This window comes from Engystomops pustulosus, chromosome 10 (assembly GCF_040894005.1).
Source record: "Engystomops pustulosus chromosome 10, aEngPut4.maternal, whole genome shotgun sequence".
In the NCBI taxonomy this organism is placed as follows: domain Eukaryota; kingdom Metazoa; phylum Chordata; class Amphibia; order Anura; family Leptodactylidae; genus Engystomops; species Engystomops pustulosus.
The window spans coordinates 87,803,104-87,947,282 of NC_092420.1; the positions used below are offsets into that span (position 1 = coordinate 87,803,104).

The window sequence follows — 144,179 nt, forward strand, 5'->3', positions numbered from 1 at the left end:
GCATATGGCAGATTTCATGCTAGGCTGCCTATCCCGTGACCCTCGCGTTCAAAGAATTTATTCCAGCACCGATTACTGGGTGTTCACTCTCCTGGACCCACGGTACAAGCAAAATCTTTCCACTCTCATCCCTGCAGAGGAAAGGAGTGTGAGAATGCATGAATACCAGCAGGCCCTGGTGCACAAGCTGAAACAGTATTTCCCTTCTGACAGCGCTAGCGGCAGAGTGCGTAGTTCTGCGGGACAAGTAGCGAGGGAGAGTAGGCGAGCAGGCAGCTTGTCCAGCACTGGCAAGGGTACGCTTTACAAGGCTTTTGCCAGCTTTATGTCACCCCAGCAAGACACTGTCACCTGTCCCCAGTCTCGGCAGAGTAGGGCTGATCTTTACAGAAAGATGGTGAGGGAGTACGTAGCTGACCATACCATCGTCCTAAATGATCACACAGCTCCCTACAACTACTGGGTTTCAAAGCTGGACATGTGGCACGAACTGGCGCTGTACGCCTTGGAGGTTCTTGCCTGCCCTGCCGCTAGCGTCTTGTCCGAGCGGGTTTTCAGTGCAGCTGGTGGCATCATCACCGATAAGCGTACACGCCTGTCGACTGACAGCGCTGACAGGCTGACGCTTATTAAAATGAATAAAGGCTGGATTTCTCAGAATTTCCAATCTCCACCAGGTGAAGGAAGCTCAACCTGAATAATTGATCCACTCCTCCTCCTCCTCCTCATTTTCCTCCTTCTCCTCCTCTTTGTACAGTAAAGCAGAGGAAAATGGCTATTTTTTGACAGGGCCCACTGGCTCTTGCTATAGTACTTCATGCATTTAATTTTTCTGGAGGGCCACCTACCCGGTCCTCTGTTTGAAACAATTTTTGTGAGTGCCACATACAGGCACTCAATCTATTCCATTTTTCTGGAGGGCCACCTACCCGGTCCTCTGGTTTGAACAATTTTTGGGACTGCCACATACAGGCACTCAATCTATTCCATTTTACTGGAGGGCCACCTACCTGCTCCTCTGGTTTGAAGAATTTTTGGGACTGCCACATACAGGCACTCAATCTATTCCATTTTACTGGAGGGCCACCTACCTGCTCCTCTGGTTTGAAGAATTTTTGGGACTGCCACATACAGGCACTCAATCTATTCCATTTTACTGGAGGGCCACCTACCTGCTCCTCTGGTTTGAAGAATTTTTGGGACTGCCACATACAGGCACTCAATCTATTCCATTTTACTGGAGGGCCACCTACCTGCTCCTCTGGTTTGAACAATTTTTGGGACTGCCACATACAGGCACTCAATCTATTCCATTTTACTGGAGGGCCACCTACCTGCTCCTCTGGTTTGAAGAATTTTTGGGACTGCCACATACAGGCACTCAATCTATTCCATTTTACTGGAGGGCCACCTACCTGCTCCTCTGGTTTGAAAAATGTTTGGGACTGCCACATACAGGCACTATCCAAATTAAATTGTCTCCATAGCAGCCTCCACACGTTGTCTCCATTGCTACCTCCAAAAGTCGTCCATATAGCTGCCTCCATACATCGTCCCTTTATCAAACGAGGTGTGTCAGGCAGAAATTTGGGTTGTTTTCATGGATTCCACATCAAAGTTGTTAACTTTGTCGCCACCCTGCTGTGTTATCCACAAAATATACTGGCAAACTTTTACCATTTAGGGATATTATTTCAGCGCTTCTTGCGCATCTGTTTACATTCCCCTCACCCGGCATATCCTAAACTTATAAGAACGCTACTACACTTGATCTTATACAAAAGGTTCTTAGAAGTGCTGTTTGGGGAGTAGCCTAGAGACAGGGGCTTGGATTGGCGAAAGCTCGCCTGGCAGCGGAACGCCAGCTCCATGCGCATCATGCGCTTCTTGCGCATCTGTTTACATTCCCCTAACCCGCCATATCCCAAACTTATAAGAACGCTACTACACTTAACTTGGTGCAGGCTGGGACCGAGTCTGACCCTGGGGCTGGTCATATACTGCCGACGCAGAGAATTGCGGGGCCTACCTCGGTCCAGGTCTCAAAGGCCTACTATACCTCCTCCCACCCCTCCTCCACCTCCTCCTCCTCCGAATTACCATCCGTGGGCATGGCGCCATCAGTCGGTAGCTCTAGGCACAGCAGCAGTGCCGTCGCTAAGCGACAGCAGGCGGTGCTGAAACTGCTGAGCCTAGGCGATAAAAGGCACACCGCCCAAGAGCTATTACAGGGCATTCCACATCAAAGTTGTTAACTTTGTCGCCACCCTGCTGTGTAATCCACAAAATATACTTGCAAACTTTGACCATCTAGGGATATTATTTCAGCGCTTCTTGCGCATCTGTTTACATTCCCCTCACCCGCCATATCCTAAACTTATAAGAACGCTACTACACTTGATCTTATACAAAAGGTTCTTAGAAGTGCTGTTTGGGGAGTAGCCTAGAGACAGGGGCTTGGATTTGCGAAAGCTCGCCTGGCAGCGGAGCGCCAGCTCCATGCGCATCATGCGCTTCTTGCGCATCTGTTTACATTCCCCTCACCCGGCATATCCTAAACTTATAAGAACGCTACTACACTTGATCTTATACAAAAGTGCTGTTTGGGGAGTAGCCTAGAGACAGGGGCTTGGATTGGCGAAAGCTCGTCTGGCAGCGGAGCGCCAGCTCCATGCCAAGATCCAACTAACATAGTTTTAACTGCAGCACCTTTAATCTACTACTAGTTCACTGCCTCCATACATGGTCCCCTTATCAAACGAGCTGTGTCAGGCAGAATTTTGGGTTGTTTTCATGGCTTCCATGTTAACTTTGTCGCCACCCTGCTGTGTAATCCACAAAATATACTGGCAAACTTTTATCATGTACCGATATTATTTGAGCACTTCTTGCTCACCTCCTTTGGTTCCTCTCTGCCACCCATTGGTTTGAAGCCTGAGTCCATTTAGAGTATGTCGCCATGCCACTCTCTAGCCTGCCGCTGCTGCCGCTGCCTCTGCATGCCGTCCCCTATAGTGTCAGGGTCAATTATTGGATGTTTTAGATGCTATCTAGCTTCATTCTGTCACTCTGTCATGGCCATGCTGTTGCCCATAATTTTGGCATAATGGTGCGTTTAAGCAGCCTCAGAGGCATCCATGCATGCTGCCCCTGCTGTTTCCTGTCCATTTCCGTGGTGTTTCCATCCTTTTCTGAGGTTCCCAGGTGTTTGGCCAAGCTTCCCTGTGCAGAGCCTTGGTCCCCTTGAAAAATGCTCGAGTCTCCCATTGACTTCAATGGGGTTCGTTATTCGAGACGAGCACTCGAGCATCGGGAAAAGTTCGTCTCGAATAACGAGTACCCGAGCATTTTAGTGTTCGCTCATCTCTACCTTCAACCCATTTCAAGTCAAGTAAATTCTCCATTAGCCTTGAAGGACCATGACCGATGCATAAGATGGGTGGGTTGCCACTTTTTTTTTTTTTCGACAGTGCTAAAAGTCCATGACCCTGATGTCATGGGATCGGTCCTTTCCGTCTGCTTCATCCTCAGTACAATTTGCTAAGTGCTGCTATGACTTTAAGAGGCTGCGCTGAGTCTCTTTATAACAGTTGAGTTGCACTTAGCACTAGAGCAGGACAGATGGTGTAATGTCAACGGGGAATGGTTATTATTGATCAGATAAAGCATCCTGGGGGTTGACAGTGGAAGACAGTCACTTTTTGTGGCTTTTTTTGTTATGCATGTGCCTTTCATCATGCTGATGAATTAACCCCTTTCAACCCGGATGAAACAATGACACTGTCAAGATCAATCATCAGGCGGTAAACTTAAGATATTAGACGCAACATCAATACTGTGGCAGTGTTATAAGTAGCCTCTCATCTTCTCCTGTTTACTGCCATTAGATCTGTTGCATTGTTGGGAAATATCTTCTCTAACGTACAGTAACACATCAGACTGCATTTAGCAAAAATTGCCGGTTTGCCATCATTTTTGGTCATCTGAGAACATGGCGTCGCATTTATGAGACATATGCCATAAGAAGGGATTGCAAAAGGCAAACAGAGCCACTTTATAGAGCACTATGCTTTCATAATGGGGTAAGATGACACCAGAGGACAATAGCTTTAAAGTGAAAGTGAAGCCGCCAAGTCCAGATGTCTCTAGTAAGAAGGAATAGGAGGTTTAATTGGAGGTTGGATGGTACAAAAGAGTCACAGAAATGTGTTGTACTGAAGAAAATTTACCAAAATTGCATTTTAGTAAAAAGGGTTTTATAATGTAAGTTTTATCCTATTTGACATCCATGAGAACAACTGCAGCAAATGCCCCAAAGTCACTTTATGCCTACATAGTTCCATTTATCTGGCATTGACTGTATATATCTGCTCACCACTTTGTGCTCTATAACATGCTTCCTGTAGATAGGACACTATGTTCAATCTTTTCAGCTCCTCCTGCTAAATAACATACTGCCTGCAGACAGGACACTATGTATAATATGCTCAGCTCCTCCTGCTCTATATCATGCCGCCTGCAGATAGGACACTATGTACAATCTGCTCAGCTCCTCCTGCTCTATAACATGCTGTCTGCAGATAGGACACTATGTACAATTTGCTCAGCTCCTCCTGCTCTATAACATGCGTGCAAATAGTACACTTTGAACAATATGCTCAGCTCCTCCTGTTCTACAACATGCTAACTGTAGATAAGACACTATGTACACACTCCTCAGCTCCTCCTGCTCTATAACATGTTACCTGTAGATAGGACACTATGTACAAACTCCTCAGCTCCTCTTGCTCTATAACATTCTGCCTGCAGGTAGGCCACTATATACAGTCTGCTCAGCTCCTCCTGCTCTATACCATGCTGCTTGCAGATAGGACACTATGTACAATCTGCCCAGCTCATCCTGCTCTATAACATGCTGCCTGCAGATAGGACACTGTGTACAATCTGCTCAGCTCCTCCTGCTCTATACCATGCTGCCTGCAGACAGGACACTATGTACAATCTGCTCTGCTCCTCCTGCTCTATAACATGCTGCCTGCAGGTAGGGCACTATGTACAATCTGCGCAGCTCCTCCTGCTCTATAACATGCTGCCTGCAGATAGGACACTATGTACAATCTGCTCAGCTCCTCCTGCTCTATAACATGCTGCCTGCAGATAGGATATAGTGCAAATAAAGTTACTTGGATAGATAATGATAGTTTAGGGTTTATGGTTTAGTGATAATAAATCCCTGATACAAAGCACTAAGTCACCACTGATTGGATAACCCCATTGCTGGTGCACAACCTATGTACCACATATGATAAATCTACCCGGACTATAGAATGAACAGAAGTTTAGTGAGAACGCACAGAGGGCCTGAAGTGACTGTTATACCACTTTGTCAGCACTTTCCCAGGGTTAAACGTATGTAAAGCTTTATACTGGTAATTCAGCTGTTAAGTTGGTTAGTACATTATGAGATACAACACGTAGCCCTTGAGATACACTTAGCGGTGTGATAAGCCCTTTGTCAGGCATTGTCACATCTACCAGAAGATATACTCACTATACAGAGGAAAGAGATCTTCATATTGCGCTACAGAACCTACAAATCCACACTGTATACCTGATAGAGAAATGGGCAACTAATGGAGGATTTCATAGGTAACAATGGTAAAAACTTCTTACATTTCCCTCTGGAAACAAGTATCTGTTCTCGTGATGTAACACATCCCATACATCTACGCAGTTACAATGTTTCCTAGTTGCATACATTATATAGGGGCTCATTTACTAAGGGTCTCGCGGCAGCATTTTTATCGTGTTTCCCGTCTTTTTAGGGATTGTTCTGCGGATTGTGTCGCACGTAATCGTTCTGTGTTGCAGTCGCGCTGGCTTTCACGCAATACAAATTGGGGGTCGCGCCGTCGGGCGATCCGACGGATTCGCACAACGTGCAGGATTTAACATTTAAAATTGTGTCACTTACATGCACCGGGAAGAAGAAGAAGGTGATCTCCGGCGGACCTGAGCGGGGAAGAGACACATGCAGGATATCGGGCACACAATCTTAGTGAATCGCAGCAGACTTTATCCTCGTTGGACACTCCGGGGATCGCGCAGGGACCGGTTAAGTAAATGTGCCCCATAGTGCTTTATACAGGGGAGACGGGAGCCCAATATCAAGGCTCCAACCGCCCCCTTATTGTGGTGCCAGGACGAATGTGTCAGGTTTATCTGTTCTCCTCTACCCCATGGGGCCAAGCTACCTTCCTCCACGACCCCCATAGGGGCCATATATTACTCTATGGCAGGAAGTTTGACAAGTTGAAGTTTGGGCACCTTTTAGAGACTGGGTGCCCAAACTACAACCAATAATCACTTATTTATCACAGAGTGCCAAACTGCCAATTTAAGAGGTAACTTATTGGTCCCTCTCTGTCACAGCTTACAATCGTATCCGTGTCCTGAGGACACCAATACAGTAAAATAAAAAGCTGAGAAATTCGGACAGGACTCCTGGGAGAGAAAGTAAGAGTCCTGCGTAGCCCATACAGAATGATCGGCTGTAAGAGTCCTAGTTATCCTTCCCATGCATCTGTGTGGACAAGGTAAACTAGACTTCCGTTGTCTCGCTTGGGAGTCCTGCCAAACGTATTAATTCATCTGCTGTAAGTCATAGAAACCTATGTATCAGGGAGCTCGGCTTCTCTGTGTCTACCATATCCTGAGGTCAGAAATTGCTTCTATTAGATGCCATAGATATGACGCAAGCACACACTGGTGTACATTTGTGCCAAAACTTGCGCCTAAATGGAAATTGGCGGCAAATTGCAACCATAAATTCAGTGGTATTGTAAAAACTAGTCTATGCAAATAATGAATTTGGCACTAGCCGGGTCTATGTCAAAGTGACTCTCCACTGTCTTATGTTTATTTGGCGCAATGGAAAGTTGCAAAACAGCATTTGTAACAAAACAACGCCAATTATAGACAAAAGCCCCAATGATAAATACCCCCTCTGTGCCCCGTGTTTATGCCATGTCAATTGACTGTTATTCTGTCTCCCCGAACCCTGCACCTTCTGCACTTCTCCCTCCCATTGCTTGCTGGGAGGGGGGAAATGCTTCTGCACAGTATAACAGCCTGTGTAGCTACAGTACGGAGGGGCTTCAGACTCATTAGCATAATTTAAAAAGTTGATGTTAGAAGGAAGGCGGCCGTGGATAACACATATAAGAAGATTACCATAGTCACGGTGTCTGAATCTATGGATAATGTCCCTGGTATGGGATGAGAGGATAGCCCTTTCTAAAGCTAATCATCACATCCCCGCTATCTATTAGAAAACTTTATTACCCTATTTTGTACATTTTGTTAAGCGTCTACTGGGGTGTGGAGTAGCCGGACATGAGGCTACACGTCGCAGCAACTCCATGCCCCAGTAGCCTCTTTACTCCTCCTACCCTAAGATCTTGGGCATGCAGCTCCTCGAAGCTGTGCGCCCTCGTCCGAGAAGCAGGAGATCTGTGCATGCGCAGAACGCAGGCCCGCGGCTGTGCGGCCACAGCTCCGAAGACTATAGCGGGCCCCAATGCCTGCACCCAACAATACTCATTCATTGTGTATTCATTGTGTAGGAGCGAAGTGCGGTCTATCCTATACAAATCTCTATCCTATCCTTACTACCGGTTTCTACTCTTTAACATGAAAAAGAAACTATTTCCAGCTGGACATCAGACGTCAGTTTTAGGATAAAATGTAACAAAATTTATTTGGAATCCATTAAAAAAGACACAATGATACATGACACAGCATAAGGAGTAAAAAATAGCATCAAAGCTACTCTTTAGTCTCCTGTATTCATTCCTGTATTCGATATACTCATCGTGTAGGAGCAGAGCAGTTTATCCTTTACATATTTCTATCCTATCCTAGCTACTGGTTTCTACTCTTTACTCTAATGTTTTCCTCGTGTAGGGGTGGAGAGCGATCTATCCTATTCATATCTCTATCCTATCCTTGCTACTGGTTTCCACTGTTTACTCTCATGTATTCTTTGTATAGGAGCGGAGAGCGGTCTATCCTTTACATATCTCTATCCTATCCTTGCTACTGGTTTCTACTGTTTACTCTCATGTATTCTTTGTATAGGAGCGGAGAGCGGTCTATCCTACACATATCTCTATCCTATCATTACTACCGGTTTCTACTCTTTACTCTCATGTATTCATCGTGTAGGAGCGGAGAGATGTCTATCCTACACATATCTCTATCCTATCCTTACAACCGGTTTCTACTCTTTACTCTCATGTATTCATCGTGTAGGAGCGGAGAGCGGTCTATCCTACATACATCTCTATCCTATCCTTACAACCGGTTTCTACTCTTTACTCTCATGTACTCATCGTGTAGGAGCGGAGGGCGATCTATCATACACATATCTCTATCCTATCCTTACAACCGGTTTCTACTCTTTACTCTCATGTATTCATCGTGTAGGAGCGGAGAGCGGTCTACCGTACACATATCTCTTTCCTATCCTTACTACCGTGTTCTACTCTTAACTCTTATATATTCATCGTGTAGGAGCGGAGAGGAGTCTATCCTACACATATCTCTATCCTATCCTTACTACCGTGTTCTACTCTTTACTCTCATGTATTCATCGTGTAGGAGCGGAGAGCGGTCTATCCTACACATATCTCTATCCTATCCTTACAACCGGTTTCTACTCTTTACTCTCATGTACTCATCGTGTAGGAGCGGAGGGCGATCTATCATACACATATCTCTATCCTATCCTTACAACCGGTTTCTACTCTTTACTCTCATGTATTCATCGTGTAGGAGCGGAGAGCGGTCTACCGTACACATATCTCTTTCCTATCCTTACTACCGTGTTCTACTCTTAACTCTTATATATTCATCGTGTAGGAGCGGAGAGCAGTCTATCCTACACATATCTCTATCCTATCCTTACTACCGGTTTCTACTCTTATCTCTTATATATTCATCGTGTAGGAGCGGAGAGCAGTCTATCCTACACATATCTCTATTCTATCCTTACTACCGGTTTCTACTCTTAACTCTTATATATTCATCGTGTAGGAGCGGAGAGCGATCTATCATACACATATCTCTATCCTATCCTTACTACCGGTTTCTACTCTTTACTCTCATGTATTCATCGTGTAGGAGCGGAGAGCAGTCTATCCTACACATATCTCTATTCTATCCTTACTACCGGTTTCTACTCTTAACTCTTATATATTCATCGTGTAGGAGCGGAGAGCAGTCTATCATACACATATCTCTATCCTATCCTTACTACCGGTTTCTACTCTTTACTCTCATGTATTCATCGTGTAGGAGCGGAGAGCAGTCTATCCTACACATATCTCTATTCTATCCTTACTACCGGTTTCTACTCTTAACTCTTATATATTCATCGTGTAGGAGCGGAGAGCAGTCTATCATACACATATCTCTATCCTATCCTTACTACCGGTTTCTACTCTTTACTCTTATGTATTCATCGTGTAGGAGCGGAGAGGAGTCTATCATACACATATCTCTATCCTATCCTTACTACCGGTTTCTACTCTTTACTCTTATGTATTCATCGTGTAGGAGCGGAGAGTCGTCTATCCTATATATATATCTCTATGCTATCCTTACTATTGGTTTTTACTCTTTAGTCTCTGTATTCATCGTGTAGGAGCGGAGAGCAGTCTATCTTACACATATCTCTATCCTATCCATCCTATTCTATGCCATCGGTTAAATTGGGAAGCTCAGCGGACTGCAGTTGCAATGCAACAATTTCGAGGCATGCCTCCGTTCCCTCGGTGGAATTAACCTCCAGAATCTACTGAGACTGCGAGCCGTTTCTTCTCCAGTCAGAGACGGGGGATATGAGTGGGCAGTGACAAGTCATTTGGTATACAAGGAGTGATTGGAGGGACATCAGGCATGGGTGCACGCTGCTAATATACCTGTTTTAGCACATCCAACCAAGAAGCTCCAGGTTCCTTTCTCTACCCAAGGTTATTTGCATGTTTGCTCGCGAACCACCTAGTGGATCGGCTTTGAATTGTTACTTTGAAAGAATACTTTTAACACCAGCCATGTTTGTAGCAGTGTAACCTTGCAAGAGAGCAGTCCATGCTGCTTTATCCATCTGTACTCTGTGTGCTTGATCAGGGGGAAAATCCAGCAAGCCGAATAGAAGCTCTGATGTGCGAACTCTAGGGAATCTTCCTATTGACTCTCTTGGAGGAAAAAAAAAAAAAAAACAGAACAATTCGGACAGACCCTTTGCAGACGGAGCATAAGCAAAGGCTCCTTTTTCTTACTCTCTGGCAAGATGTTTGAAATCACCAGGACCCTTAATGCTGCTTTATTAAATAATGAGGTAACGATTTGACACTTTCTTAATGCCAGTCTGACATTTTTTGCTGTAATGAAGAATGATTCCCAAAAAATTTTTTTGCCTCCTAAAATGAAGACAAATTAACCAGATTTAAAAAAAGAGGGTTTGTTGTTTTGTGGTTTTTGCGAAAAATCAAGATTTTTTTTTTTCCTCTTCCCTCCCGTGATCTTGAAACCTCTTTGCAGCCAAAGGGGGCTTCCAGTGTATTGCGTTCCTAGTCCTTTTTGACAGCATAGAGGTTAATGAGTGCGTCAGTCGCCTGCTGTTGCCTATGGTAGTACGAAGTATGACTTGCAAGCTGCCCAGAGTAGGTGTTTATTAATGCTGAATTGGCTTGTGGTGTAGCCCATCTGGACTATAAGAGACGCTGCAGATTTTCTTGTGATGTTAAGATGTCCGTACCGTTTGGAAAGGATGTTTGCTGGAGACAGGCTGAGAGATACACTATGAATCCGTCCCTTTTACATGCATCTGCTGCCGCTAATGACTTACAAGGCTGCTCATTTAGGGTAAGGCAATCTAATCACCTTTTGATTTGATTTCCGAGGAATCGTCTGTGCACGAGTTCCTTGTCTATATTTTTTTTCCTTCCTTCCTTCTGTGTTGTGCCTTGCAGTGTTTTCCTCGGCATAGCTGATTGTAGCAAGTGTAGAACCCTAACATCTCCTTCTGTCTTTCCGTATATGTTACCAAGTTTATACGTAAGGCGCCAAAATTTTGTATATAGAGGCTTGCAAGTTCTTGCAAATAAAAAATGTCTTAGAATATATCCTCTACCTCTACCCAAGTGAGGTATATATATATCCAGGGAGTAGAGGGGTTCACTTACTTTTTTCGACAATAGACGTCACTTGTTATGATATTCCAGATCCGATAGATACCGTCATCATTTATTATGCATCATGGGGAAAGTTGTAAATTAAACTCATTCCCCCCGAGTCTTCATGACCAGCGTTTCATATTGTCTAATGTCACTTTATGAACTTAATGAGAATGAGAATTTGGACCGCGTTGTCCGTGGAATCAGAAAAATAGAGGTCAGATCAAGTGTATTGTATTGCGTCACTTTGTCCTTATACACACTTGCAAGCTGCATATATACAAAGTATTCCTATAATGCAATTTTTTTTTATACCGTATTCCCATACTATTGCTAGATTTGATGTGATTGTTACATTGTGTCTTTAGTTTTGTACACTTTGCATTCTTATGTGTGCAAACCTTGATATGTGTCCTCCAAGGGCACTTCTCCGGCTAGTTGTTGTACGTGTCTTATCACTTGCTTTAGGGTTAAGTGATAACTTTAAGACTGGACAGACAGCGCCCCCTTACATGGTGTAAAGGGACTTTTATTCTTGTATTTGTGGCATGTAACAGAATAGCCAGGCCCATGACTAAAGGTGTCTATGCTTGGTGTGTGTATATTTACATGGTTTTACATATATAATAACCCATTATATATAGTTACATTGTATATAATCAAATTTACCTTTACCTGTAGTAGAGTAAAACCTCTTCAGTAGACCACCTTATTGAGAAGACCCCACAAGAGTTTTTACAAATATCCACCATCACTGTATATTACATATTCTGGTCATGTTCTTTAAAGAGTGCTCCATTGGGTTGTCGATGCGAAGAATTTTCACCATATATACCCCCACGCAGTTACCAATAATGTGTTTGTATATGACTGTAAACACCTGTATATATCCTATACTCCGTCAGCCTGGCTTCGTCCAATAGTAGACGATTGCGTTAGTATCATAAAGCAATGGCTATGCTTCAATGGCTCTATTTCACTTTCATGTCATGTCTACATACAGTTGTTGAGTGCACCATCTTGGCTGTGGCGTCATTTGCTATTATTATGGCTAACGACAACATTCGCCTTTTTATCCAATCAGAATTTAACTTTCATCATTCTACTATCGAGTAAAGTATAAAATCAAGTAGTTGACTGGTTGTCGGAGTTTAAGTTGATTCCAATAGATAGATATTATTAAAAGCGTCACCAATTTTCTAAGTAAATATATTACTAAAGGTGCTATTGACATGCAATTCTCACCAGATGTTGGTAATAACCAATCCAATCCACACTGGCAAAGAAATCAAACCACTAAGTATGGTGATTATATGTAATAAAACAGGGAAAAAGTATTGAAAAGAGAAGGAAGAAAAGAGCAAAAAGTCATGACACCAGTTGAAATCTATTAGTAATTAGGGAGCAAATCCTGCCACTTTGTGAAATATTAATAGCAGCTGATGGCTAGTAAAAAGACGTCTCATTACAAAGGTAATGAGAAATCTCATGGTGGGTAGAACCAGTGAGCTGTCTCAGGACGTTCACACCCAAAACATACTCATGGCATCAGTTATACAGTTAGGGCCAGAAATATTTGGACAGTGACACAAGTTTTGTTATTTTAGCTGTTTACAAAAACATGTTCAGAAATACAATTCTATATATAATATGGGCTGAAAGTGCACACTCCCAGCTGCAATATGCGAGTCTCCACATCCAAATCGGAGAAAGGGTTTAGGAATCATAGCTCTGTAATGCATAGCCTCCTCTTTTTCTAGGGACCAAAAGTAATTGGACAATGGACTCTAAGGGCTGCAATTAACTCTGAAGGCGTCTCCCTCGTTAACCTGTAATCAATGAAGTAGTTAAAAGCTCTGGAGTTGATTCCAGGTGTGTGGTTTTGCATTTGGAAGCTGTTGCTGTGACCAGACAACATGCGGTCAAAGGAACTCTCAATTGAGGTGAAGCAGATCATCCTGAGGCTGAAAAAAAAGAAAAAATCCATCAGAGAGATAGCAGACATGCTTGGAGTAGCAAAATCAACCGTCGGGTACATTCTGAGAAAAAAGGAATTGACTGGTGAGCTCGGGAACTCAAAAAGGCCTGGGCGTCCACGGATGACAACAGTGGTGGATGATCGCCGCATACTTTCTTTGGTGAAGAAGAACCCGTTTACAACATCAACTGAAGTCCAGAACACTCTCAGTGAAGTAGGTGGATCTGTCTCTAAGACAACAGTAAAGAGAAGACTCCGAGAAAGTAAATCACATCTAGATGCAAACCATTCATCAATTCCAAAAATAGACAGGCCAGAGTTAAATTTGCCGAAAAACACCTCCAGAAGCCAGCTCAGTTCTGGAAAAGTATTCTATGGACAGATGTGACAAAGATCAACCTGTACCAGAATGATGGGAAGAAAAAAGTTTGGAGAAGAAAGGGACCGGCACATGATCCAAGGCACACCACATCCTCTGTAAAACATGGTGGAGGCAACGTGATGGCATGGGCATGCATGGCTTTCAATGGCACTGGGTCACTTGTGTTTATTGATGACATAACAGCAGACAAGAGTAGCCGGATGAATTCTGAAGTGTACCGGGATATACTTTCAGCCCAGATTCAGCCAAATGCTGCAAAGTTGATCGGACAGCGCTTCATAGTACAGATGGACAATGACCCCAAGCATACAGCCAAAGCTACCAAGGAGTTCATGAGTGCAAAAAAGTGGAACATTCTGCAATGGCCAAGTCAATCACCAGATCTAAACCCAATTTAGCATGCATTTCACTTGCTCAAATCCAGACTTAAGACGGAAAGATCCACAAACAAGCAAGACCCGAAGGCTGCGGCTGTAAAGGCCGGGCAAAGCATTAAGAAGGAGGAAACCCAGCGTTTGGGGATGTCCATGGGTTCCAGACTTAAGGCAGTGATTGCCTCCAAAGGATTCCCAACAAAATATTGAAAATAACAATATTTTGTTTGGGTTATGTTTATTTGTCCAATTACTTTTGAGCTCCTAAAATGTGGAGTGTTTGTAAAGAAATGTGTACAATTCCTACATTTTCTATTAGATATTTTTGCTCAACCCTTCAAATTAAACGTTACAATCTGCACTTGAATTCTGTTGTAGAGTTTTCATTTCAAATCCAATGTGGTGGCATGCAGAGCCCAACTCGCCAAAATTGTGTCACTGTCCAAATATTTCTGGCCCTAACTGTAACTTAATTTATGGACATCTACGGACTGGACTGGATAGGCTGTTACCGATATCTAGAGAGAATTTCATGTCGAAATTTGGAAATATACTTTGTGGTGATGTGTTCTATACTTATTATATATATATATGTATGTAGTCATATTACACCTGGCATTCTCCAATTTATCCACCACCTATAGTACAGTAAAAATCCATCAATAGACCATTGTTTTAAGCAGACCACCCCAGATCTAATGTTCTCCCACCATATTTTATGTATGCTGGCCATCTTCTTTTACAAGTGGATTTTTGGGTGGTCGATTCAAAGAGCTTTCACTGTATATACCCCATTCATTGCAATTCCTACTTGTTGAGTATTGATAGTGTATATGACTATAAACACCTGTATATACCCAATAGCCCTTCGTCAAACTAGATATGTCCATTAGCAGAAGCTATGCTTCAATGGTTCTATCTTTCCTGTTGTGTCTACATACAGTTTTGGGGTCTGCCTCTTTGACAGATAGAAAGATAGATAGATGATAGATATAAGATAGATAGATAGATAGATAGATAGATAGATAGATAGATAGATAGATAGGAGATAGATATGAGATAGATAGATAGATAGATAGATAGATAGATACAGAGAAATAGATAGATAGATAGATAGATAGATAGATAGATAGATAGATAGATAGATAGATATAGATAGATAGGAAAAAAAGAGAAGTCCGGAGCAGCACTACTGGTTAAGTGATAAAGTGGTGCAAAGCCGTAAGTTCCGTGGCAAGCGGTCTTTTGTAGATAAGTCCAAAAAATAGGCAGTACTCCAAGGTTGTAGTCAAAAATGTGAGGGTGAAGCTTTATTCCATGGCAACGTTTCGGTGGATTAATCCACCTTTATCAAGGGTCTATTCTATCGACAACCTGTGAATTTTGTTTTAGGGTATCACAAAAGTAAAGGCTGTGGTTGTTTGTAAAGGACAAGTCTCATATACCATCCCCCAAATTCAATGCCGGGTGTATCTTCTATTCCCTAAATTGGGCTAAACTTTGGCAAATCTAACCTTTTGCCCTAAAAGATTCCTAAGAGAGATGAGCAATATACATGTATCCCCAGTCCCATCATCCGATGCTGGAATCTAAGTGTATCCTCCAGTCTTTGCGATGTACTAAATGTATCCCTCCATCACATCCCACTAAATTAGTGGAAACATCTTGTGCACTCAGCATTTCTGCACAGTAATGACTTTCCTCTCTGTTTACATTAATCAATATGGACAAAAATCCCTTAAAAAGCTTCCTGCACATTATGGAACGTCTTCTATCTCGCCGCCTCCAGGGAAAAGAAAAAAAAAACTATGAAAATGTATCAGGAAACCAAAAAAGTAGAAACCATTGCATAATGTTATCATAACTCTCTCCCTTCCAAGCAATTTGTTATTGATTTTCACATCAGTAATAGGCAAGTATTGTCCCGAGACGCTTCCTGTAAATATGATTCAACTAATGGACTCAGAAGTGGAGGTTTTCGGATACAGCGCCATTCCCCGCTCTGGGTCACAGTTGATTTAACCACTTTGTATAACGAATGTCTTAATAATGCTGTTACACTAAACTGCTGTAGGGTCCTGTACAACTTATGGGAAGTTCTACCTATTGTATTGGTCTGATCCACCATGTTTTTGCAATAGGCCACACCTACTATTAAGGGACGTGGTTGTTAAAAGGCTCTGTGATTTGTTTACAATGTAGGCAAACTAGGCCCATTCATGGGGCGGCTTATTTTATTTATAGAATTGGTATGTTTAGGGGGCATTCACGAGAGTCATCCAATTCACCATCACCATAGTCATGATGTAGAGTGTCGTCATTACCACGGCCATGGTCCACGGTGCCATCACCATAGTCATGCTGTAGAGTGTCGTCATTACCACGGCCATGGTCCACAGTGCCATCACTATTCTCATGATGTACAATGCCATGGTCCACAGTGCCATCACCATAATCATTATGTACAGTGCCATCACCATAGTCATGATGTAGAGTGCCATTACCAGGGCCATGGTCCACAATGCCATCACCATTGTCATGATGTACAGTGCCATCACCATAGTCATGATGTAGAGTGCCATGATCCATAGTCATGATGTAGAGTGCCTTGATCCATAGTCATCATCTACAGTGCCATCACCATACTCATGATGTAGAGTGCCATGGTCCACACTGCCATCACCATAATCATTATGTACAGTGCCATCACCATAGTCATGATGCACAGTGCCATCACCATAGTCATGATATACAGTGCCATCACCATAGTCATGATGTACAGTGCCATCACCGTAGTCATGATGTAGAGTGCCATGATCCATAGTCATGATGTAGAGTGCCATGATCCATAGTCATCATCTACAGTGCCATCACCATACTCATGATGTAGAGTGCCATGGTCCACACTGCCATCACCATAATCATTATGTACAGTGCCATCACCATAGTCATGATGCACAGTGCATTCACCATAGCCATGATGTAGAGTGTCATGATCCATATCATCATCTACAGTGCCATCACCATAGTCAAGATGTACAGTGCCATCACCATAGTCAAGATGTACAGTGCCATCACCATAGTCATGATCTACAGTGCCATCACCATAGTCATGATGCACAGTGCCATCACCCTAGTCATGATGCACAGTGCCATCACCATAGTCATGATATACAATGCCATCACCTTAGTCATGATGCACATTGCCATTACCCTAGTCATGATGCACAGTGCCATCACCCTAGTCATGATGCACAGTGCCATCACCATAGTCATGATGCACAGTACCATCAACCTAGTCATGAGGGATAATACCATCACCTTAGTCATGATGCACATTGCCATTACCCTAGTCATGATGCACAGTGCCATCACCCTAGTCATGATGGACAGTACTATCAACCTAGTCATGATGCACAGTGCCATCACCCTAGTCATGAGGGACAATACCATCACCCTAGTCATGATGCACATTACTATCACCATAGTCATGATGGACAGTCCAATCACCCTAGTCATGATATACAATGCCATCACCTTAGTCATGATATATAGTGCCATCACCCTAGTCATGATGCACAGTATCATCACCCTAGTCATGATGCACAGTATCATCACTCTAGCCATGATGCACAGTATCATCACCCTAGCCATGATATATAGTCCCATTACACTAGTCATGATGCACAGTGCCATCACCCTAGTCATGATATATAGTGCCAACACCCTAGTCATTATATATAGTGCCATCACCCTAGTCATCATATATAGTGCCATCACCCAAGCCATGGCGCACAGTGCCATCACCATAGTCAAGATGCACAGTCATGATGCCCTAGTCATGATGTACCATGACGCAGTGATGCACATGATCTACTTTCTCCATGAACCCTTCATTGGTTCAAGTCAATTATCTCATTATACCTTCATTTATTATGGAGCATTACAATTTTTATAAACAAAATGACACAAAATAATTTGTCACAGACCATATTTGCATTGCTAGCATTGAGTTTACAGTATGCGCACTCAGGTGGCCATCTCCAGAGACCCAACGACCTACATAAGAAATCATTTTGGACGTAAAAAGAAGTGGCGTGCCCCACATTTTTTATATTGGTCCCCATGGTTGAATGACCTTCATCTGCAAACTTGCATCATGCATGGTCAGCTCAATTGAAGGAAAGTTCCACCATCTAACAGGGTCTTTTAATTACCTAAATCTGATGGATCAATGCCTCGTCCTGCTCGGCACAGATGTGGCTGCTGTCAAGGGCTGGTGGCTTTCTCTTCATACTTTACCAAAAACACAAACTCTAAGAGGCATCTATTTCAATCAACATTATTATTGACTGTGAAAATCCTACAAAATGGCAAATCCTCGAGAAGATTGTTCAGGTCCAGCTTAGCTCGACCTAAATTCCAGTGACCAATTCAATTCTACTGTAGATTCTGCATATTGCCCATCTTATTTGAAAAGACCACCTCAAGCAAACATATTTCCATGTAGTTTTATGTAGGGGTCTTAAAGGTCAATAAAAACATGGTGGACAACACACAAGCTCTTAGTCTTTAGGTAGTTACAATTTTATTGAATTGTGTATTAGGATCGTGGTTTAGTCAGCCCTTTAGCAGAGGCTGATACATGGTGGCATGCTAAGCTATCAATCATCCGTGAAATGTCAACTGGACACATGACGGCTCCTACTTGCTCGTCCTTAGGCTGGAAAAAAATAAAATGTAAAAAAATTTTTAAACAATTATTTACACTAATATTATTTATTATAAATAAAAGGATAAAGAAAATGCACTCGTAGATGCAAGTAAAAAAAATGAAATAAAAGATAAATAAATTAATAAAATCTTATCCAGACAACATTTTTTTATTTGTATTTTTTTTTTATGATTTTTATTTTTTTTCTGATTACATTTTCCTCCCCCTTTTCTTCAACTCCGGGTGTAATGTTAAAATCAATCACTTGGATTAGTGCAGTTTGCATGCTAGAAATGACCCGTGAACTGATACTTTTGAGCCAGAAGTTCCCAGCTGGTCCTTAATGAACAAATACAAAGCAGATTGCGGTGACCGCCACTGAGCCATTAACCCCCAGGCTCCTGCAGTAGCACATTGAAAGGAGCAGCACGCAGCATCGCTTCTTACAGCAGACAAAGAGTTAAGCTCCCTAGCTGTTAGAAGGCAATTTCAATAGCACCTTGCCTAGCTCCGCCTTCCCCTGCTCCCTCAGCCAATCAGCTGCAGCCTTTATCTGACAGATAGTCCCATAAATGCATGCAAGCAGCCAGCCAATTTTCTAGCAAGGCTCTATCCAATTTTCATATCTACACCCTACTTTCGAGAGGCATCCACACAGTCTCTCTCTCTCTCTCTCTCGGTTTTTTTTCTTTTTCTTTTTTTTTTTCTTTCCTTCTTTTTTTTTTTTGGGTTTCTATTTTCATTTAACATTTATTTTTCTTACCCTTTTATTCTCACAAAGGCAAACAATACTTTCGCAATTTATTTATTTATATATTTATTTTACACACAATTTTTTGAATATTTTTTTTTTTTTTAAAACCCGGATATTTTTTTTGTTTCTTTCCCGGTCGGCTCGTGGATATTAGGGGGAGAAGGAAAAAAAAAACTCTCAACAGAACAAAAAAAAAAATTGACCCAATTTTTTTTTTTTATTATAATTTTTTTCTCTCCCTACCTAAAAAAAAAACACAAAAATTTGACACGTACATATAATAAAAGCATTTTCGAAAATAACTGTTGCGAGGAGAGAAAAAAAAAGTCGGAGCACCGAACGAGAAAATATTAGCAGTTAAGAATGGTGATGGTAGGTATGGCATTTCTTTTGATGTTTTTGGAATTTTTTGTTTTTTTGCTTCCGAGTTGTGTCGATATGTTGTGTCTGCATCTCTTGTTCTATGGGCATTGATGTTGCTTCCGCTGCTGCTGCTGCCGCTTTAGTCGTAGTATTGTTGGGCTTGATTTATTTATATAATTTTTTTTTTTCTGTTTCGTGATTTGTCACGTGCAACATCGGGGCTGTATTAGTATGCATTTTATCGTCAAGGTCATTCCGATATTGCACGCTCGTGTGAGACGCACAACGCACCCTACGTCCTGTGCCATCATCCGGCTCTTGTGATATAGCTTCTGTGTGTGTGTGTGTGTGTGTCTGTGTTTCTTTTCTGCCATTGTGTGTTTCGGCACAAAGACTCTTGAACACAAAAAAAAATTCTTTAAAAAAAAAAAAAATTTTGCCGGTATGGCTAATTTAGGGTAGACCGCTCCATCAGTATGGTAATCTTTCATGTAGACTGATATATAGGGGGCTTGGTAAATGCTGCATATTGTATTTCAGAGTTCCCTGCCGTGACCTCATAAAGGAGGAGGAGGCAGGCGTGTGGTTGAGCGCGCACTCTGTGTATGTATGTGTGTGAGTGCGTGCGTGCGTGTGTCCTTCGTAGCATCTCTTGCCAGCGGTACTGTAAGAAGGAATGTCAGTTTTTACATAACGCTCTTTTTGGTTTTGACACTGTGACAAGCTTGAAGGCTCCATCTCAATAGTCACAGATGGAGTGGAATGGCTTAAAGATGGTAAGTGCAATGCTATCCTATCCAATGCTACCCTTTCCCTTCATTTTTATTTTAATTTTTTTTTTTTTTTTTTTTTACAATTCCCGGTTATCCTAAGCAATTTTTTTCAAATTTTTTTTTTTGTGCCTCTTTGATTAATATTATTATTATATATATTTTTTTTAACGTGGGTTATTTCATGTCCTATGCGTGACTGCCGATCTAGGATAGGACCTTGACAACTAGAATGTCAGTGCACAAGTCTATCTCGGAATGACTCGGTGCTGTGTAATCTTCATTTGAATTACATGAGTCTTCGGCCGAGGCAGGATTTTTTTTTTCTCCTTTGACGCCCCCCCCCCCCCTTTAAAAAAAAAAAAAAGCTGTATTTGCCGCAGAATGTCCATATGTTAAATAAGTGCAGCTGTCTTTTCTTTCATTTCCCCCAAAACACTGAGCATGTAGCTACTTGACGCTCCTTTTGTGTGCTATCCTCACAATGGGTGTAAAGTGCCACACTTGAATCCTTGTAGTCGTGACCTGCATGGCATTTCATTGAACGCTGCAGGGACGCGGGGCACAATGTACCTACAGTTTCCACTAATCCCTCAAACCTGTTGTAGACCTTTAAAAAAAAAAAACGCCACTTTCCCTTTACCTTCAATTTAAAGGATCACCAACCCCCCCCCCCCCCAACCCAATCTCTTCCGAGCGCCTTTCTTCATTCTTAAGGAATTGTCTTTGTCTCCTTGTTTTGATGGGTGTAAAACAAACAAGATTAGATGGAGCATTCTAAGCGAAAGCTATCGCTCCGAGGGGAAGCCAGAGAAAGGTTGCCGAGGAAACGACTAGGGAAAGAGCGGAGATAGGGGAGCAGGTGGCAATCATTTGGGAATATAGCAAGCGGCGTGAAAAAAAAAAAATCAAGGACTGGGGTTACCACTATTATCTGCCACTGCTTTATAGCAGTCACAACTTTAATTATTCTGTACATATAGGTGCTAATTACATCTCCGCACAGATGTACCGTCAGGCGCCCAAACACTATTTTTAAGCATCTGTCTCACCGTCGTACGCTGAATCTTTTAAGAATTTTTTGAATGTTGAACCAAACCTCGGCCAACAATAGAATATGTACAAATATGACAAAGTATCACTTATATCCTATTCTACGACGCCCCCCAACTTTATCCGACCAAGGTGCATTTCCTAGAGCAATTTGGTTAAATAGTTATTTTAGATATTTCCAAATTGGGCTTTGCAGCAGCAGCAGGGGGTTGAGATGAAACGGTCCCCTAGATGATTTTTTAAAGCAGGCAGCAGAATATTTCAGAAGCTTTGTAGCTTCCGTCTTTTCCTAATCGTATATTTTAGCCTCTTCTTCTTTAAACTTTTATATCGTGAAGTTAAATATTTAAAAAAAAATTGGGAATAAATTTTTGCCAAATGGAACATGGAAATCCAAGTGCTGTAATAATCTATGTATATTCTATACAGTAGAAAAAATAAACCTACTATGTACTTCTCTGTCAGCGGTACAGTAGAGTTGATGAAATTTGACAAGTTTTGATGGTATTTTTTTTTTTTTTTTGCTGAATTGTGTTTTTTTTTTTTGAGATTTCAGCCTAAAGTTAGAAAAATAATAGAATCTGACTGTTCGCTGTGTCTAAGCCTTTGTTGAGTAAGGAAATCCATTCATACATCAGTACAGGGGGACATATAAACCCTGCAATCAAAAGATATGTTTCACTCCAGTGCACACAACACCTCAATTTCCATGGTGTTGACTAAATGAATAATGTTACAGAAAAGCAGACGATAGTCTCTAATGGAGAGACAGCTGATAATGGAATGGAATTGTTACATTGTATTCCTCTCCGCCGTTCAGCGCGTTCTATGTTGTCTTGTTGTGTCTCTTGACTATTATTTGTGTGTTTGTTTTTATATGTGTTTTGAGTGTTGTTGACACATTTTGGCAATCGCTTTTTGGCCTTGGTGGAATTATTTTGTAGACCAAGCCCATATGTATATGGTGTATTATGTTGCTATTATGTTATTACTATATCAGGTGGATTGAAGGAGTTCTGTGTGTATGGCCGGTCTAGGATAAAAAAAAAACTTAATGATGTTCTGATTAACTTAGTATCCAAGCAATGCCTGGACTAATACTTCCTGTTTGTCTGTTACAAATTGCATTGCCCAGAGCTTCCTGGGGAAAGGAGAAGAAATCTCCTCATTTGATTGCATTCCCTCTGGAGTGTGTAAGTCTATGGTGAGAGGTTGGAAGAAGCAGTGATGGAAAAACTTCAGTCTAAGAATAGAAAAAAAAAAACCTGCTATGATTTTTTTTTTTTCACTGAGGCTGGAAATGGTGTGCAAGTGGCTTGGGCTTGGATATTGTTGGCATGCCCATAAATGTACGTTGCAAGGACACTCAATCACAATCACTATAGGAGGTCGGATTGTTGGATATACACTACCAGAGAACTGGAGAAAAAAATGCAACAAAAAGCAATGCAGAAAAGTCTTGAGTTTTCGTGTTTTCCACGTTTGTGCCTTTGTGCCCGGATATACTTGCTATGGAGCCATGATCCCATACACCTTGTAGATAGAGATGGTCCATAGTTGCTGTAAATGTTAATATATTGGTATAAACTCACGTTTTTCACAGATACTTCACCACCCGATATCATGGTCTGTATCATGTGGTGAGAAGACAATGCTCCGGGATAGATTATCCAAGCTTCTCGCCGTTCAGCACCTTGGTCAGCAGCCTTAAGGCCTTGGCCAATCTTTACTATTCTCTATCGAGCCTTCAAGTCTTAGATAGCAACGTTGTGTTCGCTGTTATCGGATCTGTCTTCTTTTGTGAATTTAAAATCCAATTTCTCTCCTTCCCTTTGTTCTGAAGTGATCAGTGTCTCTCTCCGCAGCCGCTGATTTCCATAGAACACCCCCTCCTCCCTTTTATTCTTTACTTCTTTGTTTGGCAAATGCACAGAGCATCGGCACTGTAATTTTCCCCATGTCCTGCTCCGAGCACCACCACCGGGTCTCCTGGATGTTCAGTGTGGACTATGGAGTGGAATAGCAATGTCCATTCATCGCTGTGTGTTTAGCCTCATGGTTTGTGCTGATATCATTGTGTCTGAGAAATAAACTAAATCTATAGGTGGAAATATCTCCCTAATATTTCGCTAGTGCATACCTGTCTATGGGACACTTGCATGTATTGAATAAGTGCTGCAATGCAGTATTTTTTTTTTTCATCTTCAATGTCATTAGGGTGTTTAGGGTCAGACAAAGATTGCATTCTATGGGACGTCATATGTCGAATTTCAAACTGCTTGTCGAATTGGTAGGTGGGGGGGCGCACATCCTCGAATTTCTCCTCCCTCTCCGGTTACTGTGTTGGCAAAGGTTCTCAAGGTTGACCAATTATCCACAGAGGTGACAGCCTGTGAAGGTTATACGGAAGTCCAATGTAACCCTCCATATTCTAGGTACTAGTTACAGTATGAAAATGGAGTAATCCAAAAAGTTAGAATATGGTGTAAATGCCCCCTCAAATTTACTGATGACATCATAACTGGTCCAGGGTTATATGATACATAGTAATGTTCTAGAAAAAAGTAGTAAAAATTCTCGACTTGTCGAGTGTGTCACCTCAGCGCAGAGCATGGTTACGTTATGGTGCGTTATATATTTAGTAATTAAAGTATTCATATTTTGCTGTATTTTTGCCGTTTTTCCTTAGAGTTATCGTATTTGTGGCGACCAATTCTTAAAATTAAAAAAAAAAATACAATATGAATGGAAAATTTTTTTTTTTTTTAGGTAAAAGTGCCCTAAGGTTTGAAATTACCATAAAATTATTGGAACTTATCTACTGCAAGTGTAAAAACATTAACTCGTAGAATTCTAAAGTCTTTTTATAAAATGGTAAAGATGTAGCCTTTCCGCCTAAAGGTACAAATTCTATATAAATCCAGAATTACAGACGTCCCAAATCGACCATAAGACCAAGCAGGTTAGAATAAACACTTTATTGAATAAATTAGACATCCTTCCAGATCTTGTAGCTCCAGGCTCCATCTTCCAGCGGGGACAGAGTTTATGTATGGCGTAGTCAATTGTTTCTCATTACATTGATTCCAAGGGACTTCTCAATGTGCACTCTGGTCATGACCCCTGACCCCGGGCTCTGTCACATTTACGGTACCATAAAGGATAGTCTTATAAAGCCATAAACATAAACTGCTCAGACGCAGCCATCCGGAAAACAAGAAAGAGCTGATGCATAAAGGAAGGATTAAGATGCAAATGTTTGCAGCTCCATGACAGCTCATGAAAGAGAGCAAAGACTGTTGTCGAGTCACATAGACATTTGGAGGTGTCATTGTGTGGTCTGTTATGTCCTAAAAATGCAAGGAGTTGGATTACTAGCGAGTGGGGTACAACATTGAAGAGTAAAAATGACCATTAACATAGACTATAACACTTAGGACTTAAATAGTTATCAACTTTTTTGGAACTTCTTTTATGATCCTGTCACAACATAGATTGTCAGTTTATCCTTAAAAAAGATACAATATCAAATATTTTTAATATTAGGGAATTATGATCTGACTGAGTTAGAGTCCTTTACTCAGAACTCCTATTTATTATCCAGAGTGTAATACCCCCTTCCTCCTGCGGGAGTGCTGTAGGGAAACTGAACAGTTTGCTTTCAAGTTCCTCCCACAGATTATAGTGGATTAATGGTGAGCAACAGTTAATTTTATGGGACATTCTTCTTAAAGAGATATTCAACATCCCTTTTTAAGTTTATTTTCAACTTTTTTTAGGATCACATAACCGACCATATATGTTTACATACTGTATATATGTGATGCAGTACTTGTAAGAGAAGGCTACAATGTCTCCAAGATGAGAGGTCTGGCGCCATATTGGAAACGCAAAAATATCTGAATAGAAAAGAGGCATAGACTGTATATTAAGGTCATCATACACTTTGGGTTTATGGTAACTGAACTTGAACATTTGACTGGACTTGTTGACTTTGTACAGAGATGTGTTGACCATGAGGTCAGATGTCCAGGAAAGATCTACTGGACTATGGATATGACATGTCTGATCCTTATTTAAAGATAAATGACATGCACCCACAGTCTTGCCAAGTTTGTGTTTGGCGATTTCGAGACATTGTTTTAGCTCGAATACTTGTTATACAGCTACTACACCTTAAGTGTATGGCTGCTTTATGCTTGTTATTACATTTCTCAATATATATGACTATTGGCTTTACATGGAGAGACTTTCAGGATTATACAATGGGTTGCATGTCATTATTGCCCTGGTCGTAAGGATATTGGAGTAGTGGAAAGTGAGTGTTACTCACAGATGAGATGTGATGAGATATGGAAAAACCAATGTATCTAGAGGCACCCATGGGAGACAGCGACTTTACCAAAGTTTTGTTATTAGAATGCTTCCCTTGTCTGATACAAAATATCATGTTAAATTACTAATATAAAGTCAATGGGTGGAAAAATAGCTAAACTGTGTATCAATAAAGTTCATTACTGAGATGACACAATAGTTTGGGACCATCACGAAGAAAGTCAAGGTGGAGCAGGAACACCTCTATCCACTGAACCAATGAAGTGATCTATAGTTATATATATAGACCACCTCCATGAGAAGTCCTAGACCAGATTTTTTCATGCAGGTTTCTTCATTGAGAAGACCAACGCCCTACTAAGACAAATCCCCTCAATGTATGTGTTTATAGGTCTTTTCTCTTAGAAGACCGCCCTTCTACTAGATCAATTATCCTTATGTGTTAGAGGACCATTCTTCTACTAGACAAAATCCCCTAAACATATGTGAATATACACTAGGTCTCATCTGAGTATATCACATTTGTAATTGACCAAATCTCCTAAACTTATATGTGTGTATACAGGTCTCTTCTCTAAGACCATCCCTCGACCAAATCCTCTAAGTGTGTTCTCTTCTGTGAGAAGACCACTCCTTTACTAGACAAAATCTCCAATATATATGTATTTATAGGTATGAACCATAGTCCCTGAACTGATATGTTTATAGGTCCCATTTTTGAGAAGACCACCCCTCCCTTGGTCTATACACCACCCCTCCATTGATCTTTATACCACCCCTCCATTGGTCTTTATACCACCCCTCCCTTTGTCTATATACCACCCCTCCATTGGTCTTTAAACTACCGCTCCATTGGTCTTTATACCACCCCTCCATTGGTGTATATACCACCCCTCCATTGGTCTTTAAACTACCGCTCCATTGGTCTTTATACCACCCCTCCATTGGTGTATATACCACCCCTCCATTGGTCTTTAAACTACCGCTCCATTGGTCTTTATACCACCCCTCCATTGGTGTATGTACCACCCCTCCATTGGTCTATATACCACCCCACCATAGGTCTTAATACCACCCCTCTATTGGTATATGTACCACCTCTCCATTGGTCTATGTTCCACCCCTCCATTGGTCTATATACCACTCCCCAATGGATTATGTACCACCCCTTCATTTGTCTATATACCACCCCTCCATTGTTCTATATACCACCCCTCCATTGGTCTATATACCACTCCCCAATGGTTTATGTACCACCCCTCCATTTGTCTATATACCACCCCTCCATTGGTCTTTATACCACCGCTCCATTGGTCTTTATACCACCGCTCCATTGGTCTATATATCACCCTTCCATTGGTCTATATATCACCCCTCCAATGAGCCATTCTTCATTGCAGGTCACTAAAGTTATCTAAAAAACTTTTCTCTGCATATACTTTATAAACTGTATTCATTTATATATACTGTATATACATGCTGGTCTACCTAGAAGGCTAGCATCCAACATTCCCATGGAAGAGAGTGTGGATTTAGCTGACATTTGACTTGTTGACATTTATCTGCTGTTTTTGAAGCTTCAAGCATCCCACAGATGTCACTATTTTTGCACATTTTATGTCAATAAGAAAAAAGAAAGTGATATTCTTTTATATCTGTCTGCATCCAATGGGATCCTTGGATTGCCCCCCACCGACCATGATATAAACAGAAGTCTAACAGAGTCCAACAGTGAAGTCTATATATGGTTTATATTTTTGTCCATTGTCATGTTAATCCTCTATAATATATAGGAATTCATTAACTCTTGGCTGGTTATACATTCCTGTCCTATATTATACACAGTTTGCAACATATGAATAGAATCTGCTGGGACATGCAGAAAATGAATCTATTCATATGTAATAAAATATTCATATCTAGATCATACTAGTTAGTAATACTGAAGTGAAAGAGTGCAGGCGGTCAGGAATGGGAAATTATATCATCAATATACTGGAAATGGGGGATTTTTCTGTGTGGCAAGTGGGACAATATCAGCAGTGGTAATAATAAGGAGATGGATATTTTATATTATATATATGTATATGTATATATATTTTTTAATAATATATTATATATATATTAATACTACTTCTACTAATAAAAAATAAAATAAATCATTGATATTATAAATAATAACACAAAATATAATTAAATAATTTGAGGAATACAGTAACTATGGTATTAAAAAGTGGCAATATTAACCATATTAAAATGCTAATACAACTATTATGTAATATTAGTAATCAAATTAGAAATAATGCTCCTAAAATAATAAAAACAATGTATTAATTATGCAAGATCATGTAATTTTATTAGTAAATCATAACAGAAAACATGCTAAAAATAATATAATAATAACAAGAATAATATAATATTCATCATATATTAATAGTGACATATTATGGAATAGTTATGTAAATATATCACAATGATAGTCTTCAAAAGGTTAATATTGATATAAAGGTAATAATGTAACCTTTTGTTTTCGGACCAGAATTGGTGACATTGTTGGTCACATGTTTTCATACCTGTTTGATTCCCATCTTTCTCAGACCAATGCAAACTATATATATTCTTTGTGTTGTTTATGTACATATTCTAACATATAATCACCCTGTACATAGATACATATATACATAAACAATTGCACATTTTTGCATTTACTTTTCAATGTAGTTGAGGAAAATGTATATTAATAATAATTCCTTTATTTATATATAGCGCACACAGATTACGCAGCGCTGCACAGAGCTTGTCACATCAGTCCCTGTCCCCGAGGGCTCACAATCTAATCACCTACCGGTATGTTTTGGGGTGTGGGAGGAAACCGGAGGACCTGTAGGAAACCAACGCACACATGGAGAGAACATACAAACTCTTTGCTGTTGAGGCTGGGACTTGAATTCAGGTTCCCAATGCTGCAAGGCTGTAGTGCTAACCACTGAGCCACTGTATGATGTATTTCAGCCAACATACAGTATGCTAAAGGGGGTGGTACATAGTAGATTCATATACATGTAGCAAGCGCCACTTGTACAGGAGCCACTTTACTAGAAAATCAAATAATGGCGCTCTACACTATAATGTTAAGAAGGTTGACCTCCCTAACGTAGTGTAAACTTGGCCTGAGAGGTTCAGAATTAAGGAATTTCCCCTGCCCCATATAACTAACCCACCAACTGTAATATGTAAAATACAGAGGAGGAACCAAATATGAGACTACAAATGCCCTGGTGTACCATTGAGCCTTCCCTAAAAATTCCCCCTCCCCCCTGAGGTCAATGAGGTGGTAAAATGGCCTTTAATTTCCTTGGCCTTGCATAGAGTCATTTTCCCCCAGACTTGTTTCAAAGACTAAAAGAAGTGGAAACTCGGAGTTCCTCCTGCTCTGCTCCAGCATCCTTCATTATTCTGTATCCCCAGAGGATCAGGTGATCTTGAAAGGCGAAGGAAGTGTTTAGAAGCAGAGAGAATCTTTAATTAAATCGGATGGAGACATGGCAAGGGTGAATGTGCGCGCGGGAAGGGGTGGGGGTAATGGGGTCGGATAAATGGATGTGCACGCACATTTGCAAAGATGTGACTGCAGCACAAAATGCAGAGCAAGCTAACAAAATGCTGCTCTGCACTCCCTCTCCTACATGGAAGCTTAACCCTTTCACTTACAATCTAGACTCCCCCACATGGACATGATATGTTCTAGGCACCCCAACCTTAAATTTACAATATAGAGTTTTTAGCAGACATGTAGCAGAGCTGGAGACACTTCCAGTACTTGGAGGCCTCAGAATTGTGACTTCTGTTTGTTTACATAATGTATCAGTGTAATATGATACAATGTATCAATGTAAAACAATAGATTGTATCAATGGCAACTCTGCTACATCTGGAATGTGCAAGAATACAGAATATTGATATGACAAAAAGCCTAAAAATTTGTGCAAATAGATGAGGCAGATGTTACAATGTAGCAATAACACAGAGTAAGGAATATTCTGTTTACAGAGGCCTGGCAAGGCATCGTCCCTGGAGGAACGGGCAAAGAGATGCCACCTGGCCCATGTGTAGCTGTTGTGCTGGTTATAAAAAGAACATAGGGAGGAAATCTGGTGCGACCGTCTACTATGTGTGTGTATGTATAGGTATATGTGAAAGATAGATGATAGATTGATCATAGGTAAGAGGTAGATGCAAGATAGATGTATAGAAGATAGTTGTAAGATATATAGATATGAGATAGATAGATCATAGGTAAGAGGTAGATACAAGATAGATATATATATGCGAAAGATAGATAGATCATAGATATAAGATAGATATGAAATAGATACAACATAGATAAAAAAAAGATACATCGAATATAGATTGATTATATTTAATAGATAGATAGAAGAAAGATATTGGATATATAGATATGAGATAGATAGATAGATAGATAGATAGATAGATATGAGATAGATAGATAGATAGATAGATAGATAGATAGAAGAAAGATATTGGATATATAGATATGAGATAGATAGATCATATATATACATAAGATAAATATGATATATATATATATATATACAGTATATGAAAGATAGATCATAGATATAAAATAGATACAAAATATACATAGAATATAGATATTAGATATATAGATATGAGAAAGATGGATAGATCACATATCGAAGATATATATGAGATAGATACAAGATAGATATATAGAAGATAGATATGAGATAGATAGGCAGTTAGATAGATAGATCATAAGTAAGAGGTAGATACAAGATAGATATGTAGATATGAGATAGATAGATCATATAGAGTATATAAGATACATATGAGATGGATACAAGATATATATTATATATATAGATATGAGATAGATATAAGATATATATTAGATAGATGGATATGAGATAGATAGATAGATACATACATACATATGGATCAGCCATTGGAAACCATAAACAGGTGCAATGACTTATATGGATTATTCGGTGACAATGGGGACTGCCGAGGGGTGGCAGATGTTGTCATCAGTCAATTTGATTTGTTAGAAGCATGAAATAGGAGAAAGTGCTGGGAACTGAATAACCAAATTGGGCCAAATTGTGATAGTGGTGATAGGCTCAGAGGTTCTCCCTAATTGCAGGCATTATGGGATGTTTTGGGTATACAGTGGTTAACACCTATCGGTATCAGGGTCATGGGCTCCCTCGCCATCTGGTCTGATCTTATAGAAGAGATACTGGAGCAAACATCACTGACAAGCGTATTGATAAAAGGTGTTAGGACGCACAGGGCATCATAACTTTCTGTGTACGTAATGTTGGGCACATGGTTTAATACTTTGATCAGATTGATATGTGATTCCTAAATATTTTAGTTGCCTTAAAGAGGGATCCTTGTATATTGTTTTCCATATCCACAGGAAAGGTAATAATTGTGGGATTATTGGGGGTCCTCTTCTGCTTACGTCTATGGGACTTCCGGTATACTGTATGGCTATCTTTAGCAGTATCATAGTACATAGGGGTGTAAATTGAGGGTTTGAATAGGGTACGGTTAAAACCGGGACCCAAGAGGCATAGGGGGCCCGTAAGGTGTTATATCCCCAAATGAGAAGACTAGTGCTATAAACCATACATTATAGTTGGGGGCACAGACCTTGCACTGGGGTCCATGAGCTTCATGTTACACCAGTACAGTACGTGTGATGTACCTGCCGCTCCATTAAGATGGAGAAACAGGACTCCAGTTGTTGTGAGCGGTGAAGTCCCAGCTGTTTGACCACCATCAGATAGAAGGGTAAACTCTAAACAAATGCTCTGCCCATAAAAAGTTTTACACCATCAAAGAATTTTTCCTGAAAGTTATTCTTGCCCCAAAACATCAGATCTCAAGTATATATTAAATATTATATGTATCATAGACAGTGCTATTTTTTTTCTTAATATTGAACTTTTTGCCTTAGTAGTGTTTTTTTTCCATATTTTGGTATGTTGTTTTTTTTTTGGTGTGTATCCCACTGGTTTCTGTCCCGGACTTAAAAAAAAGCTTAAAAGGAAATCTAAACCAGGGACATTACTCATAGATCCAGGCGCTGGAACTGTGGTATCTTCTTTTATTTGTTATCCATGGCCTCCTTCCTTCTAAAATCAACTTTTATAATTATGCTGATACTAATAATTATACTCATACTGGCGAGTAGCATTACCAGAGCCCCTCTCTGCTGTAGTTTCACAGGCTGGTACACTGTGCAGAAGCACTTCCCCCTCCCAGTGTGTGTAAATTACATCAGGCAGAGGAAAGGGGAAGTGCTAAGAGGGTGGAGGCGGAGACAGTGTAACAGCTTGTGAAGCTACAGCATGGACGGGCTTTGGTAATCCCTAAAGTCCTTTTGGTTTAATAGTAGTAAAAGACGGAACGAGAACATGGATAACAGATATAAGAAAATTCCCACAGTCACGGTACCTGGATCTATGGGTAATATCCCTAGTTTAACATGCAGATTTTGATGGAAGGTTTTCTTTAAAAACATCACCAAAAAAATGGGGAAAAAAACATTAATTTTTATGGCATCGTTCAAAAATTGCAGAAGAAAAGCTGTGTTTTCTATACACACGTAAAGATACTTTCATTTATTTATTCTAGACCACTCACTCTCATGGCCAAATACTTTGTAAGAATTTTTTTTTAAATTTTTATTGCTGGCGGCAATGCCTACTTTTGCACAACTTTGTTTGGTCAGTATTTTTCATTGTCATTGAAGTGAAAAAGTTGCTCACTCCTGTTTTTGGCTTTGAATACTGCAATTCTAGCTATGAATTGTGTAATACTTGTTTACCCCTGTGGTGGCGCTGTTGAAGAATTGTACCAATAGCATCAGATTTCCCCATAGATAACAGATGATTGTTGGAGAAACTTTCCAATAAACTTTTTGTCAAGAAATTGTACAACCCAGGGGCGTCAGATACACAGTAGAGATATATATAGTCCCCACATACAGGATAAGAAAATATAACAAGCAATGGAACTTGTTATCTCCATATCCTATATGAAATATAGGGGGTCATTTACTAAGGGCCCGATTCGCGTTTTTCCGATTTGCGCCGATTGTACCTGAAATGCCCCGGGATTTTGGCGCACGCGATCGGATTGTGGCGCATCGGCGCTGGCATGCACGCGACGGAAATCGGGGGGCGTGGCCGAACGAAAACCCGACGGATTCGGAAAAACCGCCGCATTTAATAACCGAAAATGTGTCGCTTGGGAAGCGCTTACCTTCACCTGGTCCAGCTCGGTGTATTCCGGTGCGTTCCGATGCTTTTCAGCGCAGCAGCGCCACCTGATGGACGGCGGAGGAACTACCTTCATAAATCCCGTCCGGACCCGAATCCTGTTCAGAGAACGCGCCGCTGGATCGTGAATGGGCCGGGTAAGTAAATCTGCCCCATTGTGTCCCTTCATTCAAGATATGTGGTGGTACAACATGGGATGTAGACTTTTGAATGACCCATATAATGGTCTTTTACAACCCAGAATGTGAATTGAGGCATAATATGACCTTGTATATAAAGCTACATATACTCTGAAACATATACACAAACTATACATATACTCTCAAAATATGTCCACGAATGTAAAGCCATATTTACTCTCATTATGCAGCCACATATATGTAGATCTTCATATACTCTCACAATAAAACAGTATATAGTTTCATAACACAACTCCATTTATTGTACATACAGTCTTATGATATGGCCGCATATATGAGCCGACACATATACCTATAATACTATATGAGGTTGTATATAGAGTCATACAACGACCTCTTAAATTAAGCTGAATATGGTTCCTCATCTGACCAAAAATATAAATCTGTATATAATGTTCTAGGAAAGTGTCTATAGTGTCCTAATATGTCCAGGTATTTGCAGCTGTTTATAACCTTATAATACGGCCACATGGATGTGAAGAATATAAAGTGTCATAGTACGACCACGAATATGAAGTTGTATATTAAAGGCGTATATATAGGGGCACATTTACTTACCCGGCCGGCGGAGTTCACCCGAAGTGCATTGTCCGAAGACAATACACTCTGCCGGGATTCACTAAGATCGTGCGTCCGATATCCTGCATGTGTCTCTTCCCCGCTCAGGTCCGACGGAGGTCACCTTCTTCTTCCTGGTGCATGTAAGTGCTTGGTCTTGCAACACAATTTGAAAGTTCAATCCCGCGCTCAGTCCGAATCAGTCGGATCGTCCATTGGCCACGCCCCCCATTTCTGTTGCATTAAAGCCAGCGAAGCTGCGCCAAAATCCAATCACGTGTAACACAATCCCGAGTTAAATACCTATCCAAGCGGCGCAAATACCGAAAATTTCTAAAATCCGACGAACGAGCGTTCGGCGGACCCTTGGTAAATAAGCCCCATAGTTTCCTACAAAGGCCATTTATTTCAAACAGTATGACCATGTATAAGAAGCATATAAAATGTCATAATACGACCATAAATATGAAGCCGTATACAGTATTGTGCCATAATACGACCACGTACGGTATATGAAGCTGTATAGTACGTACAAGATAGGTTCCGTAGGTTTGTTCTTAATTTGAATTTGTATGTAAGTCGAAACTGTATATTTTATAATTGTAGATCCAGAGAATTTTTTTTTTTTTGCCCCAGTGACAATTGGAGTTTAAAATTTTTTTTTGCTGTAATGGGACCAAGGATTATCAATAAATCTTCATTACAGACACCTTACAGCTGATCATTGCAGTCTGGGACTATAGTAACATCCAGAGAGGTCACCAGAGGTCACAGTGGGCAGAAGTCCGTCTGTAAGTCGGGTGTCCTTGAGTAGGGGACCGCCTGTATAATGTCATAATACAACCACATATATGAAGCTGTATACAGTGTAGTGTAATTATAGTACCAATCTACCTTACATATACAGCACTTATATACCCCTATTATATGACCACGTATAATCAGTAGGACAATGTAACACTCCTGGACATCTCTTATCCCAATATTCCGTCTTTCCATCAGGACAAGATGTTTTCCATCTACTTAATTTACAGTTCAGGCTCCATCTTCTCCTGTGTGCATTGTATAGATAGCAGGTCCGGCTCTGCCATCGCCTGTATAGAGGATTGTGCTTTCCTCCGCACAGTATGCGACGCTTCGTTAGCTACTAATTATTATCTCCACATTCACAACAAAGACGGGGCAGGAGTGGGAGAGAACCAGGACTCCTCTGCTTTTTAGCTTATTCTCAAAAATACGACTCAGTATGTTTCTGGCTTCGCCAACCAGCGGCGCGTCCTTAATGTATTCATTAAAAACAGCAGAGACGTATTGAATGGATGGAAATATAATCAGACGCTATAGGGGAGACATGGCATGATGGAATCATTTCTAGGGGTCTGTATTGTCTAGAGATATGGTATTTATGTCCAATCGCCTCCGCGGTGGTTCGGTTTTTTTTTACGTAAATGCGATAATTTGAGCACAGTTTGTGCAGATATGGATGTAGCAGAGCTGAGTTTGTTTTGTCATTTATCTATGTGGCTGAGCCTGGCCTCGTGCACATGGCAGACCGTATGGAGGCATACACATAGTACAGAGCTGTACCGCCATATGGTCCCTCCGCAGGACGCCATATTATGGAATCATTCTCCCCTAAAAACAATCCAAACATGGCACGCCATATACACTCTGATGTTTTCCTGGCCTTTGTATCCCACCGTATGTAACTGTACAAGTACAATACGTCCCGGTCTTACTGCTCCGTACAACTGCATCAATGGAGCCATCATTTATAAATAATATATACCTCAGTGGTGGAGTCATGGATTGGCTGATGTGGTCACATGATGTCACTGCAGGTAAACAATGACGGCCAGAATCGGCTAAATAAATACTAAATAAATACTAAATATTTTTAGTAATGTTTCAATTTAAAAGTTTTGTTACATTTTCTGATTCATAAAAAATTGGACAGCCCCTTTAGATGAGCCGGAGATTTATTTTTTTTTGTCAAATTAGAACATTAGTGCGACCACATATATGAAGCTGTATATAGTGTCATAATACACCCCCTATATGAAGCTGTATATAGTGTCATAATACAACCACATATATGAAGCTGTATATAGTGTCATAATACACCCCCTATATGAAGCTGTATATAGTGTCATAATACAACCACATATATGAAGCTGTATATAGTGACATAATACGACCACATATATGAAGCTGTATATAGTGACATAATACAACCACATATATGAAGCTGTATATAGTGTCATAATACGACCACATATATGAAGCTGTATATAGTGTCATAATACAACCACATATATGAAGCTGTATATAGTGTCATAATACAACCCCATATATGAAGCTGTATATAGAGTCATAATACAACCACATATATGAAGCTGTATATAGTGTCATAATACGACCACATATATGAAGCTGTATATAGTGACATAATACAACCACATATATGAAGCTGTATATAGTGTCATAATACGACCACATATATGAAGCTGTATATAGTGTCATAATACAACCACATATATGAAGCTGTATATAGTGTCATAATACAACCACATATATGAAGCTGTATATAGTGACATAATACGACCACATATATGAAGCTGTATATAGTGACATAATACAACCACATATATGAAGCTGTATATAGTGTCATAATATGACCACATATATGAAGCTGTATATAGTGTCATAATACAACCACATATATGAAGCTGTATATAGTGTCATAATACACCCCATATATGAAGCTGTATATAGTGTCATAATACACCCCATATATGAAGCTGTATATAGTGTCATAATACAACCACATATATGAAGCTGTATATAGTGTCATAATACAACCACATATATGAAGCTGTATATAGTGTCATAATACGACCACATATATGAAGCTGTATATAGTTTCATAATACAACCACATATATGAAGCTGTATATAGTGACATAATACAACCACATATATGAAGCTGTATATAGTGTCATAATACGACCACATATATGAAGCTGTATATAGTGACATAATACGACCACATATATGAAGCTGTATATAGTGTCATAATACGACCACATATATGAAGCTGTATATAGTGTCATAATACGACCACATATATGAAGCTGTATATAGTGACATAATACAACCACATATATGAAGCTGTATATAGTGACATAATACAACCACATATATGAAGCTGTATATAGTGTCATAATACGACCACATATATGAAGCTGTATATAGTGACATAATACGACCACATATATGAAGCTGTATATAGTGTCATAATACGACCACATATATGAAGCTGTATATAGTGTCATAATACGACCACATATATGAAGCTGTATATAGTGACATAATACAACCACATATATGAAGCTGTATATAGTGTCATAATACGACCACATATATGAAGCTGTATATAGTGTCATAATACAACCCCATATATGAAGCTGTATATAGTGTCATAATACAACCACATATATGAAGCTGTATATAGTGTCATAATACAACCACATATATGAAGCTGTATATAGTGTCATAATACAACCACATATATGAAGCTGTATATAGTGTCATAATACAACCCCATATATGAAGCTGTATATAGTGTCATAATACAACCACATATATGAAGCTGTATATAGTGTCATAATACGACCACATATATGAAGCTGTATATAGTGTCATAATACAACCACATATATGAAGCTGTATATAGTGTCATAATACACCCCATATATGAAGCTGTATATAGTGTCATAATACACCCCATATATGAAGCTGTATATAGTGTCATAATACAACCACATATATGAAGCTGTATATAGTGTCATAATACAACCACATATATGAAGCTGTATATAGTGTCATAATACGACCACATATATGAAGCTGTATATAGTGTCATAATACAACCACATATATGAAGCTGTATATAGTGACATAATACAACCACATATATGAAGCTGTATATAGTGTCATAATACGACCACATATATGAAGCTGTATATAGTGACATAATACGACCACATATATGAAGCTGTATATAGTGTCATAATGCGACCACATATATGAAGCTGTATATAGTGTCATAATGCGACCACATATATGAAGCTGTATATAGTGTCATAATACGACCACATATATGAAGCTGTATATAGTGTCATAATACAACCACATATATGAAGCTGTATATAGTGTCATAATACGACCACATATATGAAGCTGTATATAGTGTCATAATGCGACCACATATATGAAGCTGTATATAGTGTCATAATACGACCACATATATGAAGCTGTATATAGTGACATAATACGACCACATATATGAAGCTGTATATAGTGTCATAATGCGACCACATATATGAAGCTGTATATAGTGTCATAATGCGACCACATATATGAAGCTGTATATAGTGTCATAATACGACCACATATATGAAGCTGTATATAGTGTCATAATACGACCACATATATGAAGCTGTATATAGTAACATACACTGCATGCTGCATATTTACAGCACCTTATACGCTTCAGTGCATTATTCACTATATGATGACAAGACTGATATTTTTCCATCAGGAATCTATTTGTCAACTCCATATCCTCCAGGTATACAATTATAAGGCATTTGCACTGTACTAAATCATCACCCCCAGAGAGTTTAATTAACACTGTGTTCTTAATATTTCTATGTTTTATTTAATTTTCAAAGACTCCTTTCCTGTTAGTTTATTCATTTCAAATTAGCATTTTTTTTTCTTGCACGGAATATCATCAGGTATTATTAAAAAAAAAAAAGCCGATTATTATGTATTGGCCTATTTTTAATTTCATATTGAATTTGTGCTTGTGTGATGAGACTCGCAGAGTATTGTTTGCTCTGCATAAATTAATTTTAATTACATAATGGTGAGGAAGTTAATTACGGGCAGAGGAGGCAATTGCCCAAGTATTTGTATTGCGTTTCACACTTACAACGGCGCTAAGTGATGGTCAGATACCGCTGCGGCTCTAGGTGGTCCTAGCACAACTGCTGTGTTCTGGTGGATTTATACCCATACATTATGGGGGTCATTTATCTTATTCCCCCCTTCTCTGGGCTCTTTTTGCGCCTTTTGTGAGTCTATTTTTTGCACCTCATTTGTCTTTGTACTTTTGCCTTTTTTTCAAATGCAGGTGTTTTTTTTTAGCCTTATTAGCACAAATTATCAAAAAGGCGCAATTTTGTTGCACAATTCATAACATTACTTTTCCTACGCATGGTCTAGACATGTTATTGCGCAATTATTTGTGCCCATATAGGCGCAAATCATTGTTATAAAAGGTGCAATCTGGAAGCCGGAGAAATACAAAGACAAGCAAGGCGCAAACCAGGGAAACTGCTACACGGCGAACTCCGGCAAACTGGTGGATAGACATGAGATAGATTGCTATGATAGGTAGAGGTGACATAGTCATGACTGTAGATAGATATGAAAGATACTGTTGATCAATTGATATCCATCTTCGTACCTGGAGAAACTACCGAACCCCAGAGACCGTCATATCCTGAGCCGCTACAGACTGAGGGCCCATAACCTGGCCTTGGAGTCCGGGCGGCACAGACAGACTGTTGGCAGAGTCGATTGTGCCAACAGTGCAAGGACCAGGACACCACTGAGGATTGGGTCCATTTCCTACTACACTGCTCCAAATGAGGGACACTCACTTCAGGAGACTCTCACATCTCCTCCCGGGCTTCTGCCACATGGAGGAGGGAGAGAAGATCCATCCTGCTGGGGGAGAGAAGACCACAATGGCCACACAATATGTCATTGCCTGCCATAGGCTGAGAGACGTGTGATACCAGGGACTGATACATATATGATACCATGGACTATAACAACCCCCTAAACCCCATGTCCCCCATCATTAATAATAATTCTTTATTTATATAGGGCACACATATTACGCAGCGCTGCACAAATTGGTCCCTGTCCCTATGGGGCTCCAGTATGTTTTGGAGTTATGGTGGAAACCGGAAGACCCGGAGGAAACCCACGCAAACACACAGAGAACATACAAACTCTTTGCAGACACCAGCGCTGCAAGGCTGTAGTGCTACCTCAGCCACTGTGCTGCCCTGCCATTCTGTTCCTCATCACCCAGCACATATTTTGTAATTGCTTTGAAAATTATATGAGATGGATAGATAGATGATTGACATGCTAGAGATAGCTGTAGGATATATAGAGATGACATAGATATGAGATGGATAGATAGACATGCAGAGGTTGAGCCACACCCCAACTTTGCCGCTTAGGGGGTCAGAAAGATTTCTTCCTTATATGATAAGTCATTCCTAATTTCCTTTTAACTTTTCGGCGGCATGAAATGAGCAGCGATGAACTCCCCCTCCCTCTGATTTTGTGATATTCCGTCTTGAGATATTTATGTTACTGTATATGTTAGTAGATGGCCACTCGATGCCTTTGATGACTGTAATTTGGGTTTGCAGCCAGTACTGTGATAGAGAGTTGAAGGGTCCATCACGTATTTTGCAGTGTTTTCCGTGAGCTTTAAGGTCTCCCTTTTGATCCTGTATAATATAAATGTTAAACTGTTAGAGAAAGATCCTCATTTTTAGTTCAATATGATCTGAAGATTGTTTTTAGTGCTTGACTCCTCTGCCTTTGCACAAGCTCTACATAACAGAGAGAAGTTTTGGTCAGAGTTTGACCGGAGTATATAACAAGATCGAAACAAATTCAGTTTATTTCCATCATGTATGGAGTCACATCCAGCCGTGCCGCGTGAATCAGAGTATCCAGGAAAATACCTCAGCTAGTAGAAGATATATAGTATATTATATACGAACATTATATATTGTATGATTACTATTCAAGACAAGATGTGTTATAATATGCCAAAACAGAGCTAGCGGATCATCTTAAAGGTTTGATCAAGAAGAAGTAGATGATTTGTGGCTATGAGGGTACGTATGGTCCCATGTCATCCTATACTTTGATGTGATTGGAAGGTAGGGAGAAAGCACCTTAGACCTTTTGATATAACATGTAGCATGTGGTGGTAAGAACAGTATCGGGAGAGGGAGCCATTTTGAGCAAATCAATTGCGATCTGTTCTTATGGTCGAGGTATTTTTACAAGAATGTGCCAGTCTTGTCTCCGGTGTATTAATGGATGCCCTCAGAAGGGGCCACCAAAATTTTGTAAGACATGTAGACCATTGGTGTAATAAATAGAATAGTTTGAAACCCATAGTCAGGAAAGCAGCTTTTGGAGGAAGCCGCCATGTATTTTAGCCACCAAAATTTTGTAAGACATAGACCCTTGGTGTAATAAATAAAATAGTTTGAAACCTAAAATACTATAAATTCCCTTATCTCTACTGTGATTATCTCAGAACTTCATAGGAAGAGCCTAGATCCGAGAAAGAGAGAGCATAACAGTACTTGGTGCAGTGCCCTGCCCTACAACACAACACCCCAAGCTACCTTCTATCCCAAATTTTACTTGCCCTTACCCCCATTTGTCTATATGTCATATATATCCAGTATACAGAGTTACAAAAAGGAAAACATACAAATTTAAGAAATAGTCTAAAGTATTGTACATACTTGAGTATTCGCCGAGTTTTTCAGCACAAAAAAATGTGCTGAAAAAAACCTAACTCGGCTTATACTCAAGTCTATAAAAAAAAGAAAAACTGTGCTGCAGGTCCTCTTCTTACTTCTGGTGCTCCGGGAGTATTCCGGAAGTATTGGCTACCATATTGCTTTGCAAAGTATTTTGTTACAGACTTCATTATTGCGTCTAGCCCTTCCCTTCCTGATACATCCTGATACTTCCGGATCACCCCTGGCCAATCATAGCCCTGGTAGGTTACTAGGGATTGTCAATTTGTTAGATTGACTGTACGGCCACCAATCCAGCAATATGTCTGGGTCTGGCTGAACTTGACCCCTACCAACAGACCGTTCATCTCTAGTGGCCAACCCAAGTCTTGCCCCCAACATCTTGAGTTACTATGTAAATTGACTAACACAAAGAAAAAGATCAAAGTCAAACCAAAAGTATAATAATAATCATCTTATGTTATAGACTTTAGATTCCTCACATACGACAAGGGTGCAAATGACTTCGTATCTATCTGTTAGGTGCGAAACCTAATTTCCGCAAAACACATAGATATTTGTATCCTCACTTCCAATTTGTCAAAGATCAAAGTGATAAAACATGGAGTATTCTTTATTTCCGCATTAATAGACATCTATCTAGGAAGTTGATCTTCTCGGCTTGTTTTAGTCTGAAGCCAGATGTACAGGATCTTGGAATAGTCGACTAATTATCACATCCACATGGAAGTTGTCAGCTTCACCGACTCCTATCTCTGAGCTCTCTAGAAGCTCCTGGAGTGGTGGAGAAAAGCCTGGAGCAAAGCAAAACGCAATTTTGAATCGTTTGGAGGAATGATTAGAATTTTTTCTTCTTTTCAGTAGAAACACATAGTTTTCTAAGTATGGAACCAGGAGAACGATAAACAATGACGAAACCGCACGTCCTGAAGGCTTTCTAGTCGGCAGTGAATCGGGGGCTGTTCTCCATAGACTGTCAGTTTACTTTATACAGTTTTTATTTTGTATCATATTAACAATGTATAATATTTTATATCAGCCGAGGTCCAAGGAGTCTACAGGTCATAAGTTTTTTTTCTCAACCACCATTTGGACCATCTTGTAATCTTGTGTTGGCTCAACAAGTCTTTACCTATGAAAATAAAGTAAAAAGTTAGAGATATGTTGCCAGTATTAACTTTCTGTAATGTAAGAGGTCTTAAACTGAGGGTGGCATGGTATAGAGCAGGAGGAGCTGAAAGGATTTATATGTAGTTTTTTTTGCCAAAAGATGCAAGATAGAACTTATGAACATTTAAATGGACCGCAAACCGGCTAGGTTTGCAGCCCATTTTTCGTCAGGGAGGTGAGGGAGTGCGCCTCACCCACCCCATCTCCATAGGAAGCTGATTAAAATGCACTGTAGTATTGCCAATGGGTCAGTAGATAAGGTTTCAGGAATCTCAGTTCCACCTTATAACATAATCTCCTTAAAGGGGTTCCAGCCGAAGGCAACGGAGGCAAGTTAGACCCTATCCACGGGGCTCGGCGATCACCGTCAGCTCCATAGAGATTAATGGAGCAGAATGGTCATGTGTGGCCGTCTTCTCCATTAGTCTGGGGAGCGACAAGGGGTCAGCCGGACCCCTTGTTCTTGCGATCCTTGGGGGTCTCAGCACTGAGGCTCCTACTGATCAGCAAATTAGGTCCTATCCCGTGGATAGGGCCTAACTTGCCTTTGTGGGAAAACCCCTTTAAGCAACTATTTCTTGTACTTCAAAACACCATAGCGAAAAATAAAATATGAATCTACTTTCTAAATAATCTGGTTTATAAATATTTGCATTTTTTTGAACATAAAGCTTTTAAACTTTTGTGTTCCCATGGTTACAGACTACGAACAAACCTTGAATGTAGTCTGATCCATTAGAATTAACGTTTTAGTTTAGAATGATTTCTGTGTATACACTTATCATATAGTCATTTTGCATTCTATGTATAATTTTGTGTAAAAATAACTATACTCCCCTTTTACTTTTAGTTATTGATCAGAATCAAAAAATATTAAGAAACAGCGCCACCCTCTAAGCTGTGTGTGTTATTACAGCTTATTACCATTGAATGGAATAAACTGTAATACCAAATATAGCCTATGGTGAAGAGTGGCACTATTTCTGAAAAAAACATGATTCTAATTTTATAAAAACCTTGATCTTTATACCTAATACAAGTCTAGAAGTTAGTATAAGGTAACGACAACAATGAGTTGAAATAGTGAATTGCAATTACAATGGCATCATGAGAGGTTTTCCCAACAATCGAGGAAGTCATCCTCCTATACATCAAACAATTCATTGGATTTTTTTCAGGTGGTTTTATAAGGTACTTTCAAGGTTGGTGTATAAGTAATTTAGCGTGTTTTATATTAAAGCACTATACATCGTCTCTTTGCGATACATCAGTTCTTTTCAGGGTCCTTTGTTCTCGGTGGAGTTGGTCCCGTCTGTGGCTCTGTCCATATGTGCTTGACAAGTACAATAGTCTCTCTGTAAAAATGGCTCAGCTTGAATTTGTGAATACATGTAGGGATTGTATCCGATGCATACATTAGGATTTTTTACATCAATCCAATTGTTATATGACTTGATACATTGTTACAATTGTTAGTCAGTGAGCTTCCTATGACAATGCTTACTTTCTGCATTGATTCGGATCTTAAATGAGAGGGGGGCAGTTTGGTTGAACCCATGTCCTAGTGTCAATTCTACTTAAGAAAGCAAAGGAAATGTATCTAAATGCAACATTGTATCCATTACTTTGTATTGTATTGCAAGATAATGGCTAAACTATAACAATACATCATATGTAAATAACTTTGCTGGCAGCCGTTAAAGGGGTTGTCTGGATGTACACAGCTGCTTTCATCCAGAACAGCGCCACACCTGACCATAGTTTGTCCTGGAATTACATCTTAGTTGCAATACCACACACTACCCACAGTCAGGAAAGTAGCTATTGGAAGAAGGAGGTTTTGGATGAAAGCAGCCATGTATTTTAGCCTCCGCACTACCCCTTTACGGACTTGTCGTCTTGAGATCTAATGCCTGCTATAGTATAGCCCCAAGTGACCATAGAAGGGGGTCTCCGGTATCCTAACATGTTGGTGGAACCTATACTTTGAGCTGTAGTTACTTGTTTCAGCCAAGGCATATGCTTCCAGACAGTTGTGTATTAGAGCAAGAAGAGATAACTATATTTTATTATGGGGATATTCTAACTGAAGGATTGGGGATAAATTTGCTTACATTTGGCACCACCTGCTGTTCAAAATGTAAAGCATTGTGTATGTCCACCAAATGAGCTGAGTGCTGGTGGACACACATGCCCAGTCATCTTCCAACCATCAGGTCCCTGCTAAGTAATCTTGTAGTCACTGCAAGGCAGCCAATAGAAATAGCATCTTGACCTGCTTGTCAGGGAAGGAGCAGAACCTATATATGGCAATACAGCTGCAAGGGAAGTAAAAAGGGACTATGTTATCAGCTAACAGAGGGGGAAGAAGGCTGATTTTGACCAAGGGGTCACGTGGAGGATCTTTTAATAGTTGAAGTATCAGTTTGGGTATATAAATACTCTATGTAGAATTGACAGTGAAAACTTAAAGCAGTTTCCTCATTTATTACATAAATTATTCTGAGTTGTTAATTGACTAGAGATAGTTCATCACTTTATGACATCAAATGACCCTTTTACTACACAGATACAAAGGACCTGCTGGAGCCGAGTACATAAATCTTGGCCTGGCGCCTTGCATATTAGATATTGAAATGCCTCTCCCTATGGCTGCTTGTAAGACATCCTTTCATTAATGAAGAGCAGAAATAATATGAAATCAGAGCTTATGAATAGTTCATGAGCGCAATTTACCACAATCTCTTTTCCTGGCACAAAGGTGCAGGGAACAGTTTCTTATGCATAGATAATATTTTGGACTTCTCCAGGCTGCTAGGAATAGCAATCTGTTCTTCCGAATCGGATGGTAACAGCATGTTTTCTGTCTTTTCCCTAATATTTAACTTCTTTGGAATCCTGTTCGGGTGATATTTTCCAAACAAACTACACTTGGACACTTATAAATAGACGGATCCTTGTCAGGATTCTGATGTTAATGCAGAGGCACGTATTGTGCCGCGCGAGGCGTGGGAAGTCACTGAATATTCGATGCCTCCCATACTCTGCACTAGTCATGCATGTATCAATAAGCCCTGTCCTCAGACTACCCAGGCTCTGGTTTGCTTGCATATAACAGCCTGAGATTATGCATAAAAAAGTGCAGCTATGCCAAACAAACACTGCACTCGATGTGCTCTATTGTATGGTCCTGCTACAAAAACATTTGGGCCCCCATAGTCCATTTTCCCTAAACTTCCAATCCAGAAATCCCTGCAAACATTGGGGTTCAGTGGTCCCTTTTTCTGAAGGTCATGGAGACCCCTGACTCCTGGCAATCACATGGGCAGTATCCCTGTATAAACCATCAAGTCCATACTAAATGAACCCCTCTCCAAAGAGATGGTCCAGAATGGATGTGTTCTAGTCCTAAATTTCAGGCTTCTTCTGATCTAATTTGATGACCTATCCAATGGGCAAATTTTAAATGATAAAGGACATCACAATATTTGGTTGGGATATAATTTGGGGAGGCAGGGGTTTAGTAGTACTATTATATGTGCAGGGATATACCGGTAAGTTCATTTTGTATCTTTTGTGTATCTTCAACAAAGAATATGATGCTTGATTGGTGGCATTTTAGTTCATCCTTGGTGACTCCATAGGCTTTGTCAGGTCTATTTTTGGCCGGCCATTGGTTCTCAGATATTAAGCACTGGTTCCCTGTAGTCATTTCCATAATCTGGATTAATTCAATATACCAATTTATCTCCGTATCTAAATACTTTGATGAAGAAAGTGCAGTGCCCACGCCCTTCCAATGAGCAGATTGGGAGTTAAATTTTGCCTCTACAAGGCTCTCTTGCTCTTCGTCCTCTCGATGACCGGTGAGACTTTCTTCTTTCTCTCCTCTCGATGTCCGGTGAGAATCTCTTCTTTCTCCTCCTCTTAATGCCCGGTGAGGCTCTCTTTATCCTTCTCTTGATGCCCAGTGAGGATGTCTTTATCCTCCTCTTGATGCCCAGTGAGGCTCTCTTTATCCTCCTCTTGATGCCCGGTGACGTTCTCTTTATCCTCCTCGTGATGCCCAGTGAGGTTCTCTTCCTCCTCCACTCAATGCCTTTTGAGGCTCTCTTCCTCCTCTTGACGCCCGATGAGGCTATCTTCCTCCTCCTCTTGATGCCCGGTGAGGCTCTCTTTATCCTCCTCTTGATGCCCGGTGAGGTTCTCTTTATCCTCCTCGTGATGCCCAGTGAGGTTCTCTTCCTCCTCCACTCAATGCCTTTTGAGGCTCTCTTCCTCCTCTTGATGCCAGGTGAGGCTCTCTTCCTCCCCTTGATGCCCGGTGAGGCTTTCTTCCTCCTCTCATTAGGAGAGAGGTACACAGAGCAGGAGGAGAGAGATATCTCCCCATGGGCTAGTCTTCATCCCAATTCTACCGGGTTCGACAAACCAGTCCAGTGCACTTGCATCCTATCTGGGACCCATCTGGTCTCTGAGCCTGCACAAAGTTGTGTGGGATGCATTATAGGAAAATCTGCCGGAGCATTCACCCTCAGACCCCCATTTTAATATAATCATTGGAAGATTTGTGCTTTATGGACCTCATCTATCGGGGGTGAGTTATATAGACCTATATCTTCTTTAGGATGACTTTTCGCCACCAATGAATAGGTGTTTCTTCATTAATTGTGATGCAACTGGAATTTTTTTCTCTAACCTCCACCGTTCCCAAGCAATCAGTGCCAATATTTCCAGCATTAATAGGGCTCTATACTGTCAGGTGGATGGTACCAGACTATCTTCTCTAACCCAGGACCGCCCACATTACTGTAAGGAGCCTAATTAGCAACAATAATAAATAAAATTGCTGATTTATCAGGAACATTGGGGTCAGAAAAAGATTTCCAACTTATTAAAAAATTAGAAAAAGGACATTTCCTATTTTTCTCCCGGCTATGGAACAGTACGGTGCCACACGTGTGCTGCACCGCACCGCTCCTGTACGGCACCGTGAGCCCATTGCCATCTATGGGGGACGTATATATGGCGTATATATATGTCGGCCGTATATACATCCCCCATACAGCGTGTGAATGTAGCCTTAATGTCATAGACACACCCCCTCCATAGTCCTAATTCAAGGCAATGAAGGGGTCATGTATTTGATCGATCAGCCACCTTTTTAGTAGGGGGAGTTCAGCAACAAAACAGAAGGCACCAGGGATATTGACTGATGTAGAGTCAAAATGTTGTTTTCTGGGTAGAGGGTCACTTTAATGATAAGATCTGAAACCTCTGGGGCCATAAATATTATTCCCTTCTATAACTATTCCGATTCATGTTTCTATAATTCCGCTGCCGTAGATGCGAAATGTCCAAATTTTCAATATTACAGTAGAGTCGTATTTTTAGCTCCTTTTTCTATTATGTTGAATCTGAAGTCTTATGTTGAGATACAAGCGGTGAAAGGTGAGGGAATCGAGATATGTGGCGCGGATGGATATGACTTATAGCCGCGGGGGGTTCCTTAGTAGCGTTGAGTTGGTGGAGTCTTTTGATGGCGGTTTTGAAGAGTCATGTGACGCGGTATATTTGGGTCACTAGTTGCTCGGCTCTGGAACAATGTAGAACATTTGGACAAAGAGGGAAACGCAGAAATACAAATCGACTTTATGAATATAGTGCTGTCAGCGAATGAGACGGCTAATAAGTGGCCCTCGCTACACCGGGTGCATTAGCCGCAGGGTTGGAATATATTATTACAAGCAAATTGCAACAATTGTATTTTCCATTTGTATCCGGTATTTTTATATATAATGTATGTATAACGCATCATCTGTAATTGTGTTTACTCCGCCCGGGAATGAACTCCTGACTCTCCGCCCATCATGGTGTCTTTCCGAGGTTGCGCTTTATTTTTATATTTTTTTTCTTGCGAATGTTCTTTTTGTATTATAAACAACGAATTTCAGGATTCATAATTGTCGAAAACTGTTTTCTGTTTTATTGTACCGTGTGAATGAAGAAAAATCACATAACTATGTGTGTAATGTTGGTAGCAGCAGGACTGTGATTTATTTTCCAGGGTTACAGCTTCTCAAAATGCGCTGGGGATGTGTCCTCAGACTACTGTACTCTGCAGCCATTGTCTCTAGAGGTTTGTGTAATCATGCCTTTGTGAATGTTGTTAGTACCAGCAGAACTGTTATTTATATTCCAGGATTCTAGCAGTGAAGATCCGCTGGAGTGTCCTCACACTGCTGTGCTCTAAGATCTGTGCATTGGCATACTGTACAGCCCCTCCCCTTTGTCCTGAGTGACTTCTGTGGTGTGTAAACAGATGCCAGAAAGGGGAAGGGACTATGGAGCTATAGCTCAGTGCACAGAGGTAAGAGCACTGCAGTGTAAAAAGCTAAAAAACAGGATTTAAACCCATTTTCACAGTCCTGCTTCTACTAATAATGTATACAAAGTTGTACATCATCTCCCTCTCCTTAAACAGGCACCAAAAAGGTTAGTTTCATCACTAGGCAAGGATAGCAGTAACTGATCAATATCAATATTACAAGATATTTTGGATTTTGCTGTATTTTTGTGGTTTTACTACTGTGGCCTCAACACCCATATCACATCCCATCCACACTATGCACTTGACTCTTGTTTGCCTTTAAGGGCATGCTTCATTTTTAAACTGCATGACATTTTGGGGAAAAAAACAGTTAGTATGTGGTGTTAAGTTTGACATTCTTAAGCTCTGGCAGATTTTTCACAGTGATGCCAGATAACAAATCTGGTGTGTTTTAAAGGGGACCTTTCACTATTTCAACCAAATACAATGTGTTGCATCATTTAATAGGTGAAGCTTCACTGATTCTGACACAGTTGGAATTTTTTCTCTAGCCCCCACCATTCCTGAGCAATTAATATTTAAGTTACGGTAGGAGGAGCCAGACTACCTAATTGAGGTCAGAACCGCCTCCTTACAGTAACATATCTATTACTAAAAATAATCATTGTATATGAATAGTAGGGGCTAGAGAAAAAATTTCAACTGCGCCAGAATCAGTGGAGCAACACCTACAAAAGGGAACAAAGCGTTGGGGTAGGTGGAGGAGTTGAAAAATCCACTGCTAGACTGTCTTGTCTGCATTGTCAATTAGTCAGTAGTAGTGAATCTGCCTCAAGGTTGTAGCCATTAGCTACTTGTACAATGCAATGTTTTCATGTATATAAATCATACACGTAAAAAATGAACTTTTTGTTTTATGGAACTCATTAACAGACGCTATATTCTAATCACAGATGAATGTAACTTTTTTTTTCCATTTTTTTTTTTTTGCATTTTGATGTATTTATCTTAATTAATCAGCCTGGCATTTTAAGTAGTAAAAAGGTATGATTCAGATTTCCTGACTGCGCCGCTTCCTGGATAAATAATTCAAGTGTAAATTAGAGATAGGGGGTCATGCCACAATTTAAATCATTAGCTGCTAGAATTAATTTGCTTTTTTTTTTTTTTTAAAGAAAGAAGAAAAAAAAAGCATTGAGACACAAAATAATTTGTCTTGCAGCCTATAACGCAGCGGAAAGTGGAAAGATGGGAATAGAAATTATCGCGGGCGGCACGCAGCCTCTACGTGCTTGAACGTTACTAACCGATAGAAAGATTTTGCCAAATGAATCATAGTAACAAGATCAAGAAGTAAAATTACCGCACAGAAGAGGCTGCTTTGTCTGGAGCTGGATGACAATTTATCAATGTTGAGACAGGTTCGTCGTAAAAACCCTGGAATCAAACGCATGTATTGACAGCGATGTTGATTTGTAAAAAGCGCGAGACACGTAAATGTTTCTAAAGATGAGAGTAAATAGAGCTGCTGACAATATGACGTCTCATTTGGATGGACACATGCTGATTCCGGTCTTGCTTCGGGAAAAAAACAAAAACAAAGAGGTTTTACCGTCGTGCAAGATTAGAATAGTCTCTTTTATTGATGAGTTTTAGAATTACCCCCATAGAACTTCGATTGCAAACTTGATACATCTATTCAGGAAAATGATGTGGAGTGCAGTGGGTGATGACACCCAATAAAGGTCACCTCTACTGGACTCTCTGGATGACCTGTCTTTGCTTGTAGGGTCCAGTTATTCGCTAGACAATTCTTAGTACCCAAAGGAAATCTACCATTGGTGAACAACAACATACCTTGAGAATGATGTAGCTAAACTGATGCAGAAACATATCGGGGCTTATTTACTAAGGGTCCGAAGATTGCATTTCCGTTAGACTTCCCGATGTTTTCGGGGATTGCACGGCTGGGACAGGTATTTAGAAGGGGATTGTGCCGTACACAATCGCATTTTGGCTCTCTCAGAAATCAGGGGGGGCGCAGTCAGACAATACGAATGATTCGGACTGAGCGCTGGATTTAACTTTAAAATTGTGTCGCAAGACAATGCACTTACATGTACCTGTCCGGCGGTGAAGAAGAAGGTGAACTCCGGCGGACCTGAGCGGGGAAGCGACACATGCAGGATATCGGGCGCATTATCATCGGAACAATGCACTTTGGGTGAACTCCTCGGACAGGTGAGTTAATGTGCCCCATCTTGTTTAATCCCTAATCCAAGTGATTTTCCTCAAAAAACAAAAAAAAAATTCAGGACCTTGCGAAAGCTGGGTTGAATTCACGCTGCCTACATAAGAACGTTACACAGAGTTTCCTGAACTGTCCAGGCAGGACTAATTAATTTAAGCTGGGTGACTCATACACAGCAGCTGGGGGATGGTGCAGTGATTGATTACTTCTGCCTGTCAGGGACAACACAGTGATGACGTATTCTAAGTTTATGCTGGGGACGGACATGGCTGGAGAAGCGCATAATTAGGGTAAGAGGAGAAGCGCTGAGCAGCCACAGGAGTGACACAACCTCATTATCATAATTTTATAATTGTTTTTTCAGCAAAACCACTCAGTTCAGGAATTAAACAAGATGTGTTTCTGCATCAGTGTAGCTACAGAAATATCAAGGTATGTTTGGTTCATAACACATAAAAGAAAATTGTATACTTTCTTTAAGGCACCTTACCCTACAGAAAGGTGCCTTAGCAACAGGATCCTAGCATCTAGCTTTTTCTGAAGCTTCCAACTATGTGGGTGGATTTTGCTTGATCCACTGGATGTTGGTGTTTTAGCCTCCATTTAATACATGTTTGTGGATGAGTATTAATGTAATTTAGGTCCTTTTCGGTCATATGAAATTTATATTGGCATCAAAGTGTTATTATTGTAACTAGTGGCTATTACATAAATTTGCATGAAATGTAAATCTGATATTTAGCAATATGGAAGAGTATGGGGCATGGAATAAGTAGTAGAAACCAGCAGTGAAATAGTTACATGTAGTGTATAGTCTGCGCTGTGTAAGCATTGAGGGTTAACAGCTTCCCTGCTGTGTAGATAAGAGTCTGGAGAGTAGAAGGTGGGGGAGGAGACTGCACAGGAGTCTATGACAAAGATTGTGGTGCAAAGAGAGAGAGACAGAAAACGTTCCGCAGAATTACAGACTGGGTTGGAGGGCCTGATAGGGAAGAGGGGAGATTGTATACCTCATTTTTCTTTGCAGGAGACTTCTGCATCCACAGATCTGCACAGACTCTTTTGCTAGCTACACACAGAGAGCAGCATCATATGACCTCTTCCTCCCTCCAGAGTGAGCAGGGAGTAGCAGCCCTTCCCGTCCTGCAGTTTGAACCTGCAAAAGAGGAGGGTTTCACAAAGTTAAGCAGTACAGACAGAGCTTCTTATGGGACAGGCTAAACTGAGGAGGATAGCAAAGCAACTGCTGGACCTATGTAATGAAAGTACCGGCATATATATATATATATATATATATATATATATATATATATATATTATGAGATTTGCGCTCAAAAATTTTCAAATGCATAAAAATCCTTACCCTAAAACAGAAAATGATCAAAAAGTGCACTTATTCATGTCACCGCACAATCTGTCTGCAGACTGGTGGTTTAATGTATTTTCTAGACTCCATGAATCCTGCTTCTGCTCCGACACCTAAAGGTCGTGACCTCCTCCAGCCCCCCCCCCCCGCTAATGCACCGAAGGGGTAAATAAATGGAGCTTTAAAAAAAAAATCCATATTTTGAGCAATATCTTAGCATTCATAAGGGTGCAGCATGCACTCCGCTATACACCAGGGGTAGTTAAGGGACCTCAATCTGTCGGAGAGGATTCCTGATATGAAGCGGCAGGCGTGAAATTAGCAGATCTGCAGAGCAGGTGCGAAGTGGCACCGAGTGTCATACACACATTGAAAGATTTCTTCTTTCCACACTAATGGAGGCGGCTTCACAAGTGCCATTAACAGGGGCGCTGGGCCGCCAAGCAAATGCTGAACCTGCTGAGCGCAGCGCCGGGGAGGGGGTCACAAGGTGACTGCCCTAGATGCAGGTGGCTCTGGATTAGGCCTGATTATCACAATGGCAGGGAGATGTGGCTGCGCTGCCATCACTTCCCCGGCTCCTGCATGATGCCTGACAGCAAACGAAAGCGCATTTACTATTTCTGGGAAATGAGAGCAGCCTGTTACTGAGGGAACTTTACTTCACAGAACAAGGCCCGAAGCCTGGAGTCACCATCATCCCTCTGATACAGTGTGACAAGGCATCAGAATAGGATTATACATTTACCTTCATATCCCCTATACAGCGCCCTGTGTGTATAACGAGGAGGAGGGGGGGGGGTCTATAGACATTATGCAGATTTATGCTAATAGCTACTTCTACCCATAATACCAGGGGCAAAAATATCACACGTGAACCTGCAGATCTCATGTATATCCATGTATCTATTATCTAACTACTATATCTACTCAGTACTCTATTATCTATCTATCTATCTCATATATTTCTATCTATCTATCTATCTCATATCTATCTATCTCATATCTATCTCATATCTATCTATCTCATATCTATCTCATATCTATCTATCATCTATCTATCTATCTCATATCTATCTCATATCTATCTATCTCATATCTATCTATCTATCTATCTATCTATCTATCTATCTATCTATCTATCTATCTCATATCTATCTCATATCTATCTATCTCATATCTATGTATCTCATATCTATGTATCTATCTATCTATCTATCTATCTATCTAATACTGTGGGCCACATTTATCACTTGTTTTTTCTGTTGTTTTTGCGCCTTTTCGTTTAGGCGCACCGTTTTTGCGCCATTTTTGCGATTAAACGTCAAATTAGCCGCGCAGCTAAAATAACCACCTTTCCCTCATCTATCGTTCAATTCCAGATGTTTTGCTGCGCCTAATGATATTCATCACGTGCGACTTTTGCATTTAGGCGCAAAAACAGGTGCGAAAACACTCCAGCCCGAAGGTGGCGTTATCTGAGAAGAAAGCACTGAGACCCTTTGCAGAAGAGCTCATTTCTAGCAGCAAAGCTCAGCCAGACACTGGAACATATAATAGATACATTAGATACATTACAGACAGGAGCTGCAGACTCTATTTACAGTTCATCACCTTCTATTTACAAAGCAATCTGCAAAACGCTGAGCTCACAGCAAGAGCAAGAGAAGTTTGCACAAGTTTGCAGAACTTTGCAGAATTTTGCAGAAACTACAGACAAGTGTCCCCCATGTAATTCTGCACAGTGTCTGAGGGGGATATTGTGCAGAATTACAGGGGTGCAGCAGGAGACCAGCACTGGGGGATCCCCTCCAGGAGAAGCCCCTGCTGAGGAGGTCACTGGGTGCTGGGTGTCACACACCTGGGTGCTGCTGTGAGTGTTATCTTCATGCTGGGCTGTGGGAGAAGCAGAGAGGAGCTTGTAGCAGGATCACATGTAAGAGCCCGAATCTAACATTGCGCCTAAACTGCGCCAAAATTGTGCCTAAACTGTGTTAAAGTAAAGTGATTAATAAGAGGCAGAAAATATACTTATCACAGTTGGTGATAATTCTGGCAAAACAGTGTGCCAGTATTTAGGCGCAACTACTATACTTAGGCGCACAAAAGTGATAAATGTGGCCCTATGTTAATGAGACTTTGGTCTGACCAGTACATATCAGATACACACTACAACCCATGGCGTTCTGGCAAGGATCTGATCCATTTGTCAGAGATTCCCAAAGACTCCTACATCTTTACACTAAATTTTTTTGCTTTCAATGCATCATCTTCATGCAGGCGCCATTGTGATACGATATCCATGTCAATGCTCAATGTTGATTCTCTTTGTACTTTCTTCACACTCTTAGCCCTAAGCATTGGGACATCTAGGTGCCCTCTTCTGTCCATGTCCACCACTGTGCAGAAGACTTATCTTTCTGCCCTGGATGGTCTTCATATTTCTTCTATGTTATATAGGGCCCCCATAGAGAGCTGACTGTACACGTAGGATACATTTTGATACCTTCTTGTGGTAATAGTGGAGCTCTATCTAACGTTGGCCCCTGATGGAAGATGTTGAAGATAAGAAGGTTAGAGGATGGTTGGACTTATAGAGCATCTACAGTAAAGTGCCATAGGAACATCTACAACAATAAGAGCAGCTACAGTAAAGTACAAGCCCCGCGTTATCCAGTCGTCTGTATACCTCGGCTTAGAGATGTGTTATAGAGAGTCAATGGGCATCAATGTATCCGATGCTATAGACGCATCAGCTCGGGGAGCTGTAGATGTAACTGAAGAGCTCTTATGCTGTTATATAACTGCATTTGTTATGAAATACTATGTATCACCATACAGGCTTCTCAGTACGGTGTTGTAAAGCTGGTAAATATCCTCAGTGATTTCCTTATATAAATGAATGGGATTATGGATAATGTCTACACAAGTCCTGCAGGCTAGAAGCCAAGCGCACTGCACGCTGCTATGGAGCTGATATCATGTGATATTATATTTATTTATAATGTGGCAATGCAGGATAATTTTATTTCAAGGTGACATATAGTCCTTTTATTTCAGAAACAAAACAAAAATGACCTCCCAGCAAGTAATGGTCGAGGGGCCATACCTTTGCGGTTATGTCCAGAACATGGTCACCATTCTCATAGCCGCCATATACCAGTAAGATTGTGGTCATATAGCAGATCAGATCTATTGCTACTATAAAATCTGTTATATCTCTTGTCATTCAAAAGTTATCAACAGCGAAAGTCACAACAACGACCTGGAAAGTTCCCTGTGATGCACAGCTATGTGACATCTTGTCCCTGGCACTGGATCCACTCGTTAGAAATCCATCTTTGGTGAACTTTTGTGCCACAAGAGATTGCGACAATCGATTTCCGACACAATTCTGGCTTTTGATCTGCTACATGATCACCTTCCCGTCACCCTTCATCCAATATGGCGGCTTTCAAGATGGCAGCCATGTTCTGGACATAACCTAATGGATACACCTCCTTACCCATTCCTTGCTGAGGGATCAGAGATGACATTTTCCCTTTCGTTTCTGGAATAAAAGGGAGTCCTGGGACATTGACCCTTTATCGCACGCCCACCATAACCTAAGCATTTTTAAAATGGCATTTATTTTTTTGCCTTTGGTACTAGAATCAAGTTACTTGGGAAGGAGGAAGGTCCTTTCTGTCCACTTTCAGTTCTGCAGTTTGAGGACCTTTTGAGGACCTTCAAAGGTCCTGAAAGTGCTTTTTATACATGTGTGTTGAGAGCAGAAACAAAAATACGAAGATTTCATGACTGGAGGTCCCTCTCTTTAAGGCCCACTCACTTTATTATATGTAAAGTATGGATTCAAATGTAGTCATTGATTTAGTTAACCATGGGCCCCCCTAGAAGCTTTGTGCCCCAGGCTGCAGCCCAAACCGCCCACATTATAATCTGCTACTGTGCAGAGGTTATTAATAATATGAAAACTTTTCTTAAAACAGCAATTCTTTGATAAAGGGAATGTCTGTAAGATTCCGCTGACAGCTATGTATAAACACTGGATGTTCCGTCTTTCTCCATTTCATCAGCCCCATGCTGCTCCTTACATAATATCACCTTATTACTGTGGATGTGGCTGGGTTTCAGCACGGAGAAGGTCTTCACAGTTGTATTTCTGTAGAGACCATTTATTTTTATCTCACATTGTCAAGGACAGCACAACAAAAAAAATGCATATTGTTTTTTTTTCTGGAATTAATGCTGTATTTGCATTCCGGGTCTGTGGTTATATGTAGGATTGTGCTGATTAGCCGGATACTCGGAATATTCACATCAGCGGAGGCTATTTGTAGCCCGGGAGTAGGTTACATATGAGAAAAAAAATTAAAGTGTCTGAAACAGAAATGTAACCATAGAAAGGCAATGTATAGCAAACACATGAGGTGCCCTCCTATAGAAAGCTGCCTCCTTCATTTGTCCATTTTGGAGACTTTTTTGTACATCAACAAAAATGGCCGCCACAATTTGTCCAGAGTGTGAAAGTCCAAGACACGCCCCCTCGAGTTGGTGCTGAAGGACCTGCTGATCACATGGCTGTGACATCATTAAAGGTCCTATAAAAACTTGTTTCTGTCCGGTGGGAGTGACTTGGACTATCAAGACATGAAGGGTATATGGCAGCCATTTTGTGTATACACGGCTCCGGGATGGACAAAATGAGGCTGCAGCTATCAAACGGAGGACTCCTTTTAAGTTTTTGGACATTCATTGGCTATCAGAGAATTTACATTGGACTGGAGGTTTTCTTTAATTAAATTGATTTATAGGGTAAAAGAAAAGCCCCAAAACACCCTTTTATTTCAAAAACAAAAGGGACAATGACATGTCTGATCCCCCAACAAGTAATGGGTAAGGGGAATATCTTTAAGGTTACTTCCAGAACATGGCCGCCATCTTGAAAGCCACCATATTGAATCTACAATAGAGTTTCCAATGGGAAGGAGGTCACGAAGCCCAAAAAAAAGACCAAAATTGTCTCCGAAATCATTTGCTTCAATTAGATCTGTAATATCTCTTGTGGTTTATAGGTTATAAACAAAGAAAAGGACCACAAAAACTTGGAAGGTTCCCTGTGATGCACAGCTATGTGACGTGTTCGTCCCTTTTGCTGGACACAGACCTTAAATGGAGTTTTCCCATGAAACAGGAAGGATAGGACCTAACTTGCTGATCAGTGAGGACCTCCAAAGATCAAGAGAATGGGGGGTCCAATGGGGTCTGAGGTACCTCAGTCAGACCCCTCTTTTCTCCCCGAAATAAGTGGAGCAGGTCGCATATGTCCGGGCTGCCCCATTCATCTCTATGGAGCTGATGGAGATTGGTGAGTACGGTGCTGGGCAATCTTCGTCAGAGATGAATGGGGCAGCCGGCTGCTCCGCTTATCTCGGGTAGCAACGAGGGGTCTGACAGAGGTACATTGGACCCTCTGGTCTCGTGATCTGTGGGGGTCTCATCACTAAGACCCCCACCGATCAGCAGGTTAGGCCCTATCCTCTCGATGGGGCCTAACTTGGTTCTTGGGGAAAACCCCGTGAAGGCACCTGATCCAATTATTATGAACCAGTATAAGAATCTATGGAGAATCACGGTGTTGATAACCTTTGTACCACAAGAGATATTACACATCTGATTGTGACAACCAACATCTGAGACTATTCTGGTCTTTGATCCCACCTTTGCATTGGAATAACCTATGATCCAATATGGCCGCTTTCAGGATGGCAGCCATGTTCTGGACACAGCCTAAAAGATAAAACCCCTCACGCATTACTCCCTGGGGGATCGGATATGTCATTTTACCTTTTGTCTCTGAAAGACAGTGGGGTCCTGGGAGTTTTCACTCCCTCTGTATATAGGTGTATAGTGTATATATACTGTGATTTCTTGCTTCAGTTACTTTAATCTGTGTTGCATCGGATCATGACCCTTACTTGGCAGCTGAAATCAAACAAAACCGAACAAACAATAGGTTAATTTTTCTAAAAGCATAAACAAGAGTTGATACATAAACCACAATTTTCCATAATAATAGACTCTTCTACACAAGGGAATGACTATTGTATCCGACATAGAGGCAGCCTCTTGGTACGCGTATACGAAATGTTCTCGCTTGTCCCTAAATCCGTTTCCTATTGTTCATTGCAGATAATTAGCACCATGGAACCTCAGGTGTCGAATGGCCCAACTTCCAATACGAGCAATGGACCATCCAGTAATAGTCGAAACTGTGCTTCTCCTATGCAGACAGGGGCAGCTACAGATGACAGCAAAACTAACCTCATAGTCAACTATTTGCCGCAAAACATGACGCAAGAAGAGTTCAGGAGTCTTTTCGGGAGCATTGGAGAGATAGAATCCTGCAAACTGGTGCGGGACAAAATCACAGGTACGTCTATGGCATCTGCTTTTTGGTTCCTTATAGGTAAAATGGACAATACAAATATATGCAATAGAGGTATCAAGGACCACACCAACCCTACCCACTACCTTACTGCTTGTAGACTCATGCACTTACTTCTTTAGTACACTTCATTTCTATATAGGATTCCAATTCACAGCAAGGGACAATCCTACAGTGCAGAGATTTGGGGAAAAAGTCAAGCGAGAACCAACATGGGGAGACTTTTTGACTGCCTCCCACCCTTCTTTTTCACCTTTTTACAAATATTGCAACAATTACTACTATAGTGTCTGCCCATGAGTAACAGTGCTCAATTAGAGACCTAGCTTCTGTGACTCCCTCCTCCCCCTTCCCTCTCCATAGACTCTGCTTTATCTGATATCTCTTGCTATGTTCTAGCACAAATTTCGAAGGAAAATTGATTTTCTAGTACACATTTCCCCTCTTTATACTATGTAATTTTCAGTGATTTTCTAGTAAATTTTCCCTCTTTAGGCAGTGCAATTTCCAGTTCTTTTAGAGACCTAGCTGTTGTGACTCTGCCTCTGCTGACTCCTCCCCCTTCCCTCTCTATAGAATTCTATATCATCTGATATCTCAGTGAGCTCTTGTTGTGTTCTACCAGAGATTTCCATGTAAAAGTGATTTTCTAGAACATTTCCCCTCTTTAGACAGTGTAATTTTCAGTTCTCTTAGAGACCTAACTGCTGTGACTCCTCCTCTGCTGACTCCTCCCCCTTCCCTCTCTATAGAATTCTATATCATCTGATATCTCAGTGAGCTCTTGTTGTGCTCTACCAGAGATTTCCATGTAAAAGTGATTTTCTAGCACATTTCCCCTCTTTAGACAGTGTAATTTTCAGTTTTCTTAGAGACCTAGCTGCTGTGACTCCTCCTCTGCTGACTCCTCCCCCTTCCCTCTTTATAGAATTCTATATCATCTGATATCTCCATGAGCTCTTGTTGTGTTCTACCAGAGATTTCCATGTAAAAGTGATTTTCTAGAACATTTCCCCTCTTTAGACAGGGTAATTTTCAGTTCTCTTAGAGACCTAGCTGCTGTGACTCCGCCTCTGCTGACTCCTCCCCCTTCCCTGTCCATAGACCTCTGTGTCATCTGATATCTTATTAAGCTCTTATGTATTCAAGCAGAAATTTCAAAACATGTAGGTAGGGAGAGAGGCACTTTCGTTACTTTCCTAAGGTATATTACAGAGTTTGTAGTATTTATCTGTTTCATCTGATTAGAGATGAACTGAACACATTGAGGGTCATCACCACTTGCGTTTACTTCTACTACTTTTTGAGACTTTATTGTCAAGGTGAGACTTATTTGTGTCCCTAGAGACTTTTTTTGTCTTAATTGGGAGAAAAAAAGACTTGAAAAGTAGAAGAAACCCAACAAAGTGGTGATACCCCCCCCCTGCCTCCCATAATACAAGGGTCTTTGGCCATTGCTTACTCCCTTTTTTCAAAATTCAAAACATTGGAATAGTAGAGAGCACATTGGGAAATAACTTTCTTGCCAGCAAGCATACTGCCCTGGTCGACTCAGCTGAAAGATAGGTCTATAATAACTGGAATACCCCTTAAAATCTGAAGCTCTCATAACTGGTTAGCATTGTTATGTTTGCACTTAATCCCAAATTTAAGATTACGGTAAAACTTTTCCTGGTGGAAAGAAATCAACTACAATGAATATTTTAAAGGTGAAGTTGCTTGTAGCAATTTGGATCTCAGTAGTTTTGTGGTGCCCCATCCTGAGAGGAGGCAATTTTATTTTAATTGTTGTCAGGGGTATAACTATAGCTGAATACAGGGCTATGATGTGCCACAGAGATCCCAGTTATGAGGATTGGCTGCTTAAGTAAAGGTCCTGAAGGGAATTGTAGAAATTCCTTACTATTACATTATTAGGCATCGGCATAGGCATTTTCCCAGCTAGAGGCTGTCAACCTTGGCAAGCATTGAGCATCCTAAGCAAGATTTCCATGGGTTCTCCAAGCCCATTTTCTCCTTTCAAGTTTCATACCAGCCCCTCTATCAACATGAAGAGAAGGATAGACGAAATCCAGTTCAATCTTCTTGACATGCAACTTTTTGGTCAATGATTTGGAAATTTCAAACCATCAGGTTAAGAGTGACTACTGTCAGGGTTCCAATCCAACAACAGGTCCACCTCCATCTGATGGCCTTCACCAATTGTCTACATATTCCCCAGCTGGACTTCTGTTTCCCACCTTTTGTATTTAACCTTTAGAAATGAAGATGGCACCAAAAGCTACAAATGACTCGAGCCCTTGTGTGGCATCTCAAAAAGGTACAAACCCTGAAAGTGGCTTTTGCTATCAAGCCTTGGATGTAGCTGGTAGGACAACAGGAGCATCTTTTTCAGATACTTGGTGTTGCAATTAGACCCACTTTGACTTGCTCAGGGAATTTAATAAAACCCAAGATCTCCAAGTGCAAGAAAGCCTTCTCCTGCTTGGTATCACCCAACATGTACATAACGGGAATGTATAATGGGTATGACTTACGCAGATCTTTCCAGCCTAAATATGAATGTCCACAACCCCACAGCCCCAACCAGTTGGCGATAAAAAAGTTCCAAACAGATTCCCTATCAGTTCCAGGAAGACATTATGAACCATTGATGGGTAAAGGTTAGAAATAGCCTCATAAGGGATTCTGTCAGCTCCTTGGTTACATCTAAACTCAACACATGGCCTTGTAGGTGAAGTACTTATCTATCGAGAGAAAATCTATTGCCTATAGCAGTGATGGCAAACCTTTTAGACACCGAGTGCCCAAACTACAACCAAAACCCACATATTTTTCGCAAAGTGCCAATGCGACAATTTAAGCAGTAACTTATTACTACCTGCATCAGTAGAGGGAGCCACAGCACGCCAAGGTTTCCAAAGTATAAAGGCTTAATTTACATAGAAGGCATAAAATACACGACGTTTCGATTCGCAATGAATCTTTCTCAAGAAAGATTTGCTTGAGAAAGATTCATTGTGAATCGAAACGTCGCGTATTTTATGCCTTCTATGTAAATAAAGCCTTTATACTTTGGAAACCTTGGCGTGCTGTGGCTCCCTCTACTGATGTCCTGGACTACGGATTCATGTACCAGAATCCTCGGCTGCGAGCACCAAACTATATGAACTAACGTGCAGGATTTGGATTGCTGTCTTTCCCTTCTTCTTATTACTTCCTGCTTTATTACAGGTTTAAATTGTATAGGCGCCTGAGGACACCAATATAGTAGAAAGAAGGAGAAGAAGTTTGGATTATCATTGTAGCTTCCTTCTGGGGTCCTGGGCTACCTGGGACTGCAAGAGGCCTTGAGTCCTGTCTGGCTAACTCTGCCCTGGGGTGATGGCACGGGTGCCATAGGTTCGCCACCACTGGCCTATAGGCAGGGAAATCTAAATATTTATCAGAAAAACATGCATTTTGGTGCACCCTCTCTTGCCCAGTTTCAGCACCCTCTTGTTGGACAGCACCCAGCTTCCAAACTTGGAACAGAGGGTGCTCCGGACTTCATGACCTTAGTGCACACAAATGTTTAGTTCTCCGCATTTGGGCATATGATTTTCCCTCAAAAGACATGTTTATGGTGCAGGGGACTTCTTCTACAAAACTATAGGCTTAGCTTGGCAGCCATCAGAGCCCCTTTAAGTGCAGGACTGTGGCGGAGGCTCGGCATTATACAATGATTTCATTATGAGTGCTTTAATGATACTGTTCATTTACGGATATGGTGGCATTTCCCGTTTTGTCTCTCAAAAGACGTCTGTTAGATCCCACCTGCTGTGAGCCGAGCCCGTCACCACCGGGCCTATATATAGCCGTATATATTCTGAGTAATAATGGACAGGGATAAGTGCTCTTTGAAGAGAACACAAGCTGATAAATAAGACAAGTCGACAGTCAATAGCGATGATTCATATCGGGTATTGTCTTGTGAAGATGCCGAGACGGAACAAGCTGCAAAGACACAATGTAGCCATAAAGTGAGCTTATTACAACTTTCATTTTCACTACGTAATTAATTCTGGCTTTTTAAATTAACAATAAAGCTGGTCCCTCCAGGACCCTTCGCTGCAGCACTGAGGCCGGGACGGAAGAAGATGAACTTTCTTACCTGTTCAGCACAAACTAGATGATTAAATGAGGCCACGGTGAAATGAATGGGTGCTAAGCGCCTAATAGGATCGTACAGCGGACCCAGAACGTAGAATCACATCAGAATCAATCATTCAACCCTCTAGTTATTTATCATCAGAAATTGGTAAAGGATTGGCACCTTGTGAGATCACGCTCTGACCTCTTGATGTATCCATCAAGGGGCCTGTGCAGCGTTTATTTCTACAGCAGACCCTACTTGGCGTAAAAAATATTCACAGCTGGCAAATATTCATGTATGAAAATTTGTAGGCAGCAGCGAGTGCACAGGGGCGGGGACAGGAACGCCCCGCACCGGCCCACTCTGCTCCGACCACGCCCACCCCCAGCTGGTCATGCCCCCGTCACTCCCCTCCACGTCCCCCAGGCGTGAAGGTGGCGTAAAGGGGAAATTAATCGCAAGTGCTAGTAATAAGCTGCATTTTGCTATTATTTCAGGGCTTCTATGCCAGTAATGTGGGGCAGAATCCCTGATAAATATCCCCCGCTGTCTATGTCTGGTATTGCAGATCAGCTCTATTGAAATTAATGGGGTAATAGGGATTATATATATATAATATATATCAGCAACAGTTTGCCAGACACTTCAGCCTCAAAGGTAAGCTTTCCTCTCATGCAGGAAGCATGTTATAGAGCAGGAGGAGCCGAGCAGATTGCACATAGTGTCCCATCTGCAGGCATGTTATAGAGCAGGAGGGAATGAGCAGAGTATACATAGTGCCCTATATACAGGCAGCATTTTATAGAGCAGGAGGAGCTGAGCACATTGTACATAGTGTCGTATCTGGAGGCAGCATGTTATAGAACAGGAGGAGCTGAGTAGATTGTACATAGAATCCTATCTGCAGGCAACATGTTATAGAGCAGGAGGGGCTGAGCAGATTGTACACAGTGTCCTACATGCAGGCAGCATGTTATAGAGCAGTAGGAGCTGAGCAGATTGTACATAGTGTCCTATCTGCAGGCAGCATGTTATAGAACAGGAGGAGCTGAGCAGATTGTACATAGCCAGTTCATGACTAAAACAACAGAATTTTTCCTTTACACGCTACTTGCAGGATTGGATGGCATTTTTTGACAGGTTCCCTTTAAATAGAATTCTATGGGGAAATCAAGGCTTAGTCAGGCTGAAGACCAGATCAAGCCAGAAGCTGATGCGTCTAAGCAAAAAAAAAAATTTTTTTAGGGAGAAGAATAATTTTTTCTGTATCCATATATAAATAGCGATTTAATCCATGCAAGTAAAAGCCGGGTCCAGGAGTGACTATTGTAGCCGTCCCCTGTAATATCCTGCATTGCTCAGAGCCTGATCTCATGGGAGAGAGACCTGCCGCCATGTGATGTATTTATAATGAGCTTCGTTTCAAAGAGAATTAGAATCTATACATATCCAGAGCGTGCGGATATGTGCAGCGTGTGCGCCCGTCAGCATCATTTGCATAGGATTGGGGTGGGGGGTAGGCAGCTGCTGCTACAAAAAAAAAAATAATACACCCTCGAAACACACAAACACACATGACAGAGAGATGCTTCAGGGCCCGGGGGCGGCGGAGGGGGGATGAAAAGTCTTTAAATTGTGAACAGCTCAAGTGACAGACAGTGAAAGCGAGTCATGTCTGATCTAGGTTAATAAGCCCTGTACCTGCTGCAAGACGCACTCAAAGGCATCAGCCAGATGAATGCGTTGCCATCTACGGCAGCCATTGTCTCCCGAATTACAGGCCATAACCCCCCCCCCCGACACTACACTGCATTCTGGACCGTCATTTTACATAGGGGGCTTATTACGGTGGAAATATGCAAATCCCCTAAGATGTAGCCGTTTCCTTTTTATTATAATAGAGCAGCCATTAGCCAGACTTTAATAGGGGGGAATAAGTGTTATCTTCCCCAGCGTACAGATTTAGCTATAGGAAGGCAGAGGAAGGAGGAAAAGTCATGTTCTGCGTCGCCTCTCGGAATAAGCGCGACTCTTACTCTCACGTGGACTGTGAATAAGGGGGGGAATTTATTATAGACACAATCTATGCAATTGTAGAGACCCCTCAATGATCAACGAGTTCCTACACAGTGGTAGAAAACATCCCATTCTCCCGGACCGGTTGTGCTCAAAATTTCTGTTATTTATCTCCGTTTAAAAAGAAAAAAACGGATGATAAATAAACTGAACAGAACGGAAGGTTTGTGCTTTTTTAGAATTTATTATGACCGATTATCGATAGGCTAAGTGTATGTCACCCATACTCTCCGGATCTATCAGGAGGCTCTGACCTCCTGATAAATCCGAGAGGCCTCATCCGGGCGCGAACCGATGCGCTATGCCGCCGGTGCCGCCTGAACTATAGGTAGTGCGAAGGCGTGGGGCACTGCACAACATATCACCACCCCTTCCCAAAAAAACTGGGGGTCACTCATCACATTTTCGCTTTTTTCCACTGTTATTTGTGCCCCTTTGTCTCCGTAGTTTTGGCTCTTTGTCAAATGCAGATTTTTTGAGACTTTTCCGGCACAAATTTTCAAAAAAAAAAAGGCAAATTTGTGCACAACTCATTACCATTGTCTTCCCTATGCATTGTCCGGGCCGGAGTATTTTTGTGCAATTATTTGCTCCCTTTTGGGTGCAAATCATTGTTAGATTAGATTGCAAACATCTGGAAGCCAGAGAAAAAATAAAATAACAATATATAGATTAGGTTTTTTAAGAATATGAAACATAGAGCTTAGAAATCATGGGGGACTACAGTGTCAGACTGTCCCACCATAGAATCTGAGGATCCTTTGGTGGGCCGGAGCTCTATCCAAGGCTAGTTTGTAGGGTCTATTTCCTAGTGGAAAATGGAGGATAGGCCACCAAAATATTTGTATTTTTTGTAGCCAAAGAACCCCTCTCCAATACTGTGTGTCCATTGGTGTTTTATTGTAGAGACAGGCAACTTTTATGTTGCCATCATATCCGTGCATCCAATAGACCTAATGGGTGATCTGAAAGGTGATAGCCGTAGAATATTGTTCTATAGGAGATGTATATAACATATTCACAAAGCCAGCAGTGGATTATAATTCAGGCGTTCTGGGCGGTGGCCCAGGGCCCAAGCCTTCTTGGGGCCCATGGTCACCCTACCAACCAAATTTTAGACTGTATACTGAAAAGGACCTTCACCCATTAAATCCTCGTACATCTGTTCCTGCTCTCAATACACAAGTGCCATTTCAGGACCTTTGACGGTCCTACAACGGTCCTAAAACCATAGATGAAAAGCAGCAGAAGCGACGCATCCTCCGTTCCCCATGAAGCTGCTTCTAGTACTAGATGTAGGAAGTGATTCCAGACTTGTAGGGGCCATAATATACATACAGCCCAGGGTCTTAATCCGCAATGGATGAAAAGAAGTGACATGTCTAGAAGGCAGAGGCTACTCCGTGCAGTGAAATCCCTGCTGAGATCCACTTATGCTATAATTCACACTAAGACAGTGGAGCCACAAAGAGTTAAGCTGGGATCTTGCTCGTCAGTGCATCCGATGAGAATGAAATCCTGCAAGGCCCGGCACATTGTTTGTGATAGTCCGATGGAGCCTACGTTGGCAGATATAATTGCCAGACTGCTTTCCCTCCCCCCCCCTTTTCTTCTTCTGCATTTAAAATTCTGCCCTTTTTTTTATTCTTTCCCTCAATCACAATCAGATGTGTTTTGTTCCCATGTGTGGGACATTACAAAAGCGCAGAGGGGTTTGTAAAGGAAATGGCAGCTGTCTTAGCATCGTCTCCTGTACCATCAACCACAAGATCTGCAAAACATGTTTGTTCCTAGCATATCCCTTTACAGCGGCTCCTTATTCTTTCTAAATAGTCGAGGACACGAAATCATCTTGTCTCGACAAAAGAATCTTTTTTCAAATAACAGCGCCACCCTTGAGTACTGGCTGTGACTGGTATTGCAGTTTACCCCCATTTATTTGACTGTAATAGTCATAGATATGGAGCAGCTTACTTTCTAGTCCCCGAGTTTGTTACAATATCTTCCATCCATGCAAACAGATGTATGATCATTATGGGTCCCACTAAATACAAGAATAGGGGTCCTGGTCCCCATTCCGAGGGGGAACATATGTAAGCCCCAACTCTATTCACTGATGGGGGGTGTAGAGCACAATATTTGGATATCTTCACCAGAGATAGAGATTGAATAGAGCTTTAGGGTACATGTGTGACCAAGGCTCCACTCAAATTTGGGTTGGGGTTCCCCCATTTTAGTGGTTAGTAAGTAGGGCTCTCATTGATCAGAGATCTATAATATTGATACATTGGAAGATGTTTCACTTGTCTACCCCTTTTGATGTTCCATTTTTGTATCAAGTAATGTACCTAGGAAGGAGGTTAATCCAAACATTGCCCAGTGTATTGGAGCTCATTAAAGGGATTGTCCAGAGGTTGAAAAACATGGCTGCTTCCTTTCAAGAAAGACACCACACGTGACCATGGTCTGTAATGTTTTTGCAGCTTAGTTGTATAGAAATGAATGGAGCTGAGTTGTAATACCACACGCTACCTATGGTCAGGAGAGGAGCTGTATTTAGAAAGGGAACAGCCATGGTTTTTTAGCTACGGACAACCCCTTTAATATCCAGCTTTATCTTGACCCCCAAGTGACCCCCCATGGTTCGATTGTGCCTCATGTGTTCCACTGACATCTCTGGCACCACGCCGGACGCTAAGCGCAGCATTTGGTGCTTCCCTTGTCCAGGCCATCTCGGTCCACTCCAACCATTCTCTGGACGGGACCATTCCAATTTGGCCACTGCCCTGACTTAACTTAAGATCATATCTTTTTGCTGTCCTTAGCCGACATATCGACATAGGCTTTTGAAGCAGGTTATTCTGGTCTCCTTTGCCCCTGATGAGCCCAATTGAAGAGGCGAAACATGACATGTAGGGTTCTCACGACCAGACGTGACCCTGCAGCTACACAGTATCCACCTGCCTATTGCCATTAATACCCACTATCTTATCAATAGAGGATACAGCTACTCCTTCCCTCTTTAGATAGATTGGGTACTTGTTGCATCATAAGAGACTGTGTTCTGGACATCTACCCTCCCCCCCCTCCCCTCTTCCCTAGTATTAGGGTTAGAGGGCCGCTGGAAGGGACAGGTTCCAGACGGGGTGGCAGCTAATTAGGGCTGCGGCTCCGTGTTGAGGTTTGAAGGGTCGGACAGGGACCCCTCATCTAATTCTAGGGTCTATTAGGGCACCCTGCACTCTACAGCTTCGAGTGTCCTTCCCCTTCCCCCTTCCCCCCCCTCTTACCTTGTCTCTTGCACTCTACATGCGCTGTGAACAACAATCTCCACAGACGGTATCATTTTTGCACAACATTTGGCATCCCGAGTATGGGATAACCATTGTAGTATCATACATACCTAGAAAATTTGAGTGCTACTCTACACCACCAGTGCCTATACCCACTGTATGGCATTATCTCTACGAACACTGATAATCGATACATTTTTTATCTATATTTAATTATTTTTATATCATTATATGTGTTAAAAGCTAAGTTTTATATTGATCCTCCACTCTTCTTGTACTTTTTGTCATACCTACCAAGTGGGGTTGGGAGGGGGTATACACCACCCTCCTTTTCGTATGTATTTTTTCTGACCCCCAAGTAAGCAGCCTAAAACTTTGGTACCCAACATGCTAATGGAGGTGGACGGGACAGTCATTCTAGTTCAGCCCCATATTGTCCACGTGACAGTATAGAGTCTAATTAGCATATTGAGCACTAAACCGAAAATTATTTACCCAGCGCTTACTACTTCTTACTGTGCAATTTCGTTAGACCTGAGCTTTGATCTGTGATGAGTAACTAGAACCTACAGGAAGTCTGAGGCAGTTATGTAAACGCCCCCAATCTCTTCATTGGTTGAACCTACAGGAAGTCTGAGGCTGTCTTGGACACTCCCCATGTTCCTTTATTGGTCAGACTCTGCTCCAGATTTAACATGCAAAGTCCAAAAGAAGTGTGTCAAAGGTGCACCACACCAAAAAATTTGCACTCTGTCAGGGTAGTGCAGAGGGTGCCAGATTCAAGTCTGAGGCAGTTATGTAGACACCCCCTGTCTTTTTATTGGTTGAACCTATAGGAAGTCTGAGGATGTCTTGGACATACCTCTTGTTTCTTTATTGGTTGAACCTATCAGAAGTCTGAGGCTGTCTTGGACACACCCCCTGTCTTTTTATTAGTTGAACCTACAGGAAGTCTGAGGCAGTCTTTGACACATCACCTGCCTCGCTATTGGTTAAACCTATAGGAAGTCTGAGGCTGTCTTGGACACACCCTCAGTCTTTTTATCAGTTGAACCTACAGGAAGTCTGAGGCAGCCTTAGACACACCCCCTGCCACTCTATTGGTTGAACGTACAGGAAGTCTGAGGAAGTCTTGGACACACCCCCTGTGTTTTTATTAGTTGAACCTACAGGAAGTCTGAGACAGTCTTGGACACACACCCTGCCTTGCAATTGGTTGAACCTACAGGAAGTCTGAGCTGTCTTGGACACACCCCCCGTGTTTTTATTAGTTGAACCTACAGAAAGTCTGAGACAGTCTTAGACACACCCCCTGCCACTCTATTGGTTGAACGTACAGGAAGACAGTGTGTCTTAGACTGAGGCAGTCATGGACACACCCCCTGCCACTCTATTGGTTGAACCTACAGGAAGTCTGAGGCAGTCTTAGACACACCCCCTGTCTCTTTATTGGTAGAAACTGCTGCTTTCTCCATGCTTAGACTGACTGCTGTGTATAACCATAAGTCTATTAAATCCCCACCAGAAATTTAGTACCTGACTATGGGGGCTGATTTAATGCTTAGCAAGGGCAGAATTATTATAAATGACCAATTTCTAAACCCCATTGAGATGATGTAGAGGTAATTTTTTTTTTTTGGTGTAATTTTTGGTGTCACTTCATTTAAACAGTCTCCCCCTCCGATGAGCAGCAGTGGTAAGCATCCGTCCTGCCATGATGATGTATAATAGACCTTTATGTAACTTTGGGTCCACGTTGTATTGAGTCCATCCATAGCAGATGATACAAAATAATGTATATGATCATTTCCTGTAATTTTGTTATATTTGAGGAGGATTATGCTCCCACCTTTTCTTCATATTGTGCATGCATGATATATATATATAGTCTAAATATACCAAGCTGTAACTGTTATTGGGCCCTATTCACTAAGGATTTTTGCCATAGGCCCACATTTGGAGGAACACTTGAAGGATTTAGCTACTGGCACAAAATGGAAATCCCTTACTGAAGAGGGCCCTATCTTTGGGAAAGGTCAGTAGTATTTGTTACTGCTTTTTAATATAATCTAGCTTGGTGACCGAGGGGTCTACAATGTATTACACATTGAAGGCTCCTTGCACTCGGGGCCGTTTTATGTCTGTGATACTGAATATAGCATTTTATATCAACCCATTGAGCTCCATGTTAACTAAAGGCTACGACTTGTCAATAAATTTGGTTTACTTACTCGTAGCCTAGAGCTCAATGTTAAAAGATAACTACCCCCCCCCAAAGATAAAAAATTGGGGCAAAAAGTTTCTGAATAGACCCCCACACACACACACACACACTCCAAAATCTTTATATCTACTATATGTACTAATTATGAATGCATTGGTGTTCCTAAAATTTTGCCCCCCCTTTTCATTAATCCAAAATAATGGTGGGACTAGAACTAGAATGGGGTCAAGGAGGTTGTTGTCTTATGTTTCCAATGACAGCTACAGATTTGGGAGCTAAAATATAGCCAAGGGAACCCATGTGTATGTTATGGAGCAGAATGAGCTGAGCAGATTGATATATAATTTTATCGGAAAAGATACAAAGTATCAAGTCATTTATCAATTATTATTCCTGTATATTCTAAGCTCTGGATTTAAACATGTAATTCATTGATTTCTATTACTGATTATTCTGGGCAGAGGAGTCCAGAGGGAGGTCCTACTCAGCCTTTCACTTATGAGTAGGACCGCCCACTGGACTCCTCAGCACAAAATAACCAGAAATATAAATCAATGAATTATGTGTTATAATTAAACTTTAAATAGGTCTGATCAGCTCCTCCTGTGTTATACCATGACCTGAGCAGGTATTTAATATGATGGATTTATTGTAACAAGGAGTTGTGAACAGTGTCGGACTGGCCCACCAGAGTACCTGAGGATCCTCCGGTGGGCCCTGGCTCAAACCAATACTGAGCCCCAGAGATTCATCATAAAACAACACAATTTGAAGGCTGCTAGAGTATATTTCCTGGGGGATAATGAAGAGTGGGCCCCCAAATAGATTTTCTCTGGTGGGCCTAAGAAAACACAGTCCGACACTGGCTGTGAATATCACCCAGCTCGGTCCTCAGTGGGCCCCATATCACCCAGCTAATGGGCCTCAGCACAAAGTCTGTGCCAGGCCCCCAACTATAGTCTATGGTTTATAATACTAGTCTTCTCATATGGCAAAAGGGACACCATATGGGCCCCCTAAGCCTCTTGGGGCCTCGTTGCACCTTCTGCACCCCCTCAAGTTACGCCCCCTGTCAGTCCTTCTAAAAAGAGGAGTGATATTTGTTAGTGTGCTGTTCCCCTTTAATTCCTGAGCATTCACAGTCCAGGATAGGATAGATGATTAGATATTATCCTGTACAGATCCGCTTGATTGGCTTAAGTATCTGCCAGGACTGATCTCTGCTCCGACCTCTTCCTGCATGTTCCAGATAACTACATTAAATGTGATATGGAAGATGCTGTTATTTTTAATCAGAGAATAATCATTTTTCCTTAGAAGATCATTTCTATTGTCAGCCAGTATCATATAATGTTGGCCTGAAACACAACATTTATTTATATTCATTTTCATTTATTAATATGTAGCTTTATCGCTTTAAGGGGGACCTTTCACATCTGCACCAAATCCAACTCTTTGCTCCATTTTTGCTGTTATTGTCGGGATTTTTTTCTTTAGTACCCACCATTCAAATTGGGTAATTTGGATCTACACTGTCAGGTGGGCTCGCCCAAGATGGTGTTTGGCTTGGGTCTGCATTTGGGTATCCAATCTGAACCTTTTTTCAAGGTTCGGCAGAACCCGATTGAGTCTACTCATGCCTACAACTGGAACTACTTACTATATTGACCGTTTCCAGGAAGTAAGGATTCTCTTTACGGAGACTTTGCCAATTAAAGGAAATCTACCACCAGGATGGAGGATTGTAAACCCAGCACATTGACACACTGGTGTGCACCCCTTCTGCTTTTCTTTAAGCTTCCTATGCCCTTGTTTTTATGAAAAAAAGCTTTAAAAATCATGCAAATTAGCCCGAGGGGCTCCAGGCTCCATTAAAAGCTATGGAGCCCTGAGCCCCTCACGCTAATTTGCATAATATTTGAAGCCTTTTTTGGTCAAAATAATGGCAATGAAGCTAAAAGAAGAGCAGATCCTACCAGATGGGGCACACACCAGTATGTCAGTGTGCTCGGTTGACAATCCCTCATCCTGATGGTAGATTTCCTTTAAGGCCGCCATGTTGGTGTGTGGAGACTTTATACCCAATCACACTTCACTAGGGGATTCTGGGAAAATATGCAATTGTGTTTTCTTTATCCCATTCTGAAAAACGTATTTGCATATTTTGACTGTGCAATTTTTGAGCAATTAGACCTGAGCTTTGATCTGTGCCAAGCTACTTGAACCTTCATGATGTCTGAAGAAGTCTTGGACAAAAACCCTGTCTTTTGCCCCCTGACTTAGGAATAATGGGGGCTAAAGAAAAATTCCAACTGGGCCAGAATCACTGGTGCGACATATATTAAGAAATGCAAAGAGTTGGAGTTGCTGAAGGTGCTGAAAGATCCTCTTTAAGATGAGAGTTTATGATTCCTTTGTGTCCACGACCCCTATTTACAGCTACTGTGTATCCAATGTAATGTATGGAGCACATAGGTGTCCCAATATTATTCTCGGACTTTATGACATTGGATTAGTGCATGAATTATGGAGTTACCGTGCCCCATGTGTAACGCTTCCATCCTTGCACTGTACAACAATGCAGTTTAAGTCATGTGAAATGTGTGTGCAGCAAAGCAATAGTTAATCTCTGCTTGGTAGCAATGTGGATGATATAGGCCATTGCCCCCACCGCCTGCCTATGTTTTGCTGTGTGGACGGCTCGGATAAGACAGAGCAGACTATTACCCAGATACATTAGGTAAATAATTGAAGTGTGGATAAGTCACGTTTTCCAGCCTTTGCTTTTATCGGTGTGTGATGGGTAGGACGCGGAGAGCCACCAGCCGGCTGCGGGTGACATTGGGCAAGGACTGTGTGTTATCAGCAGAATACATGGGAGCAGCAGTCTCTGCTGTCTCTGCGTTGGGTTATTTTTACCTTTTGATCCCTGTGGATTGCATTATTTTAACCTTAGAATTACACTGCTGACTCTTCTCTATGCACATCTGCTGCCGCCGCCTTCTGCACGGCATCCACTTTGCATTATTCATGAGAGCGACTTCCATTTGTGCAGCAGGAATCCAGTAATAGCCGCTGTGCAATGTATGTTTAGAGCCTATAGAAATACATGGAGCCCATATACCTCCTGCGCAGTTAGTGTAATAGGGTATGCATGGGGGGGGGGGGGGTGCAGTATAATGTACAACGGGATAATCCCGGGTGCAGACAATAGTAGACACAATGGGTAATAGTCTATACCATCAAGGTGGCTGCAAGACACATATAGGAGTCTGCAAGTCAAACCAGTCCTGACACGTTACCAATTGTAGAGTATATAGCAGGAAACCTCTGAGATATATCCATTATAGTAGAGTATATAGCAATTAACCTCTAAGATATATCCATAATAGTGGAGTATATAGCAGGTAACCTCTAAGATATATGAAAAAAAGTGGGGTATATAGCAGGTTACCTCTAAGATATAGCCATAATAGTGGAGTATATAGCAGGTAACCTCCAAGATGTATCCATAATAGTAGAGTATATAACAGGTAACCTCTAAGACACACCCATGATAGTGGAGCATATAGCAGGTAACCTCTAAGATGTATCCATAACAGTGGAGTATATAGCAGGTAACCTACAAGATGTATCCATAATAGTAGAGTATATAGCAGGTAACCTACAAGATGTATCCATAATAGTAGAGTATATAACAGGTAACGTCTAAGACATATCCATAACAGTGGAGTATATAGGAGGTAATCTCTAAGATGTATCCATAACAGTGGAGTGTATAGCAGGTAACCTCTAAGACGTATCCATAATAGTGAAGTATATAGCAGGTAACCTCTAAGACATATCCATAACAGTGGAGTGTATAGCAGGTAACCTCTAAGTTATAGCCACTTATCAGACTGTATTTGCTCTAGACCAGTTCTTGAATATTAGAAATCTTATTTCTGATGAACCAACAATCTTATCCCATTCGGAAGAGGAGACGTTATATTATTGGCCTTGCAGGACCCCATTTACATAAAGCCAAAAAATTATGGCTTCGCAAAGCCACCCAAGAACCTTTGTCCAGTGTTCATTGTAAAATTGCTTTCAATAAAGCAAATTATTGTAACATTAATTTGTTACAAGTCGGAAACATGGAAGGAAATAACCTGTTCCTCCTCCTGCTCTTATTCCAAAGCTGCTTGGAACTTGTTGGTCTTGTTGGTGTCCATTTAGTCAACGTTTCCATTCCCATTTAAGGACACTTTCCAACCACAAAAAGGTCACAAACCAAACATGCCAGAATACCTAATTATATGCAGACTTTAATAATCCTAAATTTCATGCCACAGTCCGGCACAGGTGGGTCACAATGTCAGCCAGCTAAATGGGTATTGTTAGGTACTTCCCAAAAAAGACCAGGAAATTGTGGCTCTAGCAACATCTGAACCAGGGTGTTGGAGCACCTCGATTTGTGATTTGTTTAATCCTCTATGAGAGGTAAACAAATTTTAGAGACCCTGTGCAATAATAGCATCTGGATAGCGAAGCAGATAAGGATTTGATTGCTTAGGGGTTGACTGCTGGAAACCCCAGGAATCAGGGGATCAAGGGACCAATACTACTTGTACTCTACTCACTTCTATGGGTCAGCATGTAGATCTTACAGGATGGCTTAACCGGTGCTCCATAAATATAAGGTCTATAAAAGGCCATCGATACCATCTACCATATACTTTAGACCTTTTTTGAATGGGTTTTCTAGGAAAGCTGAGCCCACTGGGCTGATATCGAGGAGGCCACTGTTTGGACAAACCAGATCCCGTAACTCCTACCATTTCTGGCCAGAGCTGTAAATGCCAACAGCACTTTATCTATTCAAAAGGCGTTAACCATATACAATTGGTAAGGCCTATCTAAGTTCTAGAACTTCTTTGAACAGGTTTTCCATGTATCCTAATAAGCCCACTGGGGGTCAGGTCAAGGTTGACAAATAAAAGAAAAATGTGCTTTCTCTGCCCTGGTTCCAGGGGTCAGTGTTGTGTGGGTCTTCTAGTCTGTGGCCTCGGGATTCGCTTTGGCAAATTAGTGGCCTCCTTGACCACTGGATATCTGTGGCCGCGGGATTCGCTTTGGCAAATTAGTGGCCTCCTTGAACACTGGATATCACTCGTTCTTACATCACATATGTATTTGAGGAGGCCACTGTTTGGCCAAACGAGATCCAGTGATCCTCTCACTTCTGGCCAAAGATTGGAAGACCATCGCCAGAGGAACCAGAGGAAGTTAACAAATCTTATACCTTTTTGGCCATCGTTAGCCATATAAAATTGGTAAGTCCAATCTACTCTAGCCTGGATATAGTTTCATCCTTCACTATCTCAGCTCGGTTCCACATTTGCAGCCTACTTGTGAAGGTTATCTGCCAACACAATCCCATTTCTGAGCACCCATTAGCTGACTAGGACAATGTGTCTCATGTGTTGGTGGCATTTTATTTTACTATGATTTTTTAAATTATTATTATGAGTCAAAATGTAGGTAGGAGGGAGTAAATACTTTTCTCAGATCTTTTGCTCATTGGTTATAATATAATAACGTAGTCACCTTCAAATAACAATAGTGCAGTCACTTTCCATCCTGCAACATTGACTAGATGCAGAGTTTTATCTTCATGAATACCTATTTTGCCTTTCGTGTTTTCTTTTTGTTGCCCTTGGATACAAAGCTACAATTCTATTCAATAGACCGAGCGCAAGTAGAAATGAGTTCTGGAATAATTTGGCTTGATAATGTTAATGCATGATTGAGATGCAGGGAATGAAGCTGGAAATGTAGAGTATTAGAGGGAGCGAAATACTCAGATGTGTGTGTTATGTGGAAGCATGAAGGCTGCAAATAACATCATCATTTATCATAGGACAATGGTGAATGTACATACTGGTCAGTAGTGGATTATAAAATAGACGGTTTGGGCGGTAGCCCGGGGCCCAAGTCTACAAAGGGGCCCACAGCCACACAAATCACCAACCAAATTTTATACTAAGAAGAACCTTCACCCATGAAATCCTCATACATCAGTTCTTGCTCTCAATACACATGTACGCAACAGCCATTTCAGGACCTTTGACGGTCCACCAAAGGTCCTGAAACCACAGATTGAAAGAAGGCAGAAGAGAAGAATCCTCCATCCCCCAGGAAGCTGATTCTAGTACCAGATGTAGGAAGTGATTCCAGACTTATAGGGGCTATAATATTCATACAGCCCAGATAGAGCAATAGAATCTGTGTAAAATTATATTTTACACAGTAAAATAAGCAGTATTTATTTTATTTTAATCATTAGAATTATGCTCATGGGTGGGGTCTAACATGAGGCTCTATACCGATATAGTAAATCTGTATCGTTGTCATGCTCATGGGTGGGATCTAGCATACTAGTATGTAACATAAAGGAAAATTGTATCATTATCATGCTCATGGGTGGGATCTAGCATAATACTAGGTAACATAAAGTAAGGGTTGTGGGTGGGGTCTAGCAAAATACTATATAAGGTAGAGTAAAATTGTTTTGTTGTCATGCTCAGGGGTGGGGTCTAGCCCAAGGTTATTATATAGGGGCTATAATATTCATACAACCCAGATAGAGCAATATAATCTATGTATAATTATATTTTACCCAGTAAAATAAGCAGTATTTATTTTATTTTAAACATTGTCATGCTCATGAGTGGGATCTAGCATAATACTAGGTAACATAAGGTAAAACGGTATCATTATCATGCTCATGGGTGGGATCTAGCATAATACTAGGTAATATAAAGTAAAACTGTATCATTATCATGCTCATGGGTGGGATCTAGCATAATACTAGGTAACATAAGGTAAAACGGTATCATTATCATGCTCATGGGTGGGATCTAGCATAATACTAGGTAACATAAGGTAAAACGGTATCATTATCATGCTCATGGGTGGGATCTAGCATAATACTAGGTAATATAAAGTAAAACTGTATCATTATCATGCTCATGGGTGGGATCTAGCATAATACTAGGTAACATAAAGTAAAATTGTATCATTATCATTCTCATGGGTGGGATCTAGCATAATACTAGGTAACATAAAGTAAACGGTATCATTATCATGCTCATGGGTGGGATCTAGCATGATACTAGGTAACATAAAGTAAAACTGTATCGTTGCCATGCTCATGGGTGGGATCTAGCAAAATACTATATAGGGTAGAGTAAAATTGTATTGTTGTCATGCTCATGGGTGGGGTCTATGGTTATGTAGTTTACAATATAATTAGTATGTAAATGATGCGTTACCACTACAGCAGGAAATGTTATTTTCATGCTTGTGGGTGGCTAATACAAGGTTATATAGTATATAGTACAATTATATTATTGCCATGCTCATGGGTTGGCACAATTCTATAAAGGGTATCGTAGAATTATAGTACAGTCCATATGGTATGTAGTAAAATGGTGTTATTATAGTCATTAGTCATGGGTGGGGTTATGTTGGTAATTGGACACTATATGGGGCATAGTGAAATTGATCATTCTCATTGGTGGGGTTATGTTGGGAGGTGGAGTTGCATTAGTAGATTGAGAGGTAGAGCCCCTATCCTATATGATAGCACTATTGCAATGCTCATGGTTGTATAATGGTAATATCCAGTGGTCATGTCATGTTGAGAGTTCATAGGGTTGAATTATGATCATGCCCGGTGTTCGAGTCATGTTAGTGGTTGATGTTTCCTATGCATAGTGTATATTATATCATATTATGCTGTAGCCCAGTGTTCAGGTCACTTTGGAAGTTGTAGTTTACTATGTATAGCGTATAAAGGAATTGCTTTATGGTCATGTCCGGTGATTGCGTTATCTTAATGGCTATAGTACTCAATGCTCAGGTAAGTGCCCATAGTTCCGGTCATGTTGGGCTTTGTAGTGCTGTATGTATATAGGGTATTATAGAATTGTATTGCATCTATTATGGTCATACCCAGTGTTCAGTTCACTGTAAGGATTGTAATTCCCTATGTTTAGTGTTTGTATTATGGTTTTTCCAATATTCAGGTCATATCGGGTGGTGTAGTATTTTATGTACAGAATGTAATAGAATTGTATTATTGTCCTGCTCAGTGTTTAGGTCATCATGGGAGTTGTAGTTTGCTATGTATAGAATATAATAGATTTTTTTTCTGGTTATGTTCAGCATTCAAGTTATGTTAGTGGCTAATAATATGATTGTAACACAGTCATGTCCATAGTTTAGGTCATGTTTGGCTTTGTGGTGCTGTAATACATATAGGGTATTATAGAATAATTTTGTGGTTCTATCCAGTGGTCAGTTTAGTAGGAGGTTGTAGTATCATATGTATAGTGTATAATACAATTGTATTATGGTCCTACCCAGTGTTCAGGTCATGTTGGGAGGTGTAGTATTTTCTGTACAGAATATAATATAGTTGTATTATTGTCCTGCTCAGTGTTGAGGTCATCATGGGAGTTGTAGTTTCCTATGTATAGAATATAATAGATTTGTTTTATGGTCCATTGTTCGGGTTATGTTAGTGGCTGTAATGTTCTATGTATAGTAAAAATTATGATGGTGTTATGGTCATGCCCATAGTTCTGTTCATGTTTGGTTTTGCGTTGCTGTATGTATAGGGTATAATAGAATTGTTTTATGGTTATATCCAGTGGTGAGTCGTGTAAATGGGTGTAGTATCCTATATATAGTGTATAGTAGAAATGTATTATGGTGCTGCCCAGTGTTCAGGTCATGTTGGCAAGTGTAGTATTTTACATACATAATATAATAGAATTGTATTATTGTTCTGCTCAGTGTTGAGGTCATCATGGGAGTTGTAGTTTCCTACGTACAGAATATAATAGAATTTTTTTATAGTCCAGTGTTCGGGTTATGTTAGTGGCTGTAATGTTCTATGTATAGTAAAAATTATGATGGTGTTATGGTCATGGCAATAGTTCTGTTCATGTTTGGTTTTGCGTTGCTGTACGTATAGGGTATAATAGAATTGTTTTATGGTTATATCCAGTGGTGAGTCATGTAACTGGGTGTAGTATCCTATATATAGTGTATAGTAGAAATGTATTATGGTGCTGCCCAGTGTTCAGGTCATGTTGGCAAGTGTAGTATTTTACATACATAATATAATAGAATTGTATTATTGTCCTGCTCAGTGTTGAGGTCATCATGGGAGTTGTAGTTTCCTACGTACAGAATATAATAGAATTTTTTTATAGTCCAGTGTTCGGGTTATGTTAGTGGCTGTAATGTTCTATGTATAGTAAATAATATGCCCATAGTTCTGGGCATGTAGTGCTAAATGTATAGGGTATAATAGAATTGTATCCAGTGTTGTAGGAGGTTGTAGTTTCCTATGTATAGTGTATAATAGAATTTTTTTTATGGTCCTGCTCAGTATTCAGGTCATTCTGGGAGTTGCAGTTTTCTATGTTTAATGCATAAAAGTGTAGATTGCATAATTTTCCCGCTCAGTGGTCAGTAATTCTGGGGGTTGTAGTTTTCTATGCATAGAGTATAATAGAATTGTTTTATGATCCTGTCCAGTGTTCAGGCCACACTGGTGGTTGTAGTTTCCTATGTATAGTGTATAATAGTGTAGATTGTATTATTGTGCGGCTCAGTGGTCAGCCATGTTGGGGGTTGTGGTGTTTTATGTATGGATATAAGGAGTCGGATTGTGGTGTGTTCATGTTAGGACGTATAATGAATATAATACAGTAGAAGTTTTGTAATATCACACGGACCCTTGTATTGAGTGAATCTCTTATTTTGCACATTTTCCCCCATACTAAGCGGAAATAACTGCAGTTCTTGTTAGACATCATGCCTCACTGCCGAGACCCAATTTCCTATTTCTTAGACCAGAAAGAGCTGCTGGTTATTTCTGTGCACTAGACAGAACTGGCTGAGCAGCAATTCTCACTGCACAAAGGCAAATAGCATCAAGTCTTCAAAAGAACAAAATGAGTATAATTTATTCATCTTTTGGAACAGCGCTGTCCTTTCTTAGCTGTAAAACTAAAATATTCATGTTATTCTTCTACATGAATGCAGGAATATGGACTTGAACGCTCTGGGATGATGTACAGTTCCTCTGCTATTCCTCTTGGATTTTTTTTTTTCAATAAATTGACAAATGGGTGTTACCAAGAAGAGATGGGTCTCTGACAGTGTCCAATCAATGCTGCCGGGGTCACCCCTTGTAGATATTCACCTCTATGACAAGGAAATCGACAATATCCAGTTGGAAATTTCTGCCTACATTTACAGTAGGAATAATAGGAGAGCAATACTACACTGCACAGGGCCGAGAGATATTCGGTCACATTTACTTACCCGTCCCCGGAGTTCACAGACGATAATGCACTGAGCCGCGATTCACTAATATCGTGCGCCCGATATCCTGCATGTGTCGCTTCCCCGCTCAGGTCCCCGGAGTTCACCTTCTTCTTCCTGGTGCATGTAAGTGCATTGAATTGTGACACAATTCGAAAGTTAAATCCGGCGCTCAGTCCGAATCAGTCAGATCGTCCAACGGCCTGTCTCTAAATTGTGGCACAGCTGTACCACAAAAAGATTGCATGCTCTAAAATCCCACCGCAGACTCTTCTTAAATACCTGTCCAAGCCGCGCAAAACCCAAAAAGACGCATAGTCCGATGAAAGTGTGATCCACAACCCTTAGTAAATGAGCCCCATTATTTTAGTGCTTACTTTATTTCCTAAAAATGTCAGGAGAGGTGTCAGGTCCTATTTAAAGGTGTGGTCATAGGTAACTCCTTAGCCAGAAAAATGAGGTGCTATGGTACATATTACAAATGCTGTGTTACAGCACAGGCGGTCCCCTACTTAAGGACACCTGACTTACAGACGACCCCTAGTTATAGACGGACCCCTCTGCGCACTGTGACCTCTGGTGACCTCTCTGGATGTTACTATAGTCCCAGGCTGAAATGATCAGCTGTAAGGTGTCTGTAATGAAGCTTTATTGATAATCCTTGGTCCCATTACAGCAAAAAATTTGAAACAATTGAGTTGACAATTCCAATTGTCACTGGGGCAAAAAAATAAATTGTCTGGAGCTACAATGATAAAATATACAATTCCAACTTACATACAAATTCAACTTAAGAACAAACCTGTGGACTCTATCTTGTACGTAACCTGGGGACTGCCTGTACGTAGTATTATATATAGTATAGTATTATACATAGTATAGTTTTATATATAGTTTAGTATTATACATAGTACTCTGTACATAACAAGTACAAACCTGTGTTATCTGATTCTTAGAAAGTTGGTTGTCTACTAGTGTGGCTGCAATGACAGATCCCATCCAATCTAATTCCAATCTAGAAACACATAAACTTAAAGGGTTTGTCCACTTTTAGCACATAACTGATATTGTTATATTGTGTAGTGAATAGTTATACAATTTTCCAATATACTTTCTGTATCAAATCCTCACGGTTTTCCAGATCTCTGCTTGCTGTCAATCTGTAGAAAGCTTCCATGTTGACTTCCAGTGGATAAATACCTGTCCATGGTCTTGTGATGTAACGCAGGTGCCAGAGCCCTTAGTATCACAGAGATTAATAATGTGATATAACGGGTCGTGAACTTGTGAGTCCTTAATGGGCAGATTTGTATGCACTGGAAGTAAACATAGAAGCTCCCTATAGCCGCCATATGATGGGCACCATATTGGATGATCTGATAAAAGAAGAAATTGCTGCAATCAGATCTGCAGTATCTCTTGCGGTACCACAGTTATCCGCACAGTGTGACAATCCATGGCTCCGGCTATGGGATCGTGACGCCTCGGGGGCGGCTTTTCTGCCACAAACCAATAAATGTCATTAAAAGCAGAAAACCTTCTTCTACTAAATACATCACAGACCTCAGTCCTGACTAATTTTACATGACAGGCTGAAATGTTTATCTGCGGAGATAATTTCACGTTTTCCGTGTACCCAGATGAGCACGGGGCCTCGCCGCTCCGGATCTGACTGTCACACCAAAAAAACTCCTATGACCTTCATGGCTGGGATGACCTTGGTGAAGATCATTTCTATGTAAATCATGTCTGCCACTGATAAGATGATTGGTCCCTAATTTGCTGTTTCTTTTCCCATCTAGGGCAGAGCCTAGGATATGGATTTGTTAATTACATTGATCCAAAGGATGCAGAAAAAGCCATTAACACTTTAAATGGACTCAGACTACAAACCAAAACCATCAAGGTGAGGACACGTTTATGTCGGGGGTCAGGTTTACCGACTTGTAATTGTAAGAAATTATTATTTTGGGACATTTGTGATGCAAATATATAATGTTAAAGGGGTTGTCAGGTTATGGGACCCCCATGGATCACGAGACAGAGGACCCTTGTACCCTCGTTGCACCCAAAATGAGCTGAGCAGCCAGTCGCGCATGCTGGTCTATCTCCGTCAGCTCCATAGAGATGAATGGAGCAGCCGACGCATGCGCAACTGGCTCCTCCGGTCATCTCGGTTGCAACGGGGGTACAATGGACATGATGCAACTGATGCAACTGATGCAACTGATCCAACTGATCAGCGAGTTAGGCCCTATCCCTATGATAGACCCTAACTTGCTATCACTAGACAACCCCTTTAAGTGTCAAGTGTGTCAAGTTAAAGTTTCCTACCTCTATGCAATTGAATGAAGTTAATCACTTAAAGGGGTTGTCCAAGAACTTGTATTGGTGGCAACTTAAGTAGCTGATCATTGGGACCCCTATCACCCTGAGTCATGTATGTGCTCTATCACTTCAATAGAAGATGAATGGAGCGGTAATGCTTATGCACCACTGTGGCTCCATTCACATTAGAAACATGTATCGTGTATTCTTCAGTGGAGTGTAGGGGATACTATATAGCACTGAGTAAATGTAGGGAATGTATTTTTATGGGACCCACAATCTAATTTACTAGGTAGCGCATTCTAAAGGATTGGTGCAGCATGAGATAAATCTTGGAGTCTCACATCCTGAAAGATGGTTACATAGTGAAAAAAGACCATTAAGTTGAATCAGGGAAGGAAAGGGAGATGTTATATCATATATAATAATTCATTAGTATTATTATTAGTATTAGAGCATCAGGAGGGTGGAAGACAGAACTGATTAGCAGTGTTTTTATGTATATAATATATTTTATTGGACCTGATGCAGGAAGCACCCCCCTTCTAGAATTGTGATCAATGTCCAGCCAAGTTTCAGACACGATTCATCTTTATTTCGGTAACATTACCAATAAAAATTCCATACTGGAGTTCATAGAAGTCAAAGCACTTCCAAAATGCACAGTCCCAAGAAAACCTTTAAGAAATCCCATTCATCTTTTTTTTGGAGCAGGGTGTAACAACATTATCCCCCTGTCCCGCAATATCTCCAATGAATAGGGAAACAGACGCAGGGTAGATAATTTATAAAACAAGTGATTGTGGTAATAATCTTAGATTTGTTATCCATTGCCTCCTTCCTTCTAAAATCAACTTTTAAAATTATGCTAATGGGGTGTTACCTGATCTCTACCATGCTGTAGCTACAAAGGCTATTACACTGTGCAGAAGCACTTCCCCCTCTCCCACAGTGATAGATTTGTTATCCATCGCCTCTTTCCTTCTAAAATCAACTTTTTAAATTATGCTAATGGTGTGTTACCTGAACTCTACCATGCTGTAGCTTCAGAAGCTATTACACTGTGTAAAAGCACTTCCCCCTCTCCCACAGTGTTAGATTTGTTACCAATTGCCACCTTCCTTCTAAAATCAACTTTTAAAAGTATGCCAATGATGTGTTACCTGAACTCTACCATGATGTAGCTACAAAGGCTATTTCACTGTGCAAAAGCACTTCCCCCACTCCCACAGTGATAGATTTGTTTTCCATAGCCTCTTTCCTTCTAAAATCAACTTTTATAATTATGCTAATGGGGTGTTACCTGAACTCTACCATGCTTTTGCTTAAGAAGCTATCACACTATGCAAAAGCACCTCCCCCTCTCCCACAGTGTTAGATTTGTTATCCATAGCCTTCTTCCTTCTAAAATCAACTCTTTAAATTATGCTAATGTGGTGTTAGCTGATCTCTACCATTTTGCAACTTCAAAGGCTGTAACACTGTGCAGAAGCACTTCCCTCAGAGGAAAGTGTTGAGGGATCAGGGGGAGGGTGACAAAGTGTAACCGCCATTGAAGCTACTTTATGGTGGGGGCTCCTTTAACGCCCCTAAGAGCTATTCAAGCTCATTAGCATCATTTTCAAAGTTGATTTTAGAAAAAAGAGGCTTTGGGTAACTAATAAAAGACGGTCCCGGTGCCTGGATCTATGAGTAATGTCCCTGGATTATCAGGATGGATTCTGATGGAAGGTTACTCATAGTATAGAGGTCACATTGTGGTGTAATGCGCCTATAATGACCACTAAATAACACAGGCAGAAATCCGAATTTTGCTTGCTCTTGAGCCTCTCCCTTGTTAGCTGGCGCTCTTCCTATCCGGCTCGGCTGCTATTCTTGCCGACTTGGAAGCTGAAATCACAAAGAGATGTTTGACCTACAAATGACATTTGAGATCCATGTTTCCAAGAGTGAATTGTACGAGTCGTATTTACAGTTCTTCTGAGCGCTGAACTAGAAACCCCACATCCAGCCAATCATACAAAACTGCAAGTTTGTCTTTCTCTCTCCGTTCTGCTGAATCTAACATTAGTCACATTCTCCGCGTTGACTCAGCGGCTATTTTTAAAACACAGAACGGATAAAGATGGAAAGTGATCATTTGTGTTCGGGGGTTGGTTGGGCTTGATGTGTCTTAAGGGGGATGGCGAGGATATCAAGACTAATGGAAAGAGTCTTCATTATGTTCCCATTTAGCGGCAAAGCGTATGAGTGTTTCCATTGACTGCGGATTAGAGCCGTGTTATTTACATAGTTTCCCTAAATGTAGGGTTACTATTAGCAATGATCAGTTAAAGGAAAACCTTCACATTAAAATGTAAAAAAGAATATGGGTAAATCTGGCATAATAGCGCTGCAGATAGGACATTATGTATAGTTTCCTCAGCTCGTCCTGTACTATAACATGCTACCTGCAGATAGGACACTATGTACAATCTGCTCAGCTCCTCTTGCTCTATAACATGCTGCCTGCCGATAGGACACTATGTACAATCTTCTCCAATCCTCCAGCTCTATAACATGATGCCTGCAGATAGGACACTATGTACAATCTACTCTGCTCCTCATGTTCTCTTACATGCTTCCTGCAGATAGGACACTTTGTACAATCTGCTCTGCTCCTCATGCTCTATAATGTGCTTCCTGCAGATAGGACACTAAATACAATCTGCTCCTCTCCTCATGCTCTATAGCATGCTATTTGCAGACAGGACACAATGTAAAATTTGCTCAGCTCCTCCTGCTCTATAACATGCTGCCTGCAGATAGGACACTATGTACAATCTGCTCGGCTGCTCCTACCCTCTAACATGCTACCTGCAGATTGGACACTATATACAATCTGCTCAGCTCCTCCTGCTCTATAACATGCTGCCTGCAAATAGAACACTGTACAAACTGCTCAGCTCCTCCTGCTCTATAACATGCTTCCTGCAGATAGGACACTATGTACAATCTGCTCAGCTCCTCCTGCTCTATAACATCCCCCCTGCAGATAAGACACCATATACAATCTGCTCAGCTCCTCCTGCTCTATAACATGCTGCCTGCAGATAGGACACAATGTACAATCTGCTCAGCTCCTCCTGCTCTATAACATCCCGCCTGTAGAAAGGACACTATGTACAATGTGCTCAGTTCCTCCTGATCTATTACATGCTGCCTGCAGATATGATTGTATATTTAGAGTGAGGGATCCCCATTATTTCTGCAGGCTAGTTTTACATTTACATTTTACAATCGATTGTGCCTGGACTGCAGATAGTTAACATGTCATCCAGCGTCCGCAGTACAGTGATGTATACAGCCTCCCATGACTATAGGAAGCCATTCCATTAATAACATTCAGATAATGACATTAATGGAGCTCCCTTGTTTGGACAACCCCTTTATTATAGGGGATCCAGAGGAAAGCTAATTAGCGCTTCTATATTGGTCGCTATGTCATGTGTTTGGCCTCTCTGGACCCTGGGGATTGGTAGTTATCAGCGGGGGAGGCTCAGAGCGGACACTCAAGGTAGTCATCCAGAATAATTGACCATCATGTTATCTATGGTCATGTAGAGGATCCTAGAATGAGGGCATCTTTATACATCGTACTCCTGAGGGCATCTGTCTGGTCCCAGTGTGGTCTGCACACACAGACATGTTAAAGGGATATTAACCACCAAAGACAACCCCTTTAATAAGGGAAAGTTTGGCACCCTGGGAACTATATACAGAAAAATGTTGGATAACATGTTGGCTAATGAGATTAATTGCTTGAATCCCTGATCATATAAGATCACAGCAGCCTCCATGGAGGATGGGGAGGAGCAGAAGTTGGAGGCTGCTGTGATTTCATGTGATCAGATACATACATGGGGTAGATGTTAATGTTAGTGGGTAAAGGACCTTAGATGACATCACCCTGGTCATGTGACATGATAGGCTCATTAGTAAGGAAGCATAAGCATGGGGAGGAGTAGATTGGAGAGACCGAATGAGCAGTACACGCCCCACTGATGCCAGGTAGGAAAACATAAAGTTCATTTTATGGGGATATGAGGGAAACCATTTCTAGCTAAAATAAGGGGGGCAATTCATTAATAGAGCACTATGGGAACCCGTCACTGGCTGTATCTGTTGAAATATGGTGACAGGTTCCCTTTAAGCTGAATGTGGCTCCAGGCATCTAGTACCTAACACCATATAATTTGTCTATTCTTTACCAGTGATCTGATGACAAACTCCTCATTTTTGTCAGGTTTCCTATGCCCGGCCCAGTTCTGCATCAATTCGCGATGCTAACTTGTATGTCAGCGGCCTTCCAAAAACCATGACCCAGAAAGAACTGGAACAATTATTTTCACAGTATGGGCGCATCATCACCTCAAGAATCTTAGTGGATCAAGTCACAGGTAAGTGGCTCTATGGTGGCTATTAATCCTCAACCAAACCAAAAGAGAATGCTAAAGCCAACAACTCACCTGGGGAGACCAATTTTTTGGAAGGGTTTTCAGAAATATTCCCCTTTTTAGTCTGGCACCAGGCAAATTGACTATTAATTCAGGAATGTTGACAACTTTGGTTATAGACCAATCTGAGTTTTTTGTGCAAAATGTTTTGTAGAACATGACATTTCTTCATTTAAATTGATGTTTGAACTTAGGAGTTCAGTGGGTGGAAAACCAACATGCCTGATCCTCAGTTTCCCATATATAGGTTCAAGTAAGAGTTGGGTGCCCCCTACATATCACATGAGAATCAAATTTTTGTACATCCTACAGCCATGTCTCCTTACCCGATCCATACGTGATTGGCTCGGTGTAATGAATGGAGACGCAACTGGCAGCTACTTATCTCCCAAGAACAAATGGATGAGACAGATAAGTTTCCCATTTACCTGATCCTTATCCTCCCTAATATCTTCTGTTGGGTGAGAGTTGGGAGTAGAGTTGACTTCGATTTGTAATTCATAGATTCGGTGAAAACTCACGACAGCAAATGGCGTAATTTTTTTTCTGATTCGCTTCAGATAAACTGATGTTGCTCAAATTGTCCTTGAAATTTGTATATTAAGGTTAAAGTTAGGGATAGGATAGGTTTTGATAAAAAAAATTCCAAATAATGAACTAAATGCGATACAACTTTTTATTAAAAATAAGTGTTTTAGAAGACTAGATTTCCAGAACAATTGGAGTAAAATCGGTTTCATTTGAGCCTGAACCGAATCTTTTGAAAAAAGTTGATAGAAGCTTCAGCAAATTGAATCTCGAATGATTTGGTCAACTCTAGTTGGAAGACCCCCATACACACAATATGGTGGGCAGAACCCTCCAAAGTCAAGAGATTGAGTCAACTTTTATCTAATCGTTCTAGAGATTGTGAGATGGTTTCTCAAACATTGGGTTTGGTCAATGTGTATGGATAGTACTACAGGTTTTCTTGAAAGGTTTAACTAAGCTTCTTCGGCAGGTGTGTCTCGGGGAGTCGGATTTATTCGTTTTGACAAGAGAATAGAGGCCGAGGAAGCCATAAAGGGATTGAATGGACAGAAGCCAAGCGGAGCAACTGAACCGATAACTGTGAAATTCGCCAACAACCCCAGTCAGAAAACCAGCCAAGCGCTACTTTCGCAGCTCTACCAGTCGCCCAACAGGCGCTATCCGGGCCCTCTCCACCACCAGGCACAGCGGTTCAGGTAACTATGACCCTTACTCAATAACATCTCACGATTCTCATTCTGCTAATAGTCCGCACTTATTAAATGCGCTGGATATGATATCTCTTAACTAATCGTCTTGTAATAAATCACTCATTTTCATTCACTCCATCGAGCAGCGGGGCCTGGTAAGACATATGTAGCGGCAGCTCAAGACGTTGTTTATGCTAATATGTGTGTCTTCTGTCATTGATTTGTTGGCTAGTTTCCTCATCTGTAGTGTAAGAGATTACTTACAGTACGACTGGCTGGAAAATATGCAAATAGAGACCATCGTGTCTGGAGTCACACAATGGAAAAATGTTATCCACGACGGGAAGAGGGGCGAAGCTTTGTAGGGTGGCTTTGGTGTGGTGTCCCCTTCTGTAGGGTTTGAGGGTTAATTTTTTCTTTTTTCGGAAAGAGGGTAATACGGTGTAAGTGCGGATGTCTCCTTATCTCTGCGTACGATGGATTGATTATTCACTCAGCCCTGCTCAAAGGCCCGTTTTATTCAAGGCTGAGAACTAATCTTCTGCCAAGTTTCTGAAGGTATTGATCAACCTCTCTCCGATATTCTCCCGCGGTGCTTCACAGAGCTGGCAGGCAGAGCTGGGAAGCCGAAATCCTTTACTGGTCATCATTTTTTAATATCTGTGCATGCAGAGCCGGGAAAAAAAAGATTAATTATTGCTTGCCTTCTTCCTAAATGTATAACTATTTTTGGTGAGCGCTTCTACACCCCCCCATTCTTCTTCCTCCAAAAATGTAACATCCTGTATTCTGATACGGTTCCAAAAATGGAGCAAGTGTCTACTGGCGGAATCATCTCAATTCTGACAGCCGAGGACCAAAATGCATGAACCATAATATTCTGTCGATCAGGGAGCAATTCAAGCAGTACATATAATTAACATTTTTTGACTACAAGAAGAAAAAGGCAAACTGATGGCAGATTGTCGAGCCGCTTTGCACATTTTTGCATATTAACTCAATAGCGTGTGTTCCCAGGCCCCCAATATGGTTTAGAGTGTGCAACGCTTAAAGGGGAAGCATCTGGAATTGGGAATTCTGGATGATGACTGGCAACCAGACAAGAAGCTTCCTTTGATTAAAGGGGTTGTCTCAAGGTTAATTGTCATCTCCTATTCACCGGATAACATGTTGATGGCAGTAGGCATTGCCAGATATATCCAAGCGCTGCACCCAACCATCTGTAGTTCTGTAGACAGTCAATGGAGTGACAAGCCAATGTTCCCATTGGATGGAGTTATAGGTACCACCAATCAGCATAGTGCTATCCCTTTTACATATAAAGGGCCATCCATCCATCCATCTTACAGTTTTTGCATGGAGGTGTCCTTACTCTTCCCCACTGTATGTATCAGTGATAACAAGGGTCAACCATGTTGAATTACACCATGCCCCTAGAGTTGTCTGGCAATAGCTACTTCCCATTGGCCAGACCAAGCATGCACATTTATGAGAGGGTCAGAAGTCATAGCTACCATAAGTACCTGTCCAATGCCATTAAATTAATTTGAAAGTATCAATAGGCATAACTTACCTTACCAATGCCTTGTGGCTCTTCCCTAATCTCTCGCCAGTCTCTGTTTGCCATGTGGTGATGTTTTGGCACGTAGAGGTGTATCCAGAACCTTTAGGTTCCAAATTCAAAATCTGCATTGTCCACCAGCTATAATTTATATATTTATATGGTCCCTTCATATCACAAGTTACGTTACCCCCCCCCCCTCCAAGGCTCCAAGACCTTGATGCCACTCTACCATCTGCACCCATTTAAGTTAGACCTCTAGTGACTGGATGTATTGGCGGATGTATGACGTGTCTGAGGTCTATGCAAAGGCCAATGATTGACTGCAGTGGTCACATGTTGGGTGATGTTGGGTTTTTGAAGAGATTGATGGGGATCCAGAGAAGTGTCAACATTGCACAAACCGATTGATTAATTTGGGGGCCTCAAACAAGTAGGGCAACAGGAAGAGCGCCAAGCCAAAGTCCTCTCTTCAGTCAAAGCAGAGTATTATGAGCAAGGGTTAAAAAAATAGCATGTTACATTTCTGGAGGTTTTATCGGAGTATGAAACGCGACTTGATTGACTCCTACCGGCTGACGTGCTATCGGCCCTCATCGAATGGTAGAAGATTTGTCTTTCTATTGAAAAGGGACGTCATTAATAACGGCTCCATTGAGCTCTCTTACCATCTGTAAGACATTAACCCAAAGACACTCCTTCTCTTTCAGGCTGGACAATTTGCTTAATATGGCCTATGGCGTTAAGAGGTAATTAGAATTTCACAGAATGCCAGATGTCCATGTTGGCACAGATTGGCGCTATAATTTATTTCTTTTCTGTTTTTGTTATTTTTTTTTTTCAATTCACTAACTTTATTTGTGTTTGTTTAATTGCTCTTTTTTTCCCCACCAGCATGTGACATTCTGTTCTTTTACGTTGGGACTTATGTTGGTTTTCATTTCTGAAGATGCCAGTACATTGTGGTGTTCCATATTTTTTTCACTATTTTGTTTTTATTCACAGGTGGGCTTCATTGGTAGTTAAGGTGCCACGGTTTCCCTGGTTATAGGAGATATCGATGGAGTGGGGTTAGGGTTGGGATCACCACGATCGGTGGTCTGTAATCTCCATGGCGGCATCTGAGAACCTTGTAAGGCTCTTATGTAGAGTCATTCAATGGAGATTTCGGACTATATAACCAGTAAACATTAGACATTGAAAGAGTCCCCAAAAAAGGACACCCCTTTATAATATCCATAAAGGGGGCTTACAAAAGTGGTTTTCTTATTGGGAAACACGAACCCTCTTGCTTCTCCATTTTTGGGAAAAAATTGTATCTTTCACTATTAATTTGTGTTGTGCCGATCCTCGGTTGTTGGATTGACACAACACAATTTATGGATAAGTTGACAGCTGGGTGTGGCCAGTTGGGAGGAGGTGTCCCTGCACAGGATGACACTATCCTATCATCACTGCCCTGTGTCACACAATGTAGAGACCACAAAGGGATGGTTAACACCCAGTTGCCAATTTATTGAATGTCAATTTAAGTTGTCAGCTGGGTGTGGCCAGTTGGGAGGAGGTGTCCCTGCACATGATGACACTATCTTATCCCCACTGCCATGTGTCTCATGATATAGAGACCAAAAAGGGACGGTTAACACCCAGTTGTCAATTTATTAAAACACTTCATAGGAACAGCATAATAAAACAGACATATCAGAGGAGGAGACTGGTCCTCTTTAAAGGGGTTTTACAGGCTATAAATATTGATAACATATCCATGGATTATGACCTCCATATCAGATTGGTGGAGTCCAACTTACAGCACCCACATAGATCAGATATTCTTGGTAGGTAAACAAATATTGAAACAGGAAGCAGACAGTGCCATTATCTTTGTAGTGGTCAGTCCAGGTACTACAAGTCAACTTCCAATTGCACTGACAGCTGTACTGTTTGTTCTTTCAGAAGATGAGAACAGCTGATCTGTGGGGGTGCTGGGTGTTGGTCCCAAACACATCTGATAGAAATGAACTATCCTTTCCTTTAATATTCAGCTCTGAAAACCCCCTTTAAGCCATTCACAACCCTTGATCTCAATATCAAATATCACTATGAATAGAGCGTGTGGCCTCCATGATAATAAATGACCTGTGGAGCCGTCGGCACCTTAACTGTAGCAGAGTTTTCTTTTATTTGCAGGTTTAATGACTGTGATAAAAAAAAATGTTTAGATTCTTTGATTTGGGTTTTTTTTTCTTCCGCACATTCTGTACACCTCTCCAAAAGTGTTGTATATATGCAGTGAATCTTGCAATTACCTAATTTAATTGAGATCCACTCGCTAATAAACAGCCATTAGTCAGGAAATCCAACAACACGCAGCCTTAGTTTGGTCATTACAGCTAGATATTAACAATTAATGTAAATTATAATTATTTGCAATATGTACTACGGAATCCTAATGACATTATCAGCAATGCGGCTGGCAAATCATCCTGTGACTTTTAGTTCAAGGTCATTGAGAGTGGAACATATTGTCGAAACTGGAGAACAGAATAATCTCAATTAACTAGTTAATGATACTACATATACATTTTGGAGGACACGTACATACAGTTGGCTATAAAGCTTAAAGGGATTCCCCTGATTAGAAAAAAGTTGATAAAAGGCTGTGCAATGTAGTAAAACAATATACATCATATACTCACCTCTCTCTGCGCTCCCATTCATCCACGGCACCACCTCCTAATGGCCGGCCTCTGTGTATATATAACAGAATGATGTAGCATAAACAATGGTTGTGCACCACAGCAGCCTAAATTTTAAGCACAAGTCGACATACAACATACAAACAGAGGCCGGCAGTAACGGGTGAAGCCTAGGGTGAAAGGGAGCATGGAGAAAGGTGAGTATAAGATGTTTACTGTTTTAGTGCACCTCACAGACATATATAAAAAATGTTTCTTATCTCGAAGAACCCACAGAAATCAATAGAGCAGATAGAAAACTTTACTATAAACTTTAGCAAAGAAAAAAGTTTCTTTGCCCTGATTTCCCCTCCTTTCTTTCTACTTTTAGCAGTGTGTATAAATTCACTTTCCCTCCTGTACTCACACTGACAGCAGATAGATAAGGAGAAGCTGAAATAGTTTCTAATTGCTTTACTCCTTACAGACAGTGACTGGAAAGTCTAATTTCCTTGCAGAGCTTAATACTTAAGTGAAATAGTCTCTTAGTTTGTAAGGAGTTACTCTTTATCCTTCTCTCCTTATCTATCTCTTATTTATGGACTTGAGAAGGCTTTCAAAAACACTGCTAAATTGCAGTAGAAGAAAGGAGCACAAAAACGGACAAAGCAATTTTTTCCTTACAGGGTAATTCTCCTGTAATATTGGCTCAGGTTAAAAATAGTACAAAAATTTAAACAAAAACTTATTTGTACTATAAAAAAAAATGAAAGAAATAATACACAAAAATATTCTAGACTACTGTGTCACTCTGTTGGTTCCATAATATTAGTGTTGGCTTTTAACATGCTAATTGGCCATGCACCCAACCGTGCGCTCACCTGGGCCAGAAACGGGCCATAACAAATTGGACCAGAGACAGGAACTGCTCTATATTTTACGGTAGGGCTGTCCTGCTCTGTCACAATGCATTGAGATGCTTTTTTGTGGTCACTGCATCTTGATTGGGTGTCATAGATGTCTATTGGGGCCATGATCTGGACGCAATTTGTGCGGCACCCAATACTGTTATGTGCTTGGAGCCTAAGCAGGCTTTCTGTAGTTGGGTGGGGATGTCAGATTGTCTCCTCAAGCTTAGGGTAGATTACTTTAACATATTTGATGCCAAACCTATTTGCAGGAACGGTTAGGGAAACGATGCAAATGGTTCATGTTGGTAGAAGCGGTGAAAGGTCTTTAACCAACCAACATGGGTGGGCATAAAAACATACAAGAATTCCAAAACGCACAGTCTTGACACACTCAGAAACTCAAAGACATAAATTCAAGAGTTTTACAAGTTTTACAACATTCTACAGCAGCTAAAATGTTTTATTTTTTTTGCTGATTTGTTTTTTAGGGCTTAAACACATATATCAGGCCAAGGTATCAGTTACTTCCCATCTCCTTCAACTGAATAATCCAAGAGAGCATTGACAATGGACCTCCATTCTCGTAATCAGTAGGGTTTCCAGTAGTGGGACCCCCAATGATCAGACATCTCTCAAATACCCTTGAAAAACTTTTGATATTGGTTCCCCCTCCTTAAGGAACCAAATTCTCCAATTCTCCCGAGTTGATCTCTAAAAGCCGGAAGTAACTGAGTCCCACATCTGGATATATGTGAATGAGTTCTTCTGTAGTTTAATATGTAGCAACTACTGGGAGCAAGTGGAAATGTGTAAAAAATTATCTTTATTATTATTATTTTTTTTTTTCATTATTTGGTTGTTTTAACCTTAAGATTTAACTTTTTCTTTTCCTTTTACCGTCTCCTTATGTTTTCTCGTAATTGACGACTTCTCCTTTTTGTCCTCGTAGGTTTTCTCCAATCACTATCGATGGAATGACAAGCCTGGTCGGAATGAATATCCCTGGGCACACGGGTACAGGCTGGTGTATCTTTGTTTACAACCTCTCTCCCGACTCAGATGAGAGTGTCCTTTGGCAGCTTTTTGGCCCATTTGGGGCAGTCAACAACGTCAAAGTCATCCGTGATTTCAACACCAACAAATGCAAGGGATTTGGCTTTGTCACAATGACCAATTATGACGAAGCAGCTATGGCTATTGCCAGCCTTAACGGATACCGCCTGGGAGACAGAGTTCTGCAGGTTTCCTTTAAAACCAACAAAACCCACAAGTCTTGAATTTCTAGCCTATCTCCATCAACCTGAAAACAAAACAAATTCTGTTTCACGAACAAAAAGAAGACGGAAAAATAAAATAAAACAAAAACAAAAGACTTTCAATGGCTTATAACCAACCATGGACTTTATAAGCCAATGTTGCCTAAGTATTACCATTGGATATCCTGTGATAAACCCGGAAAGGATTTTATAATGCTTAGAAAAAAAAAAAGAAAATAAGAAAAAAAAAAAAAACTTTGATGCATTGAATGTTCTTTCATAGCTGTTGTCGTTGAATATAATATACATAGATTACAATGAGCAGGGCTTTTTTAACCCAGCCGGCTAGTTTTACACCTTCTTTGAAGGTGGCTGTTTTTAAAGATGACCATGAGTTCATTTGAAGAAGTTAAAAAAAAAAAGTTAAAAAAAAGTTAAAAAAAAAATAATAATAATGAGAGAAAAAAAACTTGAACAAAAAAAAAACAAACAAACGATTTTTACAAATGTAACACTATAAAGAAAAGAAAAAAAAGTATGTTTTTTCTTTTCTTTTTCAGCTTTTCTTTTCTGTTCCTTTCAGATTGGTGACCGCCGGTTCCCCCCTCTTACTCCTTTCCTAAAGTCCTTTTAGTGTGGGAATATAGCAAAGGTTCTAACACTCAAAGGATCGTTAAAAAAAAGAAAAAAAAGAAACAATATACTTAAGTTGGTGCAAAAAGGGAACAAAAATAATGACTTTTGCATTGCGATTGTATTGTTTCTTGACTTAGGTGTTGAAAGGAGGTTTTACGCGGGGACCACTAAGGTCCGAAAACCTGATGACGCAAAACAATTTAAATAAATGAACAATGTTGCCAAAGAGTTTGTCTCTTTGCTGAAAATGGGTTTCCAGAAAAATCTATTTTTATAAAAATATAAAGAATTTTTACAAGAGAAATCTGGATTTGAGAAAAAAAAAATAAAATAATATTTTGACTGGCTAATTTAGGGGGAAAAAATTGACAACTTTGTCATTCATACTGCACTGGTAACTTTTTAGAGAACAAGATATGTTTTAAATTGGATTAGTAGAATGTTTTTTGAGAGATGGGTTACAAACAGTTGGTCTTCGTATCTTTTCATAAGCATAATGCAAAACTATACTATTGAGCGAGGGAGAGTGTACTACACAGGTCCCCAAAAAAAAAAAACACACAGTCAAAACCCAAAATCAAGCAAGAGGTGCATTTCAAGACAATTTTTTTCTTTAAGTCATCAGTATGGGATATCTGCAGAACAAAAGAAAACTTAATTATTTTGTGTTGTTTTTTTATTAATTTATTTATTTATTATTATTGTTTTCCTTTCTTCGGGTCGGGGGCGAAAAAAAAAAAAAACTTCCTTAGTTTGAGCTGTAGGTGCTACGAAAAATCATTTACATATCTTAGTAATCATAGTTAAATGTAATGTGTTTAGAATAACAATTAAAACAAAAACGAAAAAAGGAAAAAAAAAAGAAAAAAGGAAAACATTTGCTTTAAAAATTTGTTCCGAAAAGAGTTTTCGAAGTTCACTTTACGTCCCCCCCGTCCCCCAAATATAACGGGAAGGGGGGGCTGCGTTGGCACATTTTAAAAAGGAAAAATTTTAAAAAACACTGTTTTTATGTTGCTTGCAACACGTATTTATTTACTTGCTGATGTAATGCATTTGGCCAATATCAATTATAGCAGGTTTGGCTAGTCTATTTATTTGTTTACTTAAACTATGGGGAAGAAGCATATTATTGTGTCATTTCTTGTGTGTGTACGTGTATATATAATATAAATATATATATATAAAGTTATTTTCTTTTTGGAATTTTCTGTTAATTTATTCTTCTTCTTATTCTTCTTATTAAGTTGTACTCCTTTGCTAGTTCTGTTTGTATATGTCTTTAAAATGTTTTTTCTTATGATAACTTGATTGACAAGCGTATCAAGGTAACTTGTGTAGAAATATTGTTTGATATGTTGTCATGTTTGTCGTGAATATTTTTTCTTAATGCACAGTAGAAACAAACAAAAACGAACAACAACAACAACAAAAAAAACAACAACAAAAAACTGGGTCTTTATTTTCTAACGTTCTTCGGATGGATACAAGAACAGAGCTACGGGCTAAAGACGAAGGAAGAATCGGCTCTCCCACATCCAGTGCACTGATAATTTTAGTATGTTTGTGCTCTGTACCGTTCTATATTTTAAAAAATAAAACATAATAAAAAATGTTCTGCTCTTCCCTGAGTACTAGGAAAAGTTACTCGCTATGCATAATCTAGTTGATAGTTAAAATTTGCTATTGCTTTTTCTTGTCTTGTTATATCAAATCTTTTCAATACAAGTTTAGTCTTAATGGTAATAAAACGTTGTTATGGTTATATATAACGTGCTTACTTTGTCTAATTTTTTTTTTTTTTAAATCTACAACTTTTGGGTCCATTTACAAAGATTGAATACCAGGCAGTCCCCGAGTTATGTAGTACAAGATAGGTTCCATAGGTTTGTTCTTAAGTTGAATTTGTATGTAAGTCGAAACTGTATATTTTATAATTGTAGATCCAGACAAAAAAATTTTTTGCCCCAGTGACAATTGGAGTTTCAAAATTTTTTGCTGTAATTGGACCAAGGATTATCAATAAAGCTTCATTACAGACACCTTACAGCTGATCATTGCAGTCTGGGACTATAGTAAAGCATCCAGAGAGGTCACAGTAGTAAGAGGAGTCCGTCTTTAACTAGGGGTCGTCTGTAAGTTGGGTGTCCTTAAGTAGGGGACCGCCTGTATATATTTGTTTTTATCTTGATTTAAAGAATCACAATTGTGGATATATTGGAAATAGTTGTTATGATCGACGTTGGGTTGGTCCAATCCAGGTGCTAAGGATCCAGAAGAAGACAATCCTACTGGAAAAGGATTAAGAGTCAATAACTTGTGGCTAGGGAAAAAATTGGGGAATTTAGTACCCCAAGCAGTTACTTCAGTTATCAGATCTGGATGACAAAGCTTCCTACTCTACCATCGTTCCTGGCAGAGGGGTCACACACCAGTGTGGTCGATTTACAGTCCTTTAGATGTAGTAGATGTCCTCCAACCAGTATATGCTAGTATCTTGGATCCCAAACAATTGAATTAGTAGCATTTGGAATTAATTTCCCCCTAGGGACAACTTTTTCTTTTTGTTTTTAAAATTTTAAAAATCACAATTGTAGTTTAAATGGAGATATATGTTGTCATGGGAATTGCCGCCGGGAAGTAAGAGTTCTCCTTACGGAGACTGCCAGTTAAGGCCATCAAGTAGGCGTGTGGAATCTTATAGTCATCGGATTGCACCACAGCACCTGTCAATCTAGATTTTGAAGATCCAGCAGAAGACAATCCCAGTGAAAGCTAAATCTATGGATAAATTGTGGGGTTTGGGATTTGGTACCCCAATATGAGTTATCTATAAGGGTTCAACAATACATATTTTATTCAACTGATATATTTTACACTGAATTAGCTGATCCGTATCATCCCAAATAAATTAAATTAATTGGATTATTGGTTGGTTTGGCACGAGATGATCCACAAATAACTTATATGAATTTTTTAAAGAGTTTCTCCAGTTTTACAGCTTGATGGCCCATGATGACATTATTGACCGACCCACTACAAAGTCATTCAATAAGAGATGGATACCTTAAATTGAAGACCAAACATAGCTCTATGCTTTAATTAGAGGCTGGACATGGTACTGCAGCTCCAAACAGCTCTGTCCAGTTCAAGTGAATGACACCAGATTCTACCAAAACTTGGCACTGGAAACACTTTTCTGTGGTTCCCGATTGACTGGTGTCCCACCAATCTGATGTCCAACCCTAAAGATCTGCTATCAGTTTTTAGAGCTGGAAAACACTTTAATCTTAGATACTTTAAATTCCTTAAATTCCCAAAGACTGATCAAGCCACAATTCTATTTTTGGATCTAAATGACAGTTTTTGAAAATGTAAATTTGATGAAATCTTTGCAGTCTAGTCCTTGGCTAATGGTTGTACTGGCATCTTATTTTCTCATTTTTGCAGCTACTAATGTATCACCTTTTTTGAGTTTTATCACCTTTTTGACTTTATTAAGATGACAGATTTAATTAAAATGAAAATTTAAAAAGTTTTTAACAAGTTTTTTTTTTCACATGATTAATTGCAATTCCTATCCGGCGCTTTAAACGTTGAACTTTCTGGGATAAATAAGTCACAGAACTAGAGTGATTCATCCTACATTTTAAAAAAAAAGTCAATTACAAAAATTACTTTGACAAAAATGTACATTTTCAGTTTATTTAGAGTATTTATAGGCAACAACGTGAACATTTCACATTACATGTATTTCTATATCGGCTCCTCTGTCTTTAAACCGACATTTTCCTTAAGTTACTATAAACATGAAAACAAGAACCTAAAAATAACCCTGAAAAAATGACCAAAAATCCTCATGACCTTTCAAGTATATAAAGGTTACATACAAGATAGGTTCCAGGGGTTCGTTCTTAAGTTGAATTTGTATGTAAGTCAAAACGTTATCATTTTATAATTGTAGAGCCAGACAATTTTTTATTTTGCCCCAGTGACAATCAGAGTTTCAAAAATTTTTTCTGTAATGGGATCAAGGATTATCGATAAAGCTTCATTACAGACACCTTACAGCTGGGACTATAGTAAGATCCAGAGAGCTTCACCAGATGTCACAGTGGGCAGAGGGGTACGCCTTCAACGAGTGGTCGTCTGTAAGTCAGGTGTTCTTAAGTAGGGGACCGCCTGTATACCCAATGGCCTGTGATCAAATAAATCTTCATAAAATAAACACTACCAATTGGCCACCTCCTTGAAGATTTCCTCAGTCAGAACTTTAGTTCTACCATCTTTTTACTTGCCATATTTTTCAAAATTGAAGTATTTTGCACAAATTACAGTAATTTTTATTTTAGATTTTAACAATATTTAACGTTGTTATTTCTTTTTATTTTCTAGTCCCTTTCATCCTAAGGGCAGTTTAATTCTACCATTTTGACTAATTTTTGTGCAGGAAGATAATGTCCTACAGGCCACAAAGTAGATGTTCATTTTCAATCACGAAAGTAACACAAATCCAGATTTACCTGGTTAAATTATGGTGGAACCCAAAAGACGAAAAAAACAGAACAAATACTAAAGAAACTTGGTGAATAAATTGGTTTCTTATTAGCTGTTTTGACATTACATTGTACGTTGTACTTGTCTGCATGACACCTTTACTGTATATAGAGACCTGTATATATAGAGACCACCTATCCCTAGGAAAAGCCGACTGGCAGATGTATGCAATCAATCACTGGTAAGGGTTGCCACTGTGTCCCATAATTTCAGTAATACTTGACCATTATTTAATGTCTCAGAAGTTGTACATAAAAGGGGTTTTCAGGGTTGAAAAACATGGCCGCTTTTTTCCAAAAACAGCTCCTCTTCTGAGCATGGGTTGTGCATAGTATTACAGCTAAGTTCCAGATACAATACTGGCACAAACCATGGTCAGGTGTGGATTCTATTTTTGGAAGAACGGAGCCATATTTCCACAGGTATCTCATATGTTCCAGCCTAAGGGTGGATTTTCCCTGGCGTGTGTGTTGTGTGTGCATTGAGTGCTGTTTCCATTTAGTTTCCGTTTTTATTCCATATCCGCATAAGAAAACTGAAGGTTCACCATTGGTTAGAAAACAGAACACCTCGTTTCCGAACCTATTCAGTGAAAAACACTGATGAGAACCCAGGGTCGGCTCCAGGTTTCAGTAGGCCCCTGGGTGACAGAGTCTCAGTAGGCCCCTGGGTGACAGAGTCTCAGTAGGCCCCTGGGTGACAGAGTCTCAGTAGGCCCCTTGGTGACAGAGTCTCAGTAGGCCCCTTGGTGACAGAGCCTCAGTGGCCCCTTTGCAATGAACTCATGTGGCGGTGTTAAAATTCAGAAACTCAAACAGTCTCCTGTTCCCTAAAATATTCCCTAGTTTATCATCCCAAACAGACCCCTCATGGTTATTTTATAGAAAGCCCCCCCCCCCATGGATTCCTTATGTACAGATTTATGGCGCCGGCCATGAGAGAACCCATAGACTTCTATTGCCTTCTGTGAATAGGACAGGTTTCAAACTGATCAGTGAAAAACAACTGAAATGTGAAAACACCCATAGAAATGAATGATTTTTAAGTTTTTGTGAGGTGTCTGAAAACAATGAATGCGCAATGAGGTGCAGGAAGCCGCGTCGCTGCTCACTGCCCATGTCGACCCACCTTCTGAGGTGGGCCGACATCATTAGGGGGTGGGTCAGTACAGGGAGGATGTGGGAGGGGGTTTGATTGCATCATGTAGAGCGGACGCTGAGTAAATCTATTATGCAAATGAGCAGGCAGACGATAGGATTTGAAATGCGCAGCCCCCGGGACATCACTGCGCGTGGTGGCAGGGAGCCCGGTAAAGTTTGATAATGCATATTTTGCTAACAAATTAAGCCACTCATTGGATAAAAACACCAATGCCATCTACTGTATAGTATCTACAGGAACCTGTCACCAGTGAAAAATACACCTCTGTTGACAGGTTCCCTTTACCCAATCCTGGTCACGAATGTCCCGGGTATCTATATAACAGAAGGAAAGGCTTTTCCATGTAAAATTTTCTCAAAAGGAATGGACTTTTTAATCTGAAAAAGGTTTATTCTCCTGGGGCATCAGGACATCTTTTCAATAAGAACAGTGAAATAGTCGTCCTCATGAGCAGGTCATAGCAGGAACAAGTGATGGCTTTTCATAGCATTGAGTATTAATGCTCAGGAAATTTATAGAGCATTCTAAGCTAATTAAGCTAATTAGGTGGAGATTAATGGTTGATTGTAGGACTTTTCCTTTTTAGGGCCGTCATAAAGTCTGCCCACCTCCATATTCTCATCCTCTCTTGGCCTTCAAGAAACTTGATGGACATCTTATTCTCAATATACTTACTGTAAGGAAAACCTAAGGATTCACATAACAGAAGGATACGCATAACAGAACTTCATGTCCTTGACCCAATATCCAGAACATTTCAAGTAATTCAGCCTGGTATCAGGCACCAAGCATTATCCGTCAACTTAGGCCGAATGCACACGATCGTATGTCGGCGCATTTCCAAGCAGGGGGCAGATTGCCCAAACTGGCTATATTATAATCCACTACCGATCCCATGAACTACACAACTTGTACAGAGGGGAAGTCCTTGCATTATACCAAAAGATGATTCAAGGACTTCACATCCGGCGGTTACTCTATTAACTGTTCCCATGTCTGGTTGGCAGACCATTTCCACGGTGTGTGCATTCAACCTTATACTTAAGTGTCTGAATAGATTACTTTTGGATACTTACATTGTACTTCAAATATATATTCCTTAGATTATATAAGGTGACCACATTAGATAGTCCATTAATATCAGCTCCGTTAAGGTTTGACTCCTGCCACCCCATCAGTGGTGGGATTTCTCCAATAAGTGTTAACTGTTCTTCATTGTTTGCCAGGTTCAGCGCCATACATTCCACAGTGGCTATCACCGGTATTACAGTTCAACCCCATTACTTGAATGTGACTGAGCTGCAAATGATGGCAGTACTGGGTCTCACCATTAAAAATCAGCCTAGTCTATATTGGCCCCCAAATGATTTTAAATGATTACCAATTTTTAAAAAAATTCTATTTTTGGGAAATAAGTGCTGAACAGGGGATTGGGTGTATAATAAAACCTCCTTATGACAAGATGTACGTAAATTTGCACTTGTCTTGTCAAAAAAGGAGAACATTTAAACATCTCACCTGGAATACGCTGTCCAGTTCTGGGTACTGGTCCATAAAAAGGATGCCCTGGAGCTGGAGAGCTGTGGCATAGCCTGCCTCAGGCGCTGGTCACAGCAGGGACAGCAGAGAGCTTCAAGAAGGGTCTAGATGCCTTTTTACACCTAAATAACATTGATGGTTATGTTATATAGAATTGTTTCCCCTAAATCCCTTCCTCATCCGATCCCTTCCCTTCCTTGGTTGAACTTGATGGACAAGTGTCTTTTCTCAACTATGATACTATGAAAATGGAAATATACAGTATTACACCCCTTGACTCATGACTATATCATCTCCATTGCTGATGCATAGACTTTACCAAACCTCATCAGTGTTGTCACATTGACATCTTGCCCCCGCTACAGCCGGTACCCTCGACCTTCATTGGGCTGTAATAAGTATGAACCAACAGAGGCCGGTGGTGATGGTAGACACTGCACTTGACTGAAGGTTTTTATTTTAGTTCGTTTTAAAGCAGCTGATGCCATTAATATAGAAAATAAATCATTGTAGACAATCCCTTTTAGCTTGGATATCTTAAGATAATTCCACGACCCCCCCCTGACTACAGTGGTGTAGTGTGGTGTAATGGGGCATCTGGTAGGTCTCAATTAAATAAAAGTCGGCCTAAATCTTATATTGTTGTTGACACTATTTTTGGTATCTATCAATGTCTCGATAGGTGGAAGATTCCTTATCATCCAGTTTGGGGCAGTCCGATATCAAAGAGACTTTGGTCTAAACTCGGGGCGTTTTATAAGCCTGACATTCGCTAGGATTCTCAGGTCCTTATCCTGTAAGCCCTCACCGGTGACCTTGAGAGGAGAAAAGCCTGGATGCCAGCCATCCTTGCTCAATAAAACATACCGGATTTGTTCAACCAACAAATCTAAGCGGTGAATGCTCTTTCTTCCCGGCTCCGGTCCTTGACCCGTTCTACTGTTGTGATATGAGGTCACAATCTTTCCTGCCAATGAAAGTGTTAATGAGTGTGTTTCTCCTGCCTGTCCATGAGATAGAATACATAAAACACATTTTATCTTCCTTCTTGACCAGTTTATTGGTCGCATTAAGGCGGTGGAGTGTGCCAGGCCCGGCTGTACGACCTGTGCTCAGATGATTCATGATATTTAAGCTGCCTCCTGACAGCCAGTGAATACACAGAGACATCAGTCACGTCGGCCTCTTACTGGAAGGAAAGAAATACTTCCATTTGTCCTGTGATGTTTAGAGATATCATATTTTAACACCTTCATATCTTGCACTAAGTCAGGAACCCATTAATATTAAAGAGAGTCCCCTTCCAAACCAATAATTGTGCTGTGTAGGCAGGGCAGGTGCTGGCATACACGGGCAAGTGCTGGGGCCCAGAGCTGCTGGTGGGGCCCCACATAAGACTGTACATGAGGAATCCATAGGGGCAAGTGGGGCTTTATAAAAAATAATAATGAAGGGGCTGTTTGGGATGATACACTAGGGAATATGTTTTAGTTTCTGAATTTTTACTACCACCATGTGACTTCACTGCAAAGAGCCCATTGAGGCTCTGTCACCCAGGGCCCTACTGAAACCTGGAGCCAACCCCTCATTAAGCAAATGTTTAATAGACATTAAAGAAAACTGGACAAAAAAAATGAGCCTTTTGGTGACTATGGGGTGTTGACTTCGCTCACAACGCACCTCTCTGGCATACTGCATCTCCCTACAGCCATCCATGTTCAGAGCTACCAATCCCCTACTGTGTCCTATCCCAACCCTTAGCCCTTCAGTGCTGACATCGCTGTGGAAATGGGGCGCATGCCGTGGTGGCTTACTAGTCAACTCATACTCAATGGTGCAAAGAGTTGCAAGTAGTTACTTGTTGCCCACTTGTTGGGAAAGAATAAATGGGTTTCATGATCCGCGCATGCGCTTGGCTTCCATTGAGTTAAGCTGTCAGGGATGAAAGTGGGATGTTTAGGGTGAATCAGGCAGCACTGAACATGGATTGGAGAGGGCAATGAATTGCTCTGGTAGTAAATTGGGGCACCAATAGCATGATTCAGTGTCATGGGTTCAATGTTGCAGTGTCTATGGTTTGAATCAAAGATGAAACTTTAGGTTCACCATCCTCAGATCAGCAGCTCCCCCAAACACAGGCAGCTTTATGCCCCTAGCAATTAGGCATGGCTGTGATTGGACAGGTAGACATCTGGTCAACACATCTCGCCAATCATAGCCATGCCTAATTACTAGGGGCGTAAAGCTACCTGATTGGCTGCTCTGCTGCCCATCAAGCAACACATTCGGGTTAGGTGGAGCTGGTGAATGGATGATGCGGAACCTATAATTCAGGTTTACTTATCTCTAGTTTTAATAGGGTGGAGGTGGAAGAAGATGAAATTCGTATACGTATTTCATGAGACTATGGGCAACATTTACTAAAACCCCTGAGCTAGTTTTCTGTCGGACTTTGCACGTTCTTTTATGTGAAAACTGCTTGCACAGGTATTTAATTAGGTAACTGCACATAGTACACATAGGGGTACATTTACTTACCCGCTTCAGTCGCGATCCAGCGGCGCGTTCTCCAACGCTGATTTGGATCTACCGGGATTCACTAAGGTTGTGCGCCAGATATCCGTTGCTGCTACGCTGAGATCCGCCGGAGTTCACCTTCTTCGCCCCGGTGCATGTAAGTGCTGATCTTGTGACACAAATTTTTTTAAATTCCGTGGTTTTTCCAAATCCGTGGAGTTGTCTAACGGCCACGCCCCCCAATTTCTGTCGCGTGAAAGCCGGTGCCAAAATCCGATCCCGGGGCAGTTTAGCGCGCATCGGAAATCCTCGGGAAACCTGACGAAAGTGCCCGATTCGGACCCTTAGTAAATGAGCCCCACAGTAAATGTGTCCCTATGTGTTTTATGGAAAACTAGCTTAAATAATGTATAGAAATGTAAGATTTGGCAATGAATTCACTTTGCCCAGTGGAGAACAGGCGGCTAGAGGTAACTAGAAGATCGGAGAAAAGACTGGGAAGACAAATAAGATCCAATATGACAGAGGTGGAGAAATGATAGAGAGATGATACCTGTATAATGGAGGAAGGGGGTTACATGAAGAAATAATGGGAAGGGAGTGTCGGAGGTGAAAGGGGACAAGAAGAGAATGAAATCATCCATGCTAATGTGGAGAAGATTAATAAATGATCCGGTAAGGATATAATGAGGGGAAACAGTGTCAAGGGTCACTTACCGGCAGTACATGACAGACATGGGACTAGATGTATGAACTGTGCTAAATATTCCATGTATCAGAACCCAACCAAAAAGAATACAGATATAAATATTCAAAGCCACAGACTAGTCTGGAGCAAGTATAAGTGTAACCCTACAAGGGGAGGATTATCTGCTGCTCATGCCTTCAGATCTCGCTGCTTGTCTTGTCTTAGTGCAGCGCAATCCGGAGAAACCGTGATCTGCGACCACTACTAAGCTACAGTGTCTGCAGGGAGTGGTGGTAGTCTAAGACACACCTCCTGTGTCAGCCATAATCGGTTTAGGCTACTTTGACCCTCCCCTGCCTTGTAGCTCCACCTTCTCTGATTGTCTGCTATGTAATAACACAATCCATCCATGTCCTTTCTAGCAAATCAAGAACAATCAGTCTTGTAATGTCTTATCGGAGGAAAGTGCTTCTTTCTCTACTTACCTTGGCTCTTATCATCTCCCTTCTTTCCTCTAAATCGGCTTTTCACTCTGACACTTCTACTGAATTCCATCTTGAAAGCAATACAGACAGAAAGTCACGGAGATGTCAAATTACATAGAAGTTGTATGGAGAGGAGAGGGGGAGCAGGGAGTCACAGCAGCTAGGTCTACAATCTCCATCACACAGAGAGGATGCAGATTGGGAAGCTACTGGAAAATGCACATAAAATGTGGATAAGATTAATTCTATATATACGCAAAGTCTATCAATGATGAGAAATCTAGTACATGGAATCAGAAATTGGATTTTCTGTGACCATTTTTAGCTACATGTAATAAAATGGTGGTCACTCAAAGAGAAAGATGATTGGTGGCTAGGTACTATGGACTAAATCTGCTTAATGTCCCAGATTCTGCTTAATGTCCCAGATTCAGTGGGACAGTCACAGATTTTGGGGTCTATCCCACTGTGGGGGGAGGTATGTTCCAGATTCAGGATACAGATATAGTTGAACATAATGGTGACACAAGAATCAGTCGCCTGCTCCACCATTCATCCCCGCAAATGCTGTCTGTGGTTCTGGGGGTAGCGGGCACAATGTGATGATGTCATTGTGTCTGCCAGCCTCAGAGCCATAGACAACAGAAGCAGAGAAGGGAGAAGATCTTCTGTGCAGGAACAAGGAACGGTTAGTATCAAAAGAAGGACAATTGAGGGGAACCAAAGGAGTACATTAAAAGTGATGAGCATTAGTATATGTGGGGAGGGGCACCAAAAGGGCACAATATAGGTGGAGAAATGCCAATGGGGGTCACAAAAGAGAGACATTATAGGTGGAGGCATTATAATAGGGAGCCTGTGTGGTCACTGATAGGACAAGTCAGAAGGCCCCCTATAGTGTTTATACAGTGGGGGGCATTATGTAATTGCAGATCTAGAGGAAAGGTATCTGTATAGAGTAGGGTGTTCTAGAGAAATTGTACATTATACAATATAGGGGACAAGAGGAGCCATTATACCATAAGGGGACAACTAAGTGGGGCTCTTACAGTGTCATGACTTGGGTATTATACATTGACAAGGGGTTGGATTTAGAGTAGTAAAGGACATGGCTTAAAGGGAACCTGTCAACAGGGGCCTCATTATCACTAAAGACAGGTGGCAGAAGCCCATTACAGTTGCATTGCACATATGCCATTTTGCTTTCTCTGATCATTTGCATTACAATATAATTATGTGTTATAACTTACCTTGCACCCTGACAGAATCCTCTGTGTAGTCGCAGGGGTTGGGCTTCGGTTTGGATGTATTTCAAAAAACAACATGTGATTCGCTGCAGACTCCTCAGCTCTCAGCCCCCACCTTTATGCTCCTATACAGCTCCTCCCTCCCGCTCCTTCACAGAGCTCACAGACTGGTGATCTGACATCAGTGAGGAGGGAGGAGCTGTACAGGAGCACAAATGTGGGGGCTGAGAGCTGAGGAGTGAGTAACACAGACAAGTCACATGTTATTTTTTGAAATGCATCCAAAACAAAGCCCAACCCCAGGGACTACAAAGAGGATTCTGTCAGGGTGCAAGGTAAGTTATAACACAATTATATTGTAATGTAAATGCTTATAGTATGAAATCTAGAATGTAGACGCACTGTCATAGTAACAAGTATAACAGCAAATGTCTATCAAAACACATAATGCAACGCATCTGCATCCGGTGCGGCGGTGTTAAGCCCTAAAACCTGAGGATCTAGAGAAAAACACATTATTACTTAATCTTCTAATTGTAAAGCTGTAACATGCCCAAAAGCACAACCAAACCACAATAACAGGTGGCGCGGCCTGCGCTCGCGGGCTCCAATTCAATCAGGGCAACATCTGTCTGGAGTTTATAGGTTGGTGTGAATTTCCTCTAGTGCTACACAAAAAGCTTAGGTTAATTGGCTTCCCGTGAAATTGGCCCAAGTGAGCGCGGATGTGATAGGAAAATCAGATTGCAAGCTCCATGGGGAAAGGGAGATAATGTTTATGCTGTGATTTTGGCTATTTTCTTGTTGGGGAGGAGTATTGTAAAATGTCTCTTATTTGCAACATTGTATCAACATATTATAGCGAAAATAAAACGATCACATTTGGCAATGATGGGGTTAATGACAAAGCGCTTGGAAATTTCTCCTGCACCTTCCGAAACCAATTAGGAAAACAATTTTTTTTTATTTTTTTTTCTAAATGTGTATTTTTCTTTTCCCCCAGCTAGACAAGGTATAAGATTTCGCCTCCGTAGAAGAAATGATTTGTATATTGAAGTCAACACTCGAGGTGCATAATTAACTTTTTAAGCTTAGAAATCTGAAATCCGCAGATCGACTCCCACACATCGCCATCTGCTGCCTAATATTACATGTCCACCTAACAGGGAGTCCTAAAAAAACGGAGCCCAGCCAAAAGAGGCTCCGCGGATACGTGAAAACAAGAGGGGGTGCAGGGAACCCTAAAATCAATGTGGGTGTATCGTGTACAAGGTTTACATTATTTCTCCTCCTCTGCGTTCAGGATAATTGATCTAGAAGTGAATATTAGGATGAAGATTTTCCCTGCGGCGGATACCAAAGAAAACATGAAGGGAGAAGAGTAATCACGGAATGGAGCATCCGGAAAAAACAAGGAGCTGTACACACTAAAACGAATTTAAAAGTCTTAAAGGGGTTTTCCAATAAGAGATATTCATCCCACTAGATCCAAAGGACACTTTTGAAACAGTTAAAACCTCATTCACCTTTTTTTCCATTGACTAAACTTTCTAAGGACTTGTTTTTTCCCGGTTGAGCTGCAGTTGTTATTGATTTTCTTTTTTCATTCATTTTTTGTTTTGTGTGGGGGAAGTTCATCATGAACAGCAACAAATTCATATTTTCCCATGATGCGATATTTTTGGGAACGTGATATTTTTGTGATACTTTTTGAAACATTTGATACAGTTGCTAGGTGAATTGAGTTTCTGATTTCTTTGAGTAAAACAGAAAAAAACTTGGATCCAGCTCACCTCCCTGGAGTGCAGCGTGTCAATCATTAGGGCGTTGATGCACGGAGAGTATGCATGGGCAGCAGACTTAGTGGAAGACTTGAGGATTAGTGGAAGAGGAGCAACGACTAAGGACGGTCATCGTCCGAAACGCGTCAGTTTCTTGACCCTATGCTATAACATTTTTAACTTTCCTTAATAAAAATGGACTTTTAACTTACTTACCGCCTGTGATGCTGGAGATTCCTCTTCCACTAAGTCTGATTTCTTTCCTGAACTACTAAAACCTAGCCAGTTCATTCAGTAAGGATGCACATACTTATTTCTTACCCAGAGCGGTCGGACCCATCAGATCAACTCTGCGGTTCCAAAGACCCATATAAACATTCCTGATCCAATTACTTCATCCCTACTCCATAATAATAAAAAAAAAACACCTCTCACAAAAAGACGACAGAAAGAAGGAGAAGACAAAGATTGTCATATACACCATTTCCCTCACAAGGAGCACATCCATTAGTACTAAGTACCGAGTATAAGCCGTGGCCCCTTATTTTACCACAAATAAGACCGCATTCACACAACCTTATTCACATATAGCTCTCCCATAGACGGCAATCCCTCCCACCCCATCCCTCCCGCTTTTCCTCCTGCCCCATCCCCCGTTCCCTTTGGCCCCATCCCCCTTTCCCTCTCGCCCAATCCCCCAATCCCCCTTTCCCACCTGCTCCATCCCCACCCCCCTTTCCCTCCCGCCCCATCCCTCTCACTTTCCCTCCCGCCCCATTCCATTTTCCCTCTCGCCCCATTCTCCTTTCCCCTCCCGCCCCATCCCCCTTTCCCGCCCGCCCCATCCCTCCCAGCCCATCCCTCCCGTTTTCTCTTCCGCCCCATCCATATTTCACGCGCACCCCATTCCCCTAAAACCCCATTCCCCTTTCCCTCCTGCCCCATCCCTCCCACTTTACCTCCTGCCCCATCCTTCCCACTTTACCTCCTGCCCCATCCTTCCCACTTTCGCACCCTCCCGCCCCATCCCACTTTTCCTCCTGCCCCATCCCTCCTATTTTCCATCCCACCACATTCCTCCTGCTTTCCCTCCCGCCTTACCTACCTCCCGCCCAACCCCTCCCATTTTCCCATTTTTCTATTTGGGTCCAATGGCTTCCTATCAAGTCTTAGCAACCTCTTAGAAGTTTTGTTCAATATTGTCTGCTGCATCTGAGAGGTTAAATGTCTGGGACCTGACCTATCCCCTTTGTAGCTTTAGGCTAGTGTTAGCTGCAGAACATATTTGCTCCTGAACTTCTGCCATCTTGAAAAAAGCTACAAGTACTGTATGAGATGGATGATAAGTGTGTCAATTAGTCCTGGTGGGCCATCACATTTTGTGTTTTTAGGGGTCACTATGGGTGGGTGGTCGTAGTAGCAGGATGACTTTATATTATTTGGTGACTACGGACAACCAATCACAACGCGGCTTCCGTTGGCTGTTATGGGTTAGTTTTGCTTTGAGAAAGTTTTGTATGCAGTTCCCTGAGTCGTGCAGCACCGCGGCACACGTCAGTGCTATATAAATAGAGAATAATAAAACGGTGAATGTACAATGTGTGAATAACGTCATTGTGATGCAGCGGCTGCTCTTCTGTGTGTGGGGAATATCCGTGTGATGAGGTGACTCATGGGTTTACATAGAAATCCCTGAGCCCCATAGCAGAAGTCAAAGAGGACTTGTTAAATTTACACATCCCAGGTGTGAGATGGCAGAAAGAAGCAGCAGCATACATAATAATAGCAGCCATAGCACATATTATACAAAATAGGGGCCTCCGCAGCCAGTGGTGGGGGGCTGCTGGGCTGTAATGGAGCACAAAATATAGATGAGTCGGGTTTATTTTGTTATTTTACACCTCTCCCTGACAATGCTTATGTCAGAAAACCCCTTTAAGACAATAAATCTCATGGTCTGGAACTTCCCTATTAAAGGTCCATATATACAAAATATCTGCAATTATTGCTACATCATAGTGAGTCATGACAACATCTTACTCCCAAAGACACCCATTCCTATTGACTATGCTTCCCCCCTTTCCAAACTCCAATATACTATACCCCCTGCACCCATAGTTTGCCCTTGTGTTCCCACTTTCCATACTAGAACCCTCCAGTGTCCCCAATCCTATACATGTAAGTGTCACTTTACTCCAATGGACCATCAAACTCTGCCCACAGCCCTATATACCATGACTCCCCTATGGTCCCACTCCTATTCATTAGGACAACCCTCTAAACCCACTCCTGAAGCAAATAAATTAAAGGGGATCTTTCACCCCCACCACCAACTCCAACTATTTGCCTCCTATAATAGGCACCATCCACTCATTCTGACATCGTTGAAATTTTCTGCCTATTCCCCAACATTCCTGAGCAATTAACGTCTATATATTTGAAACTCTACTGTCAGGTGGGAAGAGTCAAGTTACATCGGGTCTAGCCAAGTACCATTGACCCACAGTAGAGTGGCGCATTAACATATTGGGGCAGATTTATTTACCCGGTCCAGTCGCGATTCTGCGGCACGTTGTCCAACGTTGATTCTGGTTCTGCCGGCATTCACTAAGGTCCATGCGCCCGATATCCAGCAGGTGTCGCTGCTGCACCGAGGTCCGCCGGAGTTCACCCTCTTCCGCCGGAGTTCACCTGCTTCGTCCTGGTGCATGTGAGTGCTTGATCTTGCGACACAAATTCCACGCTTTTTCCGAATCCGTTGGGTTGTCCAACGACCATCCCCCCCCCCCATTTTTGCGCCAAAATCAGATCGCGTGCGCCAAAATCCCGTGGCAATTCGGCTCAAATCGGAAAACAACGGGAAACCCGGCGAAAGTGCGTGATTCGGACCCTTAGTAAATGAGCCCTATTATGTACTGAAAGTATGCAAACTGAACTTCTAAGTTGGGTAGGCCTAATCTGGAGCAGAAAGCTTGGCTCCACCCATTTGACGGTAGAAAGGTCAAAATATTGGCATTGTTTCTTGGAGAATCGTGGGGGCTAGAGAGAGTGAGCCAAAATCAATGGATAAATGACAGAGTTACGGTGGATGAAGATGGGGAAAAGTCCACTCTGAGGCCTCTTTTTCGCTAACGTGTGAGGGACCGATAATCGGATATCAGACCCTGTAGAAGCCTATGGCGCGGGTGAGCATACATTAGTGTGTAAGTAGCCTAAGAAATAAGACCAAGGATGACGTTAGAAAAATTTTTCAAACGTTAAAAAGAAACAAATCATTTTCACTCCTGGGGACGCCCCTCTGTTACAGGACGCCCAAGGTGCAGGACTTCAAGTGCCCAATGGCACAATACCTGCTGCATTTTGTATATAACATTGTTCCTACTGTTATCATTGTCTACATTCTCCATTTTCATCCCAATAAACCAGCCGCAAATCCAAGAACACAATGGGGCCCATTTACTAAGGGTCCAAATTGCGCACTTTCGTCAGGTTTCCCAACAATTTCCGATATGCCCTGAATTGCCCCGGAATTTGCCGCATCAGCGCCGGCTTTCATGCGACAGAAATTGGGCGGCTTGGCCTCCTGACAACCCGGCGGATTCTGAAAACCTGCAGAATTTAAAAAATAATTTGTGTCGCAAGATCAGCACTTACATGCATCGAGGAGAAGAAGGTGAACTCCGGCGGACCTCAGCACAGCAGCGACACCTGGTGGACAAGGGGCGCACGGACCTTAGTGAATCCCGGCAGAACCCGAATCTTCGTCGAAGAACGCGCCGCGGGATTGCGACTGGACCGGTAAGTAAATGAGCCCCAATGGGGCCCATTTACTTACCAAGTCCGTGGAGTTCACCGAAAGTGCATTGTCCGTGTATAATGCACTCTGCCGCGATTCACTAAGATTGTGCTCCCGATATCCTGCATGTGTCGCTTCCCCGCTGAGGTCCGACAGAGTTCACCTTCTTCTTCCTGGTGCATGTAAGTGCATTGTCTTGCGACACAATTTGAAAGTTAAATCCTGCGCTCAGCCCGAATTAGTCGGATTGTCAGACGGCCCGTCCACCGATTTCTGTTGCATGGATGCCAGCGCAGCTGCACCAAAATCCGATCACATGCAACACAATCCCAGCGCACACACCTGTTTAATACCTGTCAAAGCCGTGCAAAACCCGAAAACGGCAGGAAGTCCGGCGAAAGTGCGATCCACAACCCTTAGTAAATGAGCCCCAATGTGACATTTGCTGCGCAGATCTATTTCTCTATACAGGGATTCCAGCCAGAGACTCGCTACCATTGATCTTCAGCGTATTGCAATGTAAATGTATATAAATATTGATTGGCCAATTTTCCCCATAGGATAATTTTTCCGGACTTATTTGTGTCGCCATTAAATTTCACTCCTGGGGACGCCCCTCTGTTACAGGACGCCCAAGGTGCAGGACTTCAAGTGCCCAATGGCACAATACCTGCTGCATTTTGTATATAACATTGTTCCTACTGTTATCATTGTCTACATTCTCCATTTTCATCCCAATAAACCAGCCGCAAATCCAAGAACACAATGGGGCCCATTTACTAAGGGTCCAAATTGCGCACTTTCGTCAGGTTTCCCAACAATTTCCGATATGCCCTGAATTGCCCCGGAATTTGCCGCATCAGCGCCGGCTTTCATGCGACAGAAATTGGGCGGCTTGGCCTCCTGACAACCCGGCGGATTCTGAAAACCTGCAGAATTTAAAAAATAATTTGTGTCGCAAGATCAGCACTTACATGCATCGAGGAGAAGAAGGTGAACTCCGGCGGACCTCAGCACAGCAGCGACACCTGGTGGACAAGGGGCGCACGGACCTTAGTGAATCCCGGCAGAACCCGAATCTTCATCGGAGAACGAGCCGCGGGATTGCGACTGGACCGGTAAGTAAATGAGCCCCAATGGGGCCCATTTACTTACCAAGTCCGTGGAGTTCACCGAAAGTGCATTGTCCGTGTATAATGCACTCTGCCGCGATTCACTAAGATTGTGCTCCCGATATCCTGCATGTGTCGCTTCCCCGCTAAGGTCCGACAGAGTTCACCTTCTTCTTCCTGGTGCATGTAAGTGCATTGTCTTGCGACACAATTTGAATGTTAAATCCTGCGCTCAGCCCGAATTAGTTGGATTGTCAGACGGCCCGCCCACCGATTTAAGCGCACACACCTGTTTAATACCTGTCAAAGCCGTGCAAAACCCGAAAACGGCAGGAAGTCCAGCGAAAGTGCGATCCACAACCCTTAGTAAATGAGCCCCAATGTGACATTTGCTGCGCAGATCTATTTCTCTATACAGGGATTCCAGCCAGAGACTCGCTACCATTGATCTTCAGCGTATTGCAATGTAAATGTATATAAATATTGATTGGCCAATTTTCCCCATAGGATATTTTTTCCGGACTTATTTGTGTCGCCATTAAATTTCATCTGGAATGTTTCCTTTTTGCGATCACCAAGAGAGACATTTCCACCTCGTCCTTTTTTTTTTAGCTTTTCGGTAATACGCTTTGTATGATTTCAACATTAATATTTTATGTTCGGTTACGCCGTTTTATTCTTTTAACGAAAGATCACAAGAAAAATATGAAAATGTTTTTTTTAAAACTCTTCTCTTTTACTGAACGGAATGCGGCAGTGGAGCTAAAATTAGAATTATTTCCATTTCATCGTAATATGGAGCTGATTGTATATTCATTGCTTGGCGGGACACTCATAAAATGAATATACGGAGATAGGAGCCGCGCTCATGAAGTAAATATCAGGGAGGATGAAATGAAGGTTAGATATTGCACCAAAAAAGCGATGAGGCGAGAGGTGATGTAACATACAGCTACATATGTAACATACTCTCAAAGTGGTTTCCAGGAAGCTAAGAGACCTCCTGGGGCCGGGGTGACCAAAAAAGAAGAAAGTGTAGTAACCCTACTCTGGGCCCCCGATCCAGCATCGCAAGGATCGACTTGTCTTTGATCTTATGACATCACTTCCTCTACGTCACCACCGGCCACTGATTGGCTAAAGTGGGTCCAAAGAGATACCCATGGAGATACCAGACCAGGAAACTGTTACAATGCTGGGAGCAGAGTCAGTATACGTCTTGTTTTGGTAACCCCTGTCTTGGTCCTAAGAGATTTTCAAGGATTCCCAGAAAACCCCTTCAAATCGACATTGAATACATTGGGGCACATTTACTTACCCGTCCTGATCCAGAATGTCCGAAGAGGATTCCGAGGATTCACTAAGAACGTGCGCCCGATATCCGGCATGTGTCGCTTCCCCGCTCAGGTCCGCCGGAGTTCACCTTCTTCTTCCCAGTGCATGCAAGTGCTTGGTCTTGCGACACAATTTTGAAAGTTAAATTCCACGGTTTGTCCGAATCAGTCGGGTTGTCCAAAGGCCACGCCCCCAATTTGTGTCACATGAAAGCCGGCACCGATGCGCCACAATCCGCTTGTGTGCGACAAAAACCCCTGTGTGATTCAGGACAAATCATAAATATTCGTGAAACCCGATGGAAATGCGTCCGACGGACCCTTAGTCAATGTGCCCCATTCCATTCCATCCACATGTGGCCGGTCTACGTGTCCAGTTACACTGATTCCTAACTACTTGTTAATGGCTGCATGTTACTTTTACAAATTAAAGGGGTTGTCTATCCCCTGTTGTTGGAGCAGATTAGGAGATTTAGGTGCTACAGTATTGTCCTAGTCTACCCTATGGTACAAGAAATATATACCAACAGGTTTTTCTAGATAGAAGTCAATGGGGGACATTGGTTGGGTCATTTATGGCAGTTTTCAGGCATTTAAGCCCTGAAATAATCACAATTCTTGCTGTGATTACACCACCTCCACGTCACATGGTCATGAAGGGATGTCCAGGGGCAGAGTGGGCCGAAACGTGACGTTCCTGCACCCAGGCCTTGCGCATTATAGCCTACGCACATGAATAGTAGAATTGCTGAAGTCTCGTGATATGTGCGGTGTGGCAGACGGGAAGGGGTCACATTATACAGGCGCACATCATGCACCAGCATATGATAAATAATCCTCATTGGGGGTCATTTACTAAGGGCCCGATTCGCGTTTTCCCGATGTGTTACCTGAATATATGTCCAATTTGCGGCGATTTCCCCGGGATTTTGGCGCACATGATCGGATTGTGGTGCATCGGCGCTGGCATGCACGCGACGGAAATCGGGGGGCGTCGCCGAATGCAAACCTGACGGATTCGGAAAAACCGCCTCATTAAAAAAAAAAATGTGTCGCTGAGCTTGCACTCACCTTCACTCAGCCCGGCTCGGTGTATTCCAGTGCATTCCGATGCTCTTCAGCGCAGCAGCGCCACCTGGTGGACGGCGGAGGACCCGAATAAATCCCGGCTGGACCCGAATCCACTGCAGAGAATGTGCCGCTGGATCGCGAATGTAAATCGTAAATCTGCCCCATTGTCTTCATTTTGAGAAGTCTTTTGACTTTACTTTAGGTGAACAACCCCAGAGGAAAACAAATGACACTACAAAGGTCAGGACCAGGGGTCATCTATGGAAAATGATGGTCACTATAATACAAAAAGTTCATCATCATTTTCTACAATAAACTGAATTCTGGCAAAACAACCTCCGAACAATCGGCTTAAAATATTGTAAATCCGTCTCCGTGTTACAAGCGCAGAGGATATAACGGAGCGGGGAAGAGACATCGGAGCGAGCGCCATAGAGAATACAAACAGAATACATGAACACACAATCTAAGGAGACGGAACCTAAGATGTTCCCAGAGATTCTAATAGCAGACCCCCCACTGTGCCCGCACTTTCATATATCCGGGGGTACGGGCGGGTGATGGGTGAGGCTCATTGCTTATATACAGATCACTTTGTGAATGATTTATGATTGTTTGTGGCTTATAATGATATAAACTTCACACCCGTAAGTTAAATAGGAGATTGATATCCGATCCTGAACACAATCACAACAACAGAACAGATGCAAATATTTTGTAACTGTAGGCACCATGGGATTGTCGTAGGAGAAACATTCAGGACTGTAGACAAATAGTAAAGAAAGAGGAAATCTACCATCAGAATCCATCCTGATAAACCAGGGACATTACTCATAGATCCAGGCACCAGGACTGTGGTATCTTCTTATATTTGTTATTCATGGCCTCCTTCCTTCTAACATCAACTTTTAATATTATATTAATGAGTCAGAAGGCCTCTGGGGGTTGTTGCCAGAGCCCCTTCATGCTGCAGCTTCAATGACTGTCACACTGTCTCTCCCTCCTCCTGCTCCCTCAATTTCCCCTTGTCTGTCTGGGGAGTGCTCAGCATAATTTGGAAAGTTGCTTTTAGAAAGAAGGAGGCCATGGATAACAAATATAAGAAGATTCCCACAGTGACAGAGCCTGGAGCTATGAGTAAGTGTCCCCGGTTTATCATGGTGGATTTTGATAGTAGATTTCCTTTTTTGTTGGTGGACCAGAGCTCACCATGTTGGATTTGATACCAAACGTCAGGTGTATCAAGGCACCAACCACTTCTTTAGATAAAATTGGGCGGTAAAAAAAAGAGTAGAAACACAACACAATGGGGCACATTTACTTACCCGGTTCAGTCGTGATCCAGCGGCGCGTTCTCCGACGAGGATTCGGGTCTGCCGTGGTTCACTAAGGTCGTGCGCCCGATATCCAGCAGGTGTCGCTGCTGCGCCGAGGTCCACCGGAGTTCACCTTCTTTTTCCCGGTGCGTGGGAGTGCTGATCTTGCGACACAAATTCATTTGAAATTCTGCGGTTTTTCCGAATCCGTCGGGTTCTCTGACGGCCACGCCCCACGATTTCTGTCGTGTGAAACCCGGTCGCCAATGAGATCCGATCGCGTGCACCAAAATCCTAAGGCAATTCGGCGCAAATCGGAAATCGTCGGGAAACCCCAACGAAAGTGCACGATTCGGACCCTTAGTAAATGAGCCCCAATATATCTGGGGGTGGGGTCCCAAATAGTCATAGGGGATGGGTTCAAAACTAAACAGAGTTAAAAGGGCACAGGTCTTTAAAGGACATCTACCACCAGGATGAAAGACTGTATGCAAATGAGCCTAAGGGGCTCCAGGCTCCATAGGTGTTAAAGGAGCCTGGAGCCCCTCAGGCTTATTTGAATACAGTCTTTCATCCTGGTAGTAGATGTCCTTTAAAGGGAACATGTCATAAGGATTTGGGTATATAAGCTTTTAGGAACCTGTTATCTAGGACAGTGTCTGGACCAAAATGATGTCCTTCTGTATTCTGGGAAATTCAGCGTTGCACTGAAAAATGTCCCATCCCAAAGATTTTTCTACAAAAAAATGTGTACAAAGGTGTAAATAGAAGACACCCCTTTGCAATGGAGTCCATTTCAGTACTTGATGTCAGTATTTGCTCAGGAGGAACCCATAAGTAACTTCAATTCCCAATTGATTTCAATACGCATCATGTCATTCTTTATTTGGCCTGCGGGGGAGCTGTGGGAAAACTGAACTCTTGTTGTTAGACTCTCTTTCAGACTACAGCTGATCACCAGAGATTCCTGAGGACAGTATATAGTAAGTGGGGGGTTTCTTTAATTTTTTTTGGATGATTTTACAGAATTTTTTTGATAATAATTATAATTATTTTATGTTATGTAAGAAAAGATTAGATTCTGTTAAATCTACGTAGGTTTTGCAATCTGCCATGAAAACGAGACACATCAGAGCGATATATATATATATATATAAAACCAATTTTCTCTGTGTGGTCTGCGCCATGCAGCAAATATCTGAAATTTATGATAAAAGATACAATAGGAGACACCAAAGGAAATTAAAACAAGAGAGGATAAAGCGGAGACATAATGAAAAGGCCTCAGAGGCTCCACACCCGACAGACGGGAGCAGCACAAGAAGGAGAACATCTCTCTCGCTGAAATAAATTGTCCTGTTATTGAGTAAGGAAATAGTGTCAGGATCAGGACAGCAGGATTTATGTGCGGGGAGATATCTCCGAATTGAATTTCTGTGGTTACAAACCAACCAAAGGAAAAGAGTCCACTGCCTTCCCCTATCTCTACTGATTAATAAAGGTGATGCAGCCACAGATATATTCAATACGTGGCAGACAGGAATATCCGCAAGAAGGGAAAATAGAAAATATCTAAAAGGGAACCTGTCAGCAGCTTTTACGCCATCAAACTAGCAGCCACCTCAGGTAGGGGGGGAAATGTCCTTTCTAGACTCCCTATTGCGTGTAAAATCTCTCCTGTTTACCTATAAAAAAATATTATCCAATGTCATATGCAAATGAGATGAGAAAAGTCACTTTTTGTCTGAGATGAGTCACTTTTAGAGGCTGGAGTGAGATCTTCTTTTCAGACATCCATATTTTGGGCTCTATAAGACCTAGAACCATGATTTGGGTACCATGTTAAATATAAGAATTTCAGCTTTTAAATAGTATCATGTTTGTGGCTCTGCGAACTACAGAACCAGAGATGGAGGCAGCGAAATACATAGGAGGAGAAGTGTTACTAAGAAAAGTAAGAGTAGACTGCTTTCATACACTATGCCAAACACAGATCATGACACATGCAACATATTGATGTCACAGTACAGGGATAATACACACAGCGATGTCACAGTGCAGGGATAATACACACAGTGATGTCACAGTACAGGGATAATACACACAGTGATGTCACAGTACTGGGATAATACACACAGTGATGTCACAGTACAGGGATAATACACACAGTGATGTCACAGTACAGGGATACTACACACAGTGATGTCACAGTACAGGGATAATACACACAGTGATGTCACAGTACAGGGATAATACACACAGTGATGTCACAGTATAGTGATAATACACACAGTGATGTCACAGTACAGGGATAATACACACAGTGATGTCACAGTATAGTGATAATACATAGTGATGTCACAGTACAGGGATAATACACACAGTGATGTCACAGTACAGAGATAATACACACAGTGATGTCACAGTACAGGGATAATACACACAGTGATGTCACAGTACAGAGATAATACACACAGTGATGTCACAGTACAGGGATACTGCACACAGTGATGTCACAGTACAGGGATAATACACACAGTGATGTCACAGTATAGTGATAATACATAGTGATGTCACAGTACAGGGATAATACACACAGTGATGTCACAGTACAGGGATAATACATACAGTGATGTCACAGTACAGGATAATACATACAGTGATGTCACAGTACAGGATAATACATACAGTGATGTCACAGTACAGAGATAATACACACAGTGATGTCACAGTACAGGGATAATACACACAGTGATGTCACAGTACAGAGATAATACACACAGTGATGTCACAGTACAGGGATAATACACACAGTGATGTCACAGTACAGCATAATACACACAGTGATGTCACAGTACAGGGATAATACACAGAGTGATGTCACAGTACAGGGATAATACACAGTGATGTCACAGTACAGGGATAATACACACAGTGATGTCACAGTACATGGATAATACACACAGTGATGTCACAGTACAGGGATAATACAAACAGTGATGTCACAGTACAGGGATAATGCACACAGTGATGTCACAGTACAGGGATAATACACCCAGTGATGTCACAGTACAGGGATAATACACACAGTGATGTCACAGTACAGGGATAATACACACAGTGATGTCACAGTACAGGAATAATACACACAGTGATGTCACAGTACAGAGATAATACACACAGTGATGTCACAGTACAGGGATAATACACACAGTGATGTCACAGTACAGGGATAATACATACAGTGATGTCACAGCACAGGGATAATACATACAGTGATGTCACAGTACAGGGATAATACACAGTGATGTCACAGTACAGGGATAATACACACAGTGATGTCACAGTACAGAGATAATACACACAGTGATGTCACAGTACAGAGATAATACACACAGTGATGTCACAGTACAGGGATCATACACACAGTGATGTCACAGTACAGAGATAATACACAGTGATGTCACAGTACAGGGATAATACACACAGTGATGTCACAGTACAGGGATAATACACACAGTGATGTCACAGTACAGGGATAATACACACAGTGATGTCACAGTACAGAGATAATACACACAGTGATGTCACAGTACAGAGATAATACACACAGGGATAATACACACAGTGATGTCACAGTACAGGGATAATACACACAGTGATGTCACAGTACAGGGATAATACACACATTGATGTCACAGTACAGAGATAATACACACAGTGATGTCACAGTACAGGGATAATACACACAGTGATGTCACAGTACAGGGATAATACACACAGTGATGTCACAGTACAGGAATGATGCACACAGTGATATCACAGTACAGGATAATACACACAGTGATGTCACAGTACAGGGGTAATACACACAGTGATGTCACAGTACAGGGATAATACACACAGTGATGTCACAGTACAGGGATAATACACACAGTAATGTCACAGTACAGGGATAATACACACAGTGGTGTCACAGTACAGAGATAATACACACAGTGATGTCACAGTACAGGGATAATACACACAGTTATATCACAGTACAGGAAGAATACATTAAGATCTCTCCCTATAACTACCCCATTTTGGTCTGTATTACCCGGCTGTATATCTGTCATGTGTTGCCCTCCCTGTGTACTGCGCCCCCTCCCCTCTCCATTAGTCATTTCTTTCACTTAAGATTTAGTTTTCCTTTGAGTTATAATCAATGACACAAGTAATGAACGGATCCTGAGTCATCAGCGCCAATGATTTCTCCATCATTTTATGTTTTTCATAAAGTTCTGGTTGTGTAGAATTTAGAACTTTGTCACATTCCTCCCAAAATCTCCAGTAAGGACGAGATGAACTGCCCGGGCAGATCTGGGCAGCGGAGTCTAAAATATAAATGAATCAGTAATTCCTGTAATTGATGTTATACGATCGGAAAGTTCTGGTAAACTCGTCCCTGTGGAATGTACCAGGAGAGGACGATGTGCGGGTGAAATGTGCGGCACAGAATCCGCCGCTCAGCAGTTTCTTCTCATTTTCACATTTAAGTATGACACTTAAGTTCTTACAGATATATGAAGGCAACAAAGGGGCGATACATCAAGCTGAAGCGCCAAAAAGACACCGACTGGAGAAAGCGGAGGTGTAACCCGGGACTCCTCGGTCCCAATGCAGCGTGGGTATTCCGCCTACCATGTCCACTGCTAAAAGAAAGTGGGAGAAAGTTATCATACATTTGCTGGAATCTGCTTACATGTATCAAATGAATAATAATAACTCTTTATTTATATAGCGCACACAGATTCCGCAGCGCTGCACAGAGCTTGTCATATCAGTCCCTGTCCCCAATGGGGCTCACAATCTAATCAACTTACCAGTATGTTTCTGGAGTGTGGGAGGAAACTGGAGGACCCAGGGGAAACCCAAGCAAACACGAAGAGAACATACAAACTCTTTGCAGATGTTGAACTGAGTGGGATTTGAACCCAGGACTCCAGCGCTGCAAGGCAGAAGTGCTACCCACTCAGCCATCGTGCTGCCCTATCAAAAGTCACTTCCTTAAAGGAACGCTCCACTCAAAGCTAAGTCATTGAATAATAAATGGTGCCGGACTAGAGGGGGTGAACAGGACTCATTTTCATTGTATTTGCAGGTTAGGGGTGGTACCTGCACGATGCTGGGTCCCTCAGGTACCGTCGAGGGGTCACCACGTGTTGCTGCTCTCCAGAAGGGATGGTAAGACGTGGTGCACCCCAATGGGAAATAAGTCCAGAGAGTCAGGGTCAGAATTTCAGGTACAAAGCAATGTAAGCAAAGTATAGGGCTGACTTCTCCAATCTCCTACCCGGCAGAAGAAGGGTTAATGCTGCGGGAAGGCTGTGGCTAGCTGTCCCTTTCTTTCTCAGAAGGCTGGTACCCTGGCCAAAGGCTAGGAGCCCAGGGTCAGGGTATCCCCATCTCAGCTTCTAATTGTGGTTGCTCAAGTAGACTGGCAGTCTTCTCCTCCAAGCTCTGATACCTCACTGCAAGCCACTAGGGGGCTGGGACAGTTCTCATTATATACCTTAAATTTCAGCCTAAACAATGACAAAGCATTCTCCCATAGACTTAGATGTAGTCACCATAATATTCTATGGCAGAAAGGCTTTTAAGTGTTAAACAACTTTCCAGCCCCCATAATATTCTATGGCAGAAAAATTCTGAAGTGGTAAACAACTTTCCAGACAGCACCTGTTATTCTAAAAATCAGACTGTCTGCTTTTCTGGTAAACAAGTCTGTTTTGCTTCTGCAAAACAATCTCTTCTACAGAAGTTATGACCATTTAGAGCTGGGCAGTGTTATGTTTGATCCCTGGAGATCGGTGTACAGCACTGAGTGTGTGGTGAATAGCAGCAAGACTGTGAAACATGAATATATATTCCAGTATTGTATCTACTCCATGTGCACTGGGACGCCGTATAAGTTATTGGTCCCTGAAAGCTGTGTAACTATACGTTTGTGTATGCTAATAGCAGCAGGAGTGTATAATATTGATTTATAAATATTTCAAGATTGTAGCTGGACTTGGTGCACTGTTGGGGGGGGGGCGTCCTCACACTGTTGTGGGTTTAGGTTTTTTAATATTGAGCTACTTGACAGCTCATTCTCTGCTCTCAGTGACTCATATAGCATATGGGAGCAACAGTTGTGTTTTTCACAACAGTGAGGACATTTTCAGTGAACCAAGTCCAGCTACAATCTTAGAATATGAATCTAATTTGCACACAAAGGTGTGAATAAACATACAAAGAATACAAAGGTTTAGTTACATGAATGGGAGGCAGATTCTCAGTGTTTTTGTAGTGGTTTTTCACTTGATATCTCTCGATAACTCAGCTTCATTATATGTCTGATGATGCAGCCCTGCACAGCTATACTGGCTAATATACACGCAGAAAGAGCTGCTTCTCGCACCCACAAGAATAACATCATTCCCATTCCTATGTTATTTCTTATGAATAAATTGACAACTAATTGTTTCCAGGTTGTGTTCCATTCCCTTTCACACTATCCAATCAGTGCTTAGTGTCTAAGGACACGCCCTGCATACAAGAAGAATGGTAACACTCAGTGGTCAATATCTTATTAAATTTCTAAGACAAATAACAAAGGAACAGCACGTCGTCATCAGAATAGATTTTTTTGAGTTGTTATTTCATGTACGGGTCGTCCCCTACTTAAGAACACGTGACTTACAGACGACCCCTAGTTACAAACGGACCTCTGGATGTTGGTAATTAACTGTACTTTGCTGTAATTTACAATAATCTTCTATAACAGTTATCACAGGCGTCTGTAATGAAGCTTTAGTGTTAATCCTGGTTCTTATGACAACCCAACATTATTAAAATCCAATTGTCACTAGACCAAAAAAAATTGGCTGGGGTTACAATTATAAAGTATACAGTTCCGACTTACATACAAATTCAACTTAAGTACAAACCTACAGAACTGATGTTGTACGTAATACTAGTATAAAATAGTCACAAGGGGCGACACTTCTCCTTTAACGCATGGGTTGAATTATTGGGGCAGATTTACTTACCCGTTCCAATATCCCGGGGCAATTTGGCGCAAATCGGAAAAAATTTCAGGAAACCCAGCTGAAAAACGCGATTCGGACCCTTAGTAAATGTGCCCCATTGTGTCTGGGAAGCCTATAAATTAAGCAGATGTGACCTTATGTGCGTTTATTTTGCGAGAAAGGGGTTAATAAAAGCCGTGTCATGAACTAGAAGAGAAGGAAAAAATAAAAGTGAAAACATTCGAGTAGCGACGTTGTATCATCACGATGAAAGGCGATGACTTGTCCCTGTCCCAGAGCTGTGCGTGTGATCCCACCATGGAAATGTCAGACAATGTCTAATGACAAGTGATGTGCTGCCCCTCGCTGTCTGACTCATCTCTGCTGGAGGTGAAGAGTCTGGGAATCGAGCACATCAGTGTCTCCAGCACCGCCAGACACAGCCTGTGCAGCCCAGGGGGCGCTGTCTCCTTCATCACTGGGATTTACATGCCAGCTCTCCCACACATAGATGTTATTTACTGCCAGTACCTGAGCAGGAACCGTATGCAGATTTATGCAGATGTGCGCAGCTGCGGGGAAATCCAGCCAAACATTAATGCGGATGTAGTAATCCGACAGCAACACCCAAAAGTCATCTCATCCTCTGAAAGCTGGATCTTTACCCAGAGCATGTTGTGTCATCCGCAGACCTCCATAGCAGTGTTAGGATTAATAATAATAATTCCTTTATGTATATAGTGCACACAGATTACGCAGCGCTGCACAGAGTTTGCCACATCAGTCCCTGTCCCCAATGTGGCTCACAATCTAATCAACCTACCAGTATGTTTTGGAGTGTGGGAGGAAACCAGAGGACCTGGAGGAAATCCACGGAAACACGGAGAGAACATACAAACTCTTTGTAGATGTTGACCTGGGTGGGGCTTGAACCCAGGACCCCAGTGCTACAAGGCTCTAGTGCTTACCACTAAGCCACCGTGCTGCCCTCATTGGGGATGAGTGTCAGTTCACTCTGCTAGGACCCCCAGCATCAGTGGATATTTGTTAAAGGGTTAAATACAAATACGAAAAAGGTGCTCCCGGTCACCCCCAGCGCTGGTGCTCCCTTCCTGACTACTTCCACGTGCCTGTTACACATTGAAACTGATGCTGTGGCAGGAACTCGCCAATAGTCGGGATGAGAGGGGTGAAAGGGAGTAGCCAGGGGTGAAAGAGAGCAGCAGAAGAGGTCAACCCCTCCCCGACCAAGCCTTATGCAAAATTTTTGAAAGCTCGGGCAACCCCTTTAAACCTCTTTAAGTGTCAGATTGGGGGTCTGACTGTTGGAATCCCCAGTGAATGAGTGAACAGGGGATTAATACTCCTCCTATTCATACAGGGTTAATGAAGCACCATTATCCACACGTTTCGCTTCTCCACCCTCTTCATGCATATATACTGATGCTTCAGTCACTCGATCCATACTGGGGTGACTCTCAGGGTCCTCTCAGGGTTTTTGGGGGATCTGACGGTTGGAATCCCCAGCTAATGGGCAAACACGGGATTTACATTCCTCCTATTCATACAGGGTTAATGAAGCACCAGTATCCACGCATTTCGCTTCTCCAATCTCTTCATGCATATATACTGATGCTTCATTCACTCTATCCATACTGGGGTGACTTTTTTGGTCCCCTCCTGGTTTCTGGGGGTCCCAGGAATCAGACTTCTAGGGACCTGACTCTGTTCCATTGATGGGTAATACATTTTTTGGTGGGACACAAAATACCATTTTTACTATAATCTGTATCCATAGCATTTTGTGGTCCATTAGCGATTATAGGAAGGTAGACTGTTCCTTCTTTGTAACAATGGCTACTTTTTGCGGTGCAGGGACACCAGGAACATGATATTTAAGTTCTATTTGCATCACCAAGGTTGAATATGGACCCAAAGGACCGAAGGCAAGTGACTATGTGAATATTTATTAAAACCGATCACATTGTACTACACTATATACATAAAGATGGGAACAAGCTGTTACTTATGGATATTAAAGTCAAGCTCCGACGCAATATAATGGGAACTTTATAAACCGCGCCGGCCCAGTACAGTTTTGTCATCAAAATAGTCCTGTAGGTTTTATAAGACACAGAATAGGGGAAAAGCCAAAGCGAGAAGCTCCTGGGTCTGCAACAGGACCCCCAACTACAACGTGACAAATAGAATTAGTGGTGTCTTTGGGCCACCTCAGGTTTGAAGGTCTGGTAGCGTCTGTTACCTGCTGCCTCCTATATCTATACCCCTGTTATAGGTGCCTGATCTCTAGGGTCTCATACAAATTGCCCCCCATTTACTTCTTTTGGACTTTTGGATTGTAGGGACATTGTCCAATCAAAGTAGATGGAGCACAAGCGTTGCCCATACTCATTCAGTATGAGGCACAACTTTCGTTCCTAACGGCAGGAGCTCCAGAAATCAGACGCTATGGATAAGGGTTGACTCGTTTTCTACAGCCCAATTTTCTGATCTGTGAGAGTCCAACATTCGGATTACCACTAAGCATGAGTGAATCGCACAAGACAAAGCGCAACTGCTTAAATCCAAATTTTCTGGCAAATTGTCTAACATTGAAGCCCTGAGACTGGGTTTGACCTCATGGAACTTTTTCTGGTATGGCCTGTACTTCATCCAGGATGTGGCAGAATGTCATACTGGAAAAGGCTCCAGGAAGTTGGATAGGTCTTCTACTACCTCCCGATCTCACCATGGAGCCCTGGAATTGCCCGATTCGTATTGTCAAGTACACACTCAGGCTCCTTATCCGACCTCCTAAACCTGGCAACATTTCTCGCTCTAGGAAGGTTTGACTTGGTAAGAGAATCCGGAGACTCTCAAAAAGTAGCTGCCCTTGTTGATCCCGGATTCAGCCGAGAAGGGTGTTGCCTGGTGGATGCTTCCTGGGATCCACAGTTCTTCACCACTGGGACGATCTGCTCCCATGACCCAGTCAGTGCTCAAGTTAGCTCCCAATCTTGCCAGAGATTCTGCCGTGACCGGACAAAGCTCCACACAATTCCAGAGAGAGTTTAGGGAGGTCCGTCACCGTTTCCACAACCTCTCGTTTTGGAACGATTTGATTTGGATCCAAATTTTTAGAAAAATTCATCAAGTTGGTCATTTTGCATATTTGAGGAGTTTGCTCCCCTCTAAACTTAATTGAATGCGTCTCCATTTATTTAAAGAACGCCTCGAAACGCAGAGTAAAGTATCCTGTGGGTAACGTTGATATTTGGTAGCACTTTAGTTTAGTAAATTCTGATTCTACGCAAAATTTCTAGATATTTTCTTCTACACCTTATCCCCTTTAGTGATCTGTATCCCACATTGTACTCCGTATCTTTATCCAAAGACGTGAACATTTTCCTTATATTTGTATCTTTCCTAGTTGTGTGATTATCCCGCGCCAGGCAATTATAATGAAATAAAGCTCTTACATGAAGCTAATGAAATATTTCGCTGTCCCTATTAGCCTCTGGATATAACTTAGGTTTTGGATAATTGTACTTATGTTCTGGCAGAATGCTGTGAAAAGGAGAAGTTTTTTTTTTAAATTCCAACAGGCAAAGCCTTGAGGTTTACAAAAATCTTTCCAGTTCGGACCCCGAGTTCAGACTCCTGTGGAGATTTTATCTAATTCTTAAAAATCTTCACACTTTGCCCTGCCATCATGTGAAATCTTTTATGCATGGATAGTCTCAGTGCTGCCGAGGCAGTTGCTACGCAACAGATGATCCGACTCCATAGGGCCCTGACATTAGTCAAAAGCAAATTTGGCCACAGGAGCACTAATCTACCATGAAGAGCAGTTGGTGCTATACTTTTTTTTTTTTTTCGAGAGTAAAGCCTTATTCAACAAGTACAAGATTCCTCAGATGTGTCCGGCATTCTCGAGGCTAGAGACAAATGACAAAACTGTTTGGCTCTCCGGGTCTACAAAAAAGTAATCCTTCCTCTACAACAAAGTTGCACAGAAAAATTGAACTTTTTTTTTTTCATAAATTAAGTTGCAACAACTTTTTTGGAATCAGATTTTTTATCTTGTGTTTTTAGATTCTAACTGTTCAACCAAATCAGCCTTCATTTGGATCAACACTGTAGGATTATAGGTTGGACTTGATGGACTTTATTCTCATTTACTATAAAACAATGACAAAGGGGGTCATTTACTAAGGGCCTGCATCGCGTTTTTACGGCGGGTTACCCAAATTTTTCCGTTTTGCGCCGATTTTCCCTGAATTGCCCCGGGTTTTTGGCGTACGGAATCGGATTGTGTCGCATCGGCGCCGGCGTGCACGTGACGGAAATCGGGGACGTGGCCGAACAAAAACCCGATGGCTTCGGAAAAACAGCAGCGACACCTGGTGGACGTCGGAAGAACTGCCTTAGTGAATCGCCGGAAGACCCGAATCCACCGCAGAGAACACGCCGCTGGATCGGGAATGGACCAGGTAAGTAAATCTGCCCCAATGTATCAAATGTGTACAAGAAAATTCTTGAAGTTGAGTTATTTAAAGAAAACTTATGGAATTTGGCTACTGCCGCGCAGTGACATGGGGATTTCTTTTAAAATACTCCACCAGTGCTGCCACCAATCCCATGTTTCCTCCAGAACATTATCCTTCAACTTTCTTCTTAGACGACACCAAGGAGGAATATTCTACTTAATGCCCCAGAAGATGCCACCAATGTCTTCCTTTCAGAACATTTTCCTACTACCATCCTCAGAGGCAACACCAAGGAGGAATTGCACTTTATTCCCTCATCTTCTTCTCCTCCAGAACTTTTTCCTCCCACTGTCCTCAGAAGTCAAGCCCAGGAGGAACATCCTCCTTACCCTCCCAACTTCTTCCTCCTTTTCCATATTCCAGAATATTTTTTTTCCACCATCCTCAGAGGCCACACCGAGGAGGAACATTCTCCTTATTCCCCCCTTCTTCATCCACCTTTTCCTCTTCCAGAACATTTTCCAACAGGAGGAACATGTTCTTTATTTCCGCATCTTCTGCCACATAATTCCTCCTGCAGAACAATTTCCTTTCCCTGTTCTCTGAGGTTAAGCCTGGGGAGAACATTTTCTCATTCCCACAACTTCTGCCACATATTGCCTCCTTCAGAACATTTTCCTTTCCCCATCTTCTGAGGCCACACCCAGGAGGAACATGCTGGTTATTCCCATATCTTCTGCCACCTATTCCCCCCTTCAGAATCTTATCCGTCCACTGATGCCACACCCAAGAGGAACTTTCTCCTTATTCCCCCATCTATTGCCACCAATACCCCTTCAACTCCTTACTGGATATTCTTTTCACAACCACCACAATTTCCCACCACCATTATTATTACCCCATTATCCTCTTGGTCCTTACTTCTTTTTATATACACTGTTCTCCTCTTTGACCACTCGGTTTTCCTCCTTACCCACTTACTCTCTTCTACTTTTCACCTATTCACTTACTAATGCACAACAAATGGCACTTACTCTACGCACGTCACAGCAGCCCGCCAGCCGGGGCATGGGGTCAGGCTCTGTCGATGGGTCAACTGACAGGGTCACATCAAATGAGGACACAGGCCTTGAGTTTGACATACGTGCCTTAGACTCTGCACCTTGGTTTAGATTGTTTCAATCAGACTGTGCCCTCCAGAATTGGCAGAGCATTTAGAGGTGCCGGCTACTGGATTAATCCTATTAAAACTGAAAACATTAATATAATCATCAATGCAGAAATTAGTAACAAAAATGTAACTCAACTTTCAGGTTTTTTCAGAATAAGATGGTTTGTGCTCACATGATGTACACTTTTTGGTTCTTTACATGATGGGGGTCATTTACTAAGGGCTCGAATCGCGTTTTTACGGCGATTTACCCAAATTTTTCCTTTTGGCGTCGATTTTCCCTGAATTGCCACTGGTTTTTGGCGCACGCGATCGGATTGTGGCGCATTGGTGCCGGCATGCACGCGACGGAAATCGCGTGGCCGTACAAAAACCCGACGGATTCCGAAAAAACGGCCGCATTTTTTTTTTTTAAAAGTGTCGCTTGACACGCGCTTACCTGCTCCCGTCCGGGCTTGGTGAACTTCAGTGCATTCCAATGAACTTCAGCGTAGCAGCGACACCTGGTGGACGTCGGAGGAACTGGCGAGGAACTCGCCAGAAGACCCGAATCCTCCGCACAGAACGCGCCGCTGGATTGCGAATGGACTGGGTAAGTAAATCTGCCCCGATGTGTTCTGCCGTTATAAGCAGCATTCTTTTTGCTCTCTATTTCTTAGCTATTGCTGACTTGGTTGGTGAGGGGTAACTTCTATGAGGTCTACCATAGGCTGTACAGGAGAAACCAACAGACTTTGCTCGGTCACTGTCACTTACAAAGACAGCAGCATCACATAGAACATTACAGGGATGTAGTGACCAGCATTGATGTAACTGTAACAGCTGTGATGCAGTAAAGCACTTACTACAAGCTGCTGCATGATGTCTGCCCATTCTATCTGCTGATACATAATCCCCTGTCCAAAGACTTTTGAGTTGTAACTCTGCTTTATTGAACTTCAATTCATCTTGAGAGACCAAGACGGATTCAGCTTAGAAAAAAGTACAATTTCTTATATTAATCCGTACTATTGATACAAAGTTTGTTGAAAGGTAAGTGATTATTAAAGGTTTACCTCCGCCCTAAAGACTACTTGGCATAAACAGGGAACTCTTGGTAGTAAAGACATGTGGAGGGTAGAGTGCTGGGAAATTGAGTCTGTTTTCATACTAAGTTTTTACAATTGTACAACTTATAAATACCATATATTAGCCCACCCAATATGTAACTACAGCCCAGGCAGTAACCTAATGGGGGCCAGAGGGTGCGGTCATGCCCGGGCCTGGGTGTTTGAAGGGGCCATAAATAAAGAGATAAACAATATAATATAGTTGGCGGCTTGGTAATTGGAGTTTGCATTGGGTCTAGCAAACTAAAAACAACACCTCTGACTATTGGTATATTGGGGTCTGAACATGGCGGTCTGGGTCCCAAAACCTTTAGCCAGAAGTTTGGGTTTGGCATTCACTCCCATGGTTGCCCACCCTTTAATTACCAGCCAGCAGCAAGCAATACTTGGTGTTACCGGTTGGGCTGAGCCTGTTCGGGTTCACGTACCCAAAACAAACTTTGGATCAAAGTTTGGCTGAACTCACCAAACCCAAAGTTGAATGGGTCGATACATTACTAATTACAAGTCCTTAAATCATTCTTACAATAGAAATTCTGTACAGAATCATAGATATTTGATGTGCAGAACCTACGATAAGTATCACCAACTGATACAACTTTTCATGTCGATAGTGAAATACATTGACGTCAACAAAGCATAACTGGTTTGAACCGTGATATTAAACTTTTTCTTCTCCATTATCTTCCGAACAACAGAACACACTGCTCTTGCCTGTAGTTATGTGCCTCTATCAGGAAGCGCACCAGAATGGATGGAGAATGCAGCTATATTTGGCCCGTGATGATGGCCAGGCTCTATCTGATTGCTCTTTTCATGTATAGCTTTGCAGAGAAATTGCAGGTCAGCAGTTTTAGACGCAGCATTTTCCGTAAAAGAACATCATGATTGGATGACGTTGTTGTCATGGAGACATGTAAGTTCTAAGTTCCTCTACTCGAAAAAAGGTTCAATACTATCATTGACATTTTCAGATGATGCGTAGGGGAAAAAAAAGGAAATTACACTGACTAAAACGGTTTTCAGGCTAGGCGTAAATTAGAAGGTCAAAAATTATAGAAAATCTTCCGTGTACTCAATACCTACTCAATAACACCTTCCGGGATGACTTGATACTATGTAGAACTTTCTCAAAAAGTTTCCGAGAGTTCTCACATCAAAAAATATTTCCTATCCGTGCCACCTAAAAAAAAGGAATAATAATGAAGAAGGGATTATCGGAGACGGATAGGAAGGTCTTGGGTTTTCTTAGGGCAGATCTTACTTTTCTTCGGGAAGTCTTGGATTCATAGAATGCTTATTTTCACAGCAGAAGGTTGTAATTACTGACAGGAAGAAGGACAAGCGCGGTGGTTAAGGATATTGACTGACACCGAAAGAGTTGCTCGATGCTTCCTTTGTTTTCGAAGGGAACCAAAAATACTGTGTTTAAGAAGGATTAAGCCAATCGTTTTCTTAAAAATAGAAGAGTTATCTGCACATCCAGAAAGTGATCTGATAATACTCCATACAATGAGGACATGAACCGGGGGTTCTTGGAAGACATTTGTTACTTCACAGTGACCCCAAGGGTCCTTAGTTGTTCCATTAAATGATGGAGATTGACCAAACTCTAAGAAGTCCGTCAAGTCCCAAATAAACCAGTAGGGTGCAGGAGAAATTTGATGATTTCTGTGGGACCTCTTGGACAGCTTAGATAATGGACAAGGCCAAAAACCTGGGGTTCTCAGAAGACATTTGATACTTCACCGTGATCCAAAGGGCCCTTAGTTGTTCCATTAAGTGATGGAGATTGACCAAACTCGAAGAAGTCCCTCAAGTCCCAAATAAACCAGTAGGGTGCAGGAGAAATTTGATGATTTCTGTGGGACCTCTAGGACAGCTTAGATAATGGACAAGGCCAAAAACCGGGGGTTCTTGGAAGACATTTGTTACTTCACAGTGTCGTTGCAGCGGCTAACAGCAAGTTATCTATGGGTGTGAGAGAGTGAGACAGACAGACTGACAGACATACAGAGAGAACAGTCATCCCCCCATGGGAGATGGTGGGGGTAGGGAGTAGGGACAGAGACACAGGTGTCACGTTGTTGCTTAGTGCTCCATCCACCTTCCACCCCCCCAGAGCATTCAAATAAACTTTATTATATATAGCGAGATCCTGGGACTGCCCCTCACAATCTACATAGACATGTGACTGATGACCTAACAGAACACATGATGCCATATATGTCCTTCACATAAAGCTGATGATAAAGCTAGAATGTGTAACTAAATATAAAAATAGTCTTTAGTGATGAGGGTAGTCTTGCAGAGTCCAGCTACAGCTGTCATTTACAAAGTTGTACAATGTCTATTCTTGTCAGAGGTCAACGACCTAAGACAGCCAGCACAAGGCAATAATTGTGTTCACATAAACGTAATACATTATTATTTTATTTGCATTCACATTTCCTCCTTTTGAACACATTTATTGCCTCCTTATGTTGTTGCACCCAAACAGCTACTTCTGGCCGGATCCCCCGGACCAGGACACTTGAACGTCATTCACCAGTTGGGCCACAACCTCATAAGGAAATACTAAAACTCTGGAACTCTTGCAGACCAGTTATTTCACTATATCTAACGGATTGTATGAAATATAGTATTGAAGTAGGGTGATCTTCTTATGTGGCGCCAAACTCCAGAAGTTCAAGGGTCACATCATCTGACTCCAGAAAGCTTTAATCATCTCCCCTTGGACTCTGCTGAGCTTGGATCACACTGGACTTGTACTGTTTCAGCATCTTCAGCTGTATGCTTTAAATTACCTTACACAAAAGCAAAACACAAGCTTAAAAGACAGCAAAAACAGCAAAACTACACATCCCTACTATCAATAAATTTAAAATTCCTAAAATTGATTAATCCTTCAAGGCCACCACCAGTTAACTAAACAAACTAAGACAGGACGGTCACTAGAAATTCTCATCCTCTACTGAGTTAGAAATAATGGTTGAATTTTTTTTTCCCTTAACCTTTAAACTTGCTCAACATCATGTTAGACCCACAAAGACCAATAGGATCTATATATAACAGATAGAACCCACCACCTGGCACATGTCATACTACTAGAAAAGACACTACTTTTAACAATTCTATGCCAGGTCCCAATAATTTAACAAAAAAACTACTTCCATAAATAGGAAACACTTATAATAAAAATTATATTTTACTATGGTCACATGATGTTTAACAAGCTTATAGCCATAATACTCCTATATGAAAATGAAAAAGGCTGACATATAAACACTATACATCATACCAGGAGACATCTAACAACTGGTTTTCCTGATTTCTCATCAGTTGACAAACATTTCTCATTAGTTAACACACATTTGTCATTGCCTCCTGAACTCCAAGCTGGATGGACTAATTCAGTCTTTCCACCTTCCCTTCCCACTTCTCTTCAGACTAAGGAGTGTGTAAAGCCTGACCTCATACTGGTACATCTACCTTCTGTCCACCTGAGAAGAGATCTGCACAGACCAGAACATCCTTATACTTACCAACCCTTGACAGTCTCAAGTTACCCTTTGCAGTCGCTGAGATGTGTAAGCTGCTCCATGTGCCTTTCTGTAACTCACACAGTGTCGTAAGGTTATGGCAGACACATATATCATTGCACAAATCTGGCAGCATTCCTAGATCCCAGGGTGACCCATCATCATGCAAACATAGTCCTTGTCCTGACACCTGTCCCTCCATCCAGAAAATGAAACAATTCTGGAAACATAGTTTTAGGCAGGCACTATTTTATTCCTGCTCAATCACTCCAAGATACACTGAAGGCTTCCCAGTGCTTCCTCTCAGCCATTGGGATCCATCCTTGCAGCTCATCTAACACGACTACAGGACCTTTATCCTCCACAGTCATGAAAGAGACCATATCCTATGGGAAGGTAGAGCAGGGCAGCAGCCTTAGCTGCCTCATCAGATAACATATGCGTGTCCACACCTTGATATTACATAATACAGAGGCAGTGTCAGGATCTCAACCACTCATCAACATTCATCATGAGATTTCCTGAGGACCCAGCAAGGTCTTAACATTTCAGACTTGGCCATAACCACAATACTAAAGACACATCTTACCAGCTTACATGTATCGGCGATGCCCTCAGCTCCTCCTGTGATGACAGGGCAGGAGTGGTTCTCTATCCCAGCTGTCAGGATGGTAAGAAGATCTCTGATCTAGTAGATTCCTCAGGACATAATCTACAAGACAACTTAAAGTATCAGTTAGACAATGAGCAATGTAGTCAACCTGTGTCCTATGAGAATTTCCTGTGACCAGTCTGTATTCTATCCCACAGTCCCATATGTCTGTCATTCCTTATTTAACCATATCATATCTCTCGTCTTTTTGGACCCTGAATATGTAATATAGCAGGGTACAAAATACACCACTAATGATATAAAAACAGTATTAAATAAAGGAAGGGTTTCGTTCCCACTGACACAGACAAATGTTCAATAGGAGACTGCGTATCTTACTAACTTAAACAACCAGACTAAAACATAATTGATGATAATATTTGTTTGTGACCTTGTAAATCAACATAAGAAGCAATTTGAATAGCTCAGGTAATAAATAAGCAAAAAAAGTGGTATATACACAAATATAAAGTAAACATTGAGTGAAGATGCATAAAGAAACCATTCTTCCACAATAGTCTCAGACAGACTCTATGTTGCTATTACTTTATGATCCACACACAAGTAAACTTCGCCTGTTGTAGACAACAAATAAGAAATACAAATCACTGTATGTGACATCTGTCTGACATCACAAGTGAAACAAATTACACCAAAAAGGGTACTACAAAATACATTTAACATAAATAGACAATGGGCCCACAAGACACTTATGACAAATTTATCACTGGAGCTCCAACAACAACTACACAGAATTAACACAGAGAACAGTTAGTTGTTGATCACATATAAACAAATAAAACAAAGACATTGCCAAGATCTTAATTGCAAATGTATTCTTATAATTTACCTTATACATTGGATGACTGGGAAGGCCTTTACCCAGGCACCAAAAACCATAAGTAATACAGTTCCTAACATGAACAATAATACATTGACTCTACACTTAAGTGACATTTAAACAGACACCAAAAATGTGACATAACCTATTCTTAGCCCCAAATGGCCACAGATGGCACTTTGCTCCTGTCAATCAATTGGCATGTTTTTTTTCCCAACATTCCCCAGCATGCACATAACTCCAGAAGCAATGGCATGCACCTAAAAATAGGAACGTCAATTTTTTACATCCACAAAAATGCACATGCACAATTACACAAAAACAGACGAAATGCACACAGAATGCAAAATTTAACTGAGCTCATTCGTTGTCACGTTACCTGGTACCAGTTAACCAATTTGATGGATATCCGTTAGATTTTACATTAAACATTTTACATTATGACAATACAAATAGACAGTTCTCTCTTTTTACTCACATTACCTGGAAAAAAAAACATAAAAACATGTTAATTCACTTATTCACTCATACTATTTCCAGATAAGGCACAATTCTTAAAGTTGTTAAAAGTTACTGTTAGTTCATTCTGTTGTGTATCTCCAAATCACATCACTTAAATCTCTAGTTCCCAGGGGCCACATCTTTTAACTGCCTTCACCGTACATTGTCTAGTAACTATTTCTGCTGCCGTAGCTCCCCACTCTCTGTGGTCTTTCCTGCATTAGCTTTAGACCCCGATATTCCCATCCACACCTGACCTTACAGGCGCAACTAATTAACTACCGGTCTGCACCTTACCTTAATACAGGTGCCACTACAGTAATTAAACAAAAGAAGTTGATCAGACTTCTGATATCGCAGGCCAAAACGCGATCCCTCACCTGAAAAAATCAGTAACTATCACCGGGTGTAGAAAAACCAATCTGCACCCTACCTTCACAGCCAACCTGATTTCCACCGGATCAAGCGTCTAGCATCAACTTGTATACCGCAGCTGGTTAAACTACCACCAGAATCTGCTAGGCTCCATGCAGAATGGCCATAAACAACATCAATTAGTTACTTAACAAATGTAGTAGCACTCAACCTTAAATTACTAAACTAGAATGGCCCCTAGATACTTTCCAAATTACTACTCAAAGCTAGTTGTTAACAACCAGGATCACTTTCACAACCTAGGAACATCACACAGTCAGTTTCTTATTCTAACAACAACTAAACATAGACAACTGTACATACACTCAACCCACAGAAAACTATACTACCTACTAAATATCAAGAAAACAATACCTGGACAGCAGCCAATACAATTGTGTTAATTGTCTTACTCACCAGTCCAATGGTGTGAGTCCCTGTTGTCCTGTTAGCCACTGCCCTCCATGGATTATTTCTTTTGGTTCCTTCCATAATCGCGGACGATAGCCCCCAAGTAATGTCGTTGCAGCGGCTAACAGCAAGTTATCTATGGGTGTGAGAGAGTGAGACAGACAGACTGACAGACATACAGAGAGAACAGTCATCCCCCCATGGGAGATGGTGGGGGTAGGGAGTAGGGACAGAGACACAGGTGACACGTTGTTGCTTAGTGCTCCATCCACCTTCCACCCCCCCAGAGCATTCAAATAAACTTTATTATATATAGCGAGATCCTGGGACTGCCCCTCACAATCTACATAGACATGTGACTGATGACCTAACAGAACACATGATGCCATATATGTCCTTCACATAAAGCTGATGATAAAGCTAGAATGTGTAACTAAATATAAAAATAGTCTTTAGTGATGGGGGTAGTCTTGCAGAGTCCAGCTACAGCTGTCATTTACAAAGTTGTACAATGTCTATTCTTGTCAGAGGTCAACGACCTAAGACAGCCAGCACAAGGCAATAATTGTGTTCACATAAACGTAATACATTATTATTTTATTTGCATTCACAACAGTGACCTCAAGGGTCCTTAGTTGTTCCATTAAATGATGGAGATTGACCAAACTCTAAGAAGTCCGTCAAGTCCCAAATAAACCAGTAGGGTGCAGGAGAAATTTGATGATTTCTGTGGGACCTCTGGGACAGCTTAGATAATGGACAAGGCCAAAAACCTGGGGTTCTCGGAAGACATTTGCTACTTCACCGTGATCCAAAGGGCCCTTAGTTGTTCCATTAAATGATGGAGATTGACCAAACTCTGTGGGACCTCTGGGACAGCTTAGATAATGGACAATGCCAAAAGCCCCGGTCTGTATGAGTGATTTTTTTATTTTTATTTTGTTGACACGTTGTAATTTAGCAAGGCTACCATTTGGGGTTAAAAGCAAATCCATTTTTATTTTTAAATCTTAAAAAAGAGGAGTTTTTTTTTTTTTTTTTAAAAAGTAGCAATTCCGCAATAGGCGTTTAGCATAAATAAAAAGTGTAAAAAAGTTGTACAATTTTAAAGAACAGTTTGAGGGCTTGATTTTTGTGAAATGGGCCCTAGTTTTCATTGGTATATAGGACTTTTTCAGGGGCATAACTACAGGGGTAGTAGCCATAGCAGTTGTTATGGGGCCCACAGTGTCTGGGGGCCCTGACATCTAAATAATAGAGGGTGTTCACCATTATATATGTATTATACTGCACTTTGTACAGCCTACTATGTATGTAGTGTACATCTTCCACAGTACACAGCTGAGGCAGCAGATCAGATAAAAAATTTTAAGAAAGGGGACAGCAGAAGGAAAAGCGTGGAATATCTCATCTTTAGTTCCTGCTGTCTACTATGTACACTCTGTATGTGTGTGTATATATGCTGTATGTCTGTACATAGTACTGTATGTGTGTATATATGTTTTATATGAAAACTACAACAAAATTTTTTTGAACTGAATGTCTCGGCAGGGGTATTTACATCAACTTATTACAAAAACTGCCGAAAACTGCCGAAAATTGTCCCCATATCCGGATAAAAAATTGGTTTAAAACGTAACATTTATTACAACCAAATAATAAAAGGATAGCTGTGCTATGAAATATTCAGGGGAACATAGATGAGATTAAAAACCCAGTAGACACCATACCATGAGCTTCGTCTGTATCAACAGAATCTAAAGTATAAATGTGCCTTGTGTGTGAGCTCAGATCGGGAATATTATAACAGGAGCTGCATTAGAGAGCCTTATCGGTGCTACTGGTACCATACCAAAAAAACTTTTTTTTTTTGTACCATCCAAAGTGGATATTTAAGGTACTACCAAACGCACAGGCACTAATGGTACTCAGAGATGATTTTCAGTATCAACAGTAGATCCTATATGGAACTGTATCAGTACTATTAAGGTGCATATAGTTGCATAGTTGTAGATGCAGGGCTCAACTATGATAGTCTACAAGCCCTTCTAGTAGAGCTTTCGGGATACATTTTTTGGGAAATATTTTAATTTTACTTGTTTATTAAATTTTTTTTTTACATTATTTGAGTCCGCATGTTATGATATGATTACTTTTATAATCTACTGTAACATGTGTGTATTGCAATGTATAATATAATGACCCGCAGCTGATAACACATTTCCTATGAAGCCGAGACTTCCATGCATAACAGACTTGGAGGACATTGTACGGTCTCCTGTTGTCATAGAAAGCATCGTCACTTCACAATCAGATCACAGGGTGAGTTGAGAGAGATAGCCACTCGCTTCAGGTACCACTTAGATGTGACAGTCACCATTTACCATGACATCTAAGGGGTTGAAGACCCAGCACCAGCTTTTTCTCCAATCCCATTGGTAGAGCCTTCCTTAAATATGGCAGCCTAACCTTAGGCTCACACAGATTGGTGATTACCGAGGGGTTGAGACACGCCCAGCTCTTAATACATTGAGTACCGTCTATGGCGAGCTAGAAATTCTAATCTATGCAATATATGGGTCAGATTTTTCCAGTTTCCAGGGTAGAAGATCAAGCCCCTTCTTCCAGAGCAAGACCCTCCTTTAATAAGCTGCATAATAAGTGGCACCCAAAATAAATCCTTTGGGGCTCGTTTACTAAGGGTCCGCAGGCCATGATTCTGTCGTGTTTCCCGAATATTTACGGTTTGCGCTGAATTGCCCCGGGTTTTTGGCGCACGCGATTTGATTGTGGCGCATCGGGGCCGGCTTGCATGCGGCAGAAATCGTGGGACGTGCCGTCGGACAACCCGACAGATTCAGAAAAAACATGGAATTTAAAAACCAAATAGTGTCGCAAGATCAGCACTTACATGAACCGGGAAGAAGAAGGTGAACTCCCGCAGACCTCAGCGGGGGAAACGACACATGCAGGAAATTGGACACACGATCTTAGTGAATCGTGGCAGCTCCGAATCCTCATCGGACATTCTGGATCCGCGGCATCAACGGGACGGGTAAGTAAATGAGTACCATTGAGTACCGTCTATGGCAATCAGCGAGCAAGAAATTCTAATCTATGCAATATATGGGTCAGATTTTTCTAGTTTCCTGGGTGGAAGATCAAGCCCCTTCTTCCAGAGCGAGACCCTCCTTTAATAAGCTGTACAATACGTGGCACCCAAAATAAACCCTTTAAGTTCTCATTAAAGACTACTCCCACCTCTTCTCGTTATTCCACATCAAACTCCATCGCTTGTTCCTCGTCTCGCTCACATGTGAACGTCTCTAGATCCTCCTCCCCGTGTGTTTGTGCTACAAAATAAAAATATGAAAGAGAACCCCTCATTGTTTGCGGCCCCTGAGTACGTTGTATGATCCACGGCATAGCGCAGAGCATCAAACAATGAATCCAGTTCATTAGAACAATCCATTTAAAGGAGCTCAGAGTCTTCTCGACTCCAGGAATAATAGCGGCACCATCACACGGAAATAGCACGTCTCAGTCTCTGTAATGACTAATGCGCTTTGTTGGAATACTTTGCTTGCGTTCCTGTAGCTGTGTAAGTTAAACAAAGCCACATTCAATCCACGGTGAAATATTAAATTAAGCAGATACGCCTGGAGTACGTGCTTCCGAAAAGCAGAGGAACAAATAGCTAAAAATAGTACAGTAGATGTTTGACAGAAGAAGAAATTCTTTTCTTGGATGTTACTTGATGTTCTTCACTTCTCAGAACTGGGGCAGTCGATTGTTCCAGCTCTGTGTTTTACCCCAGCTGTGACTATACCAAAATCACTGGTTACTGACCTAGTGGGATTGTTGGCTGAGGATACTACTCTTCTGTGAGTATTCAGTGAAATCTGAAGATTTTCATACATGTTGGATCAAACGGACCAATTTTAGGACATCTACCACCAGGATTGTAAACCAAACATACTGGTGTGTGCCCCCTCTGGTAGGATCCAATTTTCTTTTAGCTTCTTATGCCCTGGTTTTATCATGGAATTTTATCAGAATTTCATGGTAAATTTAAATAAAACAAACAAATCAAAATTTCCTGATGATTCAAGGTACCAAAGTTCCAAGACCAGGAGGTCATGAAAGTCATAACTGACCTCCAAGAGTCCTATTTGGCATGGCCTGGTTCTTCATACCACTCATGGCAGAATTTCTTTCAAGACCTGGATGTTCTCAAAAAGTAGCCTCCCTCCTGTAGCCTTGACTTGCCCTGGGGAGCGGAACCTCCCAGTGGTGAAACAGAATCGCAATTCCGATGGAGCATCTTTCAGATAGCGCCATTCTTGGAAGCCTGGAAATTAGAGAACCCTTCAGGCTGACTCAGAACCCAAGGAGAGCAGTTACTTTTTTAGAGACTTCAACTCTTGGCACAAATTCTTACACAATTGGCACTCCCGGAGCTCGGATAGAGCTTACACAACCTCCCAATTTGGACACAGAGCCCCAGAATGATACAATTTCTTTTGGCAAGTCCATTCTCAGGGTCCCAAATTTAGGTTTCTGTGTCAAACAAAAAGTATTTTTTGAGAAATCTCTGCTTGGAATTAGAGATGAGTGGACTTGATGGTGGGGCGTTGGGGTTCAGCCGTCTGACCTGGCCAAATCCACCAAATTGACGCAACGAGTCATGGCTATGATTGGCCAGAGGGACATTGCTGTGCCAGGTCCGCCATCGAGACAGACCAGAATCTTGAACGAGAACCATCATGTATAAATATTGGGACTCATTTACTTGCCCGGTCCATTTGCGATCCCACGGCGCGTTGTCTGACGTTGATTCGGAGCTTGCCGGGATTCACTAAGGTCGTGCGCCCGATATCCACTAGGTGTCGCTAATGCGCTAAAGTCCG

General features: G+C 41.4%; 1 protein-coding gene across 7 annotated transcripts; it reads left to right on the top strand.

Moving 5' to 3' along the window:
- The first annotated feature begins 10,074 nt into the window (after positions 1-10,074).
- Positions 10,075-97,064, top strand: ELAVL4 (ELAV like RNA binding protein 4). Of its 7 annotated transcripts, none has more exons than XM_072128480.1 (8): positions 10,075-10,402; positions 59,027-59,267; positions 70,735-70,821; positions 83,199-83,302; positions 88,010-88,163; positions 89,221-89,446; positions 91,712-91,750; positions 95,537-97,064. In XM_072128480.1, the coding sequence occupies exons 1-8, from the start codon at positions 10,355-10,357 to the stop codon at positions 95,862-95,864; spliced, it is 1,227 nt and encodes a 408-aa protein (XP_071984581.1). In that variant the 5' UTR covers positions 10,075-10,354; the 3' UTR covers positions 95,865-97,064. The 7 variants fall into 7 exon arrangements, with proteins under 7 accessions (XP_071984581.1, XP_071984580.1, XP_071984585.1 ...); XM_072128478.1 differs by lacking the exon at positions 10,075-10,402 and adding an exon at positions 10,411-10,929; XM_072128483.1 differs by lacking the exon at positions 10,075-10,402 and adding an exon at positions 19,311-19,814.
- Positions 97,065-144,179: the final 47,115 nt, after the last annotated feature.

Coding starts and splice junctions, on each gene's coding strand:
- ELAVL4 (XM_072128478.1), top strand. CDS start 10,813: ATGTCCGTACCGTTTGGAAAGGATGTTTGCTGGAGACAGGCTGAGAGA. Junction 70,822..83,198: donor GGGCCCTATCTTTGGGAAAG/GTCAGTAGTATT, acceptor TTTCCCATCTAG/GGCAGAGCCTAGGATATGGA. Junction 91,751..95,536: donor ATGGCCTATGGCGTTAAGAG/GTAATTAGAATT, acceptor TTGTCCTCGTAG/GTTTTCTCCAATCACTATCG.